General features: G+C 40.5%; 1 protein-coding gene across 1 annotated transcript; it reads right to left on the bottom strand.

The window, feature by feature from the left end:
- Positions 1-1,445: 1,445 nt before the first annotated feature.
- CD109 (CD109 molecule) lies at positions 1,446-119,573 on the bottom strand. The gene is made up of 34 exons (XM_079781181.1): positions 119,535-119,573; positions 119,083-119,293; positions 117,815-117,987; positions 95,467-95,495; positions 90,677-90,907; positions 81,601-81,726; positions 67,825-67,864; positions 65,360-65,444; positions 56,378-56,474; positions 55,964-56,105; positions 54,991-55,100; positions 51,758-51,982; positions 50,981-51,082; positions 50,833-50,895; positions 49,217-49,393; positions 48,588-48,740; positions 41,739-41,813; positions 41,154-41,214; positions 37,216-37,357; positions 36,266-36,383; positions 34,425-34,538; positions 32,557-32,775; positions 31,057-31,201; positions 28,316-28,492; positions 21,002-21,083; positions 18,975-19,203; positions 17,802-17,967; positions 15,322-15,512; positions 14,697-14,852; positions 13,564-13,629; positions 10,579-10,721; positions 8,313-8,460; positions 6,506-6,608; positions 1,446-4,234 (listed from the first exon to the last, which is right to left on the bottom strand). The coding sequence occupies exons 2-34, from the start codon at positions 119,163-119,165 to the stop codon at positions 4,062-4,064; spliced, it is 4,344 nt and encodes a 1,447-aa protein (XP_079637307.1). The 5' UTR covers positions 119,166-119,293; positions 119,535-119,573; the 3' UTR covers positions 1,446-4,061.
- Between the last annotated feature and the right edge of the window lie 24,606 nt (positions 119,574-144,179).

The following is a 144,179-nucleotide window of genomic DNA, read 5'->3' on the forward strand; positions in this document are numbered from 1 at the left end:
ATTATAAGTTGAAAACAAAGGAAAATGAAGAACATGCTCTTCTGTTTAACAGAAGCCTCTATGGAGAGTATAAAAGGTTCTGAAGCTTATCCAAGAGTGAATCCACTTACTATAAGTGTCTCAGATTCACAATGTGCAAGAAAATAATGCACCCAAGAATAAATATACAATGGCACTTGGACCCATAGTAGCCACTTGGCAAACTCAAAATATTATTGTCCTTATGTTAAGAAACCTTGTCAAGGAGGTATTTACAACATATTTTTATAGAAATCAGTATTAAAACTTCAATAACTCAAATTATAAAAAGTAAGGCTGTTACAAATAACTCCAAATTATATACCAACAGGTTAATAAGATGGCTTCTTTTTTAAATGGCCCAAAGAAATCATAGCTTCAATTTTTTTAAAAATGTCATAGGACAGCCAAAAATGTTTAATGAAATAAATGAATTATATCAAAATAAAAATAAATGGTGTTATATTGCCAGACTATTTATAACTATACTTAACATAAACAGAAATTAGGGATAAACATAACTTTAAAAAAAATAACTATATCCAGGTTCAAAAGAATGGGAGCAGTGAGAATTATGCTATCTACAATTCTGAAAATTTCCACATGTAGGATATGGTATTGCATATAGAAGTAACAAACTGTTAGGTGATAGATATATATCTGGATTTTATATTAGCACAATGCTCCTTGAATTTTACTATAATCAACATACTAAAACAAAGATATTATTGTTAGAACATATGGAAAACATAAAGTACAATAGGTAGTAAGATGGTGAAAACAAATATAAAAGCATTGTTCTGTTCTTGAATTGTTTCGCTACTAGTTTTCCCAACATTCAGTCTCTTTTGAGGAACCATTGTCACTCAAAACTGGAAGTGAGGAATGCTGGTGTTACTTAATAAGGCTCCCAGTTGATGGAAAAAGGAGGGGGGGGGCTTTAAATTAGTTCCTATCAGTATATGAAATTGATGGCATTCTAAATGGAATTTAAGTCAGCATAAGCAAACTTACAGGTAAAGTGAGTTTTTAAAATTACACATTGCATGTGAAGAAAATAGTCTATACCATTAGTTTTCACTACTATGTGTCCTCCTTGCTCCTTATTTCTGTGGCTTTTTAATCACTTTTCATGCAAACCCATGGCCTGTAGCAGGCAAGTCCTCTGAGACATGAAGGAGGAAGTCCTAATTTTTAAATGAGAAAATATGGTCTAAAAAATATTCAAAGCCTGGCCCCATGGCCTTTTGATCCTATGCATCAAAAGATTGCAGGTTATGGAAGGCAATGGATCATTGTTTCTCTCACACCTCTCTTTCTCTTTCTCTCTCTCTCTCTCTCTCTCTCTCTCTCTCTCTCTCTCCCCTCCCCCAGCCCGTCCCTCCCCCTCCTTTCTTCCCTCCCTTCCTTTCTCCCTTCCTCTCTAGAATCAATGAAAAATATCCTTGGGTGAGGATAAAATAAAAAAAAGATTCAAGCTATCTTCCACTGGCCTGTCCATTCTAGGGTTTTCTAATATATTACACTCAAAGTTAAGTATAAATTGTTCACCAAAGAATATAAGGTATTGATGGTCAGCAGGGCAGGGTAGGAGGTACCTTTGTCAACCCCGCCACCCCATCGCCAGCTTCATTACACCATACAGGAGGCCCACACATGTGACATCCAATCCTATATAATAAAAGGCTAATATGCAAACTGTCCCCTCAACCAGGAGTTCCTGACCAGGAGTTCAACCAGGAGTTTGACCAGGGGGCGGGGCCGGCCGGCCAACTGCCTGCGGCCCCTCCCTCTGGCCAGCCCAGCCAATGGCCCTATCGGGGTGGGCTGGCCAGACCCATCCGTGCACGAATTCATGCACCAGGCCTCTAGTTACATATAACAATGATATTCTAGATCAGAGTGTTCAAAGGTGTGACAGAACTTTTCCCCACTTGGAAACAAACACAGGAAAATTATTTGTTTGCTATTTAACTGCTCTGTCTCCATAGACCTCTCAAACTTTAAAGCACTAAATGCTGATGATTTCTACTTTGGTATCCAAAATATCCATAAGCAATAATACATGAACATGCACGCGACTACACTTTCTTAAAATTCACAAAAAAAATAAAATTTTCTTTAAAATTCCTTTTAAAGGATATATTTGCATACTTTACTTTTGACAGATTTGTTTTTAAACAGTTGAAAATACTGTAATGCAGACTCTCTGGAGCCCATGGCAATTATTTTTCCCAGGTCCGCTTGAGAGATATGCCATGGACTTAAGGAGTAATATTAAAACATTTCTTAGACTTAGTAAAAGTTCTTTCATTTGTTTTTTATATAGCTAATATATTTTAATATATTTAGAAGGGGAAGTAGAAAGAAAGAAGGGAAGGGAAGTAAGACAGAGGGAGGAGAGAAAAGAGAAAAAACAGGAAAGGAATTCTTTAAAGATTTCACCCAGATAAATGAATATTATGACCCAGGTGCTCAAAATTCAGGAAACTTCTTAACGATTCGCAGCAAGCATCAGATGTCCGCAGACGGCCGGCAGTCTGGCGCTCAGACGCTGGAGCCTAGAAGCGCTTTGGCAGGTCCCCGGCAATGCCCTACGTACTTCACTTCAGCCATCACACCACAACTCTGGTCCCTGGCAAACCTCAGCTGCTTTCGCAGACCAGAGCCGTCACTCGGCCGTGACTTATCGAAGATTTTGTCATAGCCCTGGCTTATCACGCCCTATTGCTAACAAAGCTTGAGCCTCCTGGTCTAGGACCTTCTAGTCTAAGTCACATAAGGCAAGTATTGCAACGCGCTCCAACCCTCCCCCTGAAACAGAGCCAGCGCGTGGGCTGAGGACGTGAGAAGAAGAACAGCACACCCAGGACCCCTTCGGGCAGCTTTCTGTACACACCTCAACCACTGCCCCCACCAGCAAAGCACAGGAAAACACGTTCCCTTTCCCATTCTTCTCTCCAGAAGACAAACAGAGGAAGAGTTAAAGGTATGTGGTATATGGTTACATTTGGAGTGGAAAAACAACATTTTTATAAAAAAAAAAAAAAATTCACCATCTACATTGGAAAAAGAGGGATGTGATATGCAATGACAAAGGTGGTACAGAGACCATGGCGGTGGGTGGGCTGGGGAGCAGTGTTAAGGTGGGTGTGGGAAGGGAACAGAACAAGCTCCTCCTCCTGGTTGTTTTCTCCCAGTTCTCGGGAAATTCGTCTTTAAGACTAAAAAATAACATGAATGAAGCTACTTTGAAATGGAGTCAGAGCTGCCATCCCAAAGGAGCTGCCTCGCAAGTCTGAAGCCTCACACCTTGGGAATGTTAAAAACAGGGCAAAATCACCTAAAGTGGCATTGTGTCTGCAGGGATAGCAAGGAAGCAGCTATTGTGACTACCACACTGATGGCTACGGAACTGAAAATTAAAAACATGGTTCAGAATTAAACATCGCTAGGTTAGCTTATCTGCACCAACAGAAGCGTCTTCCTTCTAATGATGTCACTGCTTGCCTTCCCTTTCTCATACATTCCCCTTGTCTTTGTCTCCTAACCCGAACACTGTCTGGGCTTCTGCCTGAATCAGTGCTTTCCGGGTGACTATTCCTTTTTATCTCAAATAAATGCTGATGCCTCTAGCTTTGGCCTTTTATTTCTAGGTTATCAATACTGAAGGAAAGACGGATGTTTAACAAGTCTGAAGAACCTCATTTCCTCTGGAAAATGAAAAGAAGAATGGATCTAAAATAACACATTTATTCTGGAGAAAACAACACCTCCTCCAAAATCCTAAAATATTTTAAAGAAGGGGAAAAATAAAGATATACAGCTGCAATCATTCTACATTTTGTTGCACACGGAAGTCAGGTGAAGAAACCTATGCAGCCATACATACTAAGACCTGCTGTACAGCATCCCCCTCAACCCCGCAAAAAGAAAGGAAAAAATTGTTTTTTCAAAATAGTCAGAAGCAACATTGGATTATGAAAATAAGACAATCACATGTGACTCTGGAAATGGGTTCCACGGAGCCCTTAAAAGGTAAGTCACAGTCCACGCTGCAAAGAGAACAGGAGCACGAAACAGGAAACAAGAACAACCGGAGAGCGATGGAGGGAGGCCGGCGCGCCACTCGTGCAGTGGCAGCCCCCAGCTTTCCCACAGAGGTCACAGGAGGACAGCTTCGCTTTGGAGTTGTAACTTCTCACCGCGCGTCTCCCTGTTCAAAGAGGAGGACATCGGTTTACACGTCTCCCTTGTTTAGAAACGTTTCCTTTGCCAAAACTTAAAAGCATTTCAATACGCTATCCTGAGTTTTCCGTTCTCCATATAATTCTATTCTTCTTTACAAGAAACAACTGAAATGCTCCAGAGGGGCCCACACTGCTAACCAAATCCAAGTGGGAAACAGTGCTTTTGGTCCAATCTGTGCCCCACCCGCAGTTGCCGGCCTGGACAGAGAAAATGGGCTGCAGCTGCCTGCTTCAGGGCACGCACCCTGGAGCCTCGTGGAACGGGAAAGACTTTCAATTGAGGGTTGTTTCACCTCCTCCAGAGTTTCTTTTAGGGCGATATTGTCTATGCATTCGAGTAAAGTTCTGATCATGAGAACTACTGAAAAGAGATATTTATGCTGTATGTTAACTATAATTGAAAAATAAATTATTTTTTTTAAAACAGAAACAAGATATTTACCAAGGGCTTTATTTAAAATTACAAAAATATGAAGAAAACTCCACTTATGCAATGCCTTGTTTCAATGCTTTAAAACGGTGATTTTCCAACTGGTGTGCCGCAAGAATTTTTAAAACATGCAATACCTCTCTATTGAGTCAGGGGCACTGACCTCCTTTCCCTTACATTGCCAAATAAAAGAGGACAACAGTCAATGCACCCAATAGCTGTCCAATGTGAATGAATCAAAATTATACCTATTTTTTTTGTCAGATCAGCAAAAATTTTTATTTGGGGGAGTGCTGCAGAATTTTAGTAATTAGTTTATGTGTGCCATGAGATGAAAAGAAATGAAAATTGCTGCTTTAAAACATTGAGAACATAATCTCTAAAAAGTACTCAACTTTGGTAAATTTTATAGGATAAGCTAGTATGAAACAAACTATATAAAGCACTTATAACACTCTAATGAACTCATTATAAAACAAACTAGAGGCCCGGTGCACAAAATTCATGCACAGTGGGGATGGGGGGTGTCTCTCAGGCCAGCCTGCACCCTCTCCAATCTGGGACCCCTGGAGGGATGTCCGACTGCCCGTTTAGGCCCGATCCTGGTGGGATCGGGCCTAAACAGGCAGTCGGACATCCCTCTCACAATCCAGGACTGCTGGTTCCCAACTGCTCGCCTGCCTGCCTTCCTGATTGCCCCTAACCACTTCTGCCTGCCAGCCTGATCACCCCCTAACCACTCCCCTGCCAGCCTGATTGATGCTTAACTGCTCCCCTGCCAGCGTGTTTGCCCCTAATTGCCCTCCCCTTCAGGCCTGGCCACCCCTAACTGCCCTTCCCTGCAGGCCTGGTCCCCCCCAACTGCTCTCCCCTGCAGGCCTGGGTCCCCCCAACTGCTCTCCCCTGCAGGCCTGGGTCCCCCCAACTGCCCTTCCCTGCAGGCCCGGTCACCCCCAACTTCCCTCTTCTGCCGGCCTGGTCACCCCTAACTGCCCTCCCCTGCAGGCTTGATTGCCCCCAACTGCCCTCCCTTGCAGGCCTGGTCCCTCCCAACTGCCCTCCCCTGCTGGCCATCTTGTGGTGGCCATCTTGTGTCCACATGGGGACAGCCATCTTTGACCAAATGGGGTAAGCCATCTTGTGTGTTGGAGTGATGGTCAATTTGCATATTACTCTTTTATTAGATAGGATTACTCTAATTTTTACAATTTTCAAAAATATTCTATATTCAAATTTCTTCCTGACTATTTTTTTAATGTTATAAATATGTTTTCCAACTTTAGGATTTTCAAAAATGAGATGGTAGGCTTTTAAAACTCTGATCTTTCCCAAATGTTTGTTTAAAAATGTGCCCCTCATAAATAAGTTGTTTTCCACACACACAAATAAATTTACATAGACTGAACCTCTTTTGTTTCTTAAAGGTTGAAAATGTTCTCCACACACCTAAGAAATACCAATTGGAAAATTTTGCAGCGAGGTTAAATAACAAAGTTGGATAACTAGGTACTATCCTTGAGTCTCCACAGCATATCCCATCCTTCTGGCAGAAAAAAAGGTATAACATCAGTGGTTCCCCAAAATGTCCCACGAGGACCTTGTAAATGATCAGTTGTCTTCATTTAAATGAAAAGCTTACCTCCTGCTCCCCTACCTCCTACACTTCCCCTAACAACACCCCCACCACAAAACCAATGCAGTTGGTGACCACTTTGAATAAATGAATTAATGAGTGAGTGAATGAATGAAGGGATGGATGGGTGGATGCCTAGCTTCACTCCCAAAGTAGCAGGAACTCAGAACTCACTTGGTTCATAGTAATCCACTATGGACACAGAAGCATCTTGTGTACTTGAGACTTTAAAGTTCCTCACAGCAGGGATATCAACACAGAACTGGCTTTCATTCACCTTGAAAAACACAAAAGACTTTTAAGAAAATGGCAGACTATGTGTTCATGAAAAAGTAACAGATATTTCTTTTTCTTACCATTTTAGGAAACAGATACAGAAACTAACCTTCAGGGAGCACTTCTACATGCCCTGTACTCTGGTACGCGCTTCATATAAATTATCTCATTTAGTCATAAACTACCCTTACAGGACAGGCATTGTTCTTACTTCCATTTTGCTGAGAGGGATAGATACTGAGTGGTCAAGCAGCAATCCCAAGGCCAAATGCTCTGAGGCCCTGGTGCCTCACCCAGCCCCCCTGCCTCAGGCATTGCACCCACAGCAGTTCCTGCTCAGAGCTCACAGCAGCCCCTTATCTGGAGAAAGGCCCTCAGCTCACAGGAGCCAACTCTCCCAGTGAGTGAGGTAACCCTGGGGTGGACGGGTACAGCAGGTAGGCGGGAGCACCCCACAGCCAATGGACTGATATGAAGTACAAAAGGCCAGCCTCCTTGCTTCTAAGAGGGACGGCTTATGCCAATTTGGCAAACAAAACTGGTTAAGGAATCCAAAATTGATAAATGCCTTCAAACATTCCATCATATACCAATTAGCAGTAAATAAAAATTCAAATAAATCTGTCAAAACATAATGGACACTCAAATTAAGATAACTGTTTACAAGAACATCTCAGGTATAGGACAAACTTCAAAATCAATTATGTTATTAAATAAAAACCTTAAGTCTGTTCTTCAAGTTCTAAATCAGGCCTGTGGCTTTCAAGCAGTTATTTAGTATATGAAAATTCCTGAACAGCAACAGAATCCTAGAGACCCCAAATTAATTTTAACAGGTTTTTAACCAGAGTGACTTTTGAAGTCTTAAAACAATGAGAACATTCAAGAACTAGCTTTTTAAAAGTAGATATATTGCTAAAGCAATATATTTCTGATTCATATTTGGCAAAACTGGAATAAGAAACATACATATTCCCCCCATGTAACATGAAATCCTAAAAACACTTAGAACTCAATTTCAATTCAACCTATGAATTTCATATAGATGTTAGAAGAAAAGAATAAACTTACATAAGTAGAGTCTTGAATTCTTCACTTACCTTATTCTCACATATTTTATGCACCTTATTCTTAGATCAATAATTTTCATACAGCAATGGGAAGTATGTATGAAAATTATGTAATAATTACATGTAAAGACCAAACCTCTGAAAATATTCTTCTATTATGTAAGCACCTGACATCAATGCAGGAATATTAAACCCATTTGGGATTTATTAAAAGCTTCATAAAAGCATTTTAAAACATGTAATTAAAGCTTTCATCATCAGCATTTAAACAAATATGTTTAGCAATTCCCTGAGGCGGGAGAGGGATTCTCAAAGTGAGATCTGGACTTAATTTTTAAAATTCTAATGTGGCAGTTTCTATATATTTATTTTACATCTGGCATGAAATAATGATTTGGTTATCAATACTTTCATCGGGGTCATCATTAATAGCAATTCTCTTTAATTAAACGAATTCTATAATGATGTCTTTTTAATGAGAACAAATATCAGGTTGCTGTGTTACAGTCACTCAGGGACACAAAACGCTGAAATAACAACTTCAAGAAAACATGCGTAAAGGAAGGGAGACTTTGAACACAAGAGACAGAGGCTCTGTCCATGGTCACCATTATGAAAGAGGTTTCACTACTTACAGAATCCAAGTACAGGTTGAGTTTCCCATGATCGCACTCCACTTTCTTCACCGTCTCGCTCAGAGGAATTGCGTCTGAAGGCACAGTGAAACCGCTGAGCAGGTGCACTTCCATGAGGGCCATGCCACTTCTTTCTGGGCCCGAAAACCTACATCGAAAGGAAAGGATGGAAGAAAAACCGAAAGCTGCTGGCAAACGATCTTCATAGAAAAGTTAAAACTGCCAAGTGTCATTTCAAACATTACTATATCGTTCCAATAAAAGTCACTGCAGAAAACTGTGAAACAGGTCATCCTTTCCTTCCAGGTGGGAAATCCTTATCCACTTTCAACCACAGGAGGCATAATGGGAGAAATGTGTTCACTTCGCAGACAGTGCGAAATGCCTGCCCTGTAACAGGCCTGGGTAGGGTGTGACAGGTACAACCTAGGTGCCCGTTCAGCAGGCAACTCTGTTTTCGAGCGGTGACTCCAAATTGAACTGCAGTGTTCATTTTCTCCAAAGCTGACAGCCCGAAAGGTTCCCGCGGGAAGCCAGGACTGACACAGAGGCAGCGTTCACGGCCACTTCGCAGCAGAGCTGGGCCAAGTCTCTAGCATCCTTGCCTTCGTCTGGTTTTACGTCCTTCCCTTTGTTCTCCCGCATACTTGGAGCACATTCTGTGTTTTCTTTGGCCACCGGGAGACAGGGACAAGCCTCGGAAAGCTTTATCACCCCGCCTCGTTCCCTCACACTGCTGTGCACAATGTCAGCATCAAAGCACCTGGGCACCAACAACATTTTGTCTCCTTTAAAGTAAATATTGTTCTAAAATAAAGAGCTGGCAAGAACTTTCTGTTTGGAGCAGAAGGAGCCCAGCGTGGTTACGGGAAGGAGCGTGTCTCCAGCATGAAAGGATCATAGCATCGTTAAGTGAGTTCCTGGTGTCCTTTCCCGCAGCAAACCCCAGCAGGGCTGGCAGAAAATCTTGCTTTTTAGAGCCACGAACCCGTGACCGGTGGAAAAGCCATACAGTACAACTGCTGACTGCAGCTGGCTCAGCAATCCCAACTGTCAAGTCTCTTGATTCAAGAACTTTCTGCCTGGCTGGTGTGGCTCAGTGGTTGAGCAGTGGCCAATGAATCAGGAGGTTACTGGTTCAATTCCTGGTCAGGATACATGCCCAGGTTGTGGGCTTGATCCCCAGTAGGGGGCGTGCAGGAGGCAGCCAGTCGATGATTCTCTCTCATCATTGGTGTTTCTATCTCTCTCTCCCTCGCCCTTCCTCTCTGAAATCAATAAACAATGCTTTTTTAAAGAAAATAAAAATTTTTTTAAAAGAACTTCCTAAAGGAACTGCTCTCAAACTTGTGTGTTAGAATGAGCAGAAAGCTGAGGACCGCAGCTTCACAGACCCCGCTCCACCTTTGAGTGGAGCCTATTTTTCCTTATGATTTAACAAGATTCTCAGACACTTTGGATACAAACCAAATTTACAAATCCCTTACACGTACTCCCAAAAGCCATAAGTGCCTAATTATCCACAGTGAAGACCTTCTAAATTGGAATATTTTCACTATCTTCATTGAACTTGACTGCTCTTATGAAATTTTGAGTTAAAAATATAACACTCACCCTAACTGGTTTGGTTCAGTGGACAGAGTGTCGGCCTTTGGATCAAAGGATCTCAGGTTTGATTCTGGTCAAGGTCATGTACCTTGGTTGCAGGCTCCTCCCTGGCCCGGACCCTGGTCAGGGCTCATGCAGGAGGCAACCAATCAATATGTTTTCTTTCACATCAATATTTCTCTCTGTCTTTCCCTCTCTCTTCCACTCTCTCTAAACATCAATGAAAAAATATCCTCGGGTGAGGATTAACAAATAAAATTTTTTTAAAAAATAACACTGAACACTAAATATGAACCTGGAATAATTGCTTAACATAAAAATTACTACCAACAAGAAATAACCAATTTGAGTGTATTAAACGTGATTGGTTAATTTCCAGTTTCCATCAATTAGACCTGAGTTTTAGTAAATTTTTCCATGCAAAGTTCTTATAAGTACAAAGAAAACTTGTAAATAATGTTGGACACATTGAGAAATGCTTAAATATTATTAGCAGTTCACACATTTCTAGTTTGAAGTCTAAAATGTAATACATAACAAATCTTTGTTCAATGTAACTCCTTCTGTATTGATATAGTTAGATATACATAAATAATTAAATCTTCAAATCTTTTCTTTTTTAAAGGAGAAAGAGGAGGAGAGTTAAACAGATACCAACCTTGTGCATACATTCAAATTCAAATGATCGATATCATCTTTATTATCTTTTACAGCAACATCTAAGTCAAAGACTTCTTGACTTTGGGTTGATGTTTGTCTTATGGAAGACTCTGAATCTTCCACATTATAAAAAACATTTAGCTGCAAAAATAACAAATTAGCATTAATAACAAATTAGCAATAAATTATCATCATTATGTTTTCTAAATGTTAGGTAATGATTCTCAACTACATTCACAATCTCCAACCTAGAAAAAAATTAGTTTTACCAGCTAACCAAGTCTCATTAGTAACAAACATTATTATGAAAGTTTATAAGCAATGATTTTTAAAGCTGAGAAAAGTTTGCTAACATTCCAAAACAAGTGTCATAGACTATCATGAATGATAGTCATGGGTATTATTTTTTCCAAAGAATGTAAAACATTCCCTATTGGGAAAAAGTGAAACTATTGCCAACTTTCTCTCTTTATTATTATTATTTTTAATCCTCACTCAAGGATATTTTTTCCATTGAGTTTCAGAGAGTGAAAGGGGTCGGGGGAGGAGAGAGAAACATCTATTGCCAACTTTCTTGAGAGTGTCCACTAATTTCTAAACTCTACTGCCCAACTGAAGTCATCTTTCACACACTGGAACCTTAGAAACTCTAAGATAAAGCAAAACTAAAACATCTAGGAGCCTTGGTGGGACAGAAACCTATTCAACTGCTCAGGATCCTTTTTTTTATCATATATTTTTCAGAGATGATAAAATAAATAACGGTTTTCAAGTCAACTGGGTCTTTTTCAGCACATATATACTCTGCGTCCACCAATAATGTGAGGTGCTGTGTGGACACTGGGAAGTGTGAGAACCAGTGTTTTACTCAAATGGATCCTAAGATCAGAAGCTTGGGAAATTTTTCTAGGCCTGCCTCATGCCACGTTGTACTGGAATCTAAATGTTTTACTCTTTCACATTTTTTGATCCAAGGTTCATAAGCCTTCCTTATTGCTATATAAGTTGTATTTTTTTTTCTGATTATACTTAAGTCACACTCACACAGAGAATTAAACCTCTAGTACCCATTGTGGATGTACATGCTATTAAAAATCCTTTCTCTGAGCCTATCTTTTAAACCTAAGATTTCCAACTTTTCATTCTGCCACTCCCAGCTCAAATCCTTCATCCCCTTGATCATTCTTATTTTCTCACCCTGGAAATTCTCCAACTCTTTCTTTAACTACAACTAAAATTATAGAGTATTTTTGGAGCAGTTGAAGGAATGGTTTCATAACTTTGGAGAGATGATCTCTATTACTTTCAGCATCCCTCTTCCAGTGGCATGCAATTGTCCTTTAAGAACCAATATCATCAGGACACAAACAAGGACTATTAAATTTGTCCTCTGGGACATAAGTAATGCTATCTATAACTAAGTATTAGGGTTTATGTTTGGCCCACAATAAAGTTCAACTGCTCACTCAGAGAACTTCAAAAGATCTTGCAGCTTATTTCTAACAGCTTAGCCTTTTATTACTCAAAAGAAGTTAACATTTACTGTAAAACTGAGTCTTCTTTGCCATTCTTTTTCCAGGGCCCTTAGAAAAATATCAACTAGAGGAAATCTCAACATTTATTCCAGCATGACCTTCTTTTTTGCAATGTTTTTCTCCATCATGAGCAGTGCCTATTGGTCCCTACCTTTTGTTTTCTGCATGTTGATAAAGACATAGGACTGATGAACATTCTGACCAGTAGGTGCCATATTTACCACTGTGCCCTTCAAACCTCAAGTAAAAATCACTTGGCTTAAGGAATTTGTCTACATTTGGTTTATCGAGAATGAGTTCCAACCCAATTTGGTGACTTAAGTATACTTATGTAATTTTTCAATTGTATCTAAAATATCCTGTGTATTTACTTTCAGATTTACTGTTTGCATTGAAAGATAGTTTAGGAATGAGAATTTTCACCTGGTCTTTGTTCGTAAAGACCAATATAAACTCTTAACTCTTTTTTCTTTCAATCTTTTTCATTGAATACCATTCCTTTTAACTGTGATCATTTTTCCTTGATTTTTAAAAAACATTCACTTGTTCTGAGTATCAGAAAAGTTAATCTTAGAATTATTTGGAAGTTCCTAAATTATACCTGAGCCTCTGCCTTACTTAGCAAGTATATAGCAAGTGTATCTGCTCTCTTGTCTAGAACAACTGTCCTGGTGTTTTAAAAAGTCCATTTTCTCTATAATAGAGTTGTTGTTTTTTGTTTTGTTTTTTACTTTCTCAGTAAATTTTTCAGGGTTTGTTTGGTTTGTTTTTCTAATCAAGTACATAATCATTGTTGGTCCTATCACATATTATATTGGGTTTCTAATGAAATGATTTTTAGTTCCTATCATTTTTGTGTATTATTTAGTATAATAATTATTTCATCCTATATTTCATCCTGTATTTTTCATGCTACTTTCATTTTATTCTAATCCCTACTGCATGATAAAAAGCAGATTTCTTTGGATTTTCTTCCTATACCAGAGCATTAACCATATCATGCTCTAGTACAAGACACATATCCTATCTTTGGGTCAATTACTTGTAATGCCATGTTGACCTTTATATTGTTTGATGAATATTAAGTTGTAAGTAAAATGCATATTTATTTATCAAGTCATAGCATTAAAATTCTGAGCTCTATTTTCATAAAACAATGTGGGAGTTTCCAACAATTCACAGGAATAGTGTTGGAGGATTTTCATCCTCACTTCAAGCTACATATAATAATCAAGAAATATTTATCCAATAGATTATCAATCCATAGAGTTTCTATTTATTCTCCAGTTAATAACATCTCTAATAGTGATTTATCTTGCATAAATCATATAAATAAATCATTAAGGATTCTATACATTGTCTAAATTAAAGATTTAGCAGTGCCCCAAACCAAAGAATTGTTATAACAAGTCATATTTAACCAAACAAAACCAAATATTATCACATACCTGACAAATAGCAAATCCAAAGCCATTTGCGGAAATATTCACTTCAATTGGCTCTGTCACAGCAAGCTGAATAAAGGTGGGGGGAAAAGTGAATAAGGCTCATTTTCCATATCTAGGTCCTTCCAAGTAGCACAAGAGGTCAGTGTGATTCCTCATTAGGGAGATGGCATGAGCAATCTGTGGAAAGCTCTAAGAACTTTATAGGGCCTCACGCATCAAAAGCTATGGGTCAACCATGATAGAGGTGAATTAGAGAAAGTAGCACCCACTCTTCACACGCCCTCACCTCTGCCCTTTAGAAAAGCACATTAGCGCTAGGGGTAGCCTGCCCTTCTGTAGGGGCTGATGCATGAAAGACAAGAAACAAGCCAGCTCTCTCCGCTGACCTCCCTTAGTCAGTGCCTAATCCCTTGGTCATGCTGGAACCCAGTGACACATCATCATTGCCTATGACTAAGTTTATTCCTTCTTTTCCTTTGCCATAACCCCTCTTCCTCCGTTTCCAGCCTTGAAATTATTACTTTCATCCATTACCCTCAAGTTCCCACAAGGTTACCCAGGGGAATAAGATTAGGGTCTAGCATAGGCCTTTTTCCATTTCAAAGTAAGAATTCTATTACTGGTTTTATCAATTCTCTAATGAGGCCAGGTGGGGGCAGCTGAAAAGAACATGGTCTTTGAAACCATGAGTTCAAGTTGTAGCTCTGCTGTTGTTAGTAACATGATCTTGAGCAAGTTCTTAACCTCTCTCAGCCTCAGTTTTATCTTGTGTACCATAGGGAGAAAAGAAAATATCTGCTGGATGGAACTGACTTCTTAGTGTTGGTTTGAGAAATAAGTGCAGTTGCACATGTAAAGAAATTGAGCACGATTCCCACAAAGAATAGTATCTCAATGGGTATTCATTCTGGTCCCAATATGTCCGTGTCCATGTTTTCTCCTTTTCCAAGTTCCCATCCTCTCCTCCCTTCCCCAGCTCAGCAAATTCAACCAAAGGAGTGTACTCCTTCCTCCCAGTCTCTACAGGGCTCTGGGAACAAGCTTTGTTGAAGTCAACAGAACAGAGATAAAACCATTTTCTACCCTAAGGAGTCACCTGCACAGAATTTTAAATAACCGCCCCTTGTCCACACCTCTGCCGTCTGGAGGATAAAGCGGTTGTGTGTGTCAATCTGAAACTTTACAGGACTTGGTGCACCAGACGCCATTATGGTCACTTGAATATGTGTGCTTTCCGTGTTCATCAGGGCTGCAAACTCAGACAGGGCCTTCAAGGCCACAATGGTGTCCTGTTGAGAAAAGAAAACCATGTGTGCATGTAAGTATATATCAAGGTCTTCCAGGAGTAAACACAGTAATGTTTAGGACCCCCGCCATACAGTCATCCATCCACCTTCCCTGAGAGCAGAAGTCTCCTTTATTCATCTTTGAATCTCCTTGAGAGGCTCAGAAAATACCGGCGGGACAGAACTCACCATCTACATTATCAGTTACCACAGATGGGAAAATGGCTAATACAGATGGGGAACTAATTTATTCCCTATAAATATCGGAGGTGATGTTTATATCCATGATGAGAAAAAGTTAAAATGAGTAACTTAAACCTTTGGCTTAAGTTACTTAACTTTTAAACTGCTAAGTAATTTTATGAAGTCATGAGAAAAAAAACACTACATACTTCCTAAAGCTATGGATGGATGGATGGATGGATGGATGGATGGATGGATGGATAATAAATTAAAAACTGTCATGACTCACCTGGGTAGATGCAAAACCTCCCAAGCTGTTTCTTTGCCTGCTCAGCCACCTCATAATCGGGATTCCCTCAGTAACCTGATGCTGCAGGAAGTGTGAGAGCAGCGCATAGGCTGCGACTTCGATATCCAGGGAGCTGGGCTGCCAGGACTCAGAAAGTCCAGACACTGATGACACCCAGAACTGCATGTCTCCTGCAAGAGAAAAGTAATGCCAGAATGACCGATGACAGAAAAACTGCATTTTATACCATTCAATATCCTTACATGGGTCCAAGTTCTACTTGGCTAACATAAAAGGATTTCTATTGCTTTATATGTGTATATGTATGCCAAACAAAACATGTATATTTAAACACACACATGCATGCACAGATATAAACATGTACTTATATGTCACTTTTTAAACGACTGACACATACATTTTCATTCTTTCCCTGTTGGTTATACGTGAGGATGTTTTGATGAAAATATTTTCCCAAAAGATATCCATATGTTTGGCTCTAGACTCAACAGCTATAAATAAATTTTTTAAAAAAACATACTATATCCCAGAAAATAATGTACATAACTTTTCTGACCAGGCCATCACAAAAATATTTTAGAATACATTGGAAAGAACCCTGCCCTGGGAATCAGCCATTAACCAGCTCTATTATTCTGGGAAACCTCTCCTTCTTCATTACCTGAAAATTGGTGTTATAAGTTCAAAATCCAAGCCCCCAAGAAAAAAATGAGGGACCCTGGCCAATTCAATAATCTTCCTAGAGATATTCCCACTAGCCCCTGGAGGAGCATCCTATTTGGTGCCTTCCACCTCAAATATTACTATTTAGATGTTGATTACACTTGGGTGGAATATATAATAACTACCACCTAGCCAAGCAGAGAAGAAGAAATGTCAAGGACTGCTTCAGTCTCTGTGCAATAATCTTTATCCCCAGCACAATAATAGGTAATAAGGATTCAATCTATTAATGCTAATCCTATCTAATAAAGAGGGAATATGCTAATTGACCCTCATGCTGTCGCAAAGATGGCGGCACCCACAGCCAATATGGAGGGAATATGCTAATTGACTGCAACGCTCTCAAAGATGGTGGCACCCATAGCCACAAGATGGCGGCGGCTGGCCAGTCCCCTCAGCCCCACTGGGGCGGCAGGCCTGGCCACTCCGCACACCTGCCTCCAGAGTCCCCCAGTCCTCTTAGCCCCTCAGACACCCAGGGCCAGCCCGAGGCACAGGCAAGCCTCAAATGGCAGCTGCCCAGTCACCCAGGGTCAGACTGAGGTGCAGGCAAGCCTCAGATAGCAGCTGCCCAGCCGCCCAGGACCACCCGAGGCTCAGGTAATCAGGGCCAGCCGAGGCTTGCGCTGCCGGCAGGGGCAGCAGCAGAGGTGTGATGGAGTGTCGACTCCCACCCCTGAGGGCTCCCAGAGTGCGAGAGGGGGCAGGCCTGGCTGAGGGACCCCCTTCCAGGGCATGAATTGTCATGCACCAGGCCTCTAGTAATAATAATAATACAATATTTTTTACAGTCTCAGAAGTCTCAAAATACTTTCTACAGTTTTCCCTTCTTAAATTAACAGAGCTTTGAAACAGCTCTGTTTCAGTCCACTCATCCCCATATCTATACATTCACAAGCACATGTGCGCGCGCGCGCGCGCACATACACACACACACACCCTGAATCCCTGACTGTAGAGGCCATTTGGGAAGTGACAACATCTGTAGGGTTTGCCCTGCTGTAGCCCCTAAATAGTCCCCATTCAAAAATATGTATATCCTACCCATAATTCACTAACAACATTTTTTTGGTATTTGTGTTTTTATTACTATTGTGGTTCCCATTTTTAAACATGTACCATGCAGCAAGCACTGTGCATTATCTCATTTAATCTTCACAGCAACCCTTAAATTGGTGTCACTCCAATTTCACAGTTCAGGAAACTGCAGCTCACAAAGGGGAGTGGCAGAGGCAGAATTTGAACCCAAATCTCTCATAAACCAAGGTCTTAAAAACCACTCAAGGCCATTACACCAGCAATGGTATCAGAGAACTACAAGGGTAACTGACATCTGGTAGAATATATCTAAAAGAAGAAAATACCCATGCCCCAAAATTCTCTGGAAAACTCTTGGGGATAGTAGAAGCAACATGGCCATGTCATAATCCTGTGATCTCCTCTGTGCTTCATGCTTTATCCCATTTAGAAGATGTAAATGTAATCAACTTCATATCTGGCTTACAAAACTCTCTCACATAATTTATATATTTCCTAGTGCCCAACAGTCTAACACCTTCCAATGGGACCTGCGCATTACCCCCTTTTTTAAAAATATTTTTTTATTGTTGATAGTATTATAGATATCTCCCATCCTCCCCCTCCCTTTACTTCCCTCCACCTAGCCCCTGCCCACCCCACCCCACCCCCCAGGTCTTCACTACCCCACTACCCGTGTCCATGGGCTATGCATATACCTTCTTGTTCTGCTCTCTGAGTCAGGATATTCAAAGCTTCCTTGGCTTTAGGACTCCCCAGGAGGGACAGCGCATACGTTGTAAGAGCCAAAGTATAATTGTCTGAGAGTCCTCTGAGGAATTCAGACTCCAAAAAGTTGATAGACTTTTGCACATCCAGATTAGGCTTGAAAGAAAAAATACATATTTTACCATTCAAAAGAACCCCAAAAATATTTTCAAGCATTTATTCAAAAAATAATTTCAGCATTCACAAAACACCTGACTTTTGTCCTAGGCAATGGGAATCAACAATGATCGTTGACATTCATTGATTAGCCATGTGTTTAAACCATAACACTACTTTTCCATTTTTGGAAGTAAATAGGCACCGTGCCTTACAGGAAATAAAAAGTAGAACTTTTGCGAGGGTTTCTCCCGTTGGATATCATGAATTCAGATGCAAGCATACAATATAGTTTTAGAAAGGTATTTCTCATATGTGATCTCAGGGGTTGAAGCTCTAAATTCAGGGGAAAGTTTCTCTTCTGCACGCCTAGACCTGGGCTAGGAAAATAGTAGGAGCTTAATATAGAGAATGGCTGGTTTTGATCATGTGAAATGCAGTCGGCATTAAGCAGTAAAGGCATCAATCATTGAGACAGCTCTGGAGCAAAATTAAGCTCATTAGCATAACTTTCCACGTACACTCATTCTCAACCAGACATCCATGCCCATTAACACGCTTTTTAGAGTGTGGGTGTACTTTGTACTAAATGAGCAGACACTGTAATTGCTCCATAATATTTTAGAAATTAAAAAAAAATCCTTCACAACCTAAATTTAATAAAATGCACTCCCAAATTCTGAAGAATTGTCTGTCCCCTAAGAAATTAACCTTTCCAACAATAAAATAGGAATTGACTTACCTTACCAACAGCAAGTACAACAACATTTATACTGGAAAGCATTTTTAGAATTCTCCTAGTTATTCTGAGAAAGTGGGTCAATATTTTTATTTTCAGATTTTGGAATGTGGTCACAAATGCAAAGTAAAAGGATGCCCAAATTCATACTTCAAATGTGATATAAAATTACAAAATTCCCTAAGTTTCCATACACATATTGGACCTGTCCAAACCTACCTCTCCTGTGATTCCCCACCCATCATTTATGAAGTCAAAGATGAAATACCTGATACTTTCTATATCTCACGAGAGAAGTCACGATATAAGCTGTAAGCGTTACTGGACTTTTATTGCCACCTTGAAGCTCACTGTGGATCACTCTTCCTGGCTCCCAAAATTCACCATTGGATTTCTGATGTCGTTTGAGCCATGTATATGTTCTGCGTAACACATTCTGATCAATATCTATGTAAGGATCAGCTTCAAGGAAACATCGTAAAACAAAGGCTGACAACCTTGGGGAAAAGGGGTGGAGGGACATGACATAAAATACAATTAATAAAGTCCTCCAAATAACGCTGAGAAAGAAAACACCAACAACAGCAACACTTTTTTCCCCCTCAGAAGAGTCACCCGAGGGAGAATCACCGAAGAAGAAACAAAGGGAAGAACACAACGAAGAGGTCACACAAACACCTCCCCCTAGCTGGGTAGACCTAGTTCCCACTGGAGTGTGATCAAGAAATTTCAGGTCAACTCACATCATCTCAGAATTACAAAGGAATTTAGAAATCACCTAATACAGCCTCACTATTTTATAGATTGACGTTTTGACTGAGAATTTGACATTCCAAGAGAGTTAAATAAATGGTCCAAGATTACTCATCTTTGGACTGTTCTAAGTATATACCAAAGATGAACTTATTACATACTTCTCTCAGCCCTAAAGATATGAATAAAGTATATATAGTTCACAAACTGCCATACTTTTAAGTAGAGAAAAATGGATGTTTTCTTTCCCATAGGACAGGATGCAGCAAATTAAAGTCTATGAGCTAAATCTGTTGGGCCAGGTCTGGTCCTTGGGCCAAATACAGCAGAGTCTGTTTTGGGGGTTGTTGTTTTCTTTACCTCTCCCCCTCTATCCTGCATCTAAAAAGATGTTTTAAATGGATAAAGAGAAAAAGAGAGGAATGAGAGGAGAGGGAAGCCTTTGCTGCAGAGACACCATGTGGCCTATAATGCCTAACATACTTACTCTCTGAACCTTTACAGAAAAAGCTGGCTGATCCCTGCTACAGAACACTAAGTATTGAGGTGAAAATTATGTCAAGCAATAAAACACTGAAACCTTTCTATTTTTGGATCTATATCCTGACTCATGCCAAAAGAAAACTTGAACCAGATCTGTTTCATCCTATAAAAAATTTAGTGTGGTAAGTATTACTAATATTCAATAATAGCCAGTTCCCTTTTACTTTCAGGATACAGAAGAATTCACTTTCTTGCCTCCCTGAAGTGAAACATGGTCATGTGACCAGCTTTGATAATGATAAAGTGAAAAGAAATGTTGCACCCAGGCTGAAGCATCCAATTGCCAGGGCTGCATATTAAAGCCTGAAGCTTCCTGGTGAGGTGAGATGGTGGCAGCTGAAGCATAGACTGCAGTGCCCCCTGCTGGCCCATAATAGAAATGCAGCATGTGAAAGAAAGAAACCTCTGTTGTAAATAAGCTACTGAGATTTAAGGGGTAGTTACCATAGCATGCCCTGTCCAACCCGACTGATACAGTCAGTCTTTTTCTGAGTGAAATATAGAATTGAAGATAATAAGGAAAAAGCAAGGAGAGAGAGCAATCATCCAAAATCAGCCATGCAGAGATTCCATTCTGGAGGAAACTCTAGATATTCATTACTTAATCCCATATACATAAAAACAATGTTAAACAAACTACGCTGACTGCCTTAACACAAAATTCATGTTGATCATATAAATTAAAGAAAAAATTATGTCACAATCACCCGGAATTTCTAACTAAATTTTCTTGTCAGCCCTACCAACATCATGTGGTATTTTTATTTTTGCTTTTTCCACCAAAAGAGGACTTAAGACCTATCTTTTCTAAACAAAAACACTTGCTTTGTTAGTGTTTTAAAATCATATTTACAAAGGAGAATCTCTTTTAAAGCCAGGCTATGGGCAAAACAGCCTCAGAGCCTATATATACAACACATCTATCAATTTCATGGCCATTGTGACCTAGTGAGGGCCCATTCCATGACAAGGATTTGTTCTGTTAGCAAGAACACTTACCAAGTGCTCCCAGAAGGGTCATCATTCCCAAAAGCACTGAAAGAGCCATCATCCCTTTGATAGAGAAGTTCTCTCTGGTAACCTGAAGACACCAAAATAGATCATCAATGTAATCAACTTGCAATGACTGGAAGTTTCTAATCATGCTTTCATACCGAGGAAACACGGGCAGAGAATAGGAAAGAAGACGAATTCAAATCAGCAACTGATATCAAATATTTTCCATGTTAAGTCCTGTAGAAAATGTAAAATACCAGAATGCAAAGCAGAATGCAAAAAATAACTGTGATATCCCCAAATTAAAGTAAATTCAGAAGAATACTGAAACATAGACAATAATTCTAGCCATTCAAAAGCAAGCTAATTAAAGACAGAGTTTTATTTAACTGCAGTTTCCAGTCCAATGCTTTCAATACTTAGTCACCTAAAATTGCTGGATAGCTAAGAAAAAAATCTAGAATTTCAAATTAAAATTTAAAGCTAAAACAGAAAGTAAAAATGCTTTCTCATTTTAGGCCAACGACGGAGGGATTTGGAGAAAGGGAGAATCGTTAAATAATTGAAGACAATGCCTCTAAAATTTTTGGCCATGGCCAACTGAGGTAAATCAAAGACCAATTGGTCTGCTCAATTCTAATTTCTCACTTAAGAAAAAACAACTTGCCCTAACCGGTTTGGCTCAGTGGATAGAGTGTCGGCCTGTGAACTGAAGGGTCCCAGGTTCGATTCCAGTGAAGGGTATGTACCTTGGTTGGGAGCACATCCCCAGTAGGGATATGCAGGAGGCAGCTGATCGATGTTTCTAACTCTCTATCCCTCTCCCTTCCTCTCTGTAAAAAATCAATAAACTATATTTAATAATAAATAAAAAAACTTGATGGTGGTAATGAAGTCTCACTATAGAAGTAAATTGGGGAGGGGGTTAAGGTTCATGTGTTTGCTTTAATAAAAACAGATGTTTCATATTTGCAAATAAATGATTGCAAATAAGAGGCACATGTTTCATAGCTGCAGAGCAATGCCTGTAGGTCTCAAAGTCCAATGGCTTAGAAATCATAGGCCCAAAACTAAAGACCCACCAAACAACCCACAACAGACTAACTTGCTAAAAATGAAGTTAAAATAGCAATAACTTATCATTAAACATCAAGCATGAGCAACAGCCAAAAACATTTCCAACTCCAGGCATTATCAATGATTCTCTAATAACCAAGAATTCTTCCTGGAAATGACAGGATTCCACCACAGGCAGGTGAGGGCACACACTATGACCTTGCAGCGCCCACGTAGAGCCCAGCAACCATGAACATTTGTAATATGTTGAACTTAATCCCTAGTGAACTCTAGTAATAAAAATTTTTACTTTATCAATACCACATTTTAGAAGTTTCAATAATTATAATTATTCATATCTGATTAACAAAACATAAGCATTAATATTTTTAAATTACAGTTAACCTGATCTTGCCATGCCCCAAACTTTTCTCCATGAGTCTTTCCACAAGAAACCCTAGATCTGAGTAGCTGACTTAAACTACAGTAAGACAAAACATTCAGAAAACAAGACACTGTCTCATGTTGACCTTTAAGACTGATGGTAAAAGAAATATAGATACCATTTAAATGATGACAGAATTTTGCTTAATTTGAAGAAGGGGATATTGGGTTATAACGTACATGTTTAAAACTAAAATATTATGGCACAGTGATTAAATAGCCAACCTTTATCCAACACTGACTACGTGTCAGGAACTGCTCAAAGCTCTTTCAGGACCCAGGTAATCCTCAGGACAACCCTATGATATAGATGCCATATTAGTATCCCTTTTCAAAGATGATAAAACTGGAACTCGGATACACCATGGCAAGGTCACACAGCTGGCAGGTATTGAAGCTAGGCCTTAGCCAAGATCTCTTTGTCTGCAACTGCTGTTTCCTGTTAATTCAGAGACCTCTTTCAATGACTTATGTATGAAAAGTCCTTAGCACAGCACCTTTTCCATGGCAAGCTCTCAATAAGCAACAAGTATCATTTCAACAGCCCAGTTATTTTTCAAAATTGGTCAATTTGACTACAAAACATTTTATTTTAAATTTTTCATGGCAAACACACTATTAGCCAAGTTAAAAGACCGGTGATGAATTAGAAGAAAATATTTGCAGCACATAAGAGAAACAAATGGCTAATATCCCTAATAACAAACTTTATGTATATGTTTATATATAATTACAATATATTTATTCATATATATATAAAGAACATTTTTAAATTTAAAGGGAAAATTTTAGATCTCTTATAGTGAAAAAATGAATAAAAGACAAGAACAGACATTTTATAAAAAACAAAGAAAGATGGACCTTAATATGTGAAAAGTATTCATCTTCATAATAGGCGAAATGCAAATTAAAGCTACATTGAGATACCATTTCTCATCCATCACATTAACAAAGATTCCAAAGCTTGACCATTCATTCTGTCCGGGAGGCTGTAAGGAGACCAGCCCTCATCATTGTTGGAGGGAATTTAAAATGGTACAACTGCTGTGTAGGAAAATGTCTATACCTTGTAACCCAATAATCCTACTTCTAAGAATCCATCCTAAAGATACACCTCCAACAATATAGACATATTCATGCAAAAGTTTATTCATTGAAGCATTATTTGTAATTGCAAAAATATTGGAAATGACCTAAATGCCCCCAAATTAGACTCTGGTTGAACAAAATGTAGTACATACTCACAATGCAGTACTATGCAGCTGTGAAAAAAGAACGGAGGCTATTTCTCTGAACTTAAGTGTACTAATTTGATGGATATATTATTAAGTGAAAAAGGCAACGTCTAAAATAGCATATATAGCATATAACCTTTTGTGTAAGAAAAAGAACCAAGAAAACAGAGAGAGAAAGAAACTAGAAACTAATGAGTTACCTACAAGGGTAGCAAGAAGGGATACAAGAGTTACAGATACCCTTTGCATATACCTTTTAGAACAGGTTTGACTTTTGGAAGAATTGTTCTACATATTCAAAAAATCAAATAAGAATGAAAAAATGTTAAACTTTTGAAAAAAGAAAACACAGCATAAAAATCTCTTTCTCAGAGCTAGTCAGGGATCACAAAGAAGCAGAATAATGGTCTAATATTCACAAAAGAAATTAGCAAAAGAGTCCAAGACATTCTCCCTCAATTTCCAATTCAAGACTAAATCTACCAGACTGTGAACTCAGTCTGGCAGAGGAGAAGGGAGGGGAGAGGAGGAGAGAAAGTAGAGGAAAGGATAAAGAAGAGGAAAAGAGAAGAGGACAAAGAAAAGGAAAGGTTCAGGGCCCTCCATCACTACAGGAGCTGCTCCTGTGAAAGGAAGGACCCACATGGAGAAGAAGACCATGTGACTCCAAGCCCCAAATCACATCAACAACTGCAGTTCCAAGTATGAGTTATTGTAAAACCAGTCAGAGAGATGAGCTCATGGAGATGAGATCAGTGCTTATGGAAATTACCCCTCAGGTGGCTGACCTCCAGCAGTCCCCATTAATATCAACAACTAGCACCATTCTTCCACCAGGGGCAGCCAGCCCAGAGGAGGGGGAGGACTCGCGGACAATCTCCTGTTGGGGAGTGCATTTCTTGAGCTGGTTTAGATAAAACTGAAAAGCTAAACCACCAGCCCTGCTCCCATGGTAAAATAAAGGAGAGAATCAGAGCCTAAAGAGAGGAGCTCACATGGCTCTCCTGGTGGGAGTCTCCTGTGACGTTCCCTTCCTCGTCCTAAACCACCTGTGCATCCTTAAAGAGCCCTCGGCTGCTGGTCCTCCAAATCACCCATCCCATAAGCAGAAATGACATTGTTGGCTCAGCTGTAATGTCTATCAATACAATTCAATGTTTGGTGTAGTCACCCAAGTTGGAGACGTTTTATCATGATAGGTGAGAAAGGCAAAAGCATGGTGTTCCCCAAAAGTTTATGAGGAAATAAGAGTATAACCCTCAAATTCATAGTTTTATGACTAGTTCTTGAGTTAGAAAGTAATAATACCATACAACCAGAATTAATAGACGCTCTGACAATTAAAATACAGAAGTCCAGAGGTCCACATGAACTGTCACTTATAAAGGGCCAGAAAAGATGCATACTTACTGGGCCATGACTTTTCTTTGAAATAGCCACAAATGTAAGACATTTACAATTTATCATAATAAATATGAAAGTACTGTTCACAGAAACACACCGAAAAGTAACGGTCTAACCATAATTTAATGTGGGTTACCTCAAGTGTCAAAAATTGCATACAAAAAATAAAAGGAATAAAATCAGCTCCCTGTGACTATATCAATCACTTTCTGTGGTTAAAAAAAAAAAAGCTGGTGAAAATATCCGATGTACTAAAAGATAAGTAGTCATTATCAACGCCCTTCCTCTCTCTGACATGAAATGGAAGAGGCGACCTTTACCAGGTTTTTCGGTAACATCTTCACCATTGCCTCTGGCCCTTCTTGTGATGACCAAATGCAGCATCAGACTTCTGAAACCTACTTTTCCCCTGTTTTTATTTCAACAGAGAAAATATAATGTGTTTTCAACTAAGCCCAGTCTGAGTCTCATTTGAAAATCGAGCTGCAGGCACTAGGATTTAAATATTTGAGGAAAACAAGTGTCTTCAATCTCTAATTAACAGATTCAGGTCCTTATCAAAAACAGCTTTCATTTTACGGTTCTATTTTTCTTTTGACAGCAAAAGACACTTCATTCAATGATGTAGCTGTTGTTTTGGCTAAAAAACAATGGGTCAGGTTACAGGGTGCTTGGGCCAAGCATGATTTAAGTAAAACAATGCGCTGTTCATAAATGACATTTAAATAATATAATCATGACTCATGCCAAAGCCACTTTAATTTCGTAAAAAATAAAAACAACAACGGTATATTTAAAGAACTTTGGCAAATGTGATGGCAAAAGAAAAAACAGAGTCTCTGAAATGAGACGCTGATTTCATAATGAAAATCATTATACCAAGAAGTTTCTGCCCTTCACTTTGAAATATGATTCAGTTCAGCGTGTGAAATGGTGCCTGTAGGGGCGTTCCACTGTACCGACTTGCATCAGCCACTCCACCAGCTCAACAGGCGAAACACTGAAACCATTGGTCACGATTCCTAGCTGATAGGAACCTGCCTGCAGTGTTGACAAATAACTACTGCATTGTGGGAGAACTTGAGAGATCTTCTAGATCCAATCTCCACATTAGGATGGTGTACCTAAGGCCCAAAGAGGTCAATACTGATAGTAATGTGTTCATCCATCCTGCATTTATTGAAGCGCCAAGATAGGGGATACAATGGAGAAGATATTAAACATGGTCCCCACTGTCAGGGAGCTTACCTTCTAGTGCAGGAGACAGCTGGATTATAAAAAGAATAAAAATTAAAAATAAAAAGGGGGGATGGGAGAGATCTGTAATACTATCAACAATAAAAATATATTAAAAATAAAAATAAATAAAGCCAGCCGACGTAGCTCAGTGGTTGAGCATTGACCCATGAACCAGGAGGTCATGATTTGATTAACAATCAGGGCACATGCCCAGTTTGCAGGCTCAATCCCCAGTAGGGGGCATGCAGGAGGCAGCCGAGCGATGATTCTCATCATTGATGTTTCTATTTCTCTCTCCCTCTTCCTTCTCTGAAATCAATAAAAATGTATTTAAAATATGTTTAAAAATAAAAAACAAGATAATTTTAAATAATGTTGTGTGGTGAATAAAATGAAATGGGATAATATAAGTGAGAATTAATAAGTGGTCAGGAAAGGCCGCTCAGAGGAAAACACTACACGAGTGATGAGAAGGAGCCGGTCACAGGAAGATCTGGGGGAAGAGCCTCCCAGGAGAAGGAGAACAAGTTTGAAGGCTCTGAAGCCCCAGGCGGGGAGCCAGACGGGGCAGCATCAGACAAGGTGGGAGGTGGAGGCCAGGCCATTCAATCGGGGCCTTGTAGGATGAGGCCGGGAACCCACTGGAGAATTTTAAGCAAGGCAGTGACATGATTTTGACAATTTCAAAAAAATCCCTTTTATAATATGTGGAGACGGTGAGCACAGAAGCAGAGAGTCTATTAGCCCCTGGAGTGGTCCATGGCGGCATCTGAAGGGGAGAACCAGCCATGGGATGGACAGAGGCGAAGAAGCTCCCATTTGGTTTGAGAGGGAGAATGGACCAGATTTACTTGCTGACTGTAGACCCTAACTCCGTAGGTAGAGGCAGCTGGTGGCTGCTACAATACATCATGTCGTCTTCACAACAGTCTACTTTCCTCTCGAAACCAACAAATTAAATTTTGAATACAAGTCGGAATCTTGTCTTCTCCAGGTTAAATTATGACCCTTTCAAATACATTTTACTCATCTCCTTAAATACAACCACTATGGCAATGTGCAAAGATCTCCTTTGATTTTAGCATGGCACACACTACTATACCACAGAGAGCACTTGGAGTTCAAATCCCAGCTCTGCCACTCACTTGCTCTAGGACCCTGGGCAAGCCAGTTAACTTTTCTGTGCCTCAGTTTCCTCATCTGTAAAAACAGAAGGATACTACTAATTATGAGCATTAAATGAGATATTAGATGGAAAGTGTTTAGAACACTGCCTGCCACATAGTCAGCTCTCAACTAACGGTCACGGTTGGTATTAGCAAGTTGCAGACACAAAGTATCTGGTGTCTACAAAACAGTATGAGCCTCTCAAGGAGTCAGGGTAGAGTCACCACTGGTGTGCCCTTTTCTGAGGGTCAAGCAGGGCCTCCCCATACAAACATTTCTCTCCTCGCCATCTGCTCGACATTTTACTTGCACTGAGAAGGTACCCACATGGGACACCACCTGTGTGTATGTCCAGACTCTTCACTGAACAGGGAATTCCATGAGCAGAAAGGCCCTGACTTCCTCTGTGCCCGTGGCACTAGCAAGGACTAAATGTTTAATGAATAAGTGAACACTCATTCCTTTACATAGCTTTAAATTTCATGTCCCTTATGAAAATGCAAACCCCTCCCAAAACCAAACCCTTAACACCTCAACAGCAATCAGAAAAACAATGAGCTGAAGACTCACACTCCCAGCACATTTCAGCACCATCTAGTCCCACGATCACATAGCAAAGACACAATCTGCCTGTTTTGAAAAATGGTCTAGAGTGAACTCTGCCTTTAAAAAAATATAAAAATAAAAGTATGTTTCTAAAATGCTTACCTTGAAAGGGGACATATGTAATACTTTCAACAATAAAGATTTTAAAATAAAATGAAATGCTTACCTTGTCTCATAAATGAAAGGGCTTTTTCTTTTAAACTCTCTGTCAGTTGTTTCTTTTTAGTCAGGTAATCCAAAACATAAATATTTGGAGCAAAGTTTATCATGTTCTGTTCACCACAGCCATAAGGCATCTGAATCAATGAGGCTAAGCCACTGATGGAAGAGCCAAGAATATCTCCTGAAAGCACAAGATGGTAACACATTCAGCAAATACTCCATACCTGGACCTGTTGGCAGCGAACAGACTTCCACATCCAGTGCTCAGAACAGAGTAGAAAATTTACATCAAGAGTTTAGGATGATTGCTCCAATATGTGGTAATACAGTGATACTGAACTTGTAGATTACATGACAGATTAGGACACCCTTATCTCAGCTAAAGATACAGGCATACATTAGGCAAAAAAATAAGTTTAAAAATAATTATTGAACAAAAATGTCAAGAATTAGCCATAGCAAACCATCATTCTTATATAGGAAAGAAACGGTTTTTTTAGTTAATATTCTTTACATAAATAGAACTTCATTCTGATTTCTTACTAATACACTACAAATACTAGAGAAATAATTTTTTAAAAGATAGAAATTGTAATATTTTTCAATGTGCTTTATTTAGCAACAACGAAGTGGAACTAACAAATAGAAGCATTTCAATGACTTTCAGGATCAAAAAGGTTAGAAATAATCTTCAAAGATAGTTATAGAAAATTAAAATGTTATTAAAAGACTTCTCTACCCACATTCTAACACCATGACTCAGGGAAATAAGTAAAAATTCAGAAATATAGAGGTTGAGTTCTAATTTTGCCCCCACTGAGGTTGAGCTATATGGAGAAGAATATTCTTCTGTGTAGTTTAGAAACATACCGTTCCAAGTCCAAATACCTAATGAAAATCTGATCCTTTAAAAAAAATGAATCCTAAAAGAGAGGAAGAACTCTTTTATATGAGTAGGCTGCAGTCACACTACCATATGATGTCAAACTTTATATGTTAACTCAAATATCTAAATAAAGGTTATATTATTACCACTGCAAGTTATGTTTCTAATATTCAGAGTGAACATAAACTTAGACTCTCAAAATTCAAAGAGCAAGCTGATAGTCAAACATTCTGGGCTACCAAATAGTCTTTTTAAAATAAAAACCGTATCAAAATAAAACTTGAAAGGCCATTCTTTACCTCAAGCTTAAAAAGTAAACCTCAGAGCACTTCAATGACCCTAGATAGACTCATTCCAATGTAAGGGGTGATGGTATACAGTTAAAATTCAAGGCTCTTGCCCTAGCTGGTTTGGCTCAGTGGATAGAGCGTCAGCCTGTGGACAGAAGGGTCCTGAGTTTGATTCTGGTCAAGGGCACATGCAGGAGGCAGCCAATCAATGATTCTCTCCCATTATTGGTGTTTCTATCTCTCTCTCCCTCTCCCTTCCTCTCTGAAATCAATACAAATATATTTTAAAAACAGAAATAGATAAAATAAACAAAATTCAAGGCTCTTCCCTTTGTGTGCATATGTGGACTGCATCCTCCCAGCATCCCCACACTGCAGGAGATGCCTATACAGAATTTATTCCCCTAAACAAAGAGTATATTTAATTCCTTTTAAAGAGTTATATCTGCCCTAGCCAGTTTTGCTGAGTGGATAGGGTGTCGGCATGGTGACTAAAGGGTCCCAGGTTCAATTCCAGTCAAGGGCACAAGCCCAGGTTGCGGGCTCAATCCCCAATAGGGGCGTGCACGAGGCAGCTGATCAATGATTCTCTCCCATCATTGATGTCTCTATCTCTCCCTCTCCCTTCCTCTCTGTAATCAATAAAAATATACTTTAAAATATTTTTTAAAAGAGTCATATCTAAGCCTCCAAAGAAAGTCCTCTATAGAGGAATTGGTTACTTGGGGTTATAATAAAAAGCATTACACCTGCAGATGAGATGTAAAAGAACCTCTGAGAAAGTGCCTAAGGTCCTAACACCTTGAAAACCGAACCATTTTGATGTCATTAACCTAAACATTTCCTTCAATTTGTTAGAAAGCACAACTATATAAACAAAGTGTTTGTGTGGAAGATCTGTTTAATAGTCAATACAAAAGTACTTTTCGGGCACCAGCAGGCGAGGAGGAGAGGATGCCTACAGTCAGTGGGTAGCTTCCTCCTGTAAAGGTGGCTTGTGTCCTGCACAGACAGCTCCCCTAAGCAGCAGCCCTCAAACTCTGGTGATCAGAGTTTACCGACCCTAGGCTTAGCCCGAGAGATTCTGACTGAGGAGGTTGGGAGCAGAGCCCAGATGTTTGTGTTTTTACGAAGTGTCATAGAAGATTCTGATATTTGTCGGGACTTGGGAGCCACAGAAGCCAGAAGTTCTGTTCGTAGAAACAGCCTCCCCCTGCAGCCACATTATAATGGGGCCTTACTGCTCAAAAGTAGTCTGCACACCACATGTATCAGCATTAGTTGGGAGCTTGTCAGAAATGCAGAATCCCAGGCCCAGCCCAAGCCCACTAAACCAGAATCTGCCTTTAAACAAGAACCCCAGGTGATTTCTATGCACATTGAACACTAGAAGAACTGGTCTAGGATACATATCTTGCTAGCCTTTCTATTTGGTACCAACTGAAAACTTCTTGCAACCTCTTCTCATTTTGACTGAATAAGAAAATGCGGTACATCTACAAAGAGATGAAAACATATATTATCATGTACAAATAAACCAGTAGTGATGGTGATAGACTCTATTCTTACCAGCTACAGTGATCTGAACTCTTTCACTGCCATTCACTGTATTGGGAGGAAAGGAGAAACTCAATGCTTTCTGTGTAGTCTGCATCCTGTTGTCAGTCAAGTCCAACAAGATGGATTGTGAATATAATTTTTCTATTCCTTCTCCCTGTTGAAACAAAAGCAATATAATTAATTTGGTCCCTACTCATCAGTTTACCAGGAACTGTGTGCAAATCATAAGACAGACATTTGGCCTGTTGTGTCTACAGTGTGTGTACAGTTAATGCCTACCATTTCTTGATTCTTGCTTCAAATCTGTTAATAAGTGTTTATTTTCTAGTTTAGGCAAAACATTTCATGGAATGGTAATGGAAATGACAAAGCAGAAAATGAAAAGGTGATAAGAAAACCTCTCTGAGGTATATTCTATTATTACCCAAGAGAGAAATTAAATACCTTATCCCTAGTCACACTTGACAGAGCTGGGATTTGAGCCCAGGGCTGCCTCACCTCAGAGTACAAGTGCTTATCCACTATGCTGAATTGTCTTTTTGTGCATAATGTGTTCTCCAAAAAAAATCTACAAAATCTCTTCTACCTGTGCTGAGGAATTTCAAAATTCAAAATCTACATGTCCACCTAGCATGATTTAACAGGATCCCATTGTAACACAATTTGTAAATGTAATTGACTGCAAAAGAGACTTGCTTTATAGTCATGCTATAAATTTATCTTTTATTTATTTTAATCCTTACCCAAGGATATTTTTTTTGTTGATTGTAGAGAGAAAGAGGGAGAGAGAGAGAAACATTGATGTGAGGAACGGATCAATGTGAGAGAGAAACATCAATGTGAGGGAGAAACATTGATATATGAAAGAGAAACATTGATGTGAGGGAGAAATATGCTTGGACCAAGAATCAAAACCGAAGCCTGGGTATGTGCCCTGACCAGGAATCAAACGCAAGACCCCTCAGTGAACTAGATGACACTCTAACCAACAGAGCCACACTGGCCAGGGCATTCATACTATAAATTAAAGAGAAGCCCTAGCCAATTTGGCTCAATGGATAGAACGTCGGCCTGTGGACTGAAGGGTGTCAGGTTCGATTCCTTCAAGAGCACATACCTCGGTTGCAGGCTCGATCCCAAGCCCTGGCCGGAGCATGTGTGGGGGGCAACCAATCGATGTGTCTCTTTCACACTGATGTTTCTCTCTCTCTGTATCTCCTCCTCTCTTCCACTCTCTCTAAAAATCAATGGAAAAATATCCTCTGGTGAGGATTAACAAAAAATAAAATAAAATACAAAATAATTAAATTTAAAGAGGAAATTGGCAAGTACTTCCAAATTGTAATATATTTTTACATATATATGAGAAAAAATCATCAGACATTACCAGAAGGATAGAGGAAGTGAGCTTGCAGCTCTTGCCAACAAAGCTAAACAAGAAAAACTATCTCCTGTTTCCTTTTCAACTATGTATTTCCATTTCATTTATTTGACACTCCAACCACTTACCTTCACTAAAATCCTCTGGGTGATAGCATCAGAAGCAGCAGGTGAAATAGCTGTGACTGTGATAAGAATTTCCCCCAGATGTGTTGGTTTGACTGGGAAAAGAACAGTCACCCCATCCTCACTGGGGACCAGAATGGTCTGCTGGTGCCCTGTGGCATTGACTTCATTTGAAGCCATTAGAATATCAAATTTGTCACTTTCCTCAATGATCACCTTAACCTGGAAGAAAAATTATTATCAAAGATTTTGTATAATAAATGCTCCTCTGTGTAGTGTTAACATTATTACTATTTAAAGTTCTATTTATCTGTGAGACCCAAGTCTAGAGAAAGATGAGATAGATCCAGTCAAGAAGAGGATGAAAGGGCACCATGGAAAACTTCATTGCTTTCTTATGCTTTCCCATCTACTTCAAGATATGTGGGGAAAGGGCGTTCCTCAGAACATTAATTTCTCTTGTTATCTGAAGCCTCTGAGTGGTAAGAAGGTGCCCAGAAAGGTTATTCGTGTCATGGTATTGCCACCAGCCTGGTTTTACCATCATTCTGGGATACTGGTCTTACTAGAAAAACCTGAGACCAAAGGATGAAATGTTGTGATATTCATTGAGAGTCTCTGCTAAAATTATTCCAAGGAAAGTCTGACCCAGACATTAGCTCTGAAGCATATACTGGTGGTCAACTTTGTAACATACGCCAAAGTTACAGTCCCATCAAAATGAGCATTTCTCTAGGCCTTGCATATTATGACTTGTTTTTCCATTTATTTCCTCAAAATATTTTCTATAAAGATAGTAATTATTATTCCCATTTCACAGATGAGGAGACTACAACCAAGTTATTTGCTGGTAAGTGGTAGAGTGGGATGCTGAATCCCGGCCTCGGAATCCAGAGCTTAAGAGTCCATGTTGACTAGATGAAAAACTAAATTTTTAAAACAAAAAACAATTTGCCCGGCCAGCGGGGCTCAGTGGTTGAGCATCAACCTAAGAACCAGGAGGTCACGGTTCAATTCCCAGTCAGGGCACATGCCCAGGTTGCAGGCTCAATCCCCAGTGTGGGGCGTGCATGAGGCAGCCAATCAATGATTCTCATCATTGATGTCTCTCTCCCTCTCCCTTCTTCTCTGAAATCAATAAAAATATATTTTAAAAATTAATAAAATAAGAAACAATTTACTCCATGGACATAGTGCTTAAAGAGATGACAGCATTTTCGTGAAGTATGGCTAATAAGGTTAATTACATATCCCCACTTACTCTGGGGGGATAAACAACCAATCATTTGGTTAACATTCCTATGGACACAACACAAACAGTGAGCCTAATCCTGCCTTCCAGGGAACTGACGCGCTAAGGAGACACAAGGCACATGGCTCAAAACACCAAGCCTTGGAAACAGACACCCTGTCTAAATGTGAGGACAACACACAGAACGGAATGGTGAGGAAAGGCATCTTAGTTTCAAGCCAGGTCTTGAGTGGAATAAATTCTTGCCAACCACACTGGGCAAAGAATGGCAGTGACAAGCGGCAACACATTCTAGATGTGAGTCAGACTAGGAAAAAACTGCAGACGGCAGGAAAGAGGAAGACCTGCCCCAGAGACAATAGGGAAGTTATGTGGCTAAACGGGGGGAAATGTGCTGGAAAGGACAGAGGAGAGAGAGAGAATGCTTATACATGTGAATAATATGCCTAGACGTTAATAAGCAGAAGAAATCGCAGCCCAAGGATATTTATGCTCATTCCTCCAGAATGTATAATAGGCTTAGATACCCAGAGCCTAAACACTAACCAAACCAGTCCCTGCACGTTTTCTCCATTTCTTCCTGTAGTATAAGTGGTTAACAAAATCTTTCATACATTACCTCAGTGGCATTTTTCAAATAATTGAATATGGTTACTTCCAAAGCAAATTCTTCACCTCTGATCACAGAGTAGGGAAGATTCAAAGAAATGAAAAATGGCTGAAAGACTTGCAGCTAGAAAAAACACAATGAATACATATTTTATTCATATCGAAATGCTTCACATTTTACTGAATTAAAAGCAAATCTCACAAAACCTATGAAGCTTAACTTCACATAGAAATGTCCACTTGCCTATAAACATACAGCAAATGGCAACTTATCACAAATGACTATGGTAAATTGATTTGATTTATGTTAGTTAACACTAGACTTTATTAAGGGCCTACTAGGAACCAGGTACTTTACCCAAATTAACTCATTTAATCATTACAACCTTAAGAGGCAGGGTTATCCTCATATTTTACAGAGATTAAAGAGGAAGCTCAGAGACGCTGTAGCTAGTATAAGATCATATTGCCAGTAAGTGGAGGAGCCAGAACTGGATCACAGTGTGTGTGGTGTCAAAGTCAAGTTCCTCTGCTACTATGTTATACTGACTCCACCATTCTGCTTTAAAAGCCACCAACCAAATCAAAGACTGTTTCAGACTCATGTGCAAAGTCTAAATGATGGTCTGCTTACTACTTTTAACCTACATATGCAGACACCTGTACTTCCTCGTTGGTGACTCAACTCTGATACTGTTGGCCAAGTCCTGCAGGAGAAACTGAACCTTCCCCTGCCTCTAAGGATAAAACTCAATTCCTTTAAGCCCATGGTTCCCACTGGCAGCAGGATTTCCCTCTAGAGATTTATTTGGGCATCTGTGGAAGTGTCTTAGGTTGCCACAACATTTGAAGGAGCTATTGACACTTAGCAGGTGAAGGCCTGCAAGCCTCAGGAGTCCCAGACAACGAAAAATGGTCCCATATCTCCCATGAGTCTTGAATGTCTTTTCAGGCATCCATGTAGACAATATACCTGCTTATAAGAACCTGAACTTACAACATAATTTCAACATAATGTAAACCCAAAACATTTTTCAATACACACTGAATTTCTCATGAATGCAACTATTTTAGAAATCAAAAGAAGAGTATACTTGTTTTGTTTGTAACGTTACTAAAAGTTGTTCACGGTTTCAGAAATTTATATCACCACAGGCAGCTAAAACAATACAAGTATGTCAACTGCATCTCTGTGCATGGTATAAATATTTAAATATGTTATGATGTCTTCTAATGCAGCTATGCCTGCTCATTTATATCCTGAAATATGTATTATTTTATTATACATTACCATCCTTTTATTTCTCCTTAATATCCCACTTAGTGTATCATATTGATTTTCAATTGAATATGTAGGTATAGTATATATTCTATGAATTTCATTTTTATTGGTAGAGGGACAAAACAAAATATCTGTTATAAAAAGGGGCTTCAGATATGACCAAGGATAGTTATTATATTCCTCCTGCAGTGACTGGTTTAGGAAGTGACATGTGATACAGTTTAACCCAGGAGATGTGAAGGAATGTCTGCCTGGGCACATCTTGAGAAGTTCTGTTTGTCCTTGAAAGAGGGACACACAGAAATATTCCCTGTCTTCTGACCTGTGGAAGTGGTTGGATTTGGTAAATAATAAACTTTCTATCCAAATCTTAATATGGATCCAGCACATTTAGTAGCTTAATACAACTCACATTCTAAAATATAAAAAAAAAAAAACAACAACAAACACCTAGGGATTTCTAAACCATGATCAACATCAAAAGCAATCTTTTTTTATCTATTGAGGAGTTGACACTTTCTTCACTTCATGACACTGTAACATTTATAAGCAGCACTTTAATATGCTACCTCCACTGGAGTAGGTGTTAGTCCAAAACCCAAGTCCTCAGAGACCACAAAAGCAGTAGCTACCCAAGTAGTGATAGAATCAGGTACAGTAACTTCAAATTCTTGGTAAATCCTGGAACTGAAGTCAAGAAAAATATAAAAATCACAAAAACTGATACATTTCAAAATAAGTGAACATGACCTAAACCATTTTTTGGAAGAATATTAATTCTCCAAAACATTTACATATCTAAAATTTTTTAAGATTTATACATAAAACAACAACAAATAGGTCATAATAAGACCATACTGACCCATATTAAAATAAAAGCTTTCTACAGTGTTTATATCTTAAAGATGAACATTATTTTCATAAAATTTGTATATATAATAAGTATGTTTTTTCAAATAACTTTAATTTTATCTTTCAATTTGCATAAGTTTCCCTCTATATCCCAATCAATGCTACTATTTGTTGGGTATTTTTTAGATTTGACTTGTTATTTCAAGTTTCCGTAAATAGCAGACTATAAAATACGTATAGATTTCATGATTTACCTGCTCGGTCATCAGACAGGTAGCACAGGGTTTGTCATCTAAGTGAATTCCTTACACCACCCACACCCATTTCCCTGTGGCTCAGGGGAATGTATTAAGAGGAGCCACAAAGTAGAGGGGGTAGCCATGGGTGCTCCCCACCCAAAGGCAACAAATATACTCAGCAATTTTTCTATAATGAATCAAAAGACTTCAAATAAGTTAAAAATCACCCTTCATTAGCGATGACTGCCACAATTCACATGTGGCTTTACTAAATACTATATTTAGATGCAATCAAAATCACTTCGAAATAAAAACCTCTTGGTCTATTTAGTCCTTAATCACACTATGTTTGTACTTAACAAAAATAGGGCAAAACTTTTTTAAAACTAACACTAAACAAAATATATATGGACAAACAACTTTTTTACCCCATGTTGGTGTCTAGCCAAATCCAAGTCTCTGGAAAGTATTTTCTGACACGTGGATTGTCAACCGAAGAAAAGTCATAGGAATCTCCCAAATTTCCATCATTTGTCTCCATGTACTCCTCATCAAATGATATACTGTCATCTAAAAATAAACATTGGCAACTGTTAGGAAAAAAGTCACTCTAGACAATGATTATAAACAGTCCACAGAATCACAGCACCTCTCAGCTGAATGGGACTTTAGAGTTCATCTTGTCCAATCCTCTCATTTTGCAGATGAGCAATATGAGAAATTAAATGACTTACCCAAGACCAAGTGGCCAGTTACGGCCAAGAGAGAAATAAAAAAATAAAATTAAAAAAAAAACTTTTCCTGCCCCTATGGCCAATACCCCAAAAACTACTTACAGTTCAGTTGCTAAAAATTCAGTTAATGGGGAGGGGTTTGGGATGGGAATGGGGGGATGAGGACAATTATGTGATACCATAATCAATAAAGAAATTTTTTTAAAATTCAGTTAAATCACATTTTTAAAGCTACCTCCTTTTTTGCTATTCTCTTCTTTTTAGCTCTCTAATGCTGATCATCATTGCCTACACTGGCCATAAGATGCCACTAACTTTATTCTTATTTTTAAAACCATATTGCCATACAGACTCTGGATCACCTCTCTCTATTTTTGCAACTCATCTATAAGTCTAACATTCTCTCAAAATAAAATGTAAAAACAGTATACTATAATAGGTATCAAAGATGCAAAGATGAATGTAATGAGCTCCACTCTATGGAGGAGGGAGACAAATAGAAAACGGTAGCAAACAAGAATAGTTAATTTTACACAGAATCTGGATCATGAAGAAGAGTATGGCTATGGGGGAAATTCCTTTTTACATTGTTTTGGCCATTCCATTTTCCTTCTGTCTCCAAATAAAAAGTATCCAATATGGTGGGGGAAAGTAAACTAAGTACAAAGGCATGTCCAGAATATGACAATTAGTACTAGGTAAAATGGCGTTCAATGAGGGGAAAAAAGAATGGCTGGGTCCACATTTTAAAATATTCAAATATCCCATGCTGAAGGGTTTGGACATAATCCTTTAAGCAATGATGACCTATTGAAGGTTTTAAATGAATTAGAAACATGCTCTAACCCATGTTTTAATAGGATAACTCTACCCTCAGTGTAACCATGGTTTAGAGCTGGGGGAAATGGAGGTGGGCAAAACTGTTAGATAGGAAGCCACAGAAATGGTCAAGGAGGCACTGCCAGGAGCCTGAAACCAAAGAGAGGAGAGGGAGGATAATGTCAATAATTCTGTTCTATCTCTTGTACCACATGACTGGATGAGCTCTGTGTGTGCCCAAGCCACCCTGCACTTCCTCCATAAGCACACTCTTCTACCTATGTGTTGCTTTGCCCCACTAGACCAAGTTGGAAGCTCCATTGCCTTGTACATGTTAAGCATGCAATTAATATCATCACTATCTTTTGAATAATGAATGAACAAACTGGATTTGAGGGATAATATAATAGGTAATTGCAGACTTAGAAGTGTCAAACAAGTGTTAAACATTTATATGCTTTTGAACTTAACCTCACAACAACCCTGTAATACAAGTAATATTATTAGTCTTATACTTCAGGGAGAAAACTGAGGCTTAGAGAACTTAATTGATTTTCTTGGTCATAAGGTCAGAATTCAAAGCCAGAAGTATTTGGTGGAAAATCCTTTTCTTAACCACTATGCTGGTCCACGCCTGACAAGAAGAGAAGGTGAGTTCTGAGGTTTTTATTTGGACATCTGCGTAAATAACGATTTCATTAACAGAGATGTGAAATCATATCAGTTCAAGGAATCATATATCAATCAAAACATTAAGAAAGAGTGAGGTTGTAAGAAGAGACAATATCATAAACTTGGTCTGTGATATATTGGATTTAAGGTATTTGTGGGGCATCAGAGGGGTGCATAAACAGAGGGTTAAGATAAACAGTTGAGTTGTTTCAAAGTTGAGTTTAAGGAAGACTATGTCAAGGGAGGGTCTGGAGAAGTATTCTACCAAATTGAGTCACCATATACTAATAGTCCAGGCCAGGAATAGGAGGAAAACAGAGACAGAGGAGCCAATAACTCAGAATAACAAAAAGACCAAATAGGATATTTAATAGATTTTTAGGGGATTGAGAGAATATTCAAGGCAGAAGGATAGGCATTTGAAATATTAGAAGTAGAGCCATGTTCAGGTGATAATATGACCTTGGGTGACTATTATTTCCACAATGGTGATCACAGGACAGCACACATTAGATGGATTGACCACATGGACATTCAAATCTCCCAGGATGACAACAGGAGTAAGACTTTGAATCTTTTGTGAGAGCACTGAGGTAGAGAAAGGGAATGGAAAAGTTGTTGACCTGAATTTTTATTAAAGGAGTTATAATTAAAACTTTACGAGCTTCAAATAATAAGGAGCTCTTAACTGAAGATTGTTGAACAGTGGGTCTTAAAGTAACTAAGAAAAAATAGCCAAAAAAATACCCTATGTACCTACTGATCCTGATCCAAAGGAGAGAAAGATAAATAAATGTTCATTTGAGAAGGTTTCTCAGGATACAATACACTAGTAAGAATATCAGGTGTTTTTGTTGTTGTTGTTGTTACTATAAAAAGGTAGCAGAAGGTTCTCAGAAAAAGGTAAAGGATACAGGAAGTATTACTAACAATAGGATGAGTATTACAGTGGGCATCAGAAATTGAAATGATGAACAAAGATGTGTAAAAGCTGAGACTGACAAAGAGTGAATGAAAAAAGATAAGACTGCTTGGAAGGCTGTCTAGGATAAGTAATTATATGAAGGAAGCTAAATGAACCATATGTCTTTAATGTCATAATGACTCCAAAAGTCTTTAAGACTATAAAATTATCCTTTTAGTTTCAAGAAAGAAACTCAGGTATGTAGCAAGAATCAACCCAATGCCAAAGAGTTTGGTGTGGAGAAACTCAGAACATCTGACAGAAATAGGAATTTAGGGATAGAAACTGTGACCGTTCTGAAGCCTTTCAGGATGATATTAGTATAACTTGAAAGAAAACAGAACAACTTCTAGAATTATTTATTCTCATTTATACCTTTCCTCAGTCAAAACATTTTATGATTTCTTCCTAAAAGTACACTTATTATTTAGCTGAGTGACCAACTGTATTTAGCAATCTAGGGAACTAGATGTGACCCCACCAGGAAGAACTCAGATTGATGTGATGATGATGTGTGTCTGTGTGCACGCATGCTTGTGTGTGTGTGTGTGTGTGTGTGTGTGTGTGCACGCCAATATACTTTACTAGAGGCCCGATGCACAAAATTCGTGCAAGAGTAGGCCTTCCTTCCCCAGGCTGCCAGCACCGGCTTCCCTCGTCACCCGGGACCCAGGCTTCCCTCTGGCCCCTGGCAGGCACCAGGGACCCGGGCTTCCCTCGCAGCCATGGCTTCCTCTAGAAGGATGTCTGGAAGGACATCTGGTCTAATTAGCATATTATGCTTTTATTATTATAGATGGTGAACATTCTAGGTGGAGATCAAAAAGCTATAGAGAACAAAAATGTTTCCAAAACATATTGCTCCTTTTATCTAATTCCAAAATAACATCACAGTTTGCAATACAAATTGGAAGCATAGGATCTTCCAATATGTCCAAAAATGTCATCACCTGAAAGAATTACAGAGAGCAAATGGAAAGCATTAATTTCAGAGAAGCCCAGTTAAACATTCCATGTCATGCCCAGATGTACTCCTAAATACATTAAACTCCAAACATTTTAGGATAAGAGAACAGAAAATAAATATCTCAATATCCATGTTCCATATAAATAATGTTAAATAGCTGAGATGAAAGACTTAAAATACTTGAAAAGCACTTGGTCAGGTTTTACTTACAAACACCATCAATGGAATCCTTCACAAGGCTGGCATCCGTCAATACCCAGAGGCCACATTCCTAGAAAGAATAATTAAAATTTTATCTTAAAAGGTTAATGCTATCTAAATTGTCACAGCACTCTCCCACACTCTACCTCACTTTTGCTCATTTTTTTATGTTAAAGTCATTTTTTTCACTCTTGCTCATTTTTGAGTGTTTAGATATGTACATGTGTATACATTCTCATTCACTCTCTCTCCTCTCTCTCCTTCTCTTTCTCTCATACACAGACAGATACACACACACACACACACACACACACACACGCGCGCACGCATGCATAACAAATCAATGAAAGTGATATAAAGGGAAAAAAAAGTATTTGTTTAATGACAATTCCTTTAATTTCTCTAATAGTGAGTTTTTCCATTTGCTTTTAAAACTGGAAGGATGATTGTCTTTCCACTTCAACTTACATTTATATAACACTCGGCACTTCAGCAACGCATTTAATAAAATATTAACACTTCATAAATTTAAATCATTAATTCTAAAAGTGGTTGCAAGAGTAAAAATATTAATATCATTTCAACTACACATACCTTAAAGACTGCAAAAGAATTCACGAACATGCCTAAATAATATCCCGTGTTATAAAGTTCCAACTCCTGGACCACCTAAAGAGAAGATAAAATATATGGAATGGATAGATTCATACCAACCTTTTCTGTGCTGTGCAACATTTCTTATATGTAATTTAGATAAGACACAGCCAACATACTTATCAAATTTGAAAATGACACAAATGGAGAAATAATTAGTATGTAAATGTCTTGCTCATGATTCATTCAGTCAAAATTACATTTCTTATTTAAACTTGTTTTTACTCTGTTTAGCAATCAAGAGTTCCTAAGAACTATGGACTTGAGTTTTGCCCAAGAGGAATTTAAATGTCTACTGGCTGATAAGACCAACACATAGAGGTCATCATTAAAATGACCAATATGTTTGGCAGAGATAAGCAAGCTAAATTCAATTGTTAAACTAAGTTCTGCAAAATATCAGTTAAATTTTTTAAAAATAATACAAAGAGAAAATTCACAAATGATTAAATACAAATTACTAATAAGCAGAAAACATAGTCAACTTTGTTGATAAAGCAATGCAAATTACAACATCCATGAAATAGTTTTGCAGAGATATTTGCATGTATCACATTAGCGATGTTAATTTTTAAGAGCAATATTCATTGCTAGCATGAGTGAGTAAAATTGGCAGTTTCTAAAATAGTTAAACACAGAATTAGAATATGGCCTGGCAATTACACTCCTATGTATATAATCAAAAGAACTGAAAACAGAGACTCAAAGAGACCCTTGTATGACAATGTTCATTGCAGCATTAGTTACAATAGCCAAAAGGTACAAACAACCTAAGCATCCATTAAAAGAAGAATACATGAACAAGATGTGGTATATGCATACAACAGAGTATTATTCAGCCAAAAAAAAACAAAACAGTTTTGATACAAGCTACAATATGAAGGAACCTTGAAGACATTATGTTACAGGAAATAAGGTAGACTGAAAAGGACAAATATTGAATGACTAGTGGCCTGGTGCACACTTGTCATTTTGCACAATGAAAGGATATTAATTAGAAGAAATATTTTAATATGGCTATTCACCCTTTCTCTATAATAGACCAAATTCATGATTAACAATGACAGATCAAAACACATGCATGCGATTGGCACCAGCGAGACCTTCATTGTATAGCGCATGCACGAGTCAACTTAGCCTTTTATATATATACTAGAGGCCCAGTGCATGATTGAATCATGCACGTGTAGGGTCCCCTACACGCTTTTGCTTTTCGTGGTGGAGCTGGGTGCCTGTCCGCTGGTGCACCAGGTCTTTCAGAAGCCTCCGGCTCGGCGGAGGCTTCTGAAAGGCCTGGTGCCAGAGCAGACAGGCACCCAGCTCCCCCACTTTTGATGGTCCGCGGACCCTGAGGGGGGCTGCCGCAGACACCTGGCTACCCTGCCGTTGAGAGGCGCAGCTGGGTGTCCACGACAGGCCCCCTCAGCGGCCGCGGATCTGGCTGTTGAGAGGCACAGGGGGCGGGAGTCCCGCCCCCTGCGCCTCTCAACAGCAGGGTAGCCCCCCTCAGTGGCAGCGGATCCGTGCCTCTCAATGGCCGGATAGGCCACCCTGAGTCATGCCCCCCAGCCTCCCGCCGCCCAATTGTGGGCGTAGCGGAGTGATGGTAATTTACATGTTACTCTATTAGATAGGATATATATATATATATATATATATATATATATATATATATATATATGTATATATATATATATAAAATAAACTTGCTTTATTAGACTTGCTTTCTGATTTAGCTAAACTTTTTCCAGCCCAGTGAAGCACCCCAACTCCTATTCCAGGTAATCGTCAGCAACACAGCAGCAAATATCAACATGAAGCACATTATTATTGTAGATAACACAGGGAGAACAAAGGGTAAAATATTTAACTGTAGCAGTGTTTGACTATATTATGTGCAGTGAGAAAACCTGAAGTCATTTTCAGGGTCCACCATTTCTTCTTTTCAGTTGGGTCAAGTTTCTAAACTGTCTAAATCTCTGTTTTCTGGCTAATGAAAAGAAAATAGGATTCCCCCAGTCTCCTATCTACCTACTCTAGGACTTCTGTGAGGATCAAATGAGATGAGGCATGGGAAAACACTTCACAGACATTTTGTTACAGTGTAAAATGTGTCCACCTGGCTATAAAGCAAGTCGTGTTCCTGGGCTGAAGAAACTCCAAGAAGGCTAGTTGCTAGGGAGAGGAAGCTGGGTGTTGTTATGTGATGTCATTACCCAGCACCCATAGCCACCGTTTCAGGATGGGCTGGGCTGTGGGGCACATTTTGCACCATGGGGTCTCGGCAGCTTAGGCTGCAATTTGGTGGGGTGTCATTCTGGAGTGGTGGCGGGGCCTATGTCCCACTTGGGAGAAGCCAAGTGTTGCTTTGTGGGCGCCAGGTCCGCAGTGTCATTTATTGTTAAATGGCCTGTCGCTAGGGAGAGGAAGCCGGGCGTTGCTATGTGATGTCATTACCCGGCGCCCACAGACACCATTTCTGGGCTGGGCTGGGCTGTGGGCCACATATTGTGCCATGGCAATGTCAGCTGCGATTTGGTGGGCTGTTGCTCCAGGGTGGGGGCAGGGCCTGTGTCCCACTTGGGGGAAGCCAAGTATTGCTTTGTTGGCACCAAGTCCAAGCTGCCATTTCTCTGTAAATGGCGAGTGCTCATCACGGCAGCTCCTGCATTGAGTATCTGCCCTGTGGTGGTCAGTGCATGTCATAGTGACTGGTTGAAGGGTGGAGGGACACTTAGCATATTAGTCTTTTATATATATAGATGCCACTTATATGAAATAGCTGGAATAGGCAAATTCATAAAGACAGAAGTAATTAGAGGTTTCCAAGGGCTGGAGAAAGAGAGGAATGGGGAATTATTTCTCAATGGTTACAGAGTCTCTGTTTGAAGTGATGAAAATGTTTTGGAAAAATACTGGTGGTAGTTGTACAGCATTATGAATGTAAATGAATGAATGAATTCTTTTTAAAATTGTACTTTTATGATATATACTAGTAGCCCGTTTGCACGAAGATTCGTGCAATAGACCTTCATTCACCTGGCTGCCTGCACCAGTTTTCTGCCGGCACCGGGGACCCAGGCCTTGGCTGTGGCCACCGCCTTCTGCCCCGGGCAGTGGCCTTGGGCTCGGCGGCACCTAGCGTCCCTGCTACCGATCGCAGGAGCCGACCCCCAGTGGTTTCCTGCGATCGGTGCAGGCTCCCCGCTGGTGCCCAAGGCCGGGAAAGCCTTGGGCGGCTTTCCCAGCCTTGGGCGGCTTTCCCAGCCTTGGGCTCGGCTGCACCCAGCGTCCCTGCAACGGTTTCCTGGTGGGTGTGGTTGGTGGGCGTGGCTTGGTTGGTGGGCGTGGCCTGGACGTAGCGAAGGTGTGGTCAATTTGCATATTTGTCTATTATAAGGTAAGATATGTACAAAGCGCCTGGGAAAGGCCCCCAGCTGATTGTTGTCTGAATCCAGTGGCACCTGGCAAAGCCATGCCCTGGAAACATACCTTGCCAGAGGCAGGTGTGTTGTCAACCTGACCTTCAGCTCAGGTGCCAGGGGGTGAGTTTCATTATCTAAATCCAGCCAAGCACCAGGAACAAACACGATTATATGGGCCCACCCAGAAGTGATGATTACAAAGAAGCCACAAGAATGCAAATAATCTCCTTTGTCTTGGGCTTAGTAAAACTTCTTGGTATTTTGCTGTATAAAATAAATGCGCTGTATCGGCTTTGGGTCACTGTCTCTCCATCAGAGGACAGCTATCCCACCCGGCCCCAGCTTTTTCCTTCTATCACCATGTCTGTCGAATATAAATATTTCTCTCTTTTCCGCGTCCAGAGTGGCTAGAGAGCTGTCCGGTTCCTGAGTAGGGGCAGCTGGGGATTGAGAAAATGAAAGAAAGAGACAGACACATAGATAGAAGGAAAAAGATGGAACCAGGTGGGACAGCTGTCCTCTGATGGAGAGTTAGTGACCCAATTTTATACAATACCAGCATGATCTGGGCAGAAATAGGGAAGTTAAAATCTAACGAGGAGAGACAAAAAGAATGTACAAGAATATTATGAGAGCACACTAAAATGATTGTCTTGTTAGATGAAGACACAAATGTTGATAATCTTAAGAAATCAGTAAAGATATTAATATGAGTATGGTTTGTGAGTTAAGGGCATCTGTCATAGGAATAAAAATAGAATGTATAACTTACAAAACCAGCAGAACAAAATTAGATCTATCCCATGAAAAGCAGAAAAAAAGAAACAAAAAAGAGTAGTCTAAATTTTAAAATATAAAATAACAACTATAGTTGCAAATGAGGGGGGGAGGGTGGGTGGGTGGGTGGAAGATAATCAACCAAGGACCTTGTATGCATATATGCATGGCCCATGGACACAGACAATAGGGCACTGAGATCCTAAGATGGGGAAAGGTGGGGGGAGGGGGCAGGCTGGGGGGGAAATGCGGGGGAGGAGACATATGTAATACTTTCAACAATAAAGAATTTTTTTTAAAGTAAACATACAAATTAAATAAAAAAGCAGAAATTTTCTAATTAGAACAAGAATTACCATATGTGTAAGTGGGTTAAATAAGCTTATCCTATATAATGAAAGCCTAATATGCCAAGTGTCCAGTTGTCCAGTGACTGGTCAACTGTTCAACCAATCAAAGTGTAATATGCTAATGATATGCTAAGACTACTCAACCACTCATTATGACGTGCACTGACTACCAGAGGGCAGAGAGTCAACTGGTTGAACAGTCGTTATGATGTGCACTGACCACAAGGGGGAAGACACTTCAACCAGTAGATTAGCTTGTTGCTGGGGCCCAGCTGATCAGGACTGAGCGAGATGGGCCAGACATGCCCTGAAGCCCTCCCGAGGTCCCTCCCGCAGTCCCTCTCCAGCTGGCCAACCTCCCGCGCCCCTCCCGAGCCGGCCAGCTGGCCCTGATCAGCCCCAATCAGGGACTGGGTGAGTCCGGGCCAGACACACCCTAGAGCCCTCCTATAGTCCCTCCCCAGCCCCAATTTTGCACTGGTGGGGTCCCTCAGCCTGGCCTGCACCCTCTCTCAATCCAAGACCCCTCAGGGTATGTCGGAGAGCCAGGTTTGGCCTAATCCCGCAGGCCACTCCCCTTGGTAGGGTGCCAGACACAGGGCTCAAAACTGGCGAGCACTGCTGCAACTGGTAAGCCTCTCCCAATTGGGACTGATTAGGCGCAAGCCCGCGACAGGCGCAGTGGGGCAGGATGAGTGGGAGTGACAGGTAGGAGCTGCAGGTGGCATTGGACTGCGGGTTTTAGACCAATTCCTGCAGGCCACCCCAAGGGACCGCACCCGTGCACAAATTCGTGCACCAGGCTTCTAGTTAAAAGATATTGACTACCAGGTTAGATTAAAAAACAAATGCAAATTATAGTTAAGTGCTAGCTGTAAAATATACTTAAAACCAAAACTCACAAAAGGTTTAAAATAAAATGATGGGGCCCTAGCTGGTTTGGCTCAATGGATAGAGTGTCGGCCTATGGACTGAAGGGTCCCTGGTACGATTCTAGTCAAGGGTACATGCCCGGGTTGTGAGCTCGATCCCCAATAGGGAGCATGTAGGAGGCAGCTGATCAATGATTCTCTCTTATCATTAATGTTTCTATCTCTCTCTCCCTCTTCCTTCCTCTCTGAAATTAATAAAAATACATTTATAATTAATTAATTAATTAAATGATGGGAAAACACACCAGGCAGGTATAAACCTAAAAAAAGCTGAAGTAGCAATTTTAGTTATGGAAATATTTAATATAAATATAGAGATAGAGAGACAGCGATAGAGATAGAGAAACATAGAGAGCATGAGCACTAGATAAAAGTGTGTGTGTGTGTGTGTGTGTGTGTGTGAAAAAATAAAAATATTTAAGATATTTATAAAGTTGTAAAATGACAACTACTACTATATTCAGTTAAATCGATTGCAAGTTGCTATGTGCTTTTTAGAATAATATGAATTTTAGAAAAGTCAAGAGAAAAATATGACCAATGGGCTATAAATGAGTTGTGTTTGTTTGTTTTTTAAAGGATTGAGAAAAATTAGCTGTATAGGCCAAACAAAAAAGTATAATTTTCCTCAAGAGTATTAATTTTACAATAAGATGACCAAATTAGTCTAAGCATATATAGCTTTCTTCCTGCTGTTGTTAATCACTGTACATAATCAATTAACAGGCATAAGTTATACAATCTAGATTTCAACTGGCACTGGTACACAAGGATAAATCAAGAACTTACAAATTAAACTGAAAGGACTAATATATAGGGGATTCATTTGTGTAACACTAGACATTCACATACTTCTTGCTTTGTAAATTTTCTGAAATTTCACATGATTTCACTCCCTCAATACACTGCAAATTTCTGATTCAATGTGGACTGTAATTGTTTATAACCATATGTATAGCCAGATAGAAGGTATTTCAACATTATTGAAAGCTCTCTGGTCCGATGTCACCCAGAATTGGGCAAGTCAATTTCCCAGTACTGCCTCAAGAGTCTTAAATTAAAATATAGTATGAAAATGAGGGAAAACTGCAGATGGCATTTCTCGTGTAAGACGGCAACGACAATAAACCACATAAGCCTCTTTCCAACATAAGGACTGAAATGCAGATCCTAGTTTATTTGGAAGCTTTCCTGGGTATTAACTTCACCTGAAAAGGAACTAATGAAATTTCTTTTAGATATCTGAAGTCATGCAATAGTTTCTCTTTCACGTATATTTTTGTAATAAGACACAGCTAAACTCACATTTTCCATTGTAATATCATTTGAGGTGTTCATCAGGTACACACTTTTGTCAACAGCTAAAATCCCCACTATCGAGTGGGGCTGTGTCACAGAGATCCTCAGAGAGACTTTCTCAGATGGCTCAGCAATACATTTACTCCAAAATAGGTTTATCTAAGAAAGGGAGAAAACTGGATTGATTTCACTGGTTAAAGCATTACTTACCAATAACAGAGCAATGCTTCAAAATCTAGCAAAAATTCTACAGTTGCCTTGGCTCAGAGATCATTCTGAAATCATACATAAGCCTTCTCAAGGAAAAGGAATTTTAAAAAGAAAACTTTACTCCCACAGTGTTTGCAAATGATGGAACTTCTCACAATGCCAGAAATCTAAATTACCCTTCACTTCTCTACCTTTCCTCTTCCCTTTCTCCATCCCTCACAACTCAGCTCCCACCCAGTGCTGGAGAGAAAACAGCAGTACTACATACGTAGTAACTAAATATGAAGAAATTTAAGCATAGTTCTAGAAATGAATATAAATTTCTAATCAATTTGGTTTAATGATACTTTTCCAAAGAAATATTACATTTCTCAGACTTCACAAATATAAAGTTTTCTTGTAAATATCATTACCTGAAACCTTACCTTATTTTTTAAATCAAGCTGAATAGGAATTTTTAGAACATCATTTATAATTTCCCCATCATCTTCAATATAATACACAATGATACAGGCTTTTGGAGCCCAAGAATTTTCCGGTATTAAAGAGAAGGTTGTTGAACTTTGCTTGCCCACAGCCATCAACTGTCCCTTGGATATTACCTGAAATACATAGTCGTTGAGTTTCATTTTATGCTAAAGCTAGTGAGAATTTCAACTGCAGCTACATTTATCATGATTTTAACTACACACACAAATTTTTTACTTAAACCAACTTCAAAGTCGATTTGAATGTCAGAAAGCCACCCTGAACAACACAGAGAGTATATGTAGGTTGGGAAACAGAAAAAGATAAGACAAAGCAACCCTGGCTGAGACAACAGTGGTAGTTTCACCAAGAGTCTATTTTTTGCATTATTTACAATAGCCAAGATCTGGAAGCAACCTACATGCTCACTGGTAACAATGGATAAAGAGGATGTAGTGGATATATACAATGGATATTAGCCAAAAAAGAATGAAATCTTGCCATCTACGACAACATGGATAGTCTTAGAGGGCATTATACTAAGTGAAATAAATCAGACAGAGAAAGAAACATACCACATGATTTCATGTATATGTGGAATCTAAAGAGCAAAACAAATAAACAAAACAAAAAGAAACAAACTCATAGATACAGAGAACAAACTGATGACTGCCAGATAGAAGGAGGATGGGGGATGGGCAAAAAGATGAAAGAGGTTAAGAAGTACAAACTGCCAGGTATGAAAATAGTCATGGGGATATAAAGTACAGCATAGAAAATATAGTCAATAATATTGTAATAACTATGTATGGTGTCAGATGAGTGCTAGCCTTATCAGGGTGAGCACTTCATAAGGCATATAAATGTCTAATCACTCTTTGTACACTTGAAACGAATATAATAGTATATGCCAACTATAATTTAAAATAAATAAATAATATTTTTAATTTAAAAAAGTCTATTTTTGAATGGAAGGAATACAGAGCATCTTTGGGAGATCTGGATTAGCAAAACTACAAGGCTGAGGGTAACAATTTTACTTTCTTTTTTGTTTTTCTTATATTTTATAATTTTATACAATGAAGATGTGGGGCATATCTAATAGAAATTTAAATTTTAAAAGTTAAATTTAAAATGTAATGCAACATTTCATTACCCATCTTAAATTGGAAATGCAAATATAGGCAAGGAAAGAAGACAAGATATTGTGATTACAGTATAAAAAGGACAGGCTAAAAAGCATGAGGCTGAATTTTAAAAATAAGTAAGTTTAGCTTGGCCATTGTGGATCAGTGGTTGAGCATCAACCTATGAACTAGAAGGTCACAGTTTGATTCCCAGTCAGGGCGCATGCCTGAGTTGTGGGCTCAATCCCTGGTTTGGGGCGTGTAGGAGGCAGCTGATCAGTGATTCTCTCTCATCATTGATGTTTTTATCTCTCTCTCCCTCTCCCTTCCTCTCTGAAATCAATAAAAATATATTTTTAATTAGTATGTTTAGTCTAGACATAAGGTAGACACCATTTAAGATGATTCCATAATAGATCACAAATTTAGATTCTATAACGGATTACCATGTAGCTGAACTCCTTCAATTGCTTGTTGCCTCTAACCACCAACTCAAAAGGTGATCCCACCTAGAAAAAAAATCTTAATTAATATGTACATATTAATGGCATGAGTATAATTATATTGCAATTATCAAGTGATTGTAAGCATTACCTTTATATTTTCATCTCTTGTTTTTAGCTGGATGTATGTTTTACTAGGAGACTTAAATACACCATAAACCGCCAAGCTACTCACACTATTAAGAAAAAAGGCCTATAACAAAAGAAAAGGGAGCTATAAATTTTTATTTTTAGCAAAACCTTGAGAAAAGATGTACCCTGGTGAACAATTACTGAAAAGCAAATGTACTTTTACTTTTTTTTCATGCAGGAAAAATACATTCCCCAGACACTAGATATTTATCATTTCATAGCTTATACTATAAACAAAGTGATAGCTGTAAAACACAGAAGAGTATCTTCATCATCATGATCCCAGAGGAATAAAAGCATAGTCCTAACTTATTTCAGAAACAAAGATATATTATTGGGAAACACTGTGAGAAGGGAAAATGATATGAAAAATGATTTCTTTCCTTCTCTCCACAACACAGAGCTCATTTACAAGCAAGAAATCATATTTGGCTCCTGCCAAAACACAATTTCAAGTGATTTAGAATCAACCTAGACTGGGAGTTTGGGGAGTTTCTCCATCATATTTTCAACTTGCTATATTTTACTGTGCTTTTCAACATGAATGAATGAGGAAGCATTCAGTGTAACCTTGAGTCACTGTCATTAAATTACTTTTAACACTTTCCCCCATTTTTAGAAATAGAAACATGTCCACTTCCTGTGCACTTTGACCTCCAGCAGATTGAATGCCTACCATAAGATTACAATTTTAATGATGTTACTGCAGTAACATAATGATGGAAACAGATGGTACCTTTAGTTGTAGCTTAGTGGAATTGTCCAGGATTGGGAATTCAATCTTAAAGATTCCATTCTGGGGGACAGAATAGTTTAGGATCTGTGAAGCTTCTATTTCCTGATTTCTACTGTCCCATCTGCTCCCGTACTCTGTAGAGTTTTTCTGTGTCACCATTATCGTTACATTATTCATTCTTTCTTTAAGACTCAGTTGCTGGCCATCAAAACGTGTTACCTTCACCTAATAATCAAAACACAACATTTTAAAAAACAGGTTACAAGAGAAGTCAAGGAACCTGGCTGGCATGGCTCAGTGGTTGGGCATCAACCTATGAACCAGGAGGTAACGGTTCTATTCCTGGTCAGGGCACATGCCCAGGTTGCTGGCTCAATCCCCAGTAGGGGGCATGCAGGAGGCAGCTGGTCAATGATTCTCATCATTGATGTTTCTATCTCTCTCTCCCTCTCTCTTCCTCTCTGAAATCAATAAAAATGTATTTTAAAAAGAGAGAGAAAGAAGTCAAGGATTTAAGTTCAGTTGAACCCAGTTTCCATCAATACTATTCCTATAAAACCAAACTCTCAAAATTATTAGTGGCACCCTAACTTGCAGATTAAGTGGTCTCTCCCTCCGATGACCACTGATGACTCCACTGATGACTCCCTTCTTGATATTATAGCTTCTCTTACCTTCAGTGTCTCCACAACTACCTCCTTCACTTCATACCCCTCTTCCTCCATCCTCTCAGTGCCCTTCTTGGTGTCTTTTCCCTCCCACTAAATATGGAAATTTGTCAAGACCAAATTATCAATGATCTGTTATTCTGTCTTCCTACTGCCATCCATACCTCACTCTGGAGCTCATGCTCAACACCTCTAATACCCTGCAGAATATTTCTACTTGTATATCCCTGTCATCTCAAATTCAACACATTTTAAAACTGAGTAACCATCTCACCAGTCCTCTTTTTACTAACACCACAATTCTGCCAGACTTGTTTCTGAATTTTCCCTTCCTTTCCCCACCTCCCAAATCTAATGTATACCAAGTCTTGTACTGTACTTCTCTCTTTCGTCCTCTCCACTCCCACATCCACCACCACAAGGCTGTCATCCTCCTGCACAGGCCCTTGATCAGTCTCCCTGGAACACTGCTCCCATGCCAGGATTCTTGTTCCAGCATTAAGAAGGGTTCAGCAATCTGGAGAAAGGCTGTGCATAGATTAAGTAAGAGTCCAGAGACAAAAGATAATTTTAAAAGGCATTGGGGGTCAGAGGAGCCTGGCCTGAAGAAACCAGGTTCTCCTTGTCTCAGGACCCTTGCTTTTTATTAACACAATTTGTCCTAAGGCAAGGTGGAGATAATACACTTCAAAGGGTAGGGTTTCATACAGAAGCATTGTCAGATTGGGGAATAGCCTACGGCTGTTCAGGTGTTTGGCCAGTAGGAGGCAATAACATGTAGATTAAGATGCCCTGAGCTGTCTGGCAGCAAACAATCATCCTATTCGGGTTTGGGGGAAATGCTTTTAGCCATTCCAACAGGTGATTACATATGTGACTCAGCCCTTGTTGAGTTCCCAAGTTCCATCAACCTTTTGATGAAACTCTTGCAATTATGACCTACTGGAACTGGCTTCCGGCACTTCCACCATACCCCTCCACGTTCATAGACTCCTAGACTCTTCACTGCCTGGAGCATAAAGTTCAAACACATATGTGAGCCATTTAGGATCCTCTACAACTCCTCAAGCTCTGCCTCCTGTTTTCTTCTTGACGATTCCCAGACACAAGTTCTCTGCTGCAACTGCGCTAGTCAAGTTGTGTCTCAGCTCATCTTGCCCTCCATCTCCCAACCCCACACCCAAACATTTAAAATCCTTGTTTGATCTTCTAACAAATAGCTTAAAGTTTCCCCTTCCACAGAGCATCCCTTTAATGACCCTCCTCCATATCCAAAGCCAACTCTTCCTCCCTGAGCTCTCATTGTTGAGATTATATATATATATATATATATATATATATATATATATATATATAAAATTTCAGAGAAGAAGGGAGAGGGAGAGATAGAAACATCAATAATGAGAGATAATCATTGATCGGCTGCTTCCTGAATGCCCCCCCCCCCCTGGGGATTGAGCTCGCAACCCAGGCATGTGCTCTAGCCACTGACCCAAATCAGCTAGGGCTCTCATTGTTTCACTCAACTCATTTGGAAGTTACTATATGCAGCCTCATATATTTTTTGGTTTTTGGTTTTTGGTTTTACTTACTTACCTTTTCAAACTGTCAATTATAAGGTCACTGAAATCACAAACTATCTAAAATTTCTCGAGTCATTTAGATTTATGGGATATATAGAATTGTTTCCTAATGACCTTTGTCTAATTTTTCTAAAAAGGTAGTTTCCAACAAAGGTATTTTTTTCAAAATTTATTTAATAACCAATTTAAGTTAGATTTGGGTAAATAAAGTTTTACTGGAACATAGCTACTCACACTGCTTACAAAGTGGCTATGGCTGTTTTTATGCTACCACGGCAGTCAAGAAGCTCTGACAGAGACCATATGGCCCACAATGCTGAAAATATCTGCTATTATCTAGCCCTTTGCAGAAAAAAGTTGTTGACACCTATTTTAAATCCCTGTAGAAATGTATTCATGACACTTATTGTATTCATGCCCTAAATTCTAGTTATGTGTGTATTTTCTAGTCGCCATCACAAAAACTGTGAATCTAGGGCAGGGACTGCATCTTTCTCATCTCTCCAGCCCAATAGATCACCATGCCTTACACATTGTCAACATTCATTCAATTAACAAGTGATAGTTCAACATTTTCTTAAAAAAGAAAAAATGAGTAGATTTGTTGATCATTTTTTAATGCTACCTCTTTGCTAGAACTAAAATTAGTCAATATAAAAATCTAATTAAAATTGAATAATTTTGATCAGCATCTAATTCCTTCAATGACTTTATAAAGACTTCATTGTAACAACCCAAATCTAACTTAAATTGGTTATTAAATAAATTTTGAAAAAATACCTTTGTTGGAAACTACCTTTTTAGAAAAATTAGACAAAGGTCATTTGGAAACAATTCTATATATCCCATAAATCTAAATAGGAAAAGTAATCTGTCCACTTTGGGCTTAAATTTTTTGAAAAGCGCTGAAAAAATATTTTGCATTTTGTTTCATTAAATTGAACTTAATGCTTTTAGGTCACTGATAAATATCCCAACTTACAGTGGCTGTGAAGTTGAGAGATGGCTTCAAGATAGTAGCATAATCAAAGAAATCAATGTTGTGCTCATGCTGCTTGAAAAATACATTGGAGCTTGCATTTCTTGAGATACCTGTTTTGGAAATTGCATCATTTAGAAAGCAAGTTATAGTTCACCAACAGCTTCTAGCCACCAGACTTCCCCATCTGAGCTAATTCCCCAAGGGGTTAAGATATCAGGGCACAGAAACCTCATTCCCACATCGGCTTCTGTGGCTATTCTGTCCTCTGAGGGTCCCTTCTAAGCACCATTACTGCCACCCCAACAGATTAAGGCCATTGACAGAATAGTCTTTTGCTCTTTTGGGGATTGGTGAAAGCTGTTGAAATACAGAAAGATCCAAGTAATTAACCTTTATTTAATTACTAAGAGAAAACTGTCTGGGAGCAGGTGTGATTTCAGAAGATGTTAAGTGATTTAAAAAAAAAAAAAAAGATAGTCAGTCAGCTAAAAAGGTATGCCTTTCCACGTAGTTCTCATGCTGAAAATAAAGAACAGAAATGGAAACAATTATGATTATCTATTACATGTGGTTGAAGTACAGACTTTTATAGGAAATAAATTTCCCCTTCATGATGAAAACATTCTGCACGCTGGACTAATGAACAGTTGTGACAATTTCAGCATTATACAGCATCTTTAGAAAGGCAGTGATGTTCTCAAACAAGCATGCTAGTTATAATAAGATGACAGAGCAGCCATGGCCAGCATAGCTCTCTCACATCTCTCTCTCTCTCTCTCTCTTTCTCTCTCTCTCTCTCTCTCTCTCTCTCTCTCTCTCTCTCTCCTCTCTCCCCCTCCCCCTTCCTTCCACTCTCTAAAATCAATGGAAGAAATATCCTCCAGTGAGGATTAACAAAACAAAACAAAAATTAAGAAAGATGACAGAGCAGCACCACATAAATAACTTTACCTTCATTTCAAAGTCTACAAACCTGTAAGTGATTCTGTCACCGTGGCTAAAATTTCTACCGGCCCAGGGGATGACAGAGATGTGTGTTCAGAAAGCCCATCTGAAAAATCCATTACCTTTTTCATCTCTTCGTCATTAAAAGAGAAGTTTGCAGATCCATTTATCTGTTTTGTTAAAAAAATGTTCAGTTTTATTGTTCACTTTAGCAATCCATATTTTAGAAATAAAACTCAAACTAAGTCACATCAAACAATGTGATGGCTCTGGTTTGACGCTAATCACTATAAAGGGGTAAATTCTCACTTATCCAATGTCAGAAAGCTTTTTTTTTCTTAAACTCAATTATTTTGTTAATTCAGTACAAATCTTATTTCTAGAAAAAGAATGCTCATAGTTATCCCCAATACTAGTTATAAGACATCTGTAAAAAAGTTACCTTAAATTTTTTTGTAATATTTTTCTTCACGCCCCAAAAAGATAAAGGTAAAAATGTAAGTGTTACATCTCCTTTCACAGGCTTCCCATAGGTATACCTGAAAAATAATAAATGGGTGGGGTTTTTTTTTTACATTTTCAATTTGATATTATCAAACTAACAATTAAAAATATTACTTTCAATAGCATATACTGGCAACCCAAGTTAAAAGAATTATATTAAAACTAGAAGCCCGTTGCACGAAGTTTCGTGCAATAGAATTTTCCTTCACCTGGCTGCCGGCACCAGTTTTCCGCCAGCAGCAGTTTTCCTCTGGCCACCCGCCGATCAGAGCACCTCCCGCCAGCACGATCGGCCACCCCTAGAGGAACTCCGATCGGGAGGCGCTCCGATTGGCCAGAGGAAAACTGCTGCTGGCGGAAAACTGGTGCCGGCAGCCACGCAATCGGCCACCCCAAGTTCCGCCACCAGCGTCTTCTGCCGGCCCCATGGGTCCTTCCGCAGGCGTTTAGGCCGGTGGGAGGAGCGGGAGGCGGGGACTCACGAGTCCCCGCCCCCCGCTCCTACCGCCAGCCAATCGGCCACCCTGAGTCCCGCCCCCCGCGCCTCCAGCCGGCCCAATCATGGGCGTAGCAGAGTGATGCAATTTGTATATTACCTTTTTATTATGTAGATATACTCTTACTACAAATTTTCAAAACTAAGCATAGCTAAGAAGTGTCCTTAATAAATAGTGATGCTTGAAATTAAGTCTCCAAAATAGGAAGACTTTTAACTACACCACCTCACAGCAGTTCCCAGAACACACTTTACCCAGACTCTAATCATTTCAATGATTAGAGATAATACATAAGTGAAAGTGACAGTTTTCTGCTCAAATTTTTTAAAATATTATGAAACCTTTTCTTCCAAAAATCTGGACTGACTGGCCCATTAACCAAATGCATGCCTAGGAGACATCACATACACCCAAAAAACAACTGGATTTCAAACCCCACTCTCTACCCCCTAATCCTACCTAATAAAAGGGTAATATGCAAATTGACCGCACCTTCGCTACGCCTAAGCCACGCCCACCAGCCACGCCCACCAGCCAATCAGGGCGAGTATGCAAATAAACCCAACCAAGATGGCTACAGCCACAGAGAGCAAGGTTTCCCAGGCAACAGAGGAAGCCAAGCTTTCTGCCTGCCCTTGCTAGGCCTAAGCCTCCACTCAAGCTACAAAGTTTCAATTATAGAAGGTAAACAAATCTTAACAGAAATGGTGGCAGCCACGGAGCTGGAGAGAGCAGGCCAGGGTTGCCCCCGGCAATGGAGAAAGCAAAGCTTTCCACACACCCTGGCCAGGCCCATGCCTCTGCTTAAGGCTACAAAGTTTCAATTATAGAAGGTGAATTAACCCCAACAGAAATGGCTGCTGGCCACGGAGCGGGCAGGAGGCTTGGCTCCACTCCAGGCTACAAAGTTTCAATTGTAGAAGGTAAATAAATTCCAGATACCAGAGCCTCCTCTTGGGTCACCAGGGGGCGTGGCTAGCCACAGGCCCCTCTTTCAGGCAGCCCCACGCCCCAAGGGAACCCCCATCCTGATCTGGGACACCCTTCAGGGCAAACCAGCTGGCCCCCACCCCTGCACCAGGCCTCTATCCTATCTAATAAAAGAGTAATATGCAGATTGACCATCACTCCAACACACAATATGGATGCCCCCATGTGGTCAAAGATCCTGCCCCCATGTGGACACAAGATGGCCACCACAAGATGGCCAGCAGGGGAGGGCAGTTGGGAGGCACCAGGCCTGCAAGGGAGGGCAGTTGAGAGGGACCAAGGCCTGCAAGGGAGGGAAGTTGGAGGCGATCAACCCTGCAGGGGAGGGCAGTTAGGGGTGACCAGGCTGGCAGAGGAGGGAAGTTGGGAGCAAACAGGCTGGCAGGGGAGCAGTTAAGCATCAACCAGGCTGGCAGTGGAGTGGTTAGGGGGTGATCAGGCTGGCAGGCAGAAGCGGTTAGGGGCAATCAGGAAGGCAGGCAGGCGAGCAGTTGGGAGCCAGCAGTCCTGGATTGTGAGAGGGGTCCCAGATTGGAGAGGGCACAGGCTGGGCTGAGGGACACCTCCCCTCTCCGTGCACGAATTTCATGCAACGGGCCTCTAGTTCTGTGATAAGACCAAACACATCGCCCATACAACTCAATTTGGTTCTTTCCAAATAGCAGGCTTTTGATTGGGTATGAAGCTCTTTGCTGTGCTACATAGAACTTGGAACTGAAACCTTATGGACTGTATTGTTTATGCACTTGTTCTTTCAATAGTACTTATTAGATACCTACTCCATGATTAGCACTGTACTGGGCACCAACATGCTGTGATTTTAACATGTTCGTTGAAACTGCTATCACCATGGTTCATTGCTGCATGTTTCAATATCAGGAGGACTTATTAGACCAAACATGCTAGGGCACTGAATGGGCTCATGGCTCTCAAAGATTTTTTTCTTCAGGAAATTTTAAAATAAGAGTACAGTGGGGGTTTTTTAATGCAAAACTAACTTCTTGAATTAAATCTCATTTCTGCTGCTTGCATTCTATGTATTAACTTTATCCCCTCTCATGATGAGAAAGTCACTTGTGTGAAGGAAAGGCAATCTTTAGTAAACCATTTTATTGCCAGAGAGCCTTTTTTAAATGTGTTTCCTGGGTTCCATCCATGTCTATGTGAAATGTTGAGCCAAACTTGGATGTCGATTTTGCTCTGCACTATATAAATCAAACAGCAGCTCCTGCTTCCTGAATCCATTAGTTGAACACAGAAACTGAATCAACTCAACTCAAAAGTCAATGGTATGCCCTAACTGGTTTGGCTCAGTGGATACAGTGTTGGCCTACGGACTCAAGGGTCCCAGGTTCGATTCTGGTCAAGGGCATGTACCTTGGTTGCGGGCACATACCCAGTGGGGAGTGTGCAAGAGGCAGCTGATGGATGTTTCTCTCTTATCGATGCTTCTAACTCTCTATCCCTCTCCCTTCCTCTCTGTAAAAAATCAACAAAATAGATTTTTTTTTTAAAAGTCAATGGTAAAATGTAGCAAATTCAAAATTAAGAATAAAATAAATCAGTCTTCAAATCAGGGGTCCTCAAACTACGGCCCGTGGGCCACATGCGGCCCGCCAAGGACATTTATCCGGCCCGCCAGGTGTTTTTGCCGCCGCTGCCTGTCCTGCTTAGCAGCCGACTTAGCAGTGTGCATAGGAATTTGTTCATAGTTGTTTTTTTTTAACTATAGTCCGGCCCTCCAACAGTCTGAGGGACAGTGAACTGGCCCCCTGTTTAAAAAGTTTGAGGACTCCTGCTTCAAATGATAACAGTGAAGTTAGTGGAAACCTTGGTTAGCAATTTCAGTATCAAATTCATTCATTCAAAAGAGAGTTCTCAAAACCTAACCTTGCTGTATTTTATTAAAGTTTAAATAAATGCATATCTATAATATCAGAACATTATATTTTAAAAGAATTATATCACATGAGTAGTACAGGGAACTTTAAAATCCAGACATAATTGAAAGTATTCTCAGACACAAATATTTTTAAATTTTTATTTAAATGTGAAACAGATTTAGTTTTCCAAGCCCCAAGCTAATTATAATAATTGTAAAACAAGGATACTGGCAGTTATTGTCCTAAATAGAATCTGGAAGCATTTGGCATACACTAATTTTTCAGAAAGTAGTAGTTTGACAGCATTTAAAAAAGCAAATCAAAGATATTCTTTTTTTGGAAAACAGCCATAGCACAAAAGGTTTACAAAATGATACCTAAAAATTTGAAACTTTTAGTATAATCCATGTTTATCCCCACCCTTTTTTTTTTTAATGTCATTTCCAGGATACAAATAAATAAATTCTCCAAAAAATGAATGCATTTTAATAAACCTTAGGTTAAATAATATTTTTTAATTTCTACTATCTGCAGGAGTTATGGAAGTAACTAGATGTATGCTATGTCATTTTCTTTGTAATTCTCTAGAACCCACTGTGGTTAGTGGGAAATAATCTATTATTTATTTTAATAAGGTGGGAATAGTGAGCAAATGTTCAAGTTAGAGATTTCAAAACTAAAAAGAGATTGTTAACCTTCTTCTTTGGGTAATGTGCAATGTTTTGCACATTAACTATGCCTAGATGAGACAGATGGCTACTAGCAAAAAAGCAACCTAATCCCGGCTGGTATGGCTCAGTGGACTGAGTGTTGTCCCATGGACCAAGAGGTTCTGGGCTCGATTCATGGTCAGGGCACATGCCCAGTTTTGGGGCTTAATCCCCCAATAGGGGGAATGCAGGAGGCAGCTGATCGATGTGTTCCTCTCATCAATGTTTCTATCTCTCTCTATCTCCCTTCCTCTCTATCTAAAAATCAATAAAAACATTTTTTAAAAGGTAACCTAAATTGTTTACCATTTACTCATAGAGATGAATATAATAACTATTATGAAACATTTTTAAATCGTCTAACTTAATAACAACCATCCAAGTGGTAAGACAACCGAACTCATCTTTCACCAAAATACACCCAAAAAACAACTGGATTTCACACCCCACTCTCTACCCCCTAATTCTGTGATAAGACCAAACACATCGCCCATACAACTCAATTTGGTTCTTTCCAAATAGCAGGCTTTTGATTGGGTATGAAGCTCTTTGCTGTGCTACATAGAGCTTGGAACTGAAACCTTATGGACTGCATTGTTTATGCACTTGTTCTATCAATAGTACTTATTAGATACCTACTCCATGACTAGCACTGTACTGGGCACCAACATGCCGTGATAAGCAAGAAACAGACCCACCTTCAAAGAGGTGGACTAGCAAACAGCAGTACTGTGTGACTAGAGCTATGAGAGGTATAAAGATAGAGGGTTAGGGGAAGTCGCCAAGCCTTGAAACAGCCTATGTAAAGGCCTAGAGAGAAATAGAGAGGACAAAGATGTCAGATTTACAAAGAGGGGAAAGGTAAAAGGAGTTTCAATAGCATGACTCAGGGCATTGAAAGGCAGATTGTAGGGGGCTGAAGAATGACTGGAATGTAAAGTGACAAATGCAACTCTAAGTAGGCTGGGAAGATAGGGTGGTATTGGGGAGGAGACAGGAGATTCAAGGGAAGGTTTGTTTCTTTTATGATAGATATGTTTAAATACATAGTGGAGATGCTGCTAAAGAACAAAATAGAAGAAATCAAGACACAGGTAAAAGAGGAAGTGGGACCGGGAGCCTCTGATAGGAGGCAGCATCCAAGGCCCAAATGGAGGGACACAGAAAAGAATCTGCTCTGAAGGGAGAACAGGTGTTGCTTTCATTATGACAGACACAAGATCATCATCTTCATCATCATTTCCATCTTTTCTGGGACACCGTATTTATAGAATAGGTCTATGCCAATTTTTTAAAATCTATTTTTATTGATTTCAGAGAGGAAGGGAGAGGGAGAGAGAGCAAGAGAAATATCAATGATGAGAATCACTGATTGACTGCCTCCTGCACACCTCTCACTGGGTATCGAGCCCAAAATCTGAAGTATGGTAGCAACCATACTTAGGTAAAAACTGCTGTTTGAATTTTAACCCTGCTATGCTGGCTTCTGTACACGCTTGCTTGCTTGGACAATAGGGTGGTTACCTCAGCTTCCAGACTGAGACCTGGAGACTCACAGAGGTAATTTTCCTGTGCCTGTGGACCAGGACTACAGGAGACTGATTCCCACTGACTCAGTAGCTCCAGGAGTAGAAACTGTAGATAACCTTTAGAGATTACTGAGTCCGCTTGGTTCTGCTTCTGTAAAAACCTGCTTTCGCAAGATAGGGCCACATTCCAATAATGTCCAGCAGGGGCTGGGAACCCCCCTGCAGGCGGTTCCCAGCCTTTAGAATTTAGAATTTAGAACAAAGGAAAATTTTTGTGGTTTGGGCCTTTAAAAGGACTGCCTACACCTGGGACGGGGCGGTCATGAGGGTGGCCACCTGCGTGTGGTGCCCTCGCGGCCGTCCTGGCCAGTTCAATAAATCCTTGCCTGCTTTTTTTTTTTTAATCAATCAGCAGCCTCCGGTGGTCTTATTTTGGCTCCAGGGTTTGACCCCACAATAAATCCAGGCATGTGCCCTGACTGGGAATCGAACCATGACCTCCTGGTTCGTAGGTTGATGCTCAACCACTAAATCTATGCCAATTTCAATAGACTTAAAGAAGACACTACTGGGTCAGAAGGTTTCATTAGCCTGTTGCAAAGTTGTAAATTATATCCTGTCTGATTGAAAGCAGACCTTCCTGAAACTGCATTGGTAGGCCTGAAACTCATGACAGCTGGACCAGGGAGAAGTTTATTCCTATGAGAAAAGGGGCCTAGGCCTTTGGATGATGACACAGAAGATCATACTGCCCTGGGGACAGAACTACCTTCCTTTGCCATAACTACAGACATCATCCCTAGGCAACTGAAGCTTGAAGAAAGAAGACTTGGAATGGGTTATTATCAGAACTAGCCAGATCTGAGACCTTCCAATGGCAAAAAGAGGCTCACTATCTACAACAGACAAAGCAAACATACTGAAAAGGTCTTGATGTGTGAACTTCACTAATCTAGAATGCCCAGTCACTCAATCAAACATTAATCTACATGTTGAGATGAAGGTATTTAATAGTTGTGATTAAATTCCATAATCAGCTGGCTTTAAGGAGATTATCCTAGATCATCTGGGTGCACCTGACTCAATCAGTTGAAAGGCCTTAAAAGCAGACCTTAGACTTCCCTAAAGAGGAAGAAATTCTGCCTGTTGGACAACTTCAGCCTATGCCTGAGTTCCAGCCTACCCCTCCTGACGGCCTCCTCTACAGATTTTGAATGTGCCTAGCCAGCCCCCACATTCACATAAGCTAATTCCTTGCAACAAATCTTACTATGTATCCCCTACTCATTCTACATCTATGATAGAACCTTGACTGCTATACACACTAAGAAAAATGATGAAAATACAATGTGTATTTTCAAAGAAATGCCAGAGAGCCATCACAATTATTATGTCACTCTCAGCCATTCGTATTTCAAAGAGACTCAACAAATGAGAATCAGCATGAAATGACCAAGTTTCTTACTGGGCTAGAAGGAGAAGGGTGTGGCTTCAGGAGATCTACACCTCCTAAAATTGTATATAAAATTTTCTGAAGTTACCAGAGTTAAGAGCCACTGTTTTAACTAATTGTATTAAATCCATGGCAAAGCACTGAAAAACAAAAGCAAAGATTACATATATCCACCCTCAACTTAACCTATGCAAACACTGATGGGCTGTGTGAATTTGCACTTACTAAGTTTTATAAGCATTAGTCAAAGAACTCAAATTAAACCCAGACAGAGGCTTAACCTTCAGCCAAGATCAAGGGCAAGATAATAATTATGTAAAATGCAGGTGTTAATATGTTTTCTAAGCCATAAATCCATCCACAATACCCAAGTTCACTTTGGAAGCTACTTCTTAGTTGAACATGGGCAGAAAACCAACTTGGTGTATAAATCGGAGACATGTTTTTGCCATTGTGTTGCATGGGCTTCAGGTGATTTGGGCCAGACAGAATCTAAAGCAGGAGTCCTCAGAAAGTTTTGGTCTGCGGACTGCTTCTGCCAGGAGACTCAGGGCCCCTCGCTTGCCAGTGACACAAACCCTTACCAAGAGAGGAACATGGCGCTGAGCAGCAGTGAAATGAGGCCCAGTTTGTATCAGCTACTGCAAATAAATTCTGAAACTAAATAAATTTCAAGGAAAAAAGCACAGATATTGATGCATCAAAAATAAAAGCTACAAGAGATCAGTCCTAGAGTTACTTGAGGGCAAACCCAGGCTATACTTTTGAGAACCACTAATCTGAGCCTATACTTTTTTTTTTTTAATGTTGTCTAGATATGTCAGGTTCTTTTTTTGTTAAATGTATTGGGGTGACATTAGTTAATAAAATTATATAGGTTTCAAGTATACAATCTATAATACATCATCTGTATACATCACTGTGTGGCCACCATCCAAAGTCAAATCTTTGTTGATCACCAAACACTCAACTTCCTCTACCCTTCGCTACCTCCCCTTTTCCTTTGGTAACCACCATATTGCGTCTTGAGTTTGAGAAATGCTAGTCTGGAACTCTGAGGATGCTTGTTGTCTCAGCAAAGCCAAATGCTTTGCTGTTCAATCCAATAGATCAAAATCACGGGAGTCACTATATATCTGTGGGTTGGAAGTCTCTGTGTACCTATGCTGAAATGGATGATGAGTGTGAATTATTTATTCATATGCTAATTGCAATCAGACAACCAAATCCCTCCCCCAAGAGTCAACCTCCATCATTAACAGAGAAAAAAATTAGGATTTAAGAAGAGGTAAATCGCCTCCATCCATGCCTTAAGAATGAGGAATAATGGTACTTTTTTAAAAAAACAAATCTAGCATAATCTATAATGTAAATCCCTTGATTAGTCTTGGAAAGACACTAGTGTGTGGAAAATATTTCAGGACCAACTTGGAAGCAGAGAGATGTGTACAAAGATCTGTACAGACGTGTTCCATGCTTAATTGTTTATTGTAGATATTTGTCTCCTGCCCATTGAGGTATCTTTTGTTTTTTTAAATATATATTTTTATTGATTTCAGAGAGGAAAGGAGAGGGAGAGAGATATATAAACATCAGTAATGATAGAGAATCATTGATTGGCTGCCTACTGCATGCCTTCCACTGGGGATCAAGCCTGCAACCTGGGCATGTGCCCTTGACCAGAATCGAACCTGGAACCCTTTAGTCGCCAGGCTAACGCTCTATCCACTGAGCCAAACTGGCTAGGGCCCATTGAGGTATCTTAATAAGCAGAACATTGTGCTACTATTCTGTGGTATATGATGAGTTCTCTGTCATACAGTTTTATAAGTGTATAGTCATGAAAAAGGATACTCACTTTGCTGTGACAGTACCATTTAAACTCTTAGAATTCAAAGAATAATATAATGGTGTCTGCAGAGCAACTTCGAACTTTGGTAATACTGGGGAAAAAAGAGTAAATATTTTAAAGAATCTATTTTACTATCATTTACAGCTTGACAAAAATCACAAACAATTGCTCTAAAGGAGTTTATAATTGGTACTATTTGAAATTAGATTCATTATGATCCAAATGAATACACATTGAGGCTTAGATGAAAAGCACTTTACCCAAAGTCAGAAATCCAATGAAGCGAGTGACTAGACAGTGACAGGGGGCCAGTTGCTGGGACAGTGACAGTGGGGGCCAGTGGGAACTTCCGTTGGCAGAACCTAAATTGTATCCAGAACACTAAATGGGAACGCATCTGAGTGCTCTAAGGCCAGCTGTCACGCATTAGTGTGCCTTACTACTTGATAAAACACGTCCATATTGTTTGGTAAACAGCTGCTTCTAGAGCAGCCCTTTTCCTCATATCTTTCAGCAATTTGGCTACTAAAAGCACATCCTGGGGCCCCAAGTCTCTCCTTCTTCTGGATGATGCCACATATGCAGTCATAGACGCCTTGTCCTTTGAGGCAAAGGCAAATCTAGTGACAGTCTAATGTAACCAAAGACAAAGTTGTGTAGTAGAATTTCTAGTTAATAGGTAAGATATGGCTACAAAATATTTTTTTTCTTGTCACAGGTACTGATAGGTAATTCCAAAATTAGAAACCTCTACTTTAGTCAGCTTTATATAATTAAGATATAATATATTTTACCAATATTAATACTATCTGATATAAAGAAATCCCCCCAGAATATACAATTTTTGTTTTCTTTCAGTTTACAGAAATATTTTTTTCTCTAACTTCACTGGCCAAAGAAGTAGATCAATCTCATAAAGAGGCATCTCCCCATTCAATTAACACAAGAGTAGTAACCAGAAGGCAAACGGCCCAACAACATAGGGCAGACCTCCAGCTCCAAACCAGGCTAAAGATCCTTGGTGTGCCAAGACACTCCTGGACTCAAGACCAGTCTAGGATTGGAGAGTCAAAAAGCCATATGGTCAACTGTGACCTTCCTCCAAGGCTCTCCACCAACAAAGAAGTTAGGAGACACTCAGAGGTAGAGTTTCCTTAGAACAAGGAAATTCAAATATCTCCTCCTCAAATATCATAGGCAATTAATTCCCCACCTCCATTAGACCCCATTCAGCAACATACCACAACCCAGCACCATCTCTATGTGAAGTGAAAATAGCCTATAAAAACCCTGGCCACCCAGGCTTATTCTTCTAGATCAAGGCTGTCAAAAGAAATGAAATGTGAGCCAGATAGTGTAATTTTACATTTCTAGTAGCCACATTTAAAAAAAAATGAAATTAATTTTTGCAATGTTTTATTTAACCCCACATATCCAAAATATAATCAGTATAAAAATGTATTATTCATGAATTATTTTTCTTTTTGCTTTGTGTACTATCTTCAAAATCTTGTGTTTTACACACTTAGAGCACATCTCCATTTAGACTGGTCACATTTCAAGTGTTCAACAGCCACACCTTGTGAGTGACCCCAAATTGGACAACAGAATTCCAGGTCAGGGGTCAGTAAATAATGACCAGCAGAAACTAAGAGTGTTTCTTACATTTTTAACTGTTAGGGAAAAAATCAAAAGCAGAATATTTCACGATGTAAAAATTACTAAAATTCATATTTCCATGTCCACAAACAAAATATTATTGGATCATAGTCACATCCGCCTTACATAGTTTTTGTGGCAAAGTTGAGTGTTTAGGACAGAGATATATGGCAAATAGAGTCTAAAATATTACTATTTGGCCCTTTATAAAAAATATTTGCTATTCCCAGTTCTAGTTGATCATGAGACTTAGATGTGGTATGAGCTACATGGAGGCTGAACCACAAAAGTATAAGCAAACTATCTCCAGAATTTCTAAAGCTGAATGAAACACAATCTCAAAAAAGTGACACAAATCATATAAAAAAGCTTGTGTATAACCTCAAAATAGCTATTAAAGTTAAAACTAATACTAGATCCTATGCTTTCACTCTCATCTCTCCTTTCTCTTCCTCCACCAACAAAATGCTTGGCTCACGCTGTTTTTATCTATGTGTGTCTAAGTGCAATATTCACAAATTTTTAAATATGTATATTATGATCAAGACAAAGTAGAAAAACAATAATTGTGCATAAAAGAAATAGTCTAGCATAATGGAACTATAGGTGATCTTTTTCCTCCTTTATTCTTTATTATGACCTTTTATAACTTTCACTTTTACAAAGGAAAAAATGATTAGATCTACAAGAAACATCAGGATTTTACCTCCCCTGGGATTTTTAATTTAAATTACACATCTTTTGGAATTTCTCTTATCTCTGTGGAAAGTAATAAATGTGTCTTCCTTCCAAATAAATTGAAAAACTCTTACCATATTTTGAAACCTGGAATAACTGATAATATGACTGCTCCTATTGGGAGGAAGGGGGAAAAAAGAAAATATATGAGTTCTTATTTGATCATTTTGCTTGCTTACTTACCTCACAAAAAGATTTTGGGAGAATTTAATGCATTTATAATGATTTAATGAAGAAAACAGTTTATTTTCATTTGCAGAAGTTTATTTTTAGTCATCTACACATGAAGTCTGTGGGATTTTATGAGTTTTTCTTGCCAATTCACTAACATAAAAAAGTGACGTGACTCTATAATTCACTGTAGGTCATTTAAACAAACTGCTTCATCTGACTTCCCTCATTTGTGAAATGAGGCAAGGACAATATGCCAAACTAACAGGAAAGGACTTCAAATTGGTTTTGGAAATCATTATCAAAAAATGGAGAAAAGTAAGTTATACATAATTCAAATACTTATAAATAATCAAGAATACAAAATCATCGTGGACCAACATCCTCTACCTTCCCAATTACTGGGATTATTTTCTAGTGTATCCCTTAAATCAATACATTCTACCTTACTTTAATAGATATTGTTAATTATTTCCTTTTCTACAAAAGAAAAAAATGTGGCCTATCTTTTTTCTAACTCCTCATATTTCTATCTGTCCATTCTAAATCATAGGTAACACATTAAATAGAACTACTTCAAAATAGTTAATCAATTCCATTAATAAAATCGGTATTCTAATTCTGATTCCCTAAGTTTATCAAATAAAATACACAGATGCAGCTATAAAAAATTAGCTTTTTAAAACATCATCCTTGGTTAATCTAAAACAACTGTACAAGTTTTTTAATCCTAAAAGAAGGATACAGTTCATTTCAAAGTATAAAACAAATGTAACTACTTATACGCTAACAAAATAGTTGTCTATAAACATTCAGTCTATAAACATTTTCAAGACTTCTCCCTTGTTTCCTTAATGGTTCTCTCTTTCTGATCCTGAAATGCTGGCCCTTCCCATCCTAAGCCCAATGTTCTTTCCACTCTCCAGATCCTTAATGAGCTCATCAACTCTTACGGTTTTAACTGCCATCTCTATATGACCCCTACATAGTTATGGCTTGCCCAGACCTCAACCCAAAGATTCTCACTCAACTTCACCTACTAGACATCCCCACCTGAATGTCCTGCACTTCTTTATCTGGATTTAGCCTCCACTGGGCACCCTTCCTTGATTGCCTCTCCCCATGTTGTTAGATGGACCTTCTCTCCCATAATATCATTTTTCTTAACACAATATATTATCTTTATCTGCTTTGTGTCCATCTCCTGTAATAGAATACGAAGCCATTAAAGGCACAGCACCTAATTCAGCATGCCTTCAATGTCTGTTGGACTGAATGCATGTGTAAATGAATGAACAAATTGGTGCCTGTCCCCAGGCTGGTTCTTAAAAGTGTTCATCAGATTAGCCGCAGTTAGTATACAGTATCCCCATGTGCAGTATTCCCAGCAAAAAATTAAAATAACCTTATCATGAGCAGAATCAGACTATCCTGCAGAGGCATGGCCATCTGTCAAATGACCCATAGAATAACCTCAACTCTCTGCCCTGCATTTGGAAGGAATAAGGATGCCAATGAGTGAAAGAAGCCAGCCACGTGGAAAACTGAAGAAAAGGCAGAAGGAACGTGCTTCTTTTCAATGTCATTTTTAATTGTTCCAACAAATCAAAAAATTATTTTGTAACTGAGTGCTGACAGTGTGCTTTGTCCCAGGCAAGGTTTTCCCAGGCTGTTTATAAGTGGTGAAATGCAATTCAAAAAATAAATTATTTGGCTGTCCAAGGGGCTTGAGAAGCAGAACTGGATTTTGTAATTTTCAACATATTGTCCATTAGGCAACCAGGCCATACCAATTTTCATGAGTTTAGTTACTTTTATAAAATATTTTTATAAAACATATAATCAAGAATGGTAGAAAATACTAAAATATTTAAATTAATAACAATTCAGAGAATAAGTAGCAATGTATGCCACTTATAACCACAAAAACCCTGATACTGAGAACTTTCATTAGTCCAGAACAGGGATTTGCAAACTTTTTCTATAAATAGTAAATATTTTAGGTTTTGAAGTGAAGGGGTTCAGAACAGCCCTCCCCAAGGTGTGCCACTTTGGCATGAAAATCATTTTGAGCTAAAGGCAATCAAGACCCTGTGGGCCCCTGAGAAACTTTTACCTCTCCCTTAAAGGATTTAAATTTGGGGCCTTGCCCATAGTAAGAGTTATTACCAGAAATAACTTTCTATGATCTATCCATAGGGCAGGGAAAACTTCTAGTTACTGAACATTGGCTCTTCTTAGCACCCAGCAAATGACCTTCCTCCCCTCCGTGGCCCCAAAATGCTTTACCTCTTAGCTCAGAGGTCACAGACACCTCATTTTAACTTGATGTCTCGAACTCTCATGTGTGTGGGGTTCCCATAGGTGCATGTGTAATTCAATTTTATTATTTTTTCTTGTTAATCTGCCTCATGTCAATTTGATTATTAGACCAACTGGAAGAACTTAGAAGTGCAGAAGGAAGTTCTTCCTTCCCACATAAGCTATCTGGTTGCTGTCGCAACTACTGTTCTCTGCCCTTGGAGTGCAAAACCCAGAGACAATGGGTACACAAATGAGACTGTCTGTATTCCAATAAAAGTTTATTTACAAAAACAGGTACTAGGCTGAATTTGGCCTATAGGCCACGGTCAGCAAACCCTAAAAAGTAAAATGTAGTCCAGACAGCATGGCTCAGTGGTTGAGCATCGACCTATGAACCAAGAGAGCACATGCCCAGGTTGCGGGCTCAATCCCTGAGAGGAGCGGGCAGAGGGGGGGCGCAGGAGGCAGTCGATCAATGATTCTCTCTCATCACTGATGTTTCTCTCTCTCTCTTTCTCCCCCTTCCTCTCTGAAATCAATAAAAATATATATTTTTTAGAAAAAGAAAATTTAACTCCAAATTACTCTATGTCAATTCTAACTGAACTAAATTAAATTTGACTAACCGTGACTAAAAACATGCAGCAAAACCAACCCGAGGCCTTTAGAAGGAAGTGCGAGTTTCACTTACTGAACAACTTCCCTTCAGTTTTAAAGAAACAATCTGCTTCAAAATGAGTTTTATGTTTACTCTAGCTCATCAAATCCAGCTTGTGCTCATTCACTCTGCCAACAGCTGGAGAGAGAGGCTGACCTGGAGGCATAAATACTTGGGCAGCATGTCTTTTAAGCAAACACCTTTCCAGGAGAGAGAATATGTAACTCATCAATGTCTTCGGAGTTCTTTCCCCAATATGGTCACTGTTCCATGGGGAAAGCGCTCCCTTAGAAAACCAGCTCTTGGAACAGACTGAGGGTTGCCAGATGGGAGGGGGTTTGGGGGCAGGGTGAAAAAGTAAAGGGACTGAAAAGTACAGACTGGTAGTTACAAACTAGTCATGGGGATGTAAAGGACAGCATGGGGAATACAGACAATAATACTGTAATAACTATGTATGATGCCAGGTGGGTACTAGAATTATGGGGGGGGGGGCAGGGTCACTTTGTAAATTATATAAATGTCTATGACTATGCTGTACACCTGAAACGAATATAAAATAATACTGAATGTCAACTATAATTAAAAAATAAAATTCTAAAAAAGCATTAAAAATAAATAATATATTAAAATCTTCAACAATAAGAGAAAAAAAGGAAACCTGCTCTTTGGCCCATGTACTCACTTTCCATTTGTAGTAGACGTGAGCCTATTTCAATTAGATTTCCTAAACAACTTCTGAAGCAGGAATGGAGAAGAAGAACCAGGAGGTATTCTCAGTAATATTCTCTGAAATTTCTTTGTCTCTTTATCCCTAGGTCAATAGTGGATGGTGGGAGTGTATGTATGGAAACCAATCAGATGAAGGGGGGAAGAGAGAAAACACGCTGTTTTTACCATCCTCCTAAGAAATACGCTCTGACTAGAGTACAAATATGAGATGTGAATTACATCCATTCCAGTTACAGAATTTCCCTTCTCTAACCATGAAGCCATCTAACTTGAGAGGGTTTCTATTTTTAACAAACTTAAAGAAATATGGCACAGTTCATGACCATTAAAATAGATGTTTTCTTAAATACAGGGAAGCTTCTTTCAACTCTTGCTGCTGGAGTTAAAAAAAACAAATGCCAGAAATAGAACTGAGGTGCAGGATGGATTATTTCTGTTTGCACATTTAGAATCATTTCAATTTCCCAAAGTCTGCTTTAGCATTAATCTCCACTGTCTGGATTTAATTTTTATTTAAAGATGAATAAAAGGACTGAATTTTTTTTCATCCACACATAACAGAATGTTAAAATAGAAGTAGTTCAGACTCAGTGTTGGCTTTGTCCCCCAAAACAACAGATGGCAAGGATATCCACATTCCAAAGTGAGGTAAGACTAGCATGCAGGACTTGTAAAGGGGGTTTTCAAACACTAGTTTTGCAGCTCTCAGCCAAAAGCACCAAGATTAAAATAAATTAGAAAGGAATTTTAGGAGAAAGCTTTTGATGGGGTAGGAGTCACACACACCCCATCCCCAGGGATTAGGTGGACACTGCTCTTGCCCCTTCAATCATAGGATAGTCCAGAGAGCTGGATGCATGTCCCTTGAGCATCCTCAAGTTGTCAGTGGGCAGGCATTGACATGCCTGAACAACCTAAAGAGCAAATACTGCTACTGACCAGCTGCAGGGACATCTGAGCTAAGGGAGTGTGCTGAGTGGGGTGGTCTGCACACGCTTACTTTCAAAAAGAAAGAAAGTATGAACATTTCTCCCCAACTAGAAAGGCAAAAAAAGAGAGAGCCAGCAGGGGGCTTCCTTCTCTCATGATCAAAACCAGTCTCTCGCAGGGAGGCTGGAAGTGAAGTGTAGATGCCCAGAAGCTGAAGGTGGAGCTATGAGCTGCCAGTTGGAGGAGACAGATTCAAAAACATCAAAAACACTTGGGGTGAGAGACCTCCCAGAAATGGAGGGGTGCTCTAAAGAACCCGCAATGGAGTCCTAAGAAGGAAAGGTGTTAGTTTTAAATGCCTGCAGGCCTTGAGAGGTCTGATGCCAGATGACAGCAGTATCATATTGAACTATATTAATTTGCCATTTCTGTAGGACAAATATTGGCAAATTCATATGACTCATTCCTATAGATCAAGTAAGAATTTTTACACCTCACCTGTCTACCCTCCACCCAATTCAATCCTGGGTGGGTCCCCACTTACTTCAGTGAGTCAGGAACAAGCAGCCAGACTAGAGAAGAACCAAGCTAAGAGAAGAAGGCACTTAATTTGATAGACTGGACGTATTAGCTACTGAATGTAAACTGGTTTGTGTGTGGGCGTGTAATAAAAGTGACAGGGTCATGAATTCCCAAAGAAGAACCAGGAAAAAATGGTGGGATTTGCCCTACATTTCATTCAAGGATTAGAGTAGAATTGCTCCCCAATAACAGGACTAAACGGGAGAAGAATAATGTGGTATTTTATTGTACCTGTTGAGTAATATACGTTCCACCTCACAGTCACACAGAAATAACGAGGTACACCAAACTGTGTAGCCATTCATGTTAAGGCTAGAGATACAGAGTCGCCCTTGTTAAAAGAAAAACTGAAGCACATTAAAAATTTTACAAGTTTACTTAAGCAAAAATCAGTTGGAATTAGGCAGTGCCAAACTAGAAGTGGTTAGGAGCACTAACCCAGCAAACTCAGAGAGAGACTTTTATAGAGAAAATATGGAAGCCAAGTAAGGACATTATTGATTGGCTATAGCTTAAAGCCCAGTTAGCTGTTTGTAACTGGTTGTCTTTTGCATTTTTATATCATTAGCTTGAGGCATTTATTTGCTTACTTCAGCCACCACAGCATTAGTGCCACATCAGTCTAATGGCCTCCTTTTACTCCTCTTCCTTTCTCTCCAATCACAATCCAATCAGTCACTAAACCTAATGATTCTTCCTTTAAAGTGTCTCTTTAATTCATCCATTCCTCTTTGGTTTTTGCTGCTCCCCTAAAGCAGTCCCCTATTGCCCTCAGACTGTACTATTATAACCCAACATAAAAGGTAGTCATACATTTGTTAAACAAAAATACTAATCTCCTGGTTGTCTCCCTAACTTCAGTTCCTCTCCCTTTAATCACCCCACATGCTATAATCTTCCTAAATTCCTACTTTAACTATGTCATACTATTGCCTAAAACTTCCTACAAAAATCAGTAAGACAACAAATATTGGTGATTTCTTTTATTTGGGTGTTTATCATAAGTGTGTCATTCTTCTCATTGAATAATGTTTGGGTGTTTTTACACTGAGCATGCCTTACTTTTATAATCAGAGAAAAACAATAAAAGTGTAAATTTTATAGCTTTTATAATTCAAGAAGCTCATTCATGCACATTTTTGTTTCCTTTGTCCTCTAAAGTCTTCTGTGAAATTTATAACATTGAAACTCAAAGCACAGTAAAAGTTTTGGAGCCCCCTACTGTCTATAAAATGAAATCTAAAACTTTAGCCTGATATCCAGTACCCTCCAGAGCTTGACTCAGAAACTCTAACAAGAAATCACAATGAAAACATTGTCAGTAGATGTGTATTGACAAACTTGGAGAAAGGGTAGATGTGCAAAATGACTGAAAATGTTTGTTAATATTTACATTGTCCTTTCCTTTCCTCTTTAGAATCTAAACATCTGTCACTTTAACTGCAGCTGCAACATAGTTCTCTAGGAATTTCAACCCAAAGTGAACATCGGGATCAACTGTGGTAGGTGCAATAAGTGGAGATGCCCAGTTCCCACCCCAGAGCTACTGAATCAGAATTAACAGGGATGAAACCCAAATATAACAAATGCATTCATTCATCCATCCCTGCAACAGGGAATTATTGCATCTACATGCCAGGCATTGTGCTAGGTGATGGGGATACAGTTTCCTGTCATGGAGCTTTTGATCTAGTGGAAAGGAAGATATTTATCAAATAACCACACACATAATTACATAAATAGAAATAAAATAATAATGAAATGAATTAAAGTGAATTAAACTCATTGGGGAATTATGAAATCTGAAGATGAGGCTGGAAAGGTAGACTCAGATGAGGCAGGACCTTGTGTGGGCCCTAGTAAAACATCTGGATCTTTTCCCGAGGGCAACGGAAAGCCTTTGGAGAGTTTTTTTTTTTTTTTTTTTTTTTTTTTTTTTTTTTTTTTTTTGTTGATTTTTAGAGAAAGAGGAAGGAGAGGGAGAGAGAAAGAGAAACACTGATGTGAGAGCAAAACATCGATGGCTGCCTCCTGCATGCCCCTTACTGAGGATCAAGCCTGCAACCTGGGTATGTGCCCTGACTGGGAATCAAACCAGCAACCTTTTGGTGCAAAGGATGATGCCCAACCAACTGAGGCATACTGGCCAGGGCGGGCTTTTGGAGAGTTTTAAGCTGAAAATAATGTGATCCAATTTTAATGTTTAAATTACTTTTGCTGCTGTGTAGAGAAATTGCAAAGGGAAAGAGTAACTTAAGGAAGATCTATTAAGAGATATTGCAGGGGCCTCTTCCCCCGCCCCACGTGGGAGTCAGTTCTGTGGGACCCTTCTCCCCCTCCCCACGTGGGAGTCTGTACTTGTTCTTCAATAAATCTCCATCTTTGCTATACCAAAGAGAGAGAGAGAGAGAGAGAGAGAGAGAGAGAGAGAGAGAGAGAGAGAGATTGCAAACATCTAGGGAAAATATGATGGTGGCTTAGGCAAAAATGTTAGAGTTGGCAAATTGCATGATATGTGTATCTTGCCACAATGTTTTTTAAAAAGGAAAATAATTACACTGATCGATAAGTGCTGCAGCAGAGATGTGTACCATGGCCCATGGAAGAACAGAGAATGTAGTACTGACCTTTGCCAGCTGACACTCTAAGAAATAAAATTCTACAACCGATTCCTCCCTCCTTCCTCACTGCACATGGAAGTAAGAACCTGAAGTAATTCCCAAGGAAAGCAGTCTTTTAAGCGGAGGCTAACAAAAGTGTTCTGGAAGCCATGTCCACATTCCAGAGAGGACGCCACTGTTTTCTGACCTGTCACAATTTGCTCCATGCTTCCTGTTAGGCTGTCATCACGAGCCAGGAGGGTGGACCAGATGCTGCTTGTCGAGGGCTTCAAGGACAAGCACTGTCCAAACAAAGATGTGCTCTTCTGCAAAGGACAACTGGCTCCAGACAAGCCTGACAGCAGAAGCAAACTGACCCAGGCAGCAGCCGGGCAGCAAGGCCGGGACGATAAGGAGCATTCTGAACGGCTAAAAAAAGTCTTCACTGCTGGCCTTAGCCCAACCTTTCCACAGCTAACTCAAGTGGACATGACTGTCATAAACAAAGGAACCACCCAAATGAGACCACTTCTGAATTACATCTTAATGTGACACAACCCCCCCCCCCCCCCCCCGCCATGTGTAATACAGGCTTCCAAAGAGGAATCCCAAGCCTAGGAGCTATGGAGTTTTCTACCTTCTATTTCTTGTCCCCTATCCCCAGCATTGGCTCCAGAGTGAGATAAGGACTGAGAAACTACAGTCCGTTACGGCTAGAAGAGACCACAAGATTATCTTTAGAGTTCAGTGGTTCCCAAGCTGGCTATGTATCTGACTCACCAGAGAAGTTATTATAAAAATTCAGATTATCCCACAAGAACTGATTGAGTAAGTCTAGGGTGTCAGGGGGCTTTATGGAGCTACTCATCTGGAGAGGTAAAGTAGCATAGCGTTTCACCGCTAGGGAGTCCAATGAATAAATCAGGACCCTGCCCCCAGTTCTGTACCTTTTCCACTACCCAGCACTGCCTCTCAGTGGAATAGAGGGAAATTAAGATGCCTGGCTGTGGGCACATATTCAGTACTCGTCAAAATGGGGTCCAGAAAGCAAACAGAGGGCTGGTGTGGCCAGATCCCTCCTGGCTGCCAACAACATTAGCCTGTCTTTTAAAGAACATATAAAATTGCCTTCTAATAATCTGGAATACACTTTTTAAAATCAGAGATGTAAGAACATTTGTAACTAAATCTGGTATATACCTATAAGGGAATATTATTCAATCTTAAAAAGGAATGAAATTCAGACATACACTACAATATGAATGAGCCTTGATGATATTATGCAAAGTTAAATGAGTCAGTCACAAAAAGGCAAACACTGTTTGATTCCACTATATTAGATACTTAGAGTAGTCAAAATCGTAGCGACAGAAAGTTGAATGGTAGTTGCCAGAGGCTGGGGGCAGGAGAAATGGGCAGTTATTGTTTAATGGGTACAGAGTTTCAGTTTTGCAAGATGAAAAGAGTTCTGGAGATGGTTGCACAAGAATGCGAATGTATTTAATATCGTTGAACTGTACAATTAAAAATAGTTAAAAGAATAAAGCTTACGTGTATTTTACCATAATTTTAAAATTTGGGGGGACAAACATTTGCAACTATTTGAAGAACCAAGGATACCAGTCAAGAAATAGATATCCCGCCCCCCCAAAGATAGATTGATGTGTCTATCTCTCCCTCACCCTTCCTCTCTCTGAAATCAATTTAAAAAAAATTGTAAAGAAAGAGCTGGGAGAGGTAGAAAAAGAACAAGTACAATCCCCATAGCAGCAAAGAACTATTCACATTCAATGCAGGTATGCAAATTATGTATATGCACAAGTAGCACCCCAAAAAGTCAGTGATCTCATTAAATTTTACTAATTTTAAGAGGGCTTAAAAATAATATCAAGAGTTTCTCTGCAATTTAATTAAACTAGCATCGTAAAAAAAATACATGTCTATGAAGATATAAAATATAAAGAATTTACTATGCTCCACCATCAGAGACTACATAATAAAGGAAATGCAAGAAGAAGAAGAAGAAGAAGAAGAAGAAGAAGAAGAAGAAGAAGAAGAAGAGGAGGAGGAGGAGGAGGAGGAGGAGGAGGAGGAGGAGGAGGAGGAGGAGGAGGAGGAGGAGGAGCCTGAAAATTTTACTAGCTAAAATAATTACTCATCATTAAAAATCCTGAAGGTGAAAAGGAATACTTGAAGGTCAAAAGCAATTTAAGTAATCTAGAAAGGTTAACAGTAGATTAAATGACTCATTCATACTTGCTGTGTAAATGTTACATTGTAGAAATGCCAAAGAGCCCAAGTGCGCTTTGCCCAAACTAAAGGATACTTTTCCTGACCTAGTGGAGTGACTTAAGAATGCCACTCTGATTATCTGCATAATCACTACAAATCAAAGCTCTGATAAGTCCTGTATTTTTTTATAAATTGTCATTCAGTAGTAATAGTAGGATCACTCCATATTTTGTCTGGAAACAAAATGTGATTTCCAAACACTCACCTGAAAATAAGTATTTTCCCCTCCCTGGGATTAATACTAAGAATTGTCACTGTCTTATGAAAACAAAAAAAAAAGAGAGGCTATAATGTTGTACTGTTTAAATAATAAAAATATTTCCACCATTATTAATGGCTAAAAGAAGTTCAATAATAAGCAATATACAGTGCATTAATGCTGTGCAGAAATCAAGAGAAGATAAAAACCAGAGACAAAGGCTAAGTTGGGTTTTGCTTCTCATAACATTTCTTTGATTATACTGACCTCTAGTGGCTCTTGAAGGAATTTTTTTCTTCTTTCTTTTTTCTTAGCTGTGTGCACTAATATTACATCACCTGGGGGAGAAATCCTTTCACAATGTATATAAATCACATTGTGAATTTAAATACCCTACAGTTTTATTTTTTCATTATACCTCAAAACTTGGGGGAGGGATATCATATCACCAATAATAAGTACTTGATCTACATGCTGTCTTCAAAAGAATAAGGATGATTATAGAATGTGGAAAAGGAAAAATTATATTTAGTTCAAGACATATGACTACTCTAAAGCTTTAATAGATTCATTTAATAAATATTGACTTCTATGTGCAAAGCACTAGGTCCCAGGGGTACAGGGATAAACAAGTCCCCAAAGACTATAATCTCTAACGTGCCATCAATTCAAAGTTACCTGAATGAACCAAGACAAGCACAGAGTGTTATGGAAACGTCTAGAGAGGTTCATTCATTTTATGATGACTGGAGGGCAAAATCAAGTTGCCTGGATCACAGTGAAAAACAGTCTTCCAGGGAACAGCACAGACAGGCTCTGGGATAAGACAGACAGGTAAGTCTAATCGACTTAAGGGATATGTGTCTAACACATGGAGTGCAAGGATAAAGGTAGCACTTAACTGAAGATGACGGCTAAAGAGGTGGGCAAAGGCCAAATTTTGCAAATGTTTTTAATTGTTTTAGTACCTAAATTTTCTTCCTTTTTCCCCCCCTACCTAAGCCATACGATAGGTCAAGTACACAAACCAGAAATTCTATAAATCTTCCCACCTACAATCTTACATCTTCTAGAAGTCTTTCTCCACTATTTTATCCTCTTCTCTCCTCTGATACTTATTCTGCTCACCATTCACTGAACAAATTAATCTCTCAGATGCCACCACTTACCTGAGACTTCCCTGCCTAGTCATTGCACTGGGTGGTTTCCAAATGGACCAGTGGTGGACACCTGACCCAGGCAAGCCCATCTACCCATGAAGATGCTTGCTTATAAGGCTTTAAGGACAGTGGTGATTTAGCTGAGCCAATGTGACCGTTCCAGATTTGGACCAGAGAACACCTTAAAGGTTGTCAGAAGTGTTAGAAGAAAATGGAGCAGACCCCAAGAGACAGAGGGAATACCTGGTCCCAAAAACATCGGTGCTCATCCTTACAATAAATCCTCTTTATCCGAAGTTGGTCTCAATGAGACTCCATCCTTGGAGGCATAGATGGACCTCAATAACTCAGCACCTTACCATTCCACTGCCTTCTGTTCTTCTGTCACCGCTGTGTCATTTAACTTTTATCATATTATTCTTCTCACCATAGGAATGGTCTTTGAAGACAGAGATCACATGTTTAGCTTCCTTGTATTCATCACAGCACTATAAGCCCTCAACACATATTGGATGGATGGATGGATGGATGGATGGATGGATGGATGGATGGATGGATGGATGATGGATGGACAAACAAAAACGAATTCCTAGTGACTTTATAGTGAAATCAAAAAGTGGGAACTGAGAATAAAACCTAACTCCTTAAACTCACAATCTGCTTCCTAATCCTCAAACCCTATCATTCTCCATACACTCCAAACCTCTCCCAAATCCCAGACACATGAGGCTCTCTGCCTCTACACAAATCCTCTCTCCTAAGTCTCACACATGTCTGCTCTTTCCACCTTCTCTACAAGTTCAATTGTCTACTCCCCCAGTATCCATCACCCCTGCTCTACGTTTCTATAACTCCTTGTACATGCCTCTACACATTCTCATTTCCCATCTGTCTCCCTTTCCTGGCACAACTTCTCCACAAGCCCAGCGTGCTCTTCATCTTTATGCAGATGCTCAAAAAACAGGTGCTAACTAAGGTGACGAGTTCTGCTTTTAGGATGTGGTTCCAGAAAATGTTAACCAAAGGAAAAAAACTGTTCACTTTTTTATGTATTAAGCACTTGATACTTTTACCTTACCTCAGGTCTAATGCTAATGAATGCTTATTCCTTCTAATACAGTGGTTCTCAGTGGAGGAGGGGAGGGCATTTCCCCCCAGGAGACATTTGGTGAAGTCTGGAGACATTTTTGATTGTCACAACTTGGAGAGAGGGGAGACCACCACTGGCATCTAGTGGTTAGAGGCCAGAGATACTGTTCAATGTCCTCCAATGCACAGGAGAGCACCCACAACAAAGAATTTTCATCCCAAATGTCAATAATGAGAAGCCCTGTTTCAATAGAATATCTTTTAAGCTCTTATTCACAAATTTATGTTAATAAATTCCAAAGGGAAACATTCAATGGATCTTCAAACATCACACGGTGATGCACAGGAGAACACCTGAATCACAGATGGTGTTCTAATGCCCCTGCCAGGTTAGATCCCAGAGCTACAGGAGTTAGCAGCAAATAAAGGAAGCAGGTGGAAGAGTTGGGGGGAAAGAAGGACTGGGGAACAGAAGATTGATGTGGCTGTTTAAAGTGATTGTGTGTTATGGAAGCATGGAACAGAGAGTGGAATCTCGGAGGGAAGGCGGGGGAGGGTGGGTGGTGGGAAATAATCAACCAAAGGCTTTGTATGCGTATATGCAAAAGCCATGGACACAGAGACTAGGGTGGAAAAGGTCTGGGCTGGAGGTGGTCAATGGGGGGGAAAGGGGCCATATGTAATACTTTCAACAAAAAAGATTTAAAATAATAATAAAATTAAAAATAAATAAAGCCACTGTGTTTTAAAACAAAAACAAAATAGGAGTCATCATTCTGAGACATAGAATTTGTTAAATAATACCTATGTATTCATTACTTAGTTTTAAAATACTCAATATATGCAATAAATAAGTAAAATAAACATCATTGAATCAGTTTTACACTAAAAGGTGAAATGTTTTAACCTTGAAACATTACATTATAGAAAAAGACAACAATGATTGAAACTCATACATTACAATTAAGTGAACCCATTGAAAAACATAGTAAATTAAAAACAAACCACTTAAATTGTCTGGATGTTCAGATTAATGTTTTTCTGTTCATTGAGTAAATGACTCTGGATATATTTCCCCACCTGACCTATTTAAATCAGTTTAATGTTCCCCCTAAAAATATATTTATACTCACATTGACTTGAGCTTGAATGGACCAGTCACCAAGTATTGGATGGGAAGATAATTGAAAAGTTTTGGAAATGACTCCAAGGTCACTTTGTTCTGACAACCACTGTTGGATCAAATTTGACTTGGGGTCCTACAATGAAAACCATACATGTTAACTATACAAAAGCTGCCTGTGTACATACATACACTATCTACTTATGAACAATCCCATCAGCATTGATGTTTTGTTTGTTCCAAAATATGGCACAGAGATCATTTTTGAAAAAGATGTCAGCTCTATACCACTAAATAAGACAAATCAAAGTTTCTTCTTTGCTCATATTCTCCTGAGAATATCTTGATTCTTCTCAACCTTTTAATTCCAGGCATCATGTTTCTTCTACATGAAACACTACAACATGCACATCAGCAAACCTGTCTTGTTGTTGTTGTTTAAAAATATTCCACCGTACAGATAATAGGCTTCAGATATTAAATGCCCACTATGTGTCAGACACTCTGCCTAATCATTACCATTCATACACCATTCAATCACTAAAATTCTCCTTCAGGGCAGGATTATCTAAAAGTATAGTTGAGAAAATTAATGGCTAGAGAGGTTAGGTAAGTATTCAACTATAAGCGATTAGCATGATCCAATATTATAGCACTACTAGAGGCCTGGTGCCTGAAAATTCATGCACTGGAAGGGGGTTCCTCAGCCCGGCCTGCCCTCTCTCACAGTCTGGGAGCCCTCAGGGGCGGGAGGCGACCCGGCGATCAGGGGAAGGCGACGCCCCCATCACACCTCTGCTGCTGCCACTGCCAGCAAGCCTCAGCCGGCCCTAGTTACCTGAGCCTCGGGCAGCCCTGGGTGGCTGGGCAGCTGCCATCTGAGGCTTACCTGTGCCTCGGGCCAGCCCTGGGCGGCTGGGAGGTTTAGGGGACTGGGGAACTCCGGAGGCAGGCACACAGCAGGGCCAGGCCTGCCTGGGGGTGGGCCCGGCCTTGCTGCACGCCTGCCACCCCAGCGGGGCTGAGGGGCCTGGGTACTGCCATCTTGTGGCTATAGGCACCGCCATCTTTGAGGGCATGGTAGTCAATTAACATATTCCCTCCTTATTGGCTGTGGTGCCACCATCTTTGAGGGCAGGGCACTCAATTAGTATATTTCCTCTTTATTGGCTGTGGATGCCGCCATCTTTGCAACGGTGTGAGGGTCAATTAACATATTCCCTCTTTATTAGATAGGATTACGTGGTAGAATTCATGACTCAAGCCCATTCTCTTTTAATTCAATAATAGTGTAACCAAGGGGCTGTATGAAAAACACTTGCTTATTTCTATACTCTCCCAGACAACAATCCCCTCTCACAACATTCATTTAGCCAAACCAGCAGTCAGCCCTGATTCCTCTGACATTCCCAGCCCTATCATCTCTGTCTCTTTACTGTCTCCCTAATTTGTCTGCTTTTCATCCTCTCATACAGCCACCAGGTCCTTGTTTTCTAACTATTGCAAATAATCTCTCTCCTCTAATACATCTTCCCCACTACTAACAGTGTTATCCCTAAACACAAATCTGAGATTGAGGCTAAGTGGCAGAAATAGTTGGCACAATTCCTGGTATATAATCAGCAGTGAATAAACAGTGGCTATCATCACTCTCTTAGACCACTAGATCACTAAAGCTTTTATGTTTACCTACAGAATGAGTTCTATGCTGCTTTGCAGAGTTTACGAGGCTTAGTAAACTGACCCTCTTTACATTTCTAGGCTCATCTTCCTCCAAGCATACAGATTTGTTTGCATTTTACCCCAAAAGCTCATGCATCTAGGCCTCTACAACTGCTGAATGGAATGCCCTCCCTTCCTTGTCCAACAGGTGAAATAAGCACATGTCTTGCCTCCAACAGGCAGAAATGACCACCTCCTGGAGAGCCCCTAGGAATCTGGAGTTTATCTCTCCTGAATACATATTACTCTTTAAAGTATTCACTAGTTATCTGGAGGGGTGGGGGATGATGTTTTGTTTGTTCCGGACTAGACTGTGAACTCCTGAGAGCAGGGATTAAATGTTTTCCCTTATTCTCTGTCCTTTGACTAGAGTCACTGGGTTGGTTGAGTTATTAGAAGCCAGAAGAAATCTCTCTCCCCAAGTGAAGGAGAAGGTGAAAGTCAGGAGCAAGCACAATGCTGAGAACCGAGTAGCCAGAAACTAATTGTTAAAACCAAAGACCAAAGCCCATCAAGAATAAGCAGGTCACCGTCCTTGGCCAACTCCTAGGGCAGGCATTGTAACCAGCAGCTGGCTCTCCTCTGCCTGCCCCAGCATGATGCATGGGAGGACTACGGAGTTAAAGGCTCAAAAACAAAGGAAGAAACACAAATAGCTAATAAATATGTGCTGTCTAATAATTCTAAAAAATGCAACTGAAAACAATGCAATGCCATTTTTCTTTTGTCAGACTGACAAAGATAAAAAAAAAGTAATAACGATAACTCCCAGTGCTATTGAAAGCATAGGGGAAGGCGTGTTCGTACTCTGCTGATGTGTTACTTTGGTGAGGCTGCACATTTCTCCCAGGTGGTGTGATGGCCCTACGAACCAAGGATGTCCGAAATGAAGTCTTCGATGACTTTGCACATGGAGGATCTGGAAGGTTGGGAGTGAATGAGATAATCCCTCTGGTTTCTCAAGCCTGTGTTGGACCTACCCCTGTCACCAACAGGCAGACATAGAGAATGCAGAAACACCGGCAGTCTTTGCACAGCACATCGGATTTCAACAGGCCATGCATGGTGGCCTCACAGCAGAACCCACCATCTGCAAGGGGTCACTTCCTGCTGGGACCCACACAGCCAGTGCCCCTGTCACAGCTAGGACAGCTGCACAGGGAGAAGCTGGAAAAGCCACCCCTCATGCCCTTTGAGTAACGTCTGGATGGCTCTGGCTCTCCGTCAGCTGCTTCCACAGCACAGCGCCAGCTGCCTGTGCCAGGCTATCTTAAGCAGTGCACTCCCTGGCTGAAAAAATATGTCTGCAGGGAGTATTTCTGCCACTCCCTAGAGTCCTGGAATATGCACACACTGAGTGTCCAGCATGTAGAATTAGAGAAGTCGAATCACTTAAACAAGGTGCCCTCTCCTGGCCAGGAAGGAGGTTCTGGTTTAACCACTGCTGCTCCAGGCCAGAATGCCACGGCACAGTGAGGATGTGTCCCCATGCCAACACCTGTTCCCACATAAGGTCATTCACCTGTGCCAGGAGTAACAACTCCTTCAAGAACGGAGGTCAAGGTAGAAGCTAGCTGTGCCAGCTTCCATCACAGTGTCCAAGGCACTTACTGCAATAGTGTTAGGCCAGATTGGCTGGAAGAGGCCAAAATTAGGGCAGAATTGGACATGCTTTTCCCACTGCTGAAAGGCCTCTAAAACCCTTTTCCTTCCTGAAAAGATCTGTTACTGGGTCAGAAAAAAATGAATAAGACCCAGTGGTTTAAAAAAAACAACAACACTGAATATTCTGTGACATGCAATATACTACATCCTACGGTCAGTCATTCTTGGCTGAGCAAGATGGGCCCCAAAAAGTCAGCCGGGAGAGAGAACCAAGATGGTGGCGTAGGCAAATGCCTGTACTCGCTGCCTCCCACAACCACACCAAAATGACAACTAAAATACGGAACAACCATCATCCAGAACCGCTGGAAAGCTGGCTGAGTGCAAGTACTACAACTAGAGAAGTAAAGAAGAAAGCACACTGAGACTAGTAGGAGGTGCAGAGGCTCAGAACGGACTGGTCCAGCACCCAGGTGTGCCACTTTTTTAATCAGGAGGGAGATGGCCTCTGCAGAGGCCACCAGGAGGAGCAAGGGGTCCCAGCCCCACACCAGACGCCCAGCCCAGGATCTCAGAGCTGGGAAAAAAGAAGTCACTACGGGCAGTAAGAACTACAGGCTGTAAAAACCAGTGCAGATTGGGGCTGAGTGACACACAGGCTGCTGGAGACCCAGCTGCTCCTCTTAAAAGGCCAGCACCACGAACTGAAGTTACAAGCTCCAGCTTCCTCTGAGTTCCAGTGCCAGTCAAGGCTCTGGGGGACCCAGACACATACGAGGAGAAATGGGACTGTCTGGCATCTGGGCAGGAACTCAGGGGCAGTTTTCTTCCAGACAGAGATGCTCGCAGTGGTCATGTTCCCGTGCTGGGACCACCCTGGTGCAGGGCTGACTGGCAGCCATTTCTGTTTGCCCTGGTGGTTCCCTAAAACCCCACCCCACCCAATTTATAACCCCAACCAAGCTGTGGGCAATGGCTTTTGCATATGAATGGCCTGTCCTTTCTCAGGCTAAAAACCTGTCAAACAAGCTGTAGCTGGGTCAGGGAGCCCCAAACCTATCAATAAGAGGCCCAAGACCCGGCATCAGCACCAGCCTGCCTTGCTTCACAGCTGGGTCTCATCTGGGAACTTCCAAACCCCATACAAAGAGGAAGAATCTGCAGATCTCTCTGTAGCTCCTACTGGGTGGCCTCAGGCAGTGTCTGACTTTGCACCTCCCTGGAGACCCAAGAGCCAGTGTACCCAGTGGTCAGTATGAGACCATACCAGATTACAACTCTTCACATCCATAAGAGACACACTCAAGGGGCAGACTCAGTGAGCACCAAAGCCCCACTGAAGCAAGTCTTGCTCCATAAGGGTGTCTCCTGCACAGCAGCTCTCCCACTGTAGGCACAGTTGGTCCCCTCAGCCAATTGGCCTGGAGGTCAATTCCTCCCAGTGACACCAACAGCAATCAAGGCTCAACTACAACAAGACTATGCATACAGCCCACAAAGAGGTGCACCTAGATTGTCCACCTCAGGTGACTGGGGAGGCTGAGCCACTGGGCCCTATAGGACACCTACAACACAAGGACACTCTATCAACTCCAGGAGACTTAGCAGCTCTACCCAATACATAGAAACAATAAGGGGAAGCAGCCAAAATGTGGAGACAAAGAAACATGTCACAAATGAAAGAAAGCAAACTACTGGATACAGAGTTCAAAACCACAGTTATACGGTTACTCAAGAATCTTCTAGAAACCTCCAAGGGACTTAGTAAGACTTTCAAGGATCTTGGTGAGAATGCCAAAAAAAATGGAAAAGGACCAGCCAGAAATTAAGCACACACTGACTGAAATAAAGAATAATATACAGGGATTAAACAGTAGACTAGAAGATCCCGAGAATCAAATCAACGATTTGAAATATGAGGAAGCAAAAAACCCCCAACCAGAAAAGAAAAAAGAAAGAAGAATCCAAAAATATGAAGAGAGTGTAAGGAGCCTCTGGGACAACTTCAAGCGTACCAACATCCAAATTATGGGGGTGCCATAAGAAGAGAGAGCAAGATATTGAAAACCTATTTGAAAAAATAATGACAGAAAATGTCCCCTACCTGGTGAGAGAAATAGATTTACTAGTCCAGGAAGCACAGAGAACCCCAAACAAGAGGAACCTAAAGAGGACCACACCAAAACACCTCATAATTAAAATGCCAAGGGCAAAAGACAAAGAAAGAATCTTAGAAGCAGTAAGAGAAAAGCAGTTAGTTACCTACAAGGGAGTGCCCATACGACTTTCAGCTGATTTCTCAACAGAAACTATGCAGGCCAGACAGGAGTGGCAAGAAATATTCAAAGTGATGAATAGCAAGAACCTACAACCAAGATTATTCTACCCAGCAAAGCTATCATTTAGAATTGAAGGTCAGCTAAAAAGGTTCACAGACAAGAAAAAGTTAAAGGAGTTCATCACTACCAAACCAGTATTATATGAAATGCTGAAGGGTATTCTTTAAGAAGAGGAAGAAGAAGAAAAAGGTAAAGGTAAAAAAAAATATGAACAACAAAGTGGCAACAAATACGTATATATCAACAATTGAATCTAAAAATCAAACGAATAAAAAATCTGATTAACAGAATATATTGATGAATGGAATAGAATCAGGGGCATGGAAATGGAACAGACTGACGATTCTCAGAGGGAAGGGGGTGTGGGGGATGTGGGAAGAGATTAGACAAAGATTTTATATGCATGTATGCATTATCTATGGACAGAGACAATAGAGTGGTGAGGGCCTGGGGCGGGGTGGGAACCGGGTGAAGGGGAGCTGTGGTGGGGGGGCGAGGGACCTCTGTAATAATCTCAACAATAAAGGTTAATTTTTTTTTTTAAAGTCAGCCGGTAGCCATCAGATGCACTTCTCTATTTAGCCTGCAGGTGGTGCTGTGTAAGGGGAATACAACTGTCCAAGTCAGGGGCTCTTGTTAAATTAAGTCCCACTTTTCTCTGGGAAATTTTTCCAAGAAATCAACTCAACTATTCCTCACTGAACGATGTAGAAAGCATCACTGTCTGATGAAGCCCAGCCCAAATGATTGTTTTCAGATGGAGGAGTACAGGGTGTGGGCATCCGCATCAATGCTATGATCTGGCCTCTGCAAGTTACAAGGAAGGAGGCAGTAGACTTGAGCTCATGTCTCAGCCTCACTGCCTGGATGCAGAGAGCAGAGTATAGCCACCTCCCCTTCACTGTTCCCAAATACTTTGCGTTCCAGGTGGAATTTTAGTCTAAACTCCTCTCCCCTGAGCCAAGAGTGCCACACATGGGCCAAGCCAGTAGGATCCCTCAGGACCAGAGGCAGCAAGAGGAAGGTCTCTCTAACTGTTTCTGGGAAAGCTGAATGTGACATGTGAAGTTCAAAATGAGAGATAAGAGCAGAAAGAATCTGCAAATCAAAGGTTTCAAAGGCAGGTGCTAGAGCAGAATAGAGAGGCCAAATTATAAAAATGCACCGAGCAGCTGTCCAGAATGAGCAGGGTTAGCTCTGGGTTAATGGCTCAAACAGGCACTTTATTCAGTGCTGGCTTTAAGGTAGAAGAAAGCAAATTGGATGTGTAAGCAGCTAAAGACAAGCAGGCATTTACCTCTACCCATAGTTTCTGGCATAGAGTAAGTTCTCAGTATATGTGGATAAATGATAAAGGATGGTACAAATGGAATCCATAAAGCCCAGCTCAGAGAGTCACGTGAATTTAGAAATGCTATTCACTATGACAACCTACTTTATAGATACTCCAATACACAGCAGGGGCAGAAATTCACAGAGCCGCCAGCTCTGAAGTAATCCTAGTTTAATCCAGGAAGACACTGAACTAGAAGCCTGACTTTACCTCCCATTCTGTTATTCATCAGAACATTGAGGGTAACCAATGACCCGGACTGAACGGATTCCTGGGACCAGGGACTTTCAGTTTTAAAATCAAGAGAGTCCCAGACAAACTGGGACTGGGAGTTGGTTGCCTTATTTCCATGTTACAATTTAATGTCTAGCATTTTCTTCGGCTAAAATGTAGGAACCACATCCAGGTGGGTCTCAACTGTCTTCAACTTGGTTCTCACAGGAACGCACTCAGTCTGCTAACCACGCTGCCTCCAGATGATCGGAGCGTTCAAGCAGCAAAGGACAGTGACTCCCTGCCAAAGGAGGCTCCTACAATAATAATAGCTGACATTTAGTGAGCATGTACTATGTGCCAGGCACAGTTCTAAAGGCTTTACTTGAATTATCTCACTTAATCCTCACAAAAAGTTTCTGAGATATTATTATACACTAGTGGCCCACTGCACAAATTTTGTGCACTCAGGGAGGGGGGGTCCCCCAGCCTGGCCTGTGCCCTGTCACAGTGCAGGAGCCCCGCGATCCAGCCCCCCAAAGAGGTAGGCCCCACCCAGCCATCCGGGGCTCCTCGATGGGTTGCCCCAAAGAGGTAGGCCAGAGCCAGGGGAGGCCTGCAAACCCTCAGCCAGGCCCACGGCGGAGGGGCTTCTCCGTGCACCTGCAGACCCTCGGGCCGGTGCAGTGGGGCGGGGACACGAGCCTCACATCCCCAGGCCCATTGCCGGGGTCGGGGACACGAGCCTCATGTCTCCAGGCCGGCGCAGGGGGGCGGAGACGCGAGCCTCACATCCGGGGGCCCGTTGCTGGGGTCGGGACGCGAGCCTCATGTCTCTGGGCCGGCACAGGGGGTGGGGATGCAAGCCTGCTGATCGGTCATTACGTGATGGCACCCCAACCAATTTGCATATATGCTATTATTTGATAGATTTTACAGATAAGGAAACGGAGGGTCAGAGAGCTTAATTAATTTCCTTAAGATCCCACAACCAGAGCTATTCTTAGAGCAGATTCTTTTCAGATTTATGTCATATCACATTATGCCTCTCCTCAGAATTCTCCAGTGAGTTCTCATTTCACTCAGAATAAAATGCAAAGTCCATGTAAATGGCCAACAAGACCCTGTAATACCCCTCCTCCAACCCACTTACCTGATTCTCCTAAAACGGGTTCCCTCATTCCCGGGGCTCCAGCACACTGTCAGCGTGTGGTTCCCCCAAAGCTCCCAACAAGCTCCCACCTCAGGGCCTATGCATGTGCTGTTCCCTCTGTTTGTTTGAGCTCATGCTTTTATTTCCTTTAAGCCTCTGCTCAAGTAGTATTTCCCTAACAACCTGATAGGAAATAGCAATCTCTTTCTCTCTCTCTCTCTCTCTCTCCCTCTCTCTCTCTCTCTCTCCCTCTCTCTCTCTCTCTCTCTCTCTCTCTCTCTCTCTCTCCCTCTCTCTCTCTCTCCCCCCCTCTCACACACACACACACAAACACACACATACACACACACACACAAATATATACATATCTACCTATCTATTTGTGTGTGTGTGTGTGTGTGTGTGTGTGTGTGTGTGTGTGTGTGTGTTTCTATTGTCTATCTTCCCACTGAAATATAAGCTCGATGTGAACAGGGACCTAATCTGTTATGTTCACTGCCCTATCCCAGCACCTGGAACAGAAATTCAATAAATGGTTAACAAATAAATAAATCCATGAAGAAGCCAGGACTGGAACCCCAGCTCCCCCTCCTAGAGAGAGTATTCCATGTTGGGAGGGAAGCTTGTCCTTGGGGAATTCTAAGATAACATGTACGAAACTTACAAGAGAGCTTCAGCAAGATGGCTCGAACTCCTCCCTTCATTTCTGTCTGGCACTTACCAGAATTCGAATGTTTACAGGGGTTTTGGTAGGTTTAAAATCTGAGAAGAGTGTAACAACACGAAACTTCACTTCCTGCTTTGGCTTGTACAGGGTTTTGTCTGTTTGAACGAAGACCGTCATTCTCTTTCTGTCAAATGTTAAGCGTGTACTATTAGAAAATAAAAGCTCATCCTGTGCACGTCCAGTTACACGGAGCTCATAGATCTCATCTTCACTTTTCAGAGGTAACTAGGGAAAAAAGAAATCAGACATATCAAGGTCTCATTATTTTACATCAAAAATGTTTTTAATTATAAGTAGAATAAAAAAATGCAAATACATAGTATTATTGAAAGTAATTGCAAGGTTCACCAGAAAAAGTAATTGCAAGGTTGAAACATTTCACCCTAGGCACCTAAGTTAAACAATTTGCTTTCCTTTAACATCCTGTACTTTGCTCTCCAATTAAATCACAGGGTTTCTGGAATGTGAGACACATCCCACAGCTCACTCTCAGCTGCCAGTCACCTTGTCATTTCCTATCCCAAGTGCAAATTTTCCCTCTCTGACAGTCACTGTGGGTCAGAAAATCTAATATCCTTCAACATTCCTTTCCATGCCACGTCCCACCTGAGGCCATCAGTCGGTGAAAGGCACATTTGCACAAGATTCGGGTTTTTGCTATCCTCTCTCAGGCTCTGTTCTACACACTCTCTTCCTACACCTTGTGCAGTATGTGTCACAGTCCTTTCACTATTTCTAGTAACAGAAACCTCACTGCCAGCATGAACAGACCAGAGCAGTTTGCACATGCAGTGCCATTTAACCTCACAACCCCTCAGATGGGTGCTCTCACGAATACAATTTTACACACAAGGAAACTGAGGCGTGGAGGAGGGAAGGGAGTAGTTCCAGGTCACTAGCTGAGATTCCAACCCAAGAGGAGCTATGCTGCTCTTAAGAGCCTTTCATGTGGTGGTTTTAAAATGTGTCCCAAAATTCTCTGATCTCCCCCTCCCTTGGAAAGATAGAGCCTAGTTCCCAGATTTAGTGGCTTGCTTCTCAAGAACAGAATGAGTCTGCATCATGAAAATGATGGTTTCTGCCTGGTTCTCTCTTTCTTTGATTCCTCGCTCTGGCAGGAGACAGACACCAGATGCTGAGGACACTCAACACGCCCACATGCGATGGAACTGAGGCCTCCCACCAACACCCAGCCCCAACCTGCCAGCAGTGCAGAAGAGCCAGCCCTAGGGAAGCCATCGGATGAGGGCAGCTCCGGGTGACACATTGACTGCACCTTCGTGAGAGCCCAAATCAGGACTGCCCTACTATGTGGTTCCCAGATTCCTAACCCACAGAAACTGTGAGAAGTAGTAAGAGCGTATTGTTGTATTACGCCAAAGTTTTGGAATAATAGTTTACACAACACAGATCATTAGCACACCTGACTTTTAGTTCATTTTCAGGTTAAAAAACCTGAGGTTCTAAAACTTCATTCTGACTCTTTTTTGCAAATCAATTTTACCCACATAAAGCTCAGAGGAATTTTCCAGTAACAGCAGCCACTATAAAGCTAGGGATATGGGTAAGAATATGAAGGAAATGTATCAAACCACCAATAACATGGTCAGCGGGATATATTTAAGGAGAAAATAGTGATGGCTGCCATTTACTTGGAAATGCATTTTAAAAATAAGATAAATAAATGGGTGGAGAGATAGGTAAATGGAGAAATATGTGATGAAGCAAATGTGATAAAAGGTGAAGGGCAGATTCTAACTGATGGGTATATGAAATTCTTTCAAGTTTTTTTGTACGTTTAAATATTTCATAATAAAATATTAGGAAAAAGAATCAGTAATATCACCTTCAAATGACTTCCAGTGTTAATTTTTCTGCTTTTCTTCAATAAATAAGTATTTATTGAGCACCTTCTAGTTCCAGGATGTTCTAAGTGCTTGGGATACATCATGATGAACCAAAGATGTGCCCTGATGGGGCTGAGAGTCTAGCCTGAAACCTGCATTCTTATATTGTTTTCTCAAGTGACACTTCAGTCCTCAGATTTTGTAAAACAGATTCCTTAATACTATACGCAGGAAAATGCACATGCCAGGAACCATTATATCATCTGCTTATATATGGAAAAGATTTATAAGTATTAAAAATTAGATACTTGATGAGATTTCTCTTTATAATTTGGACTAGTTTGATCATTTTTAGTGGCACAGAGGCTCCAGAACAGAAAGTAGATTAAAGACTTATGTCAAATTCATGATGCAGAGGCCTGAAGCCAAAAAGGCCTATTAGCCACAGGAGGTCAAAGAATTAGAGAATTAGAATAAACACGAATGGGTCCAAAAACATTTACTCTGTCCCTTCCTCCATCCTCCTTCATGGAGCTGACACAGCCTCAGAAGGGGATGGTACTGGTTATCTTTCTGCTCCTTCCAGTTACCCTAATTTTCTTTTTCAACTCTCCCCTGTTAGAAACCCCACTGCCCCATATGTAAACTTTAGGCTGTTTGGGATCCTCCAAGCCTAGGCACTGATCCCAGTGCTAGAAAGTCAGAGAAGACAACATGCACTTGAGGTGAGGGCATGTGGGGGGGGGGGGGGGGGGAGGCGGGGTAATGGGGGAATAAGGACACATATGTAACACCGTAATCAATAAAGAAATTTTTTTAAAAAACTTTAAAAACATTTCTAATTTTGAAAATCACTCACTCGTGTGATTTAACTTTATTAACAAAGAGAATAAAAGAATTTTTTCTAGCATATTCTGTACAAAGAATAATCTTTGTAATAAACATTAATTTTTTATTTACTCCTTTTTAAAGGCTCATTGGAGTATATCAAAAAGTAGAAACAATAAGTAACCAGATGTTAAAAACACATTTGTTTTAATGCAACCAAATATTCTTATTTTACAGCAAAAAATTCATGAAGACCTTAATTTAAAATAATACATTTACAAACATCAGAATGCAAGTACACTTTGAAAGTTGCATCTATTTTAATTAAAAACTCATAAAAATGCAGAACCTTCTATTTTTGCCTAATTATCAAATTTTCCCAGACATTTTATGACTATGTCTTTAAAACTGTTTTACTAAAAAGGGATAAATCCTGAATATAATTTCTAGTAAAGCTTTCAATAAATATCGCTATAGCTACATGCAATAGAAATAGCATTATGTATAGAATGTCAGGCTTAGTATTTCATATAGTTAAGACTTAAAAAAATAATAGTAGCCAAATTTCCAGCTAATGAGAGCTCGGATGAGTGCAGTTTATACTAGCATTATTGGAACAAGTCCTAGTGCGCTTATCCTGTCTAAATGCCTTCTCTTCTCAGCCTTTCTGCACTTCCAGTCGATGCAACTGCAGACTTCTTTGAGGAAACCGGAAAGTTACTGTGCTTTAAGCTATGATTCCTGAACTTAAATCCCACCCCTTTCTGCTATAGGACAATTCTATTACACAAAATGTATTTCAGTCTTCTCACTGGAATGCTCTTTCAACTGTGTGACATACACAGGCACTGGTGGCTGCATCTAATGTTTTAGGTTTCATTAACACAATCTAATGTTTTATTGTCACCAAGACTCCCCACTTTTGCCTGCTATGCCCCTTCCCTCCCTTCCACTTTATTTAATAATATAAAATAAGTATATTTCTTCATAAGGAAAACACAAGCATAAATAGCTGAGAAACATAATAGCTATGGAATATAAGTAACTTTTATAAGGTACTGTTGGGGAGCACTAAATCCTCAAGGAACCCTCCAAAATGAATGTGGTTTCTGAATGTGCTTGACAAGTAACCTTCAGGAGGTAATGGGGGAACCCAGCTCATCAAGTAATGCTGACCCTCCCTAAGTATGGAATGTGTCAGGGTCAAAGTCATTAGTCATCTATTCTCAGAAAAGTATACCAAAGCGCACCTCTTGTTGGATGCTGTGCTCTACTGCACATTAGTGTGAAGCTCCAAAACAAAGCACAGTAATAAAAGTACAAACTTCCAAATCAAAACTGTGGGAAGTAGGATTCATTCACAAACAACATTTATTAATCAGATTCTATGACTCTATCAACAAAATAACAACCCCTTTGCACTTCTGTATCAAAGCTGACAGCACTGTGACACCCGGTTTCTCCTCCAGGGTACCCGCACCATTACGAAATAGACACAGTGTCTTCTCCCCTTTTCCAGGGCGGGGTCTAGGGTGAGGTGCGTGAGATACTTGGCTCAGGTATAAAATTTGAGGGGGTACCAAAAAACTCGGTAATAAAGATAGATAACATTATTTTAAATAGTTTAACATATCCAAAATAATGCAAATAATTCAATTATGAACAAAAATAAAATTTTAAACTAAGATAGTATCAGTGTTACTGATGTTTCCTTTTGCCTCAGACTCCAACAGGCTCAGCATGGCTCTGCCCTGTTCCAGGATGAGGAGACTAAAGGATGGAGCGTTAATTACACACTCGAGACTGTAGGGCTCATTAAGGCAGAAGCAGGACCAAACCAGCCCAGGTTCCTGCGCTATTAGTCTGGGCCCATTTCCTTCAGTGAAGTTCTCTATTTGACAAGAAGAAAATCTCTGCTACGAGTTTGAAAGGCCTAATAACCAATCTCCCTGAAGGAAGATTATTCTTACATCGTCTGAAGATGCAACTGAACTCAAGCCAAATTCACAAGGAATTTAACTGGATACAAACACCAACAAAATATTAATGTATTTAGTTCACTGATGAAATGCACATTTCTGAAACCAAAAAATGTTAATGGATACTTACTGATGGAAGAATAAGTGTCTTGAAAGAGCCTAAAAGGGAAATGAAGGGGGGAAAAAAGAGTCATAATTTGAATCTGATGATATAACACAGAACTTGCAAGACTCCCCTAAAATTCTTGATGTGGAAGGAATCATAAACTTATTTGGCCAAACCAACACAACGTTGGTAATGCCCAGAACACCTGAGAGATTATTACTTATCTTTGTGCCAAAGAATTAAGGAAAACTGGGCCAGACGTAAAAGACTATTACTGGGTGAGCCTCTCAAAAAAATCAGTAAGTTTTACGTCCCTTTCCCATTATCATTTCTGTTGGCATGGTTGCTGCAGCTCCTGGTGCTGTTTTAATATTATACACATTTGAGCAACACTTCAGAGAATCTACAGAAGGAATCTGAGGTTTAGTTCTTATGTTCTCATACCCTCATGATAAAGCAAGAAAAGGAAGGCATTAGTCATGTCGACTCATAACTGGCTCATTAGTATTAGAGTAATGCAGACTTTTTTTTTTTCGTGTAAAGTTTCTAAATATGGGACTGCTAATTCAACTCGTGTCATTCTTTTTTTCATCAGATCCATTTATTTCAAGGGAAAAAGTGTTTCATGTTAAAAATAAAAAATTACTTATCCAAAGTTCCCATTTAAGTGGCATGAATTTAGAAATGGTGACAGACCCTCAGTCCCTTCATTCACTTAAGAAATATTAAGGGAACCACAACAAACAAGACAAACATGGTCCCTCTCCTCCTCAAGGCCACATGTGTCTAGCCCCTGGGAACAGATGAGCAGGCAGCCCATACGGAATAAGGATTAAGCAAGTGGCCTCTAGAATAGGACCACATGGGTTCTATCCTGAACCAGTCACATACTACCCCCGTCCCAGACCAAGTTATCTGAGTCTCCAGGGTCAGTTTTTTCATTTATAAAATGAGAATGCTAACAATCATACCAATCTCATAACGTGGTTTTAAGCAATAAGTATGTCCGTGTCTGTGAAGTATATAGAACAATGCCTGGCACATAGGTAACACTTGATAAACATAAGCAATTATAGTGCCAGGAAGCTTGAAGAGTTATCCACTGGGAATGTCTATGTGACTCTATAGCAGTGGTCTTCAAATTTCTGTGATGGAGCATTCAATCAATAAACTATTTAGGCCCAGCCAATGTGGTGTGCCCAGGTTGCAGGCTCAATCCCCAGTAGGGGACATGCAAGAGGCAGCAGATCAATGATGTATCTCTCATTGATGTTTCTATCTCTCTATTCTTCTCCCTTCTTCTTTCTAAAAATCAATAAAAACATATTTAATAATAAAATAAGCTATTTAGTACACACTGCCAATGTCAACTTAGATTTATAAAGTTTATACATGCCCTTTCTCAAACAAAATATTGAATATTAGAAAACCTTAATTTCTTAGTTTTGCTCAGTAAAATTATAGCAATAAAAGCACATGTTCTAACTACACCCTTATAAATGGGCTTACGCACTCCCTGATGTGTGCACATGCACGCTGAAAACCACTGCCTCAATGGGCCGATTTTCCGAAAAAAGGCTAAAACTACAAAGAAGATTGTGCTGAGGCTTGAATGCGTTGAGCCCAACTGCAGATCTAAGAGAATGCTGGCCATTAAGAGATGCAAGCATTTTGAACTGGGAGGAGATAAGAGAAAGGGTCAAGTGATTCAATTCTAAGCATCATATTTTGTTTTATTATATGACAATAAAATCTTGATATGTTCACTTCAAAAAAAAAGAAATTGAGAAGCTCTATGATATTGCAGCAATTAAACTTGGTGAAACATTCAAAAGGACCACAAACAGAGACAATTCACTTGATAAGTTTTGTCTTATAAAAATATCTGTCAAAAGAGTCATGGTACTCTACAGGCAAAATGACAGACCATGTGAAATACTTGGGCTGAAACACTTAAAACATTTCAATATGGAAATAATTTGAAATTGAGAATATTTGCCATATAGCAGAATTCACTTTAATTTTACCAGGTACTTCAGCACATGTGGAGACAGTGTTTCGTTGTTGTTGTTGTTGTTGTTGTTGTTGTTGCTGTTATTGTTGTTTTAGTTAAAAATATTATGGTCATTATATACCAACAATGAACAAGTGGAATTTGAAATTAAAAACAATACCATTAACATCAGCACCAACAAAAAAATGAAAGACACAGATATAAATCTAACAAAATATGTATGAGATCTATATGAGGAAAACTATAAAATTCTGATAAAAAAGAACAAATAAATGAAGAGATATTCCATATTCATAGATGAAAAGACTTAATATTGTCAAGTTGTCAGTTCTTCGCAACCTTATCTATAGAATCAATGCAATCACAATCAAAATCCCAGCAAGTTACAAACTGATTCTAAAATTTCTATGGAGAGACAAAAGACCCAGCATAGCCAACTCAATATTGAAGAGAAAAAACAAAATTAGAAGAATGAAACTATCTGATGTAAAGACTTATTGCAACGCTACAGTAATCAAGAGAGTGTTGTATTGGGGGGAGGGGAGAAGAGACAAATAGAGCAATGGAGGAGAATAGAAAGCCCAGAAATAGATCACCTTAAATATAGTCAGTTGATCTTTGACAAGCAGCAAAGGTAATACAATGGAGTAAAGATAGTCTCTTCAACAAATGATACTGAAACAACTGGACATCCACATGCAACAAAAATGAATCTAGACACAGTCCTTACAACCTTTACAAAATTTAACTCAAAATGGATCATAGACTTAAAGGTAAAATGCAATACTGTAAAATTCCTAGAGGATAACATAAGGAAAAGACCTAGATGGCCTTGGGTATGATGATGCTTTTTTAGATACAACTCTGATGTATGAAATAATTGATAAGCTAGACTTCATTCCAATTAAAAACTTCTCTACAAAAAACAATGTGAAGAGAATAAAAAGAAAAGCCAGACTGGGAGAAAATATTTGCAAAAGACACATTTGATAATGGATTGCTATCCAAAATATACAAAGTACTCTCAAAACTCAACAATTTAAAAAAATATATCGATTAAAAAATAGGTCAGCCCAGCTGGTGTGGCTCAAAGGTTGAGCATCAACCCATGAAGCTAGAGATGACTGGTTCAGTTCCGCAGTTCCTGGTCAGGGCACATGCCCAGGTTGCTGGCTGGATCCCTGGTAGGGGACATTCAGGAGGCAGAAATCCATGTTTCTCTCTCATCAATGTTTCTATCTCTCTATCCTGCTTCCTTCCTCTAAGATCAATAAAGACATATTAAAAATATAAAACTGGACTTTTAAAAAAAAAAAGGTCAAAGACCTGAACAGACACTTCACTACAGAAAATAAATGGATGGCAAATAAGCATAAGAGATGCTCCACATCACAAGGAAATGTAAATTAAAACAACGAGATACCACTACATACCCATTAAAAGAGACAAAGTCCAAAATACAACACCAAATGCTGACCAGTATGTGGAGCAATAGGAACTCTCACTCATTGTTGGTGGGAATGCCAAATGGTACAGCCACTTTGGAAGACAGTTTGGTAGTTTCCTACAAAATTAAACTTACTCATACCATATACTCCAGCAATCATGTTCCTTGGTAATTTACTCAAAGGAGTTGAAAACGTATGTGCACACAAAAATCTGCACACAGGTGTTTATAGAAGCTTTATTGATAATTACCAAAACTTATTTTTTAATTGATTTCAGAGAGGAAGGGAAAGAGAGAAAGCGAGAGAAACATCAATGTGAGAGATCTGTTGCCTCCCACACACACCCCAACTGGGGATTGAATTCACAACCCAGGCATGTACCCTGATGATACTCCAACCAACCAAGCCATACCAACCAGGGCAATAATTGCCAAAACTTAGAAGCAATCAAGATGTCCTTCAGTAGGTGATTAGATAAATAAACTGTGGTACAGCCTGACAATGGCTTGTTATGCAACATTAAAAAGAAATGAACTATTAAGACATTACAAGAAAAGAAGAAAACTTAAATGCTTATTACTAAGTGAAAGAAGCCAATCTGAAAAGGCTACATACTATATAATTTCAACCCTATAAAACTGTAGAAAAGACAAAGCTATAAAGACAATATAAAAATCAGTGGTTGCCAGGGGGAGGCAGGGAGAGATGAACAGGCAGAACACAGAGTACTTTTAGGGCAGTGAAAATACTTTGTATGATATTATAATGATGGGTACATTATTATACATTTGTCCAAACCCATAAGATGTATAAGACCAAGAGTGAACTCTAAGATAAACTATGGATTTTGGGTGATTATGATGTTATGATGAGTCAATATAGGTTCATCTTTGGTATTTAAAAAATGTACCATTATGGTGAGTGATGTTGATACTGGTGAAAGTTATACATGCGTGGGGGCAGGGGTAATATGGCAAATCTACAAAAAAATATAGACTATATCTATATACTGATATATAATGGTAAGACAATTTGAGCATTCAAATAAATAATGGATTATAACCTACTGAAAAAACTCAAGAGTCTATGAGTTCGTGCTACTATATAATTAAGTAAAAGACTAAATGAGGGAGAAGAAAAAGTTCTTCTTTACCATAAATGTAGAAGGAATCATGGAATTAGAAAATGTCACAATTGTCATGGTAAGAAATAGGTCAGCCAATAATCACCAATCTTGTGTGTACAAGGCTGGGTGAGTGAGACTCGTGAGAATTAATAAACCATTGTTGTTTTAAGCCACTAAGTTTTGGAGTTGGTTCATTCACAGTAAGAGCTAACTGGAACACTTCTGACATTAAAAAAGGTTAACTAGCAAACCTCTGAAGCTGCACACAGTCCAATACAGTAGCCTCTAGCCACAAGTGGCTATTAAGCAACTGAAATACGCTTCATGTGTAAAATACAACCCATATTTCTAAGACTTAAAACAAAAAAAGAATGCAAACTATCTCAGTAATTTTTATAGTGATAGCATGTTGAGCTGATAATATTTATGAATTATTGGGTTAAATAAAGTATATTATCAAATTAATTTCACCTGTTTCTTTTTATTTTTTTAATTTGGTTACTAGAAAGTGTTATATTACAAACTTTAGACAAATAAATAAATAAATAAATAAATAAATAAATAAATAAATAAAAATGTTATATTACATAGGTGGTACCATTATACTCCTATTGAAGAGTGCTGGTCTAGAGGATGGAAGAATGAAGATATTTCTCAGAAGCAATAAAACAACCAACAGGTCGGACTATGTGTTATCTTTTTGATTTTGTGAATACAATAATAATATAGATACTGTTTAGAGTGCTCTACAGCTATTACATACATTAACTGGTTTAATCCTCACCATGATCCTGTTAAGCATTATTATCCTTATTTTACAAATGAGAACCCTGAGTCACACAAACACTAAGTGACTTGCCCAGAGTCACACAGAAAAAGTAAGGGAGCCAAGGTTCTAACCCCGCAGTCTGGCTCTTGGGCCCCATCTCTAAACCACTACTCTCCTCTCAGTACGAGAACAGCAGTTGTACTTTTGTCCTTTTATTCTCTTATCTTTGACTATTGTAAAAGTTCCACAGACTAGAGAGCCTACTGGTGTATGTTGATGTCACCCCTCTCTCAGTCACTGAGGTTCAAAATCTCAGTCATCTCGGATTCCTTTCTCCCCTCAACTTTATGTCTGTTGTCTTCCATAATGTTTCTCCCAACCCTTATAGTTATATTAAGCACTGCAGCAGTGAAACTAATTTTAAAATAACTCGTGCTATACGACAATTTCTGAAAAGGATATATGAAAACTAGAAAATTTCCCAACTCTCACATCGGTTCTTCACACTGCACAGTTATGATACATTTGAAGTTAATGTCAAGATCTGAAAAATCCGTCTTCAAAGCAAAGTAAAACAATAACAACATCTAAGGCTGGGTTCCAACTCTGAGATGATGATTAAAGTGCAAGAGGTTTTGTAGGGAGTGACTGAGGATGGGCACCTGGAGAAGGGAAGGGAAGGGAAGGAGACAGGACTAGGGAGAGGAAGGGGAGAGAGAGAGCTGCAGGCTCAAGAGACGTCCACAAGGGGCGCTCAGAAGCAACCATGGCCCTTGAGAGTTGTCCTGGGTTGGCTGGACCTCCACCCTAGGAGGGGTTGACCTCCACCCAGGGAGGGGTGCCCTCTGGCAAGGGGGCCTTGTTTAGCTGATGAATCCCCAGAGGGCGCTGGCCCTGAGAGTCCGTGGCAACACTCCCAGAGCTTGAGGCAATGAGCCCTTCATCCCTGAAGGGCTGTATCTCAGTGGTACAGCAAGGCATCCACCACAAAGTCCCAAATTAAAATAAAACCAAAAGAAATTAAACTGCAGTGAGCTGCGTGCCCCAGAAAAACTGCACCCTAGATTATTGAGAGTTATTTATTTTTCATTACTTTAGGACACATCATCGGGGTTGACTATTTTGTCAGCCTAGTGACCGGAGGAAACAATATGCTTCCTTTCTCTCATGGCCTGACACACGGCCTACCTCCCATCACTGGCAAATTACTAAGTAGGAGGCAACGGGTGGGGGGGGGGGGGGGAGGGGAGCAATAATTTATGTTTATCTAAGTGACACCAGGCAAGGCGAAAGTAAAAAATAGCTGTGGGTCTACAAACCAAATAAATAGTAGTTTTATTAATTGGAGGGCAAGCATTTTAGCAATCAAAATCAGCTCCCTAGATTTGAAGTGCAGGAGACACCATTTCATAGAACTTTTCTTTTTAATGCAGTCAAACTGGGGAGAAACCAAGATGGCGGCATAGGTGAACACCTAAACTGCTGCCTCGCACAACAATTTCAAAACTACAGCTAAAAGACAGAATGGACATCATCCAGAACCACAGGAAAGCTGCCTGAGTGGAAATTCTACATCTAGAAGGAAAGAGAGGGGCACACGGAGACTCAGAGGAGCTGCAAAAGGCTGAGGTACAGAGACACGCACACAGAGAGGACGGGCGGCTGAGTGCCTGGCTGGCTTTCTCTAGCAGAAGGAAGACGGAAGCTCCCGACTACACTGAACCCCAGTTCCGACTGCACTGAACCCCAGTTCCGGGCGAGACCCTAGGGACCCAGACTCATATGGGGGGAGTCTGGACTGTCGGGAAAAGAGAGGAGTGCACCAAAACTCAGGGGAGCCGCAAAAGGCAGAGGTCTGGAGGCGCGCGCGCAAGTGCGCGCAGAGAGGACTGCAGCGATTACTGAGGGACACTGAGACCCAGGAGCCTCATAGGGCAGGGCTGATGGGAAGCCAAGGCTGTCTGCTCAGCCCTGAGACTCTACCCCATCCAAGCTGAGCCAGAGGCTTTTGCAATTTTGCGAGTCTTGTCTCATAAGGCTGTCTCCAGCACAGAAGTTCTCCCAGCGTAGACACAGCTGATCCTCATAGCCAATTGGCCTAGAGGTCAATTCCTTCCAGTGATACCAACAACAATCAAGACTTAACTACAACAAGGCTGTACACACAGTCCATAAAGGGGTGCTCCAAGAGTGTCCACCTCAGGTAACTGGGAAGGCTGAGCCACTGGGCCATATAGGACACCTAGCACACAAAGCTACTCTACCAACTCAGGGAAGCAGCGAAAATGCGGAGACAAAGAAACAGATCACAAACGAAAGAAATGGAGGAAAACAAACGACTGGATATAGAGTTCAAAACCACGGTTATAAGGTTTTTCAAGAATTTCCTAGAAAAGGCCGATAAATTTAGCAAGACCCTCGAGGATATGAAAAAGGACCAACTAGAAATTAAGCATACACTGACTGAAATAAAAAATAATATACAGAGATCCAACAGCAGACTAGAGGATCACAAGAATCAAGTCAAAGATTTGAAATACAAAGAAGCAAAAAACACCCAACCAGAAGAGCAAAAAGAAAAAAGAATCCAAAAATATGAAGATAGTGTAAGGAGCCTCTGGGACAACTTCAAGCGTACCAACATCAGAATTATGGGGGTGCCAGAAGAAGAGAGAGAGCAATATACTGAAAACCTATTTGAAGAAATAATGACTGAAAACTTCCCCCACCTGGTGAAAGAAATAGACTTACAAGTCCAGGAAGTGCAGAGAACCCCAAACAAAAAGAATCCAAAGAGGACCACACCAAGACACATCATAATTAAAATGCCAAGAGCAAAAGACAAAGAGAGAATATTAAAAGCAGCAAGAGAAAAACAGTTAGTTATCTACAAGGGAGCACCCATATGATTGTCAGCTGATTTCTCAACAGAAACTATGCAGGCCAGACGGGAGTGGCAAGAAATATTCAAAGTGATGAATAGCAAGAACCTACAACCAAGATTACTCTATCCAGCAAAGCTATCATTCAGAATTGAAGGTCAGATAAAGACCTTCACAGACAAGAAAAAGCTAAAGGAGTTCATCACCACCAAACCAGTATTATATGAAATGCTGAAAGGTACTCTTTAACCTTTTGCACTCGGATGTCGAGTGTGACTCGACACGGTTAGCATTAGAATAAATGAATCAAGAAAAAAGCAAGCGAGTGCAAAGGGTTAAAAAGAGGAAGAAGAAGAAAAAGGTAAAGATAAAAACTATGAACAACAAATACATATCTATCAGCAAGTGAATCTAAATATCAAGTGAATAAAAAATCTGATGAACAGAATAAACTGGTGAATATAATAGAATCAGGGGCATAGAAAGGGAGTGGACTGACAATTCTCAGGGGGAAAGGGGTGTGGGGGGTACAAGAAGAGACTGGACAAAAATCGTACACCTATGGATGAGGACAGTGGGGAGGAGGTAAGGGCAAAGGATGGGGTGGGAACCAGGTGGAGGGGAGCTATGGGGAGAAAAAAGAGGAACAATTGTAATAATCCTACCTAATAATAGAGTAATATTCGAATTGGCCGCACCTTCGCTACGCCTAAGCCACGCCCACCAGCCAAGCCATGCCCACCAGCCAATCAGGAGCAAATACGCAAATAAACCCAACCAAGATGGCTACAGCCACCGAGAGCGGGAGGGAGGCTTGGGTTTCCACGGTAACAAATGAAGCCATCCTGTTGCCGGCCTAAGCCTCCACTCAAGGCTACAAAGTTTCAATTATAGAAGGTGAATTAACTCCAACAGAAATCGATGCTGGCCACGGAGCGAGCAGCAGCCTTGGCTTTGCTCCAGGCTACAAAGTTTCAATTGTAGAAGGTAAATAAATTCCAGATACCAGGGCCTCCTCTTGGGTCGCCAGGGGGCGTGGCCGGCCTGCAAACCACCACAGGCCCCTCGCTTAGGCCGCCCCACACCCCAAGGGAACCCCCACCCTTCAGGGCAAACCAGTCAGCGCCCCCCGCATGCACCAGGCCTCTAGCCTATCTAATAAAAGAGTAATATGCAGATTGACCATCACTGCAACACACAATATAGCTGCCCCCATGTGGTCAAAGATCCTGCCCCCATGTGGACACAAGATGGCCACCACAAGATGGCCAGCAGGGGAGGGCAGTTGGGAGGCACCAGGCCTGCAAGGGAGGGCAGTTGGAGGCGATCAACCCTGCAAGGAGGGCAGTTAGGGGTGACCAGGCCGGCAGAGGAGGGAAGTTGGGGGCAAACAGGCTGGCTGGGGAGCAGTTAGGCATCAATCAGGCTGGCAGCAGAGTGGTTAGGGGGTGATCAGGCTGGCAGGCAGAAGCAGTTAGGGGCAATCAGGAAGGCAGGCAGGTGATCAGTGGGGAGCCAGAAGTCCTGGATTGTGAGAGGGATGTCCGACTGCCCGTTTAGGCCCCATCCGGGATAGGGCCTAAATGGCAGTCGGACATCCCTCGAGGGGTCCCAGATTGGAGAGGGTGCAGGCTGGGCTGAGGGATACGTCCCCCCTCTGTACAAAAATTTCGTGCACCAGGCCTCTAGTATGAACAATAAAGATTTATTAAATTTAAAAAAAAACATAGTCAAACCTTTAATGGATTTCATCATTAGCGAGAAATTGGAACTACATGCCTGGGTCTGACATGTGGCCATGTCCATTCACAGACCCAGGAAAGACAGAGGCAGAAACAGAAGCGGCCCCCAAAGGCTAGCGTGTAGAGGCAGAGATGCCCACCCACCCCTGACTCTTGCTGGCTTCGGTGACTCAAGGATGAGGAGAGAGATCCCATTTAAGGCCCACGCACTGCTCTCATGTGTCCTTATTAAAAGGTCAACTTTGAGTACTTGACATTTTTTTCTACTTGTCTTCCCTCTAAATTTACAAATGCAGCTTGGAATCTCCTAGGCAATTATTAAGTCTTGTTTGAAAGTTCTAACATTCTAGCAATAATGTACACCACCAAAACATAAAATTGGGGGTGGTGTAGTGGGCGTGTAGACGAGGGATAGTAATCTCTTTCTCTGCTGTTGCTAGGTTGAGGATGAAATACACAGTATTTACAAGTTGTTGTGAACTTCCCTCTCTCTTTTGGCAAGGATCCACTCAGACACGGGAAACAGTCACCACCTCGCTAAACAGTGCATGGCATTCTTTGAAATCACCGAGAAAAGATACACTCTGCTACATGAAGTCCTTCTTCCCCTGACTTTGTGAAACTCAGATCATTTTTGTGTATAACCAGAAAAAGTCCATCTAAACCCTTCAGACGCTGCCTCCTTCCCAGTGTCACCAAGCCACTCAAAAGAAACCTTGTCTTAAGGCTTCACGCTTGGCACAGCCTGAGAGCTGGCCTTTTGACTTACAAATAGAGTCAAAGCTATTTTTAAATTGTGTAATAAGCATACACAAAAACTAACCTTTCCTTAACTTTTTAAACACACTCTATAACACCATATGCTGCCTCTTCCGACATCTGTGCTCACAAAATAGCTCTGCAGAGAATCGCTGGAAGGAAGGAGTAGTGTGTAATTGGAAATCCACTAGGTCCAGAAATACCCTCTATGGAAAAAAAAAAAAGATTTTCTACAATCTATATGCCTGACAGCAGCTCTCTGCTATTCAGTAATGAACCATGTAGTAATAAACTTAGGTATAATACTTTTAAGCTGAAAATTTTGACCTCTCTACCAAGTTTTTAAAGGTTCTCTCATTATTCAGCAATTTCTTTGACTGTAATGGACAAAGTGAAAAATGAAGTTTTCCACCAAAATCCATGGAGGATAAAACCTTAAAATATAATGTTTCTGCTTCACAAGTTAATGTCACTTTAAGAGGTTGATAACTCATCAGTGAATACAAGCTATACAGAAAACACAAGTATTTCAAGCAAAACGAACCAAAAATATCTCCTTTCGTCCCTTACATACTCTAATTTCTTTCTCTCTTGCCTCCCTTGTTTACAAATACCTCAATAAGTATGAGTTTCCTTTTGTCCCATTTAGACTGCTAAGTGTAAATTAGGTCAAACAAAAACCCACTAAAAGTAAAACAAATAAAAGGATACTTTATAAACTAGATGTTAGGTTCAGTACAAATGAAAAACCAAGAGTTGAGCAAGGCTATGGGCTGCTAAATGCATAGGGTATTTATTACGGCAGGGGCAGCAATCTACGGCCCCTGGGCCAAATGTGGCCATGCTACGGCCCCTGGGCCAAATGTGGCCATGACTGTGTTTTGTATAGTTCGTGAACTAAAGATGACTTTGCATTTTTAAATAGCTGGAAAAAATAAAAAGAACAGTATTTTGTGACTCACGGAAGTTATATGAACTCCGAATTCAAGTTCCATAGGTAAAGTCCCGCTGGTACATAAGCACACTCATGGCTGCTTTCACCACCAACGGGAAGCTGACTAGCGGCCACAAAGACCATAAGGCCACCAAAACCTACAGCGTTTACCCTCTGGCCCTTTACACCCTTATAGTATGGTTCTCTTTTGAGGGAGACTTCTTCCTTCCTCAGGGAACACAGAATAAGGTTGAAGGCCCACTCAAGTCAGAGTCAAACAGCCATCAAGAGAGAGACCTGACCCCATGCTCCAGGCTTGAGGGAGACGTCAGTACTAATATCTAATACTGGGAAACGTCAGATACAACACAGCTACACTCTCAAGTGTTTCCATGTGCCAGGCACTATGATAATGTTGTAAAAAAAAGCAAAGAGAAACAGGTGAAATTATTTTAAATAACACATTTTATTTAACCCAATATATCTCAAATCTGACCACTGAACATGTAATCAACATAAAAATTATTGAGTTTCGGTGAATTTTGGGTACTAAGCATTCAAAATCCAGTATGTATTTCACACACACACAGCCCATATCAATTTTTACAAACCACATTTCAAGTGCTCAAAACTACATGTGGCTAGTGGCTGCTATATGGGACAGTGCAGTTTTTTGTTGTTACTGTTTTCTAAAGATTTTTTATTGATTTTTAGAGAGAGGAAGGGAGAGGCAGAGAGAGAGAAATATCAATAAGATAGCAAAACATCATTCAGCTGCCTCCTGCACACCCCCTACCAGGGATGGAGCCCATAACCTGGGCATGTGCTCACAAGCCTTCGGTACACGGGGATGAAGCCCAACCAACTGAGCCACACTGGTCATGGCTGGGCACTTTTAAAGTCTCTCTTAAGTCTCACAACAATGCTCTGAGGTAGTACGATTATTATTACCATTATAGAAATAAATAAACTGAGACTAAGTGAGACGAAGTGACTTGCCCCAAGGCCTCATAGGTAGTAGCAGGTGGTGCTAAGGGTTCAATTACAATGTGCCTCCAGGGCCCCCATTCTAATCCACTGTGTCCCCCACACTGTACACAACAGACCCAGCTAATTCTTCTAAAATATTAGTCCAAACAAAACCTCATAATCTCTCCCTGTCCCTCCTCTGTAGCATAGTGCAATCTGGTGTTAGTATTTGGATGCATCCACTCTTCCATCCTTTCTCTCTTATCCATGTTGTTATTACTTCTGTCCCCTATGTAACCCTGTAGGCAATCATTTCTCCTCAACCCAATGGGCTCACTCGCAGGCTTCATACCACAGTCCCCATTCTCATGTCCATAAAGACACAGCTAATCCATCTATTCCAGTAAACCCAGACTTGATCTTGAAACTGTCATCAGCAAAGCACTCCAAGCAACCTCTACCATCAACTCAAGTTGCCACATGAAATGAAACCTATCTTTCTTCCCTAAGAGGAGCATAAGGATAAGAACTTCGTGTGATCTCGCCAAACATTTATGTCACCCAATATTGTGCCATATACAATTTGAGCCTAATAAATGTTTAGAATTCTCAAAATAGTAAATGCCCTGTCTTAACTAACTATATTCTTGAGGAGATTTAACACATATTTCAGTGGAACTTAATTTATAATACTAAATCAATTCTGCCAGTTACGTTTTCATAAATGTAAATTCTTAGCACTGCCCTACCAAAAGGAAGTTAACGGGTGTTCTAAAAAAAAAAAAGAAAGAAAAGAAAAACCACAATCCTTGCCCTGACTGGTTTGGCTCAGTGCATAGAGCACTGAACCTGCGGACTGAAGGGTCCCGGGTTCGATTCCAGTCAAGGGCATGTACCTTGGTTGCAGGCACATCCCCAGTAGGGGGTGTGCAGGAGGCAACTGATCGATGTTTCTCTCTCATCGATGTTTCCAATTCTCTATCCCTCTCCCTTCCTCTCTGTAAAAAAATCAATAAAATATATATATTTTTAAAAACACACAATCTTCCTCTTTGTTTATTTCCAAGCTCTTTACCACTCTGGTTTTCAGATTTTAATTCTTTGAGAACTAAAGACCCACAGACCTTCCCACTACCTCCCTCCACCAAGTCTTCTTTGATCAATTTCATCCCCACCCTTGCAAGAAAAGCAAGCCAAATCATGGAATTTTCCTAAGGGAAGTAAAGAATAGATGAGACAGAGCAAGACCAGGACCCAGTATAATTATTTCCTTCTCAAGTTTTGTCACTGCACCTTTGGTGTGATGGTCATCTTAGCCCAGACCAAGCTGATGATGAGTTACAATTCCACTTCTTACTCACACCGACAACAATGGAAGTAATAAAATACCTCCCCACCCCAATCCCTCAAGCTTCAAGTGAGGCAACCACTGAGGGGAAGCATAATTTGTCACCCAAAATATGCCTTTTGGTATATTGATTATTTTAAGCTGGTTATTTTTAAGAAACAAAAGACTCAGATAGAAACTTCAACCTTCCCCCTAACTGCCTAAAAGAATTTAGACAGAGGAGCTGCTCCATGAAGGGAACTAGCGTCACGGGTAACTAACTACACTTTAATATGAACTTGGTGTGACAGACATGGAGGAAGCTAGCAAGGCCCATTTGATCCCATTGTTAAAGATGGATCAGCAAACATTTATTTATCGATCATTTTCTATCTCTATGTGAATGGCCCCTCTGCCCTCTGAAGTCCCCCCACACTTCTCCTTAGCTCAAGATGGTATATAAGCCGTAACGGCTTGATCTGTCTGCAGGTCTCGTATTCTTATGGGACCCCCTCATATGTACATATGTAATAAATTTCGTATTTTCTCCTGTTAATCTGTCTCATGCCAATTTGATTACTAGGCCAGCCAGAAGAATTTAGAAAGGTAGGAAGGAAAGTTATTTTTCCTCCCCCACACTGCCACTATAAACAGCCCCTTTCTCTTCTGTCCTCTGTGCTCCTTCCCGCATACCAATCCACGTATCAGCCTTTGCATTCCCATATCCCACAGTCCAGCAGGGACCCAGGTTAGGGCATCACCAGGAAATATCTCCAATCTGTTCTTCTCTCTCCAATGAGACACTACATTTAACGTTTATTCCTGCTTCCAATAAAGAGATGGCCAATCTGTACAATGTAGAGGCAGATAGATTAACTATGGCAAAGTTTTCCTAAAACCATATTTCAACTTGATTCTTCATCTCAAGTTCATATCTCAAAATATTTCTTCCCTTTCTCATGCTCTTCTATTTCTTTCTTAATCAAAGAAAAAGTATATTTTTAAGGATAATCTATTCACCTGAGGTCTTGATCTTGATCTCACTATCTTTTACACATAAATTATCCACCCCTCACTTTTGCATCAACAAGTTTACCTCTCTAACTATGCCTTTTAACAGACCTCTCTCCTTTCAATTGTCAAACTTCTGCAAAGAGTGATCTACACTTTCTGATTATTTTTTCTTACCACCCATTTATTAGTTAAAAAACGGCTTTTTCTCCCAACACTTGACTTAAAACCAATACCCCTGCCGAAACTGGTTTGGCTCAGTGGATAGAGCGTCGGTCTGCAGACTGAAAGGTCCCAGGTTCCATTCCGGTCAAGGGCATGTATCTTGGTTGCGGGCACATCCCCAGTAGGGGGTGTGCAGGAGGCAGCTGGTCGATGTTTCTCTCTCATCGATGTTTCTAGCTCTCTATCCCTCTCCCTTGCTCTCTGTAAAAAATCAATAAAATATATTTTAAAAAAAAAACAAAAAACAAAACCAATGCCCTTTTCTTTGTCTTCCTCTTCTCTGGCCTCCTGGGACACTTGGCACTATTAAAACCTTTGTAACTCTTTCTTCCCTTGGCTTTTGAGACATCTTACCATCTTCAATCTATCCCTGTCCCTGGTTGCTCACTGTCTATACATTTCATTGAGTTCCTTTCCTCTTCCCAAGCTTCTGTCATCAGTCTTGTTCTTTCCATAAGCATTGTCTCTCTTGTGCCTTCTTGCATTCCCACCAAGACTCCTAATATTGTCTACCTCTATGAAACAATGCCTTAAACTCTCTCCCTAGCTACAATTTCAAAACTATCCGTTGGACACTGCCTCCTGGATGTCTCCCCAAACTTATATCTAAAGCAGAATGTAAGTAACATCTTTTCAGAAAACACACTCACAAATCTCCTTCTCACAACTTAACTCCCAGCCATCGGCTCTTTCCTCCGGCACACCCTTCCCTTCTCTAGTCTTGGAAATAACTGTTCCCACTAAATGCCAAAGATGTCAGCAGAGGTGGGACATTTATGAACGGACATTTGTATAGCTCTGATGTAAAAACAGTACCATGCACAGGGTTCCACATAAGAAGCACTATTTATAAACCACATTGAATTTTTTTATACAAACAAAAAATAAAAACTCTCCAGGCTTCTGCATTTTAAATATTATGTTAATCTTCTAAAACTTCTAAACTTCCTCAAATGCCTTCCTTCCTTTTATTCCCCACCCCTCATTCATTCATGTTTCACATACAGCACGTAATAAATACTAAATTAATGGGGAGAAATGTCCTTGGGGAAACAAGTAGTTTCAGCATTGCAAAGTCCTCTTAACAACATAAAGCAGTGATTTTTCAACCACAAGAACTTATAAAACATATAATACCTGACTATTTAGTCAGAGGCACTGACCTCTTTTCCCTTAGGCTATCAAAAAAAAAAATGACAACAGCCAATACAATAGCTGTCCGATATGAATGAATCAAAGTTATACTTTTTTTTATCAGAGAGGCAAAAAAATATATTTGTGTGTGTGCTGCAGAATTTTGGTAATTAGTTTATGTGTGTCATGAGATTTTTTTTTTAAATAGGAAATCACTGACATAAAGAATCAAACAGTAACTCAGCCCAAATTCTTAGGATCTAATTTCTATTTCCACCAAAACCCTCAGTGAGTCACTCGGACAGTGACTCATTCCATGTTAGAAGAGGAGCTGCAAATGTTTAACTTGGAGTTTGAAGAATCAGTATGTTCACTTTCAACTTCACTCAGTCACTGATTCATAATCAAACCCAAGTTTCTCTACCGTTTAAAATCAACACCAACGCTTAGGGTCGGGGGCTGCTTGAAAGGCAAATTCGGAAGTCTGGGAGGGGCCTGCTCTCAGCTGCCTGGAATCATCATCCACTTGCAAAGGCATGCCTCACTCTCAGGCTTTCCCGGCAAGAACAGATACACGTTTATTGCCTGGGAGGACATCAACCAGCTTTGTGTCAAACTAGCAATCTTATTCTAATATTCCTTTTTGTTTTTCAAGTTGCCTATAAATAGTTCCTCTGAGTGTCTTTTTTTTTTTCTTTCTTACTTTTTTTTTCTGTTTATCTCCCTTGATTTTACAACCTTCTCCCTACACTCTCAGGTTTCAGTCATGGTAGGATTCAGATTCTGCCTATGTTTGTTTGACTTAGACTTTTACTTCATTTATTCGGTTTTCCTTTGCAATGAAATTCCATCTTACACACACATTCATGCAAGCTCCGAGCTATATTTCAAGGAGTGAAGAAAAACCAAACTTGTCTTCCTTTCAAAGTTTCTTTTTGAAACAATTTTATGTTCTACTTCATTAATTAATGAGTTGAATAAATTTTGCACATGTTTAAAAAAAAACACAATTCTTTAGATAGCAAAGGACAGCTGTTCTCATTTTAAGGTTTCTAAGAATCACTTGTGGTGAGTGCGTAAAATAAAGTTTAGATGGCCAGACCTTACCCATGCCTTGAAGGGATGGGTGGCCACAAATCTATATTTTTAATAAGTACGTCTCGAACTTTGAGAAACACAGCCACAGAATTTAATGTTAAAAAGGCTCCCACCCCTGATGCAGAGCCATTAGTCCATAAAGAGCAACTCCCCCTTGAACTGAATTAAGAAACTTACACAAAAATGCAGGTAAGCATTTTAAAACTCCTTAGTTAGCCTTATTTCCTTCCATATAAAAAAAAATCAACGTTTGCAAATATATCCTCAGTCTTACACACAGTCCTCCAGATGTTAGGAAAGTTTCCTAGAGTATAATGGAAATAGCACTGGGCTGCCAATGTGGGGACCTGCAATCGGCTTCCACCCATGAGCGATTTCACCTTGGGCAAGTCACCCGACACCACACCTCAGCCTCCTCAGCCTTAAATTAGGTGATTGCATTGCCTTATCTCTGAGGTCCCATCCAGCTTGAAAATTTAAGAGCAGAGCTAGCACTGTGTCTTGGGATTCTTTGGATTCAAATTATATTTCATTAGATCTACGACTAAACTCCTACCAGCAAACACGAAAATGATTTCAGAGGAAGATGACTGATACAACACTGCATTGATATGGCAAAGTAAAGCAAACAAAAACTATTTCATGCTTTTCCAGGCAGTAGAAAAACCTTCCAATCCAGAACCAACAGAACCAACTTCTAATTCAGGCTTTACCATTTACTGTATTAAGTCAGGAAAATTAATTGTTCTCTCTTAGTCTCAGTGTAGTGCCTTTTTCATAGGGTTATTGAAATGAAATATTGTGCAGAAAGTCCCTGGCACAATGGGGAACCAAAAAATTAACACATTAAATCCCTTCCCATTCTCTCCTAGTGATGTGCCTTTTATAGAGTTCCCAGTCCAAGATCGTCGCAATAGGCGATTAATAATTGCCTCGGACATAATGGTTGCAATTCTCTTCTAATAACAACAGCTACCATTTTCTTAAATAATTCCTATGTGTTAAGGGCTTTAAAGATGTTAGCTCACTTAATCCTCACAATTACTGTGTAATTGTAAAAGGCAGGAACTACCATTCTTCAGATGATAAAACTGAAGCCTGTTGAGATCACGACTGCCCAATGCCACACAACCACTAATGAAGGGGCATTCATGTCGCCTGGCTCCAGAACCCAAGCACATCAGGCACCACCTACCTATTTATACATATCACACACAATAGCAAAGACATGTGAATGAAGAGCCCACACTCTTGAACAATAATTCTCACGTAACTACAAGTTTAGACTGAGTCCTACTAGCAAAGCTGCCTGTGTAAACCTGTCCTGGGAGATCCGCCCACACACTATACTCATTAATCTACTCTCATAAAAACCATGGGGCTGATGTTGATCTATGAGTTATGAAATGTATGATCAGGAGCTTTGTTTTCACCAGAAAGCCATCCAAACTGAATTCGATGAATTTTTTTTTTTTAAGTTTTCAGCTAATACCTCAATTTAAGAACTATTGATTTCCTACCCTTACTGGATCAAGATGGAAAATAACATACCCCATAATCAATGTGGAAAAGATAGAAACAATAAAAAACAAAGAAGAATTTTTAATTCTTAAAAAAATAGAAGGTAAACACCCCCTTGACGCTCCAAGATTTTAGGGCAAAAAGAAAAAGCAAGTTATTAAAGGATACAGACACACTCAGAAAACACACCTCACCCCAACACGTCAATGAGAAGATGGAAGAAGTCTTGGCACCACAAATAAATGGTGCCTCCAGACCAGAAGGCACTCACCAGGAGATGTCCTATTCTTTTACACAATAGAAGAGTAGATCACAAGCGTAGTTCTATTCACTACAGAGATGATAATGATGAGATTGATAATGAAGGTGATGTTGGTGGTGGTGATAATGACAAGTACACCTGAATGTATGAATATCACCACTAAAGGTACATTAATACATCTTTAGAGAACTGTTTAGTAGAAACACTTTTTCTAACGGGCTTGGTTGCTCAAAAAACACACCCATAATTGATCCCAAATAAATGTAGAATGCATTACAAATGAATCAATGAACTCTAACTAATCAATGCTGCTGGCCCCAAGGATAAAAATGCAAACAACATTTTCCCCATGTCTGTCAAAAAATAAATAAATAAATGAACTCTTCCTTGAGGACAAGCCATGCTTTTTTGCCCTTATTCTACAATAGGAATCCTTTAGCTATTACTTTTTCTGACACAAATTAAGCAAGAAACGCATTCTGGTTATGGTGAAACACTGCCCTGCTCCAGGAATTTCTAAGACTAGGACCATTAGAAAAAGCCACTCAGAAACAGTTCCCATCCTTAACCAACTCTGCTAGAAGATGAATCTTTATTAAAATCAACCTTTTCTTAGAAGGCCTAAGAAAGCGATGAAGTAATCAGACCTAAAATGTATTTATTTTTGTTTATGTAGTTAAGAATAAAAATGAATCCTAGGAAGATCCAGACCCCATTAGTTTAGAAGTCCTCTTTTATCTACATATAGTTACAACTGGAAAAGTCAGATAAAGCAAAGGATGTGAAAACAAGAATGAAGAAATGTCTTGATCCTTAACTCCTCACATTCCAGGAAGCATCTGCTCTGAGAACAATGACTCACAGCCTATGATAACAGAATAACATTCTCCTGTCAAAGAGGGACCAAGCTCCCAGCAATGGTGTTTTCAATGAAACTGTGTATTAACAGTCAAAAAACAGCCCCTGGAAGAGCAAATTTTCTCTTTCTTTTTCAAAAACCCATTCTGCAACCAGGATAGCGTTTTCCCACCCAGTCTTGGAGCACTTTAGCCTTCCCAGAGGCATGTGACAGACTCTCCTCCCAAAAGAAAAATCTAAGAATAAAGTTAAAAACCAAGCCACAATAACATGCACCCCCAGAAAGGAGACTGATCATGGAAATTGCAGAAAAGACAATGCAGGGGAATAAAAGTATGCAAACGTCCAAGCAAAGTCCAAATATTTGTCAAAATAATCCAAATTTGCAATACAGAAAAACTGTCACACATGTAGAGCCAAAATAATAATTCTTAATAAATAATAATAAATGTGGAATTACCTTAAATATTGTCTACTGTGACTAAGTATTTTAATATTTTCTTTAGCCATTATTGTAAAACAAGGATTCATTCATTTTTAGAAATAATGGTTCAATAATGAAAATAGAGGTCTGTCTTCATGTAAAAAAGAAATGATGCTTCCTGCATCTTCTTCTTCAGTATTATTAAATTATATATTACTTATAATATTAACAGCTGTTGTTTACTGAGTGCCTAACAGGTGCTAGATACTTATTTTAACTTGATAACTGCCCTGGGAATTAAATTTCATTATTCCCATGTTACAGATGAGGAAATTGAAGCTCAGAACAGTTAAGTAATCTGCCCAAGATCACACAACTAGTGCTAAGACTCAAACTCAGAACTTAAGCTCTAACCAACGTTTCTTTTTCCAGGAAAACAAAACTTCCCTTTTTCCTGACATTCTCCTATGAAAGATAAAGTGGCCTAGCCCCTGCACACATTACCTCTTCCTGACTCCCATCCCAAACATATACACCTAGTCAATCAACTTCCAGTGGAGAAAGAACCACAAACATAAGTCAACTTTGATTTTATCTCATTTCATGATGCTATTAATTCCTCTATGCTGGTAGAGGATAAATATTTATACAATGAATTGTGGTGGAATCCCATCCATCCTTCATTATGTGCCCTACAACATTTTTTTAATATAACTCTTAACATTTATAGGAATTTGTGCCTCAATTTCTGGCCACTGACTAAATCTAAACATGCTTCTGGTTAACAGTGTTTATATTTAGGTGGTAGGATTATGGGTGATTTTGGTTTATTTCCTTTACTTCCAGTGTTTATCAGGTTGTAAGTACTGACCATATATTACTCTTTCAATTAGAAAAATATACAATAAATGTTATTTTAATTTAAAAATATTTAAGTATTTACCCCCTAAAAAAATTTATTTTTCCCTTAGTATTGAAAAAGAAGACATTCATTGACCCAATTTAATCCTGGGCCAGGTAAGAACATAAACTTGAAACAAGAGATGTAGGTTCTTTTATAAATGGCTCCCACTTTTACATTATCATTTTGTTACTTTAAAAATTAAGAAATATTTCATAAAACTGGATTTTAGCTCTTGTGTTGCTCTTCTTTTCCTTCCCATAGGCCTATTTAGTAAAGTACTCTACACCCCATAAATATGGTTTAGTGTCAGACTGTTAGCTACATCCATTTCTTCTTCAGGGCACACATTCGCCTACATTCCCCAATCTCCTTTGTAAATGTGGCCATTGAAAGAGGAGCAGAAGTTATATGAGCCACTTCTAGATCTAGCCCATAAAAACCTTCCCACATGAGAAAATCCATGCTCTTCCCCTGCAAACTTGGAAGCTACTTGTTAATGTTGATGGAGCCACAAGATGGAAGGAACCTGGGTCTCTGAATCACCACTTGGAAGAACACCCAAAAACACCATTTTGGAATTTACGGAAGTAACAATTAAAAATATATTACATGAGCCATTCCAAATTTGAGGTTTCACATGGCTTTATTAACATACTAGAGGCCCCATGCATGAATTCGTGCACGGGTGTGGTCCCTCAGCCTGGCCAGCGATCAGGGCCGATTAGGGCCAGCTGGCTGGGGGGAGTGGGGGGGAAGGGACCACGGGAGGTTGGCTGTGGGAGCACACTGACCACCAGGGGGCAGCTCCTGCATTGAGCGTCTGCCCCCGGGTGGTCAGTGCCACATCATAGTGACCGGGTTGACCGGTCATTCGGTTTACTGGTCATAACAGTTGCTTAGGCTTTTATATATATAGATTCCAATTACCATAGAAGAAGGATAAAACTCAATGCTTTTTATCTTACCTTTTTCAAAGACTCCTTCTGCTTCCAGAACAGAGATAGTGCGGTTTGCTGCCATCTTGACCAGCTCTGCCTTCACAGTGACCGGTGAGGGGCTGTGCTCCAGGAGATGCACCCCAATAGTAACATTTCCTCCAGGCCTGATGCTTCCTGGAGCTGTCACCAGAAACCTGGGCCTAAAGAATTCCCAGGAAGAAAAAATCCAAAGTTTTTTATCCTCCCATCACTATTCTTTTGTAATCCTCAAATTTTATAGACAGTGAGACAGACCCCCTATATTGTGCCAAATGCCATTGTTCCAATTAATATTGCCCTGCTGCTCCATTTAGCAGCTGCATTGAAATGCCATTGGAACAATAATTCCCATAAATTAATTTTAATGCAGTAATTCATGTACCACTAGAGTAGAACCTGTGTTATTACTTCCGAACTACAAACAGCACAGGATGAACCTCCATGCAGATGGCTTACACTGGGGCATGCAGAAGTTATTAGCAATGTGCAAGCCTCTAAACTTCTATTTTACAGATGACCTCATCCCAGTGTGACTTTTTTTTTCTTGGCTTAAACACACACACACACACACACACACACACACACACACAGATTTTTCCTGTTTCTTATTCTAAACTTTATGCTTGGGCAGTTGCCCAAGAAAAGATCATCTAACCAATACTACTGATTGAAATATACCATCAGACATTAAACTATCAGTGGTAAAATTTCCAGGTGTAGCAGAGCATAAAAGTTGCTAAAACAGCACTTTCTCTGCCCAAGCTAGGGGTTAGGGCTCAACTACAAAAACCTTGAGGAGTAGGGCACTTTCCAGTATTTGGGTGCCTCCGTGGTTACCTTTCTACAGCGTCTGCACCTTAACCACACATCAGCCACCCAAGACACACTTTGCCCATGCCAAAGGTTGAGAAAAACGAGCACCATTTGTCTTTGAGAGAAGAAGGCAGGCACATTATTTGGGAGCAAGCAGCTGAGAAAATGCAGAGGCAACGTGGACTAAAAATGACTCTCTTTAGAAAGTAGTTAGGGCCGGAGAAACGCTTGAACGACTTCAAGGGTGAAGAAAATAACTATCTCATGGAAAACCAAGCTGAAGGGAACATGGGAAAACCACCAGGCCAGTGCCTGGCTGGGGGCTGCCGCCGCGGGGCCGTTCCACCCGCTGCTGCACTATTGCTGCTCCTCCCGCAGCCCGGACCCCGGACAGCGCTGTCCGCCCCGCGCACCCCGCGCGCCCCGCGCGCCCGCGCTCCTACCCGGGGGCTGCGGCCAGCGCGGCGGTCCACACGGTCCACACGCAGATGAGGTGGGCGGCGGTCAGGAGCTGTGGGCCCCGCATCTCCGCAGCGTCTGCCTGGACAACCGTGGGCTCCTGGGGAAATTCGCGGGCACTGCGGGGTGTGGCTTCCACCTCCTCCCTGATTTTTCCCCCCCTGACTCCAGTTGAACAGTCTGAAATGGGCGCGCCTAAAAGCGGAGTGAGCGATCTAAATTGAGACCGGACTTGGTGGCTCCACCCCTCCCACCCGCACCACAATGGCGCTTCTCGCTGCTCTGGCAAACATCGCCAATCCAGGAGGGTCAGAAAGCGGTCTCTAAATGAGGTCAGCCCAACCTGGGCCCAGCATCCCTGTCCCCCACGGAGCGCACGGGGCGCCCACTTGCCCAGCCCTCCGGGTTCCCCTGGCAGTTTACACTAGCGACCTACCAACGCTGCCAGGAGTGAGTAAACAGGCCCATCCTTGTGAGGAGAAATTCATAGCAGCTATGTGAAGTGGAAAAAAATTAATCATTGTCCTCAGACTATGAGTCAGAATTTTAGAGAAATGGCACACACACACACACACACACACCAAACAGGGGTGTATTTACTGGGTAGTTGTTTCATGTATATGAATGTGCACCAGAGAAAACTTTATTACCTTAAAACAAAAATCGATATATATGTATTTGCCTCACCAGGAAAATGTGGTTTCTCAGCTTATAAAAGAAGAATGCTGGCACGTGCAAGAATTAGGTGTTGCTACTTGGAACTCTGAGAAACAACTGGGGAGATGCTTTATACCTTGGGCTGTGTCTAAACACACTTGCCATTAGAATTGTAAAGCTTGCAGCAATTTGTATTAACTAGGACTCGGGTAGCTCTTCTGTTGGAAAGAAGACTAATGGCCCTCGTGCCCAAGGTTACTGATCTCCAGTTCCTCACTGTCCTGGCTTGTCAGCAGCTCCTTCCCCAGCAATTTGGCACTGCCACCATCCTCAGATGACTCAGGGTTCACCATGACTACACCATAAAGGCAAGGAACGGCCAGAAACTGTTCAAAAACAGGCACATTCAATCCCAGACAACTTAAAGTTTCTAATTCATGGAGAAAAGTTTTAGATAGTGACTTTTTCATATGGGGCAAAATGCAAAAGGAAAAGGGGCAGCAAACGGATGTCTCATGACAAACTTAGGTGCTAAAAGCGGGAAAGTAGCACCTAGACAAACTGTGGTTTTTGAAATCCAGGAACTTACTTTCCTCCCTTTCCTGTTCCACCCATTTTCACCCTGCTGCACAACTTTTGGAGGTCCCTCATGTCCTTATGTCTCCTACAGGCAGCCTATCTTTAGTGGCCAACTTCCTGTACAGGCAGGGCTTGGGTACTGTAAAAAGTATATAAGTGGATCCTTGGGTACAGATCCTGTTTCTGAAACAGCTGTTACTACTAGTCTGGTCTCCTTATCTCTGTTGTTCAGAAAGAAGGACCAGGGACAAGTGTGAACCAAGTAGCAAAGTCTAAATCAGTGCTTCTCAAACTCTACTGTGTATGAGAATCACATTAAACTGCAGACGGATTCAGCAGGTCTGAGATGGGGATTGAGATTCTGCTTTACTTCACCTTTCAGTGAGCCACAGAGTATCTACAGGTAGAGGTAATTTGGGGACACTTTGATGAGAAAAGGAAGCTGGAGAAAATTCTTTTCAAGCTTCATTTTATAAGGTGGATCAACAAATTCAGGTTTATTCTAGAGTCAGGCAAATGTAAGAGGGACACCAAAAAATTCATTGATAATGTTGCATTCCAAGAAGATTTAGAAAGGCTTAGAACCACCTAGTTGTTTTGTAAAATTAAATACATACAGGTTTTAAATTGATGCAACACAGTTATTGAAAAGCTTAACCATGCAGAACTTTAGCCATGTGGATTTTCACAGAGATGAAGCTATGACATGCTTTGCACAGAATAGCTACTCAATAAAAATTAGTTAAAAGAATTAATGATCATGCCCTAGATGGTTTGGCTCAGTGGATAGAGCGTCAGCCTGTGGACTGAAGGGTCCTGGGTTCGATTCTGGTCATGGGCACATGCCCAGGTTGCGGGCTCGATCCCCAATGAGGGGTGTGCATGAGGCGGCAGATCAATGATTTTCTCTCATCATTGATGTTTCTATCTCTCTCTCCCTCTCTCTTCCTCTCTGAAATAAATAAAAATATTTTTTTAAAAAGAAGAAGAAGAAAATAGCTAAAGGAGTTCATCACAAGCAACCAGTATTACAAAAAAAAAATGTTAGAGGGACTTGAGAAGGAGAAGGAAAAGAAGAAGAGGAAGAAGAAGAAACCGAAATATTAATACCATAATGGCAATAACTACATACCTATCAATAATTACTTTAAATGTAAATTGATTAAATTCTCCAATTAAAACGCAGAAGGTGGCTGAATAGATAAGAAAATAAGACCCATATATATGGTGCCTAGAAGAGAGCCACCTCAGATAAAAAGGCATACACAGACTGAAAGTAAAGGGATGGAAAAAGATATTTCATGCAAGTGGAAATGGAAAAAAATGCTGGGATAGCAATACATCAGACAAAATAGACTTTAAAACAAAGGCTATCCAACAAGAGACAAAGAAGGGCCCCATAATCCACTTTGGGATATTTATCTGAAGAAACCCAAAACTAAGTCAAAAGACATATGCATCTATATGTTCATTGCAGCATTATCTATAAACTAGAGGCCCAGCACGCATGAAATCATGCGCGAGTAGCTCACTTCCACTTGCCTCAGCTGGCCGCCCTACCCATCGCCGCTCAGGGCTCGCTGCCCTGCCCACGTTGAGAGCCACTGCTTATTTGGTCGTAACAGCATTACGGTGTGACAGGCAGTGGGCCTTTTATATAAGAGATAATAAAAGCGTGATATGCTAATTAGACTGGACAGCCAGACAACCTTCCGGATGACCTTCCAGACGAAGCCGGGGCTGCAAGGGCGGAGGCAAGCCACTACAGCTGCGAGGGCCGAGCCCCTTGCATGAATTTTGTGCATCGGGCCTCTAGTCTATATATATATAAAACCCTAATATGCAAATAGACCAAACGGCGGAACAACCGAATAACTGGTCACTATGATGTGCGCTGACCACCAGCGGGCGCACACGGTACATGGCGGGCATCGGCAGCAGGCAGCAGAGCGCAAACATGGGGGGCATCGGCTGTGGCAGGATGGTGGAGCAGGTGAGCGGGGGTGCCAGACCAAGGTGGGGTGCTGGTTGCTGTCATCAGGGCAAGCTTCTGGTGGTTACTGAAAATTCTTTGCTCCTGCAACAGCAGTGCCACCGGGCACTCGCACCTGCTGCTGGCGCCGGCCCCAATTGCTCAGCGCCATTAGCGGTGTGAGCAGCAGCTACCAGCCCCAATCGCCCCTCAGGGCTTCTCCATCTCCCCCTGTTCCTGAGGAGCGATCGGGGCCAGCAGCTGCCTCTCACACCCACTGACAGTGCCGGCCCCACTCACACCCACTCCTGGTGCCAGCCCCAATCACTCCGCAACATCAGCGGGTGTGAGCTAAGCCAGCGCCGTCAGCGCGTGGGAGCAGCAACAGCGGGAGCGGGGCTGCTGGCAGGGAACCGGGGGCCACAGTGGGAGGGGCCGGGCAGAGGCATGGAGGATGAGCCGAGCCCCACCTCTGTGCCCACCGCAGCCTCATGGCCCATAGTTCCTTTCAAGGTGCACAAATTCATGCACTGGGCCCCTAGATTATAATGAAGATATGGAAGCAACCTAAGTGTCCGTCAATAGACAAGTGGATAAAGACAAATGGTACAGCCCTGGCTTGTTTGGCAAAGTGGATAGAGCATTGACCTATGGACTGAAGGGTCCCAGGTTCAATTCCAGTCAAGGGAACATGCCTGGGTTGTGGGCTCAAGCCCCAGTGGGGGGTCTGCAGGAAGCAACCAATCAATGATTCTTTTTCATCATTGAAGTTTCTATCTTTCTCTCTCCCTTCCTGTCTGAAATCAATAAAAATATTTTTTAAATATATTTTATTGATTTTTTTACAGAGAGGAAGGGAGAGGGACAGAGAGCCAGAAACATCGATGAGAGAGAAACATCGACTAGCTGCCTCCTGCACACCCCCCACTGGGGATGTGCCCGCAACCAGGCCACACGCCCTTGCCCGGAATCGAACCCGGGACTCCTCAGTCCGAAGGCCGACATTCTATCCACTGAGCCAAACCAGCCAGGGCAAAAAATAATTTTTTTTAAAAAAAAAGATGTGGTTCATATATACTATGGAACATTCCTCGGCCATAAAAAAAAAAAAAAGACTGTAATCTTGCCATTTGCAACAACATGGACAGACCTAAAGGTACTATGTTAAGTGAAAAAAAGTCATACAGAGAAAGACAAATACCATATGATTTCACTTATATGTGGAATCTAAAAAACAGAATAAATGAACAAGCAAAACAGAAACAAACTAATAAATAACAGAGAACAACTGATGGTTGCCAGATGGGAGGAGAGTTGAGAGGATGTGTGAAAAGAAGGAAGGGATTAAAAAGGCATGAAGGATAGTCACCAAAATGTCATCAGTCTCCTGGTGATTACCAAATCAGCCAATTTTCTCCAATAAGTATATATATTATTTTGTCTTTAGGAAGGAAACAACAAAAATGGTATTGTTTTGGTAAGTAGTCTTTAAGAGAGCATCTTGGCCCTAACCAGTTTGGTTCAGTGGATAGAGCGTTGGCATGCGGACTCAAGGGTCCCAGGTTCTATTCTGGTCAAGGGCATGTACCTTGGTTGAGGGCACATACCCAGTAGGGAGTGTGCAGGAGGCAGCTAATCGATGTTTCTCTCTCATCGATGTTTCTAATTCTATTCCTCTCCCTTCTTCTCTGTAAAAAAAATCAATAAAATAATTTTTTTTAAAAAAAGAGAGAAAGCATCTTGGAATAAAATCCATGAATTCTGATACCAAAAAAAAGTATGTTTCTGCCTCCCATGAACACTGAATGACCTTTGGCATAAGAACCCTACTCTGTTCCCATGTCCCTTCTGACCTGTCTTTAGAGTGTAGTTCTGTGAGAAAAGCAGAACCACTGTGAGACCTATGCAGTTATGGGAGCTGTGGAGCAGCCATTGCCTCTGCGTCTAGTGTTGAGCCTAAAGTCACCCTAAGTCAGCCAGGGGAAAAAAGCTGAATGTGAATGAGAGCAAGGAAACATGAGGGAGAATTGGAACCCATGTCTCTACCTCCAGCTTTGATGTCACAGTAACCTGCAGAAGAAACTACTATCTTTCACCCAGTGCTGGGCCCAGAATTCAGAAAGCTCAAGGAGGAGATCCTCTGAGAACTAGAAGAGCTACAGGTCCCATTGCCACCCCACACCCAACAAATCAACTAGCAGATCAATAACAATATGGGCAAATGGCCAATCTGCCTCACACATTGCACAGACCTTCAGACAGTAAAAAATATAGCTCTGCTATACTGCTCGCTTGCAAATTCACATAACTATCTCTTGCAGACAATACCAATCAATTCAGAACCATATAGAGAGAGGAATTCTGACAAATTTAGCTCTATCTTGGAAAAGTCAGCATAGTACAAGGCTACCAAAGTCTATGCCTCACCAACTTGGCATCTCTATATACCCCTTTAAATCATACTTAACTTCAAAATAAGACAATGGAAAATAATGCTTTCACTTAACATGATGCAATTATCCCTCATACAACCAAAAACAACCTAACCCTCTCTCCAAGAGGATTTAAATTCCCTTTAACCACCTTTGGATGTTGTTCATGTCTCTTTTGGCTTTTCTAGCTGAATTTTCCTTTCATATCCTGTAACTTCAGTACTGAGGTATAAGATTAACTACTATTAACTCATGTTAGAGGGTAGAGGAATGAGTGGGAGAAGGGAAAATATTGGTTAATATATAAATAAATATATTTATACCAAAACAAGAAGGAAATACAAATAACTACTACAGTCCTTATTTCTGCTACTGGTGGCATGGTAGTAGATGGTATTTATAATGACCTTCTCCCTCTACCTATTTCTGTGCTCTCAGTAAGCACCTAAGCCAGTCTTCACACAGTGAAGTGATCCAAACCTTTATTCCTGAAGGATCTGAGCCATTAGCAGTCCTCCTGGTATTGTTTTCTATTGATTTGAATCACAGGACCTGGGAAGAGTAAGAGTGTCCCAGTATATCTTCTGCATTCCAGAAATACTCCTTACTTCCTTTGTATAGTGGCAACTCCTTGACAATCAGGATCATTCAATCATCCAGCCAATAGAGTAACCCCTTCTTTGGCTGTTGATTCACTGGCATGAGGAGCCCCAAGTGGGCAGGTAGCAACTTCAACTGCCAGTTTAACTGAACCATCTCCAGTGGAAGAGTTCTTCTCTTGAGAGCTGAAACCTCTACACCCGTGGAGCCCGATGTTGCAGGAAAGGGAAGCAAAATTTTGAGAAGTGGGTCACTGTGGGTAATAAAGGAACCACTCTTACTTCTACTGCCTTATTCTCAGACCAGTGCAGCTGGCTTTGGGAGTAACATCTGTTACTGATTTAGAACATATACCACATTTTAATTTTTAATTAAATTCAGATTTTGTAACATTTCAGAAATATTATGTATGAAATTAATGTCTACTTACATTCGTCTCTGTTATAGAACTATTTAAATAAAGTCCTGCACAAAACACCACAATATTCCCTGAGAATCTTTTTTACCTTACCCAAAGGCAGAAGAGGAAATCCCTGTCCACTGAAAGATAAGGAATGATGTTGAAATTAACAAGGAGTAATAATAATGAGGCTTGCTCTTAACTTTCTTTATAAGAGTCCAGATTTAAAATTAAAATTCTCTGTCCAACCAAACTATCAAGTGAGTGAATATAGAATAAAAACACTTTCAGAAATGGAATGGCTCAAAAACTTCGTCTTCCACAAACTCTTTATAGGAAGTGATTTTAGAAGGACATAGTTTGCAAACCAATGAAATAAGCCAAGAAAAAAGGACGATATACGATTCAGGGAAATGAAGAGAGAAGTTCCAACAGTAAGAAGAATTCAAGGACTATGCCTCAAGGGGTAAAAAGAATCATAATAGAATAAATGTGATCTAGAACAGGGGGAAAAAATTGAGACTATAATTATGTAAAATAGTGCAATGAAAGGGAAGGAAATTTAGAAATTTCCTTCTGGGGGTGGGGGGAAGTGGAGTGTAACCATAATTCATTCATTAGTTGGCTCTGCAGTGAACAATTATTATACTAGTGACCCAGTGCGCAAAATCGCGTGAGACCCAGACCTGCGGGAAATTGCGCAAGATCCGGGACCCCTGAATCCCGCTGGTGCTGCGGGACTCCCCTGAGTCCCAGTGTGCCGCGGGACCCAGAGTCAAGTGTCTGCCCACCCATGTGGGCCTCGCCACGCACGTAGCCTCCTGGTGACTGGTCTTTGGTCATTACAGCATTAAGGCCACTGGGTTTTTATAGTATAGACTAGAGGCCTGATGCATGAAGATTCGTGCAAGAATGGGCCTTCCTTCCCCTGGCTGCCAGCACTGCATTCGCTCTGGCCAGAGTCGCCTTTCCGCCTTCCCACGCTGCCCAGAGGCCCTGAGCGGCTGGAGTGGTGCGGAATGCCTGCATCATCACCATGGCAATGATGCAAGCATCCCAACCCACCCCCTGCCACTCGGCGCCTGTGTATGCAAATTAACCCACCATCTTTGTTGGGTTAATTTAAATACTCACTCTTGATTGGCTTGTGGGTGTCACGAAGGTATGGTAAATTAGCATGTTACTCTTTTATTAGTGTTAGCATGGTTTATCAGTTTATAACTTATAGAATCAATCTTGTTAAAGGAAAGAATTAAGCTCCATTCTGACTTTCCAACATGAACTGGAAATCAAATAGTGGATATGGGGAAAATTTCCCTTTATAGAAGTTTTCCAGCTAGTAAATGTAAAATCAATGTTAGAACTAGAATAGCACCACATCCCAACCCTTAATGAATTACTAGTAATAGATCTAGACCAGCATGGTCCAATAGAACTTTCTGCACTAATGGAAATGTTCTATATCTGCCCTAACACAGGAGCCATGAGCAACATAAAGTTATTGAGCATTTGACATGTGGCTAGTGCAACTGAGCAACTGAATTTTTAATTTTATTTAATTTGAAAATACCATTTAGGTGGTGCTTTATTCTATCAGGAGACTTACCAGTATAGTATCTGGATGTCTCTTTTTGTGATACTAGCAGTCATTATAGTCATTATTTTATTTATTTAATTTATCTAGCAACCTGTGACTCTTAGTTACCATATTGAATCACATGGATCTAAACAATGAACATAAATGACCTCTTTTATCACAAGAGGAGACATCCAGATACTATAAGTCTCCTGATAGAAGAACACAGCACCACCTAAGTGGTCTAGTCAAAAAATTAAACCTGAATCTGATCAAGTCTCTAGATTCAACTACTAACTTGCAAAGAAATATAGTGGAACATAAATACCATGCAGAGATATTACCAAAATCGAGACTGTAGGATACTTTCTTAAGCAATACAATTTCTTCAACAAATTAATTGAAGAAAAAGTAAAGAAAATTGAAAGAAACTATAGATTTAAAGAGATGTAAATGACAAGTAATAATAATGTGTAAATAATACTTGGCTGCATATTCAAACAGAAAACTTAAAAAGAATTACTACATTTCTGAAATAGTTGAAATTGTGAATACTGACTGGATATTTGATATAAAGAATTTTTTTAATTGTTTAGGTTGGAGTTATATTTTTAAAGGGTCTTTATCTTTTAGTAGTACATACTGAAATATTTGTGGATAAAATGTTACAATGTCTGAGATTTGCTTCAAAAATAATACAGGGACCTGATCCGTGTGTCTCAGTTGGTTGAGCTTCGCTCCATGCACCAAGAGATCCCAGGATCAATTCCCAGTCAGGGCACATGCCCAGGTTTCAGGCTTGATCCCCAGTAGGGGGTGTGCAGGAGGCAGCAGATCATTGATGTTTCTCTCTCGTCCTCTCGTTTCCTCTCCCTCTAAAAATCAATTAAAAAAAAATTTTTTTAGTAGTACAGGAACTGGCCTTGGCTGGGTAACTCAGTTGGTTAGAGCATTAACCCAATACACCAAGGTCTCTGGTTCAATCCCTGGTCAAGGCATATACTAGTATACAGGACTCAATCAATGAATGACATAATTAAGTGGCACAATAAATTGATGTTTCTCTCCCTCCCTTCCTCTTTCTCTCTAAAATCAATCAATAAAAAAATTTAAGATTCTTATTTAAACTATAATAATAATACAGGAATCAAGTTAGACCTATTAGAATGGCTATTTAATTTAAAAAAAGCAAAATAAGTGTTGGAGAGGATGTGGAAAAAATGAAACTCTTGTGCATGCTGATAGGAATGTTAAATGGTGCAGCCACTATGGAAAACACTATGGTAGTTCCTCAAAAAATTAAACCTAGAACTACCATATGATCCAGCAATTCCACTTCTGGGTATATACCCAAAAGAATTAAAAGCAGAGACTCAAACAGCTATTTATACACTTATGTTCATAAAAACATTATTCACAATCCAAAAGGTGAAAGTAACCTGTGTCCCTTTGACAAATGAATGGATAAACAAAGTGTGGCATATACTATACATACAATGGGATATTAATCAGCCTTAAAAAGGAAAGAAATTTTTATACATGCTGCAACATGTTTGAACCTTGAAGACATTATGCTAAGTAATATAAGCAAGTCACAAAAGGATAAATATTATCTGATTCCAATTATATGAGGTGCCTAGAGTAGTCAAACTCATAGAGGTAGAAAATACATTTTACTAGTGGTTCCCAGGAGCTGGGGAGAAGCTTGAATAGAGTTATTGTTTAATGGGTAGGGAATTTCAGTTTGGGAAGATTAAAAAGTTCTTGAGATGGATGATGGTGATGATTTTACAAGAATGAGAATATGTTTAATTCCACAGAATTGTACACTTAAAAATGGTTAAAATAGCCCTAGCTGGTTTTGCTCAGTGGATAGAGCATCGGCCTGCAGACAGAAGGGTCTTGGGTTCGACCCCAGTCAAAGGCACATACCTCGGTTGCAGGTTTGCCCAGTCAGGGCCAGAGATCAATGTGTCTCTCTCACATTGGTGTTTCTCTCTCTGTCTCTCCCCTTCCCTTCCACTCTCACTAAAAATCAATGGAAAAAAATATCCCTGTGTGAGGATTAACAAAACATTTAAGAAATGGTTAAAGTAGTAAATTTTATGTTATGTATCTTTTACCATTAAAATAATAACAATAATAGTAATAATAACAGGAGGGCACAAGCAGGTGGGGCAGAGATGGAACAATATGGCTGTGAGTTGATGATTGTTGAAGCTGAGTGATGGGGGTATATGGAAATTTATTTTACTTTTCTCTCTACTTCTGTGTACATTTTAAATGCTCCATAATAAAAATATTTTTGTACCAAAACAAGATTTATACAAAGATACAAGCAAATTCTGTTTAAAAGAAAAAAAAAAACACTAAAACAGAAAAATGGCTAATAATACTCACCATAAAAATGTTATCATAGAGATGAAAATTATGACCAAAAATTTTGTCCCAAATCACCACAGCCTAAGTAAGATATCTAGTTGAAATCTCAATGAAGAGATGGAGAGCTGATGGAAAAAAATAAATCTTGAACCAGAAACGCCAAAGAAGAAAATTCTCAGTTTAAAAGGAAACAGATAATTGAAGGTTAAGGGAACTGTTGGTTTTTCTTTTGGTTTTCTACTAAATCTTGTAGAATTAGTTGAGTTTTTAAACTATGTTTATATGGAATTTTTTAAACACTAAATTTTAATTTTAAATGTGTGCTTTTTTAAAGGAGGCAGAGCCAAGACTGTGTCAAGATTTCAAAACCTGGCCAATGTTATGTAGACACCAAAAGTTACTTGTCACATGGACCTAATACTTTTGCTTTGCTCTGTTGCCCACATTTTAACTTCTTGGTTTCTCTTTGCTTTACATTTTCAGTGTTCACTTTTGGTTTGGGGTCACCTGTGGAGCCACCTACTTGCCTTAGAAATGAACGCTGTAGGTTGGCTATCAAAAAGCTATCGACTGCCTCCTGCTGCTGTATATTCCTTTGTCAGAGAGGCTAGAAAGCTAAAATATGCCTTTGCAGGCTCATTCCATTAAGCCGTGGCAATATGACATAATTCTGCACAATGAGACTGCAGGGAAAGCATTCTCTTCTTAAGTGAAAAGGCAACACCTCAAGAGAGAGGGTTCTTGCCTCTTCCACTTTCATTCTGCCCAACACAGGCATCAGACCTTGCAACTCAGAGGATGAAAGCCACTGGAGGAGGCAGAAAACAAAGAAAGTTTGAGAGCACCCGAGTCCCTGAGTGCACATGTAAGCAGCTGGAGCAGCCCTGGAATGCTCCGGGTGCCGCCCTTCCCCACTGATCCACCTGCTTGAGTCAGTGCCATACTCTCAAGTCCTCCTAACCTGGGGCTCTCCCCTGGGGGAAGCCTAGCAAGTCACTATTCCTCAAAGCTGTCCTCTGTCACTTCCCTCTCACTGCCTGTTCAGAACACAAAAGCTGATCTTTCAAGGATGTCTGCCCCCTCAAAATACAACACACCCCTGAGGTCAGTGACTTCCACCAGGGTTAAGACTTCTGGCATAGAAAGCAATTTTCCCACCACTCTTCAATATTTTTTTTTTTAGTACAACATACTCTCCCACTGTCATATTTTAGTCATAAGTAATATCCAGTCAAGCTTCAGGGGCTGCTATAAGAGTATATTTACCTCCAGGTAGTAAAATGGGTTTGCTTATTGAACTTCTATCAAGTTACAGATTTTTGCAAAAAAGAAATTGTATAAGGGAAAAGGAATAAAAACAATCTATAATAATAAAAGGATAATATGCTAATTAGACCAGACGTCCTTCCAGACATCATTCCTTCCGGACAAAGCTGCAGCAGGCAGGGGCCGTGGCAGAGGCAGCAGAGGCCCCCGGCTGCGGCGGGCAGAGGCCGGGGCCAAAACCCTTGCACTAATTTCATGCATCGGGCCTCTAATATACATATAATTAAATAAGTCTGTATATATTGTTTTTATATATTATCCATACATATAAAAGTCTAATATGCAAAGCGTCCCCTCAGGAGTTCAACTGACCAAGAGTTCAATCACTCACTATGTCGTGCGCTGACCACCAGGAGGAGGCACGTCATAGTGAGGAATGAAGAAAGGCCCTGGCCGGCAAGCAGGCAGCCACTAAAGACCCTATCCATGCAAGAATTTCATGCACTGGGCCTCTCGTATCTGTACAATATGTTTAGAATATAAGTCAAATAGTCAATGTATAAAAATAAAAAGGACTTGAAACAAACAAAATAGAAATGAATCATGAACACACCCAGATCCCTCGGTTTGTAGTCCCCAGTTTTACTCTCTTTGGTCACCTGCCTCCAGACGTTACTTACTTCTGATATCTTATCCAACCTGGTTTCATGTACTTTTCCATGCAGCCCCACCTCAAGATTCACCCTGAGCCTGTGTTCATTCATTCACCTTTAGCTCATTTTGGCTTCTGCTCCCCTCCCAGGGTGAGCTCATCCCAGCCACACAGTTGCTTTTCTCAGCTCCTTGCTTTCATAGGCACCAAATATACACTTTGGCTTCCAGAGAGCCTGTCACCCCACCACCAACTACCAAACTAGTCTTCTATGTGACTTCTCAATGAGAGAGATTATATTTCTTCATTTTAGGTATGTTAAGAAATCATATATTGAGGACTTCATTTCAGATGCAACTTTTAATTACTGAAATAATTTATTGCTGCATTCAGATGCATCTTTTAATTACTGAAATAATTTATTGCTGCATTCAGATGCATCTTTTAATTACTGAAATAATTGCCTTTTTCTTTTTTAAAAAATATTTTTTATTGATTTTAGAGAGGGAGAGGGATAGAGAGATAGAAACATCAATGATGAGAGAGTATCATTGATCGGCTGCCTCCTGCACGCCCCCTAGGGATCCAGCCCGTAACCCAGGCATGTGCCCTCAGCCGGAATCAAACCTGGGACCCTTCAGTCCACAGGCCAATGCTCTATCCACTGACCCAAACCGGCTAGGGCTGGGTTTTTTTTCCCCCCTTTTATTTTTTTAAAATTACCTAGGTATGACCCATGGATTAAGGGCCATCAAAATTGTATCTGATGACCATCTTTATCAAGAATTCCTAGCATAGGGGGCAGGAGCGGGCGGGGAGAGGAAAGGAGACATAAGGAATACTTTCAACAATAAAGAATTTAAATTTTTTAAAAATTCAAAAAAATAATTCCTGGCACAAACAATAGGGTGATGAAGGCCTGGGGTGGGAGGTGGAGTGGGGGAGCTAGAAAGGGTCAATGAGGGGGGAAAGGGGACATATCTAATATTTTCAACAATAAAGTTTGTGTGTGTGTTTTTTAGTTAAAAACAGCCTGCCACCTAGTGGTCACAGCAATTGATGCAATATGTTACTTGGAGTCTCCACAGGATCTATACACAGTCATGTGCCACTTAAGGAACATTCTGAGAAATGCCTGGTAAGGGGATTTCGGCCTTGTGTGAACATCATAGAGTGTACTTACACAAACCTAGATGGTATCGTGGTAGGCAGTTAGACAGACATGAGCAGAGCAAGGGCAATGGGCCAGGTACCGAAGGTCACCAGAGTGGGATCTCATCCCCAGGGTGACCTTTCCTCCCGCAGCATGTCGCTGGTCATACGGTTCAGACCCCCTGACTTTTCATCCCTAGTGATAACCTCTAGGCCTCAGTTGTATTTCAACTCCAGGCCAGAAAAGCCGCAAAACCAGACAAGTAAAACCATGACTGACCTCAGGACCAGCTGCATTGAATAATGATGCCCTGCCCTGGCACTGACCAATAAATCAGTGGAGACCCTAAAAGGAAAAACCTAGAAAGCTGGTGGATAGTCTACTGAAATCTTCAGCTGGAACCTCCCTAAAATCTCCACCCTAAAACCCCTAGGACAGAGGACTCAGTGTGCTCTCCCTCCTGGGAGCATGCCCGTGCCTGTCCATTCCCCCTATTAGAATGACTAAACTCCAAAACACCCCAAATGCTGGTGAGCTCCCAGGTATTTACCCAAATGAGTTGAAAACTTATGTCCACACAAAGACCTGTGCACAAATGTTCCTAACAGCTTTATTCCTAATTGCCAAAATTTGGAAGCAACCAAGATGTCCTTCAGTAGGTAAATGTATAAATAAACTGTGGTACACCCCTGCATTGGAATAATATTCAACCATAAAAAGAAATGAGTTATCAAGCCACAAAAAGACACAAATGCTCTTTTTAAAAAATGTTTTATTGATTTTAGAAAGAGACAAAGGGATGAGAGAGAGAGAGAGAGAGAGAGAGAGAGAGAGAGAGAGAGAGAGAGAAACATTAATCAGTTGCCTCCCGGGAATCAAACTCTGGTATGTGCCCTGACTGGGAATTGAACTGGCAACCTTTTGAAACAGGAATTTTAGGGGTAAAATAGGACAGGTTTAGGAAATTTTAGAAATTAAGAGGACCATGGAAGAAGCACAGGGCAGAAGAGCAGCAGAAGGTACATTTCCATAGAACAGGGGAGCTGAAAAGCTGCAACAGGTGCACTTCCATAGAATAAGGGAGCTGGGAACAGCAAAAGGTCTATATTTACAAAATAAAGAGAAGGAAGCCCTTCATTCAGAAGGAGAAGAGGAAAGCCCAAAAGGAATAGGAAAACAATAAGGAAGGAGTGGGGGGGGGGGGGGAGGGGAGAGAACCTCACATGTCCCATGTGAGGTTCAACCTTTAAGCCTAGGAGTTACTATGGTAACCAGTCCAAGGGAATAGTGACCAATCAGAGGGGATATCAAGGCACCAAGACCTGCAGCCTTTATAAGCCATAGGGAAAGGGAACCCAGTGGGACCCTTTCCCCCTCCCCATGTGTGAGTCTATTCTGTGGGACTCTTTCCCTCTCCCCACATGGGAGTCTGTGCTTATTCTTCAATAAATCTCCACCTTTGCTATACTACGCTCTGTCCTTGGATTCATTCTTTGACGCCAGCAGACAAAGAGTCCAGATTCCAGTTCAAAAATTTCGTTTCAAATTGGTGCATTGGCCAGGAATTTCTCCATAAGTCAGTCAGCTCTCTTTACATCAAACAGTGAGTAGCCACGGAGTCTGTCCTTCTGTCCCTTTTCTGTTTCTTGTATTATTTTGGAGGCTGACGGCCGCCCACCAGTCATTTAAACTTGGCTGCCATCTAAAACGCGGGCATCTCTCTCTCTCTCTTTCTCTCTCTCACTGATCCTTTCTGGATGTACTCTCCAGGGCCAAAACCACAGCGGGCATGGGTCAGTCAAGTAAAGGCCACTAGGGCGACTGCCACTACAAAAAAAAGGTCTCCCATGGAAAGATAAACTGGTGCCGGGTCAGGTTAGAGCATTAGGCTTCCGCCAATAGCAAGTCAAAGCCCAATCATTGACTAAATGAGTGCTTGGGTCCCTGCCCAGCTCCGAAGATGAAAGAGGCAAATTCCTCCCCCTGGTTCGAGAATCTCAAATGTCCTTATTTGAGTACAAGACCTCGCAGGGATGTCTGGGTTGTTGAACTCTAAAAGATGTGCAGGGGCCTTTCAGAAACAACACATGTAATTAAATTCTGACCTGCCCAGGGGATGCAAATAAGTTTGGTCACCCAGCATTCCAGGTCCTCGGGGATGTCTTAGACAGCTGAGAAAGAAACTGAGACACGGGTCCAAAAAAAACACCCCAGCACATTTCTGACCCACTACATATGTCCACTCCCCTGACCCAGATCCCAAGCAGGTTTTAATTGGAGAATCATCTGTCTTTTCTTCTGCTTTCTATCCCAGTCAGGTCAAATAGTATCCAGCCAAGACCGCTGCCTCCGCGTTCCAGGTCTCACTAAGCTTAACTCCTCAGTCTCCATTTGTGCAGGCCTTTATAGGAAGGGTCCTAAGGAGAAACTTCTAGGCAAGAGTTAAGAAAGGGAGGGCCAGCTAACTGTTTTCCACTTCTGGCATACGAGCATGGCCTAAATCTTCCCATCAGGCATAACGGGAGTTAATCACAGCCCTTCGCCACCACCCCTGTAGATAGATGTTTTAGCCTTTCAGAGAATTCAGCATTACAGCCAGACACAGCTCTTAAGTTAGCCCATTAATTACTAGGTAACTCGCCTCTAGTCTTGTGATTCTGTAAAATGGTCACATACTCTCGGGAGTGGTCTTAAAAGCCTCATTTTCACCATGTTTTTATTTTCCAGTCTGTCATTTGAAGTTTGGATAGATGAGACATTTCACACAATTTAAGGACACTTCTGGCACTTCTGTAACCGTGTAGAGGGAAAGTCTAGTTCAAAGGGAGGTGCCCGACCTTATTTTGGGGGCCTCTTGGCCTGAGCCCCATCTCTTCGTGGATGCTATAGAATAGTTCCCAGATGGTTTTTCTTTAGAAAAGGGTGAAAATGACGCAAGGGGAATATACGCAAGGCAAGCCACATGGCCAAAATAGGCCATTGAAAGAATGCTGAGGTTCTGGGGAGGGTCAGTCCCCCAAACCTGGGACAAGAGACATTGCTTTTTTAATGGAGTGCTTTCTGGAGTGTCTGTGGATTGTGCACACTTGTAAATATCATGTATAAGAGTGTTTCTATTGATGTTTCCTGTTGATGTTTGAATCAATCTGTTTAAAGATAGGGAACGTCCCACTTTGCTGGGGCCCAGCTGCTGTGGACAGGGTAAACATGTGGCAGGGTTTGAATCTTGAGAGTCTTTTTGTCTGTAGTGTACCTTGGTTACTGCTTGCTTTGCTAGCTTAGTTTGCTCTTCACTGTTTTTATGAACATAGAAAGCCCTCTGTCTCTGCTCTGTGTAGGCTCTGTGCCACTCAGAACCAAAGGTTATTTTACTGTGCTGGGTTAAGATTTTAAGATTCTAAGGCTAATTTGAAAGTGTAAAATTTGTGAAGGTTACATATATGTGAGCCCAGGGAAGTTTAAACAAAGACCACTAGCTAAAGTTGTAGCCTGCCTGTGGTTGATAAACCATTGTCTTCCCCACCTGGGGTGAAGCGGGAGGGGGAAGGGAGGAAAAAAAGAACAGTTTTACTCAATAAGCAGTTTTACTCAGACAAGTGGCTTTTGGTTCCAAAAGCAGCCAAATAAGAGGCGGCCCTGGCCAAACCTGTGCAGGTGCTTAGAAAAGAAGCAGGGCAGGGGAAATTTACAAAGCCCTGTCCAGCATCGCATCGATTAAACATCCGGTAGGCAGCTTAGGTATTAATAGGGACCAGGGACCAGGTGGTCCTCGCCTGCCTCTGACATCAAAAACCCGAGCAGGATGGCCAAAGTGGAACTGAGGCTGGCTAAGGGGCAACCACTTCTGTGCCCTTGGGGGCACGGCAGCAAGGGAATAGACAGACGGTAGGCTTGTCCGCCCTGCGTTTTCTCTGTGACATTCAAAGTATATCGTATCTGTGATATTACTAAGATATAAAAATCGAATGGCCAAATTGAAAATAATTAATTCTGTAGTCAAGACCAAATATTTAATATTAAAACCGGTTTAAGTTTTAATAATCTTTAAGTTGGGTATATTTGACAGCTTTTCTGAATGTGATATTTCAAGAATTTAACTGAAAGGTAGCTTTGTGACACCCCGAGGGCCCTGAGGTGATGCAAAGATTTATTCTCTCCCCCTAAAAATAAATATTTTTGAACTAAATTAGACCTATCCAATATACTTGAGATTGCATGAGGAAATTCTGCCAAACAAAAATTAATAGCATTGTTCTGTTTGAAATACACATACTTTGAATGTTATAGAAATTTCAGTCTGCTTCAGAAAAAAAAAAAAAACTTACACAGATTCAAAGCCAAGTTCAAACAGGAAACTTTCAGTCAGGGAAAGCATGATAATTCTCTGTGTTTGCCAGTGACATTCTGGAGGTTTTACATTTCTTTTATTAGGATTTATAAATTGTTTTTAATGCTTTAATGCACTGTCTGCAATAAGCCACGTGTCACATGTTATATACACAAGTTGTTGTACTAGAAGGTTGTTGTCTCAGAATATTATAAAGCAAAGGTTTTATCAATTGCATTTTAAATAAATCTATAACCATGCCACCATTGAAATTTGTCATTGGACAGCCATTGCCTTCCTTTGGTGCATTTAAGTCTTTAGAAAAAAACCACGGAAAGGACTAGAAAAAACCATGGACTCTGACTTACTCTAAATTGCAGGCTTCTAAGCAGGACATATGTTTGAACTAAAAGGTGTTTATAAAACTGCAGGAAATTATTAATTAAAAACAATAACTAAAATATATATTGCCGCATCCATTTACTGCTAGGGTTCAGGACCTGTAGAAGGGGCTGCGCACAAATGAAAACACTAGATAAGAAATATGAATTTAGAAGACATGGGGGGGCCAGGCAGAAACTTTCCTCTAGTGGAGAAGCTCTCTGACCTCTGGGTCCCATCTGCTTTTACTCACTTGAATACACATTTGCCCTTTAGGAATGCATACAGACATATCAAAGGTAAAGTTTGGTAAACAGTAAAAGGATTATCAGGTTAGGGCCGTGGTCGGCAAACTGCGGCTCGAGAGCCACATGCGACTCTTTGGCCCCTTGAGTGTGGCTCTTCCACAAAATACCACAGCCTGGGCGAGTCTATTTTGAAGAAGGGACGTTAGAAGAAGTTTAAGTTTAAAAAATTTGGCTCTCAAAAGAAATTTCAATTGTTGTACTGTTGATATTTGGCTCTGTTGACTAATGAGTTTGTGGACCACTGGGTTAGGGGATTGCCTTGAGCCATTTGGCCAATAGCAGGGCAATATTATGCTGATTTTCAGCCCTTCCGAATATCAAAGTCCATTGGCCTTCCAGTGGGTCTTTTTGCATAATATGCTAATTACTGTTGTTTTAGCCTCCAGCAATATATAGAAGGTGGCACCCCTTTCCTAGCATACCTGAATAAAATAAGCTTTAAAAAGAAAGTTTTAAAATCTCTTCCACCAATATTCACCATTAATAAAAACTAAAAAGGTGTGCCTTTTTAGTTCCCTGTAAAGTCAACTAGCATATCCCTCTCCCAGCAGGGAAGCAACCAAGTTGGTTGCCCAGTTTAAAGGAAGGTGATATTTTTAAGGTTTGAAAATAAAACAGCAGAAATTAAGGGTCAGTAAAAACTAAAAGTTAAGCCAGTAAGCAGGGAGTTGAAAATATAAAATCAGTCAGAGGATGAATCCTTTAATGACGAGGGCATACAAGAGGTGGGGACTGGAGCTATTTATACTTTTCCTTGAATCCCTGGATACTGGCCAAACCAGGGTTCAGGGTACTGCCTAAACTCTCTTAAGTCCTCATCCTAGAGTAGACCCCTCGGAAATTCAGTTCAGCAGGCACTCCAACCCATCCAGTTCAGTGGTTACTTCAAAACATTACAGCCACTCAGGCCCTTTTAAATCACAGACGAGGGACCTGAGAGCAAGACAGGGGGTATGCACGCTTTCCCCACGAGATAGGGAGGCAAGCGGATGACCTCTGCGTGAGCTCGGGTCATCACCACGGTGGTCAGTGCGGCTAGTCCACCCGGCAACCTTGTTCATGGCCATATGTGGGCAAGGAACCCCTCACTCCTGGGTTGAGAGTGGGGACTTCCTTTAGCCTTGTCCAGGTGGGGGACGCCTCACTGGCAAGGACATCTTTGTAAGCACAATGGATACAGGAAACATCCTTGTGCACTTCTTTTTCTTTTTCTTCTTTCTTTCAGATGGGAAGTGTGTTCTCTACACTACAAAGAGACAGTCCATTAGGATGTATCCTCAAGAATTGGGATAAGTTTGACCCACAGACCTTAAAAAGAAAGCACCTGATTTTTTTCTGCACTCAGGTTTGGCCTCAATACCAACTAGCAAATGGGGAAAGTTGGCTCTCAGAGGGAAGCCTCAAGTATAATGACATCCTACAGTTAGATCTTTTTTGTAGGAAAAATAGGAAATGGTCAGAAGTCCTGTATGTCCAAACTTTCTTTATCCTAAGGGACAAGCCAGATTTATATAAAAATGTAAAGTAAATCCCTCACTCCTGGCAATAACAACCCAAAGTCCATCGAGGGAGAGGGGGGAGGCCGTGCCCCCACCCAGTGCTGAGCCAACCTTAGCTTGCCCCAAGACAGATGAAGGGTCTGGCCATACTTTAGCCCAGATCCCCTCTTACCCTGGGACATGAGACAAATGAAAAGTGATCTAGGAAAGTTCTCAGAAGACCCTGACAAATATATTGAGGTCTTCCAAAATCTCACTCAAGTATTTTACCTCTCATATAGAGACATTATGCTCATATTAAACCTGACCCTCTCAGCCACTGAAAAGCAAAATATATTAGAAAAAGCAAGAGAATTTGGGAATGACCATTTTCTTACTTATGCTGGGGGAATAGAGGACTCTGAGGAAAGAAACAGGGATTTCTTAACAGGACAAGAGGCAGTTCCCCCCGTGGACCCTAAATGGAAACCTGAAACTGAGAGGTAGAAAATGAAGCACTGACAGTTTTGTATTATAAAAGGCCTCAGACGTAGTAAAATAAAGCCTGTCAACTACTCTAAATTAACCACCATTAATCAAGGGGCTGACAAAAACCCCTCGGCTTATCTAGAAAGGCTCAAGGAGGCATTGGCTAAGTATAGTAACATTCATTACCCCAGATTCAGAATTGGGACAACTAATCTTAAAGAACAAATTTATCACTCAGGCTGTCCCAGACATCAGGAGAAAATTGCAGAAATTGGCTATTAGTCCCAAGAATACTTTAGAGAATCTCCTGAAGATTGCCACCTCTGTGTTCTACAATAGAGACCAGGAGGAGGAAAAGGAAAAACAAAGGAGACCAGGCTAAGGCTACAGAAATAGAGAAGATCAGAGTAGCCACGCTTTGGGAAAGCAGAAGCCCCCAGCCAGAGCCCAGAGGTGAATGGTCAGTCCCAGTCACCTGCTACAACTGTAGACAGGTTGGACTTAGGCACCAGAATTGCCCCAAGAGGCATATTAGACGCCCGAAGCCCTGTCCTGTCTGCCAATGAAACCACTGGAAGTCGACTGTCCCCAGAGACTGAGGTCCCTTGGGGCGGGGGCCTGGTGACCCAGCCGGCTCCTCGGAGGACTGCCATCTCCACCCCAGAGACCCGGGTAAGCCTGACAGTGGAGGGAAAGGAAATTAATTTCCTCCCCGAGGCTGAAGCCACCTTCTCTGTACTCCTCCCAAACCCTGGTAAATCATTTTGCTACTGTTAATGAATCATAATGTAAATATCTGTGTTTTCCGATGGTCTTAGGCTCTACAGCAGCAGTTCTCAACCTGTGGGTCGCGACCCACAGGTTGAGAACCGCTAGCAGGGTCGCCTAAGACCATCAGAAAACACAGATATTTATATTACGATTCATTAACAGTAAGTAGCAAAATTACAGTTATGAAGTAGCAACAAAAATAATTTTATGGTTGGGGGTCACCACAACATGAGGAACTGTATTAAAGGGTCGCGGCGTTAGAAAGGTTGAGAACCACTGCTCTACATATTTTTATTCACAGAAAAGCCCTTGATTGAGCAGGGCAAAATCTGTGCCATGAATAACACTTCTTGCTGCAAGCAGCTTAGCTAAAAGGAAGGCCTCATAGCCTCTTACCCCAGAAGTATGGGCACAATTAAACATATAATGCCATCACTATTAGCTAACTCCCTTCCTCAGAACTTGGTTTATACTGTTTTATTATTACTCATGTTTAATCATTGCTTGTTATATTTCACTAGAGGCACGGTGCATAAAATTTCATGCATGGGGGGGGGGGGGGTATGGAGGGGTCCCTCAGCCCAGCCTGTGCCCTCTCACAGTCTGGGACTCCTTACCACCCGCCTGCAGCTGAGGCAGGAGAGGCTCCAGTCACCACCGCTGTGCTCGCCAGTCATGAGCCCAGCTTCTGGCTGAGCTATGCTCTCCCTGTGGGAGCACACTGGCCACCAGGGGGCAGCTCCTACACTGAGTGGCTGCCCCCTGGTGGTCAGTGCGCATCATAGCAACTGGTCATTCTGCCATTTGGTCAATTTGCATATTAGGGTTTTATTATATAGGATATCCTCCCATTTAGAAGCCCTAAAGCTACAAACGGTCTTACGCATGAAACTGCAGATGAAGGTCACTGCATCCATCATCCGTGGACCCTTAGTTAGCCCACTTCTGATGGGACCCTGACTGCTGCCCCCAAACTACGACCCCTTTGCCAGCAGGAAACAGCCAGACAGATCGGCGTCCATTGTCCCCAAAGGCAGTTAGGGTTTCCTAATCGGAGGGGGGGACTGAAACAGGAATTTTAGGGGTAAAATAGGACAGGTTTAGGAAATTTTAGAAATTAAGAGGACCATGGAAGAAGCACAGGGCAGAAGAGCAGCAGAAGGTACATTTCCATAGAATAGGGGAGCTGAAATGCTGCAACAGGTGCATTTCCATAGAATAAGGGAGCTGGGAACAGCAAAAGGTCTATATTTACAAAATAAAGAGAAGGAAGCCCTTCATCCAGAAGGAGAAGAAAGCCCAAAGGGAATAGGAAAATAATAAGGAAGGAGGAGGGGGAACCTCACATGTTCCATGTGAGGTTCAACCTTTGAGCCCAGGAGTTATTATGGTAACCAGTCTAAGGGAATAGTGACCAATCAGAGGGGATATCAAGGCACCAAGACCTGCAGCCTTTATAAGCCATAGGGAAAGGGAACCCAGTGGGACCCTTTCCCCCTCCCCATGTGTGAGTCTATTCTGTGGGACTCTTTCCCTCTCCCCACATGGGAGTCTGTGCTTGTTCTTCAATAAATCTCCACCTTTTCTATACTACCCTCTGTCCGTGGATTCATTTTCAACTCCAGCAGACAAAGAATCCGGATTCCAGTCCAAAAATTCCATTTCACTTTCAGTCTATGGGAGGATGCTCAACCAACTGAGCCACACCAGCTAAGATTTAAATGCTTATTGTTAAGTGAAAGTAGCCATTGTGAAACACTACATACGATATAATTCCAAATATATGGCATTCTGGAAAAGGCAAAACTAGAAAGACCGTAAAAAGATCATTGGTTGCCAGGGTGGGAGGACTAGACAGGTGGAACATAGGGGATTTTTTATGACAGAGAAACTATTCTGTATGATGCTATAATGGTAGATACATGACATCATGCTTTTGGCAAAACCCATAAAACTGTACAGTATAAAGAGTGTAATGTAAGCTATGGACTTTAGTTGTTAGTAACAGATCCATATTGATTCATCTACCTAATAAAAGAGTAACATGCTAATTGACCGTACCTTCACAACACACATCAGCCAATCAGGAGTGAATATGCAAATTAACCCAACAAAGATGGTGGGTTAATTTGCATATGCAGGCGCCAAGTGGCCGGGGTGGGGCAGGATGCTGGCGTTCCATACCACCCAGGGTGCTCTGGGCCTCTGGGCAGCGTGGGAAGGCAGAAAGGCAGCTCCGGGCCAGAGCAGAAAGGCTGCTCTGGCCAGTTCGAAGGCAGTGCCGGCAGCCAGGGGAAGGAAAAGCCCATTCTTGCACGAATCTTCATGCATTGGGCCTCTAGTAAGTTATAAGAAATGTACCACACCAATGTACCAATGCAAGATGTTAATAACAGGTGAAACTGGGGGTTAAGGGGAGAGGGGGGACAGATAATATGGGAACTGTCTATACTTTCTATTCAATTTTTCTGTAAACCTAAGACTGTCGAAGAAATAAAATATATTAATGTTTTTTAAAAAGAGAGACATATCAACCAATTTAAATTGAACCTGTTTGGATCCTGATTCTAACAAATTAACTGTAAAGAGATATCTTTGAGCCTGGGCCAGTGTAGCTCAATTGGTTGGGTGTTGTCCTGGGGCACTGACAGGTTGTTGGTTCAATTCCAGGTCAAGGCACATGCCTGGACTGCGGGCTTGATCCCCAGTGGGGGGTTTGCAGGAGGCAGCCAATTGATGTTTCTCTCTCTCCCCATCTCCCTTTCTCTCTCTCTAAAAAAAAAAAAAAAAAAAAAAAAATCTTTAAAAAAAAAGATATCTTTGAGACAACTGGGGAAATTTGAATATGGATAAGTAATAGGTAATATTAAAGAATTATTGTGAACCAGTTTCGGCTGGAAGTGGGGGAGTCATGGGGTTCTTTTGGGACTGGGTGTTGGCGTCCCTTCTTAAGGTTCCCAGGGTGTACCTTCTTAGGTGAGCAGTGCTGGGAATTTTTGTGAGTTTATTTGAGCCAAACTGTTGTCAATTGCCGGGAAGCAGAATCTCAATATATTGGGATAATCCTCCAGAGAATGGCAGTTTTTCACCTTGTTTTATACATTACAATTAAAGGAGGAGACATAAGTGGGTTATATGAAATCCACTGGTGATAGATTAGGGAGGAGGGAGAAAGCAAAGGGGGGGACCTCTGGGATTTGATAAAAAATAAAATAATAGACACATACTTTCTTTTACTTAGGTAGGTATAGGATAGTTAACAGTCAACAGTTAACAAGAACAATGAAGGAATTTATGGCATCAGTCCCAGGGCCCAGGGCATTTGGTTGTACCCTGAGGGGTCCAGAAAAAGGGAAGTTACACGTTACCCTGACATTTCACAGGGATGTTATCTTAGGTGCAAAAAGACAATAGGCTCAGTTAAGGTAAAGATTGACCTTTGTCAAGGAAGATACTGGCCTAGGACATGACTACCCACTATAAACTGCTTTTACTTAAAGTTTTCATTTCAAACCATCCTTTGTGGTTACTTTAGGTCTCTGAGTTTGCAAGACTGCCATGCAGGCCTTCCCTGAGCTTGTCAGGTTAGCATGTGGCCCTTTTTTTTTTCCATCCACAGGAGTAAGGGGGTTTAACGCAGCATTCGTACTAGTAGTTG

Source organism: Cnephaeus nilssonii (assembly GCF_951640355.1).
Source record: "Cnephaeus nilssonii genome assembly, chromosome: 9".
In the NCBI taxonomy this organism is placed as follows: domain Eukaryota; kingdom Metazoa; phylum Chordata; class Mammalia; order Chiroptera; family Vespertilionidae; genus Cnephaeus; species Cnephaeus nilssonii.

What these genes read in the sequence shown, in the direction of transcription:
- CD109 (XM_079781181.1), bottom strand. Translation starts at nt 119,165, where the DNA reads ATGCGGGGCCCACAGCTCCTGACCGCCGCCCACCTCATCTGCGTGTGG. An exon ending in GGTGACAGAATCACTTACAG is followed by an intron (nt 55,101 to 55,963) that starts GTTTGTAGACTT and finishes TTTCCAAAACAG; the next exon opens with GTATCTCAAGAAATGCAAGC. An exon ending in ATTTGAAAAATGCCACTGAG is followed by an intron (nt 32,776 to 34,424) that starts GTAATGTATGAA and finishes TTTTTCTTCCAG; the next exon opens with GTTAAGGTGATCATTGAGGA.